At 42.4% G+C, this 118,831-nt stretch overlaps 3 protein-coding genes and 1 long non-coding RNA gene across 10 annotated transcripts; 3 read left to right on the plus strand and 1 right to left on the minus strand.

The window, feature by feature from the left end:
* The first annotated feature begins 397 nt into the window (after nt 1-397).
* Rrn3 (RNA polymerase I transcription factor RRN3) lies at nt 398-37,558 on the plus strand. The gene is made up of 18 exons (XM_048433247.3): nt 398-529; nt 1,740-1,845; nt 3,744-3,800; nt 6,461-6,550; nt 6,650-6,779; nt 7,268-7,327; nt 8,277-8,340; nt 9,428-9,497; nt 10,839-10,937; nt 13,009-13,101; nt 14,642-14,780; nt 15,901-16,031; nt 19,277-19,407; nt 20,622-20,806; nt 30,744-30,852; nt 32,910-33,062; nt 34,296-34,383; nt 36,405-37,558. The coding sequence occupies exons 1-18, from the start codon at nt 447-449 to the stop codon at nt 36,579-36,581; spliced, it is 1,965 nt and encodes a 654-aa protein (XP_048289204.1). The 5' UTR covers nt 398-446; the 3' UTR covers nt 36,582-37,558.
* Nucleotides 37,559-42,087: 4,529 nt separating this feature from the next.
* On the plus strand, nt 42,088-56,353 carry Ntan1 (N-terminal asparagine amidase). Of its 4 annotated transcripts, none has more exons than XM_048433254.3 (10): nt 42,090-42,231; nt 46,841-46,943; nt 47,019-47,084; nt 47,895-48,003; nt 49,666-49,739; nt 52,108-52,161; nt 52,492-52,545; nt 53,208-53,305; nt 55,573-55,686; nt 56,046-56,353. In XM_048433254.3, exons 1-10 carry the CDS (start codon nt 42,151-42,153, stop codon nt 56,223-56,225), a joined length of 933 nt encoding a protein of 310 aa, XP_048289211.1. In that variant the 5' UTR covers nt 42,090-42,150; the 3' UTR covers nt 56,226-56,353. The 4 variants fall into 4 exon arrangements, with proteins under 4 accessions (XP_048289214.1, XP_048289211.1, XP_048289213.1 ...); XM_048433256.3 differs by having other exon boundaries at nt 42,098-42,231; nt 46,841-46,862; XM_048433257.2 differs by lacking the exon at nt 55,573-55,686 and having other exon boundaries at nt 42,088-42,231.
* Nucleotides 56,354-56,847: 494 nt separating this feature from the next.
* Pdxdc1 (pyridoxal dependent decarboxylase domain containing 1) lies at nt 56,848-118,024 on the minus strand. Of its 4 annotated transcripts, none has more exons than XM_048433249.3 (23): nt 117,849-118,024; nt 102,541-102,614; nt 101,976-102,041; nt 99,535-99,615; nt 97,293-97,439; nt 95,843-96,032; nt 92,110-92,178; nt 89,051-89,129; nt 80,462-80,546; nt 79,574-79,622; nt 79,311-79,412; nt 77,250-77,375; nt 73,874-73,924; nt 70,261-70,324; nt 69,225-69,313; nt 67,592-67,697; nt 63,664-63,835; nt 62,785-62,903; nt 62,373-62,494; nt 60,228-60,320; nt 60,051-60,147; nt 58,851-58,955; nt 56,848-58,432 (listed from the first exon to the last, which is right to left on the minus strand). In XM_048433249.3, the coding sequence occupies exons 1-23, from the start codon at nt 117,867-117,869 to the stop codon at nt 58,173-58,175; spliced, it is 2,367 nt and encodes a 788-aa protein (XP_048289206.1). In that variant the 5' UTR covers nt 117,870-118,024; the 3' UTR covers nt 56,848-58,172. The 4 variants fall into 4 exon arrangements, with proteins under 4 accessions (XP_048289206.1, XP_048289207.1, XP_048289209.1 ...); XM_048433250.3 differs by having other exon boundaries at nt 101,976-102,038; nt 117,849-118,003; XM_048433252.3 differs by lacking the exon at nt 99,535-99,615 and having other exon boundaries at nt 101,976-102,038; nt 117,849-118,003.
* On the plus strand, nt 78,558-84,198 carry LOC125399710 (uncharacterized). The gene is made up of 3 exons (XR_007231758.2): nt 78,558-78,626; nt 83,307-83,398; nt 83,788-84,198. It is a non-coding gene; the product is annotated as an uncharacterized LOC125399710 (long non-coding RNA).
* Nucleotides 118,025-118,831: the final 807 nt, after the last annotated feature.

Here is a 118,831-nt window from a genome sequence, read left to right on the forward strand (position 1 = left end):
GTCTGCCAGGAAGGCTAGTCTGGCCGGTCGGTCGGCAGGTCCCAAAGATGCTTCTGTCTCCATCTCTCCAGTGCTGGCATGACTAACATCACGCCGGGCTTTTTACTAACTCGGGTCCTTGCACTTTACCGTCTACTCTTGAACTCCTGATCCTTCTGCTTCCACCTTCAGAGGCCAAGGTTATAGGCGCCCACCAGCATGGCAGGATTCTTCTGGAGCAAGGTTTTGAGGAACACAGCCACTGACCGGCTCGCATTGCTGCCCCAGTCTATTAGGCACACTTCACAAAGGTTAGGGTCCGGCGGGAGCCACGCTAATGCGAGTGTCACGCTCCCCTTACGTGGGCCCCGATTGGCTGGAGGCTGCCTCTCCAAGGCGACTTCCGGGGTGGGCCGGCCGTGACTTCCGTCGGCAGGCGCTGCCTGCGCTTGCGCTGCTTTGGCTCGATGGCGGCCCCGTTGCTTCACACGAGTTTGCCGGGAGATGTGGCGGCTGCAGCCTCTGCCACGCTGGGCGCGTCGCGGACTGGGTAAGATCCGGGAAGACTCCCGCTGCGTGTCCGGGCTCGAGCCGGCCGTGAGCGCTCGGAGCGTCCCGCGGCCAGAGGGGGTGGGGGCGAGGGGTGGGTGCGTCCCGGGCCAGAGAGCGCCGGGGCCCGCAGTCTCTGACCAGGTGTGCAGCAGCCTCGTGTTCCCACCGTGAGGGCGAAGGCGCCGTTAGTCAGCCTTGTCTGTTCCGTCGTCTTCCCCTGGAACTCCTGGGATGCCCTTGTGGGACTTTAGGCCTGTCGTCTGCGTCTTTTTTCTTCTCTCCCTTAGCCTAGATGTGGACCGCATTTCCTGGACATGGGATTTCTGGGTGAATGCTGTCAATGATGACAAATTGAATTCTAAAGTTTGAGGTTTGTTTCCGCAGAAGTGAGCAGCAGACCCAATTGTCCTTATCTAAGCAATCATTTTTCTTGTCCAACATTTTTAGGTTTTGTGTGACTTTCTAAGTGAAGGAAACCTTGTAAAGCACTTAGCATAATGACAATTATTTCTGAAGTGTGGACTTAATGTGCTAAGACACTGGGGACAATAGCTTATCCAGAGACTAACGTTCTCGCGCTCAACAGCTGAACAGGGACAGCAGCAAATGAACAAGATCAGTTATAACTGTGAAGAACTAAATACTACAGCAGTTCTGGTGGAGAAAGCCTCCGATATTTGCGCTTCAACCTTGTATGGATGTTGGAAGAGTGTTTCTAAAGAGTAGCAAGTGAAATGGGAACCAACTTGACAAGTTTGAGGAAGAAAGGACACCGTGCTTCTGACAAATGCATCTACCTCGAGATCAGAATTAGACAAGGGCCTTGTTAAATGGGATCTTACAGGATTAATGAAGGAATTTGGAGTCTTTCATTTTTTTCCCTTTCCTTTCTCTTAAAAAAAAAAGATAAAAAATAAATTTTTAGATAAAAATCTCACTAGGCCTAGGTTGTCCCCGAACTTCTGGATTCTGCCTCAGCCTCCCAAGTGTTGGTAGTATTTTCCCTTTAGAAGTTTGAGTTTGGATTCTTATTCTAAGTCCCATGAGAAGACAGTTGCTGAGTGAAGAATGAAAGGTGGGGATGAGATTGGAAACATGGATATCATTTAAGAAATTTTTAGTCTCATCACACAAAATGACGTTGGTTCAGTCATGTTCGCTGTTATTCTGTGTCATGAATTTAATACCTGGTACTTCTGATTCTTCAGGCTTTCGGATATGCTTGCATTAGAGAGTGATTTCTTCAATTCTCCCCCAAGAAAAAGTGTTCGGTTTGGTGGAACTGTGACAGAAGTCTTACTGAAATACAAAAAGGTATGAGTAAATACTCTGTGGGATTGACTTGTTAGACAGAATACAGTATGTGCTACACTGAAGAGCAGGTTATCAAGGCCTTGGGTTCCTCCTGAGTGCCTCCCACCTTCCAGAAAGAACCACAAACACAGTAAACATAGTAAAATGAATGTGACCGTTTATGTGTGTGTCTTTGTTAAGGTTTCTCAGTGGTGGGGATTAGATCTGGGACCTTGTCCACCCCAGGAAAGCGCTTCCCCCAGTTGAGCTATTTTAATAGCCTAAATATAAATTTTACCCTGGGTTTGGTGAACACTTGGAGGCAGAGGCAGATGGATGTCTGTGAATTTGAGGCCAGCCAGGGCTACACAGCCTCTGTCTAAAACAGTGGTTCTCAACCTTCCTAAGACTGCAATCCCTTAATATAGTTTCTCATGTTGTAGTGACCCCAACCATAAGATTATTTTCTTTGCTACTTGATAACTGTAATTTTGCTACTGTTAAGAATAGTAATGTAAGCCAGGTGGTGGTGTCGCATGCTTTTAATCCCAACACCTAGGACGCAGAGGCAGGTGGATTTCTGTGAGTTTGAGGCCAGCCTGGTCTACAGAGCCAGTTTCAGGAAAGGCTCCAAAGCTACAGAGAAACCCTGTCTCGAAAAATTGAAAAAAAAAGAAAGAAAGATAAAAGAGTAATAATGTAAATATCTATGTTTTCTATTGGTCGTAGGTGACCCCTGTGAAGGGCCATTCGACTCCCTGAAGGGGTTGTGATTCATAGGTTGAGAACTGCTGGTCTGGAAAGAATAGAGGGAGGAAGTATTTTTAGATGCCATATTGAAATAGAATATTTAGTGATATGCATGATACTGTCAAAGTAGTCAAAATGCGTTTGCTGAAGTTCTGTGCTTTACAGTGCTGTATATAGTACAATTTGAAAACTATAACAAGTGCTAAAATTAAAATTTAAAGTAGAGCAATTTTTGTTTGTTTACTTATTTATTTGTTTATTTATTTTAGTTTTTCAAGACAGGGTCTCTCTGTGTAGTTCTGGCTGTCCTGGAACTCATTTTGTAGACCAGGCTGGCCTTAAACTCACAGAGATCTGCCTACCTCTGCCTCCTGAGTCCTGGGATTAAAGGCATGTGCCAGCACCACCTGGCTTATTTGTTTTTAAAATTATTTATTTGTATTTTATGTACATTGATGTTTTGCCTGCATGTATGTCTCTGTGAGGGTGTCGGATCCCCTGGAACAGTAACTGTAGACAGTTATGAGCTGCCATGGAGGTGCTGGGAATTGAACCCAGGTCCTCTGGAAGAGCACCCAGTGCTCTTAACTCTGAACCATCTCTCCAGCCCCTACTTATTTATTTTTGAGATAGATCTCATTAATGGTGCTTGTGAGCCACCACATGGGTGCTGGGAATCAAACTCTGGACCTTTGGAAGAGCAGTCAGTGCTCTTAACCTCTGAGCCACCTCTCCAGCCCTGCTTTTTTACTTTTTATATTGAGATGCGGTTGCTTTGGGCTTGCTGTCTGACTATTTGGGATTGTGAGTATATAAAATAACCAAGACTGCCTTAAATAAGAATTCTTAAAAGTTGTATAGTCCTGACTTTATTATTGTAAGCAATGTATAGAAATTCTACAGGTCCTTTTGTACTTCTATGAGATATCAAGAAATAATAAAAACTCTGACTGGGTGGTGGTAGTGCGTGCCTTAAATCCCAGCACTTGGGAGACAAAGGCAGGCAGATCTCAGTGAGTTCTAGGCCAGTCTGATCTACAGAGTGAGTTCCAGAACAGCCAGGACTGTTACACAGAGAAACCTTGTCTTGAAAAATGAAACAAAAATTCTGTTAATATTTAAAGGAAACCATAGTAATTATACTTTAATTTCTTCTTCTCTTTGTTTAGGGTGAAACAAATGACTTAGAGTTGTTGAAGAACCAGCTCTCAGACCCTGATATAAAGGTAATTTAAAAATTTAAAAACATTCTCTTTTATCTTTTTTGTTTTGTTTTGTTTTGGTCTAGTTTGATTTGGGTTTTCGAGGCAGGGTTCCTCTGTGGTTTTGGTCCCTGTCCTGGAGCTCTCTCTGTAGACCAGGCTGGTCTTGAACTCACAGAGATCTGCCTGTCTCTGCCTCTTGCGTGCTGGGATTAAAGGTTCGTACCACCACTGCCTGGCTATTTATCATTTTTAATTGTGTATTTTGCACATGTGTGCATGCTACAGCAAGTGTGAAGGCCTGGGGACAATTTGTGGGAGTTGGCTCTGTCTTTCTACCATGTGGGTCTCTAGGATTGACCCACATGTTGTAATATTTTTACCAATGATCCTGGCCTGTCATCCAGGACTTGCTTTCTGTGATCCTATCTTACTTAACTCAGTGTTTCTCAGCCAGGAGCAATCTTCCCCTCTAGCAGACATTTGACGATGATTGGGAACACTTTTAGTTGTCAGCAGTAGGAGGAAGGGGATACTCCTGGCATCTAGTGGTTGGATGGTGTTCTTCCCCCCCCCCCCTTTCTCTCTCTCTCTCTCTCTCCCTCTCCTCTCTCTCTCTCTCTCTCTCTCTCTCTCTCTCTCTCTCTCAGACCAGGCTGGGCTCACAGAGATCTCCCTGCCTCCCAGAGTGCTGGGATTAAAGGTGTGTACCACTGCCACCCGGTGCACTTGGTCTTCCAGAGCACTCTGTTTCTGTTCTCAGCATCTACATGGCAGCCAACAACCATCTTTAACTATTTCAGGGAATATACTTTCTGGACTCTGCAGTCTCTCTTGCGTGCACATAATGCATATGCATACATGCTGGCAAAACACTCAATAACCATCATATAAAAAATAATAACCATCATATAAAAAATAATTCTTAAAAAAAGAAAGAATGAGAGGAGAACCATGAAGACTTAGTGAGTTGATATCCGATATTCCTTAGGACAGTCTCCAACCTGAAATAAGGGCTTGTCATTCGGAATGTTCCTATTTACAAGCACCCTCCCATTCCTTCTGCCTTATTTACATTTAAGTCAACATATCACTACTCTTGTGACTTTGATAAAAGTTACCAGTGATCATGTTTTTATCCCTAGTAATTTTGTTATTTTTTTTTTCTTCAGAGACAGGGTCTCTCTCTATAGCCCTGGTAGTTCTGGAACTTTCTATGTAAACCAGTCCTCAAATGAGAGAGCTCCTTCTGCCTCTGCATACTAAATGCTGGGATAAAGATGTATGCCACCATGCCTGACTTCCCCAGTAATTTCTCATAGTCTCATTTTAGTGGCATTTGACAGCCTCAGACCAGTTAGCAGTAGACACTGTTGCCCACCCACTTAAAATCGCCTTCATTTTCTGTGATCTTTCTGTCCTCTCATCACTTATTGTCACATTGTTGGTGTGTTCTTTGTTTTATATATTATCAGATCCTGGTGTAATGTAATGTCAGCTGCTTTGAGTTTTCTCTGGTTCTCTAAGCACATGGTGTTTCCCTCCTTGGGTCCATTTCCCAGACTTCAGAAGATGTTTCTAATTATATACTCAGCATACCTCTGTGCCCTACCTGACCCTTTTTTGCTCCCCAGAGTTCTCTTTTGGCTTGCTCACTATATAAAATATTGGGAGCCATATTGATTTACTTTCAGTTTTCTGCAATGTCCTTTCTCTCTGTAAGAAATATTACCCTTAAAGAGCACCTGAAGTCTTCAAGCTTTCCTGAGCTTTACCTTTTTTCTCTGGTCCAAAGGGCTAATTTATTTGTGTTGCACTCTGCTTTCTGTGTGCAGGTTCTCACTCTAGTTACTTAGTGTTGAAGCTAGAAGTCAGCCTGGACCCAGCCCTTAGCAGATCCTTTTTTATTTTTAACTTTAAAATATGCATTTAACTGGGCATGATGTACTTTAGTACATCTTTAGTTCCAGTACAAGAGGAAAAGGCAGATATAAGCAGATCTTTATGAGTTCGAGGCCAGTCTAAACTACATAGGGAGTTCCTGGACGCCCAGAGCTACATACAGAGACCCAGTCTCTAAACAAGCAAAATAACAAAAAAAAAATGCATATTTGTGTGTGCGTGCTCATGCGTGCATAAGATGTCAGATCCTTTAGAGGTAGAGTTAGGGGCAGTTGAGAGCCAAATATGTGGAAGCTGGGAACCTGGAGGTTAAACCTGGATTCTCTGCAAGAACAATATTAGCTCTTAACTGCTAAACCCTTTGTCCAGCCTTAGCACCAGTCCCTGGACCAGCTTTTTGCCTTCCATATTTACATGGCTTCTGGTGATCAGACTCAAGTTAGTTAGCTTGTGCAGACGTGCTGGGTATTAGGTCTAGGGTCTCCAACATGGTAGGAAAGCACTGTTACTGTCCTACACTTAGTCCTTTGGCTTAATATGTATATAAGCAAGGTTTGGTCTGGAACTTAGTGTGTAGCTCAGGTCTTGAAACTTCAGTTTCTCACATGCTTAGATTATAGGAGTTCACACCATGGTTAGCCCCTCTGGCATACCTTAGTGGAACATGTTTGTTTTCCTGAATTTAAACATGTTATTGATAGGTGATTGGTACGAAGTATATCCATTACTTTTCTGTAATTTTAGACAATTTATGATTTTTGTTTGTTTTGTTTTAACTTAAGGATGACCAGATAATTAACTGGCTGTTGGAATTTCGTTCCTCTGTCATGTACTTGACAAAAGACTTTGAGCAACTTATAAACATCATCTTGGTAAGTTTACGCTAATTCACTGACTAACAGCTTAGTGAGTATTTTGAAAACAGTATATAGCTGTTACACCTTTGCATTGTCTTCCTTTCCCATCTCTAGAGATTGCCTTGGTTGAAGAGAAGTCAGACAGTGGTGGAGGAGTATTTGGCTTTTCTTGGTAATCTTGTATCAGCACAGACCGTCTTCCTTAGACCATGTCTCAGCATGATTGCTTCTTATTTTGTACCTCGTAAGTAGTTGTTACTTGCTTGTAAAAATGAATTTTCTTCTTCCTCTTCGCTTCCTTTCACTTGCTTTCTCCTCCCTTGCCTCCCTAATTCTAAAGAAGTTTGTTTGGCTCACAGTTATGGTCTAAGGTCATGTGCTTTTCTGATGGCTGCTACTTTGCTTGCAGAGCCCTGTGTTGGCACAGGGTATCATAGGCAGAAAGCATATGTATGCCAATGTAACATTTCATTTTTTTTAGTGTGTGTGTTTTTTCTGCATGTGTATGTATGCAATCCTGTGTACAGTGGCCAAAGAGTCTGGAAGAGGGGATCAGATTCCTTTGAACTAGAGTTCAGAGGCATTTGTGAGCCATCATGTGGGTAATGGGAATCAGGTCCCCAGGCAAATCCATCTTTCCAGCACCCCTCTCCCCTTCCCCCTTTCAAAATTTCTGTTCCTTGTTTTTGTTCGTGACAGAATAGTATAACAAATTTTCTTTTTTCTCCAAAGCCCGAGTGATCATTAAGGAGGGTGGCATAGATGTTTCAGATTCTGATGATGAAGATGACAGTAAGTATAAAAAGAAGTGTCAAAGCAGTGTACATCGTCTTATCTTTGAGAATGTGTTCTGAATGATGTCTCAGTACTTATTCTCATGGAGACACCAACAAATGATAACCTTTGATAGATCTTGTTGGTTTTTTGAGACAGGGAGTGTCTTACTGTGTAGCACAGCTGTCTTGGAGCTCACTAGATTGGCCTTGAACTCAGAGAGATCCACCTACCTCAGCGTTTGAGTGCTGAGATTAAAGGTGTTTGTCACTACACCCAGGTTTATAGACTATTTTTGGCACATTCATAGTGTGCAGTCATCCCCCCCCTCCATTAGAGACAGGTTCTTATGTGTCCTTGAACTTACAAAGCTGAAGAAGACCTTAACTTGTGATCCTCTTGCCCCTACTTCTTGGGTTGCAAGAGTGTACTGCTATGTCTGATTTATGTAGATTCTACTTAGTGCTTTGTAAATGCTAGACAAGCACTCTACCAGCTGAGCTAAACACCCGCCCCCCATTGTTTTGTTTTTTTAGGTAGGGTCTCTGGCCTCTGGTTGGCCTTCAACTCATAGCAATCCTGCCTTAGCCGCTGGAGTGTTACATGTGTTCTGTGTGCTTTGCCATTCTCAGCTAATAACTCTAGCTCTTTCTAGAGAATCTATGCAGGTGTGATATAATTAATCCATTTAATACTCATTGTTGATTGAGGAGACAAACCTAGCAATTTTTTTTTTTCTTATTTGTTTGTCTTTTGATACTGGGTTTCTCTGTGTGGTCCTGGCTGTCCTCAGAGATCTGCCTACTTCTGCTGTGATTAAAAGGGTGTGCTACTACCTCCCATCAAACTTTGCAATTCTTATTTCTCTCATAGTTACTGAGTTTTGGTTAGAAAGTGTTTTTAGCTTCAGAAACATGATTTTGAAATTTTTGTTTTGATGTTCATGCTTTCAAGTTTTTTCTTGTAGATCTTCCTGCAAATTTTGACACATGTCATAGAGCCTTGCAAATCATAACAAAATATGTCCCATCGTGAGTATTGTTTTGATGACTTTGTATCATGGTGTTTAGTTTAACAGGTTGAGTCTTAGTTTTGGTGGGTCACTTGCACACAGCTCTGGAAAGAAAAGATGAGTAGATTATGGAGTGTTAATAGCATTAAAATCTGGGTTATATTACTATTTTTCAATTGTATTGATAACACATGTTGAAAATTCTATTTTCTATTCATTATGTTGTTTTAATTTATTTTATTAACTTACTTAAAAATTTAATTTGTGTGTGGGTGTGGGCACAAGTGTTGAGTGTGCCATCATGCTGGTCAGAGGACAGATATCAGTAGTTTCCATTCTGCCACCTTACTTTGTAGAAACTCAGGTGCCAAGCCTTGAAAGCAAATGTCTCTCCCTCTAAGTCATTTCATGCCTGTGTAATTATTTATGTTTAACCTATACATAGTGCTTCTACCTCTCTTTTCTGTAGAAGTTGGAATTTTGCTTTTATCTTCAGCAGATAAGATATCCAGATACTTTCTCTTTGAACCTGTGTGTACACTTTGCCATATGAATAAAATGTGGTTATCAAGAAGTGTGGCAGGCTTGTGGGTTTCTTTGGCAGTATAGACTATTAGTGTTACTGTTTTTATCTAAAAATGGGAAGCTGGGAGTGGAGTATTGTATAATGTGTAACCTCAACAGTTGAGAAGGTAGAGGCAGGAGGATCAGGTATCCAGGGTCATTCTTGGTTGCACACAGTTTTATGCTAGTTGATGCTAGCCTGGGCTACATGAGTCCCTGCCTTAATCAAAAAATATCAAGTTAATGATACTTTACCTCTTTAAATAATATACTTCTATACTGGTACATGTTCTTAAACTGAAATCTGTTAATCTGTTATATAAGAAAAGCCCATTTTTGACTTGCTGTTACTAACAAAGTTAAAAAAAATAGTGTATTTCTATGTAAGTTGTTTTATATTTTTCTCTGAAAGTCCCTGATTTGGGCATTTAATTACTTGTGGTAGGGTTCCTTTTTGCCTCTTATTTTCTTATTCTTAGGATGCAAATGCTAACTTCTTAAAAAGTTCAGTTAATATGGATTGGATTTTTTTTTTAAAACAGGACACCATGGTTTCTAATGCCAATACTGGTAGAAAAATTTCCATTTGTGAGAAAATCAGAGAGAACATTGGTAAGAAATCTTTCATGGAAAGATTATTTTGTGACTTTATTTTAGATGATGTTATTATTTTCTTAAAAACGCCTGTCTAGACAAGTTTTAAACTCAAGATTCCATTTCATGGAGTGTTGCAGCATAGGCCTGTTGTGATCCTAAGAGATCCTGACACTTGGGAGGATAAGCAAGAGGACTTAGGCAACTTTGAGGTGAGCCTGAGCTATGATGTGAGACTCTGGCTCAAAAATCAAAAGAGAGAGAAAACTAAGAACATTTCTCATATTCTTTTGCTGTGGAATAATGCTCTTATACACTAAATATTTTTCACTCATTGGTTTAATAAAAGGCTGATTGACCAGTAGCCAGGCAGGAAGTATAGACAGGGTGGCCAGAACAGGAGAATTCTGGGAAGAGAAAAGACAGATGCAGTCACCAGCCAGACGCAGAGGAAGTAAGATGAGAATGTCTTACTGAGAAAAGGTACCAAGCCACGTGGCCAAACATAGATAAGAATTAGGTTAATGTAAGTTGTAAAAGCTAGTTATTAATAAATCTGAGCTAATAGGCCAGTTTATAATTAATATAAGCCTCTGTGTGTTTCTTTGCATCTGAATGGCTGTGAGACTGGCTGAAACAGAACCTTCAGTCTACATTCGTTTCTCTTTGTTATATTTTCTGAAACAGGGTCCTAATTTATGGCCCAGGCTGACCTCAACTGCTTCCTAAATGCTGGGATTAAAGGTGTGAGCTACTACTCCTAGTGTCTAATTCCTTTCCTAGCTAGTATAACTCGGTACCATTTTTTGTTTTTGTTTTTTGAGACAGGGTTTCTCTGTGTAGCTTTGGAGCCTGTCTTGGCACTTGCTCTGTAGACCAGTCTGGCCTCCAACTCACAGAGAGCCACTAGCCTCTGCCTTTGCAGTGCTGGGATTAAAGGCACGTGCCACCACCGCCTGGCCTCAATACCATTTTATTACTGTGTGTAGGTCATGGTCAGAATCCATTTCAGAAATAATCTTTTGTGTTGAGTGCTTATACAAATAAGAATTACCAGGAAGGCGGCAGATGTAGCTCAGTGGGAATGCATGCTTAGCATGTACAAGGTTCTGGGTTTGACTCCCAGTACCACAAGTGAATTAAAAAAAATAAAGAATATTACCAGAAGGTAATAGTGTATTACTGAGTAGAATCATTTACCTGTGGTAATTAGATTAATTAACATACGTACATTTGAATAGTTCAGTTTCTGAACTGACAGTCCCTTTTCAAGTCATGTAGTTAAAGTAGAAGTCATGTTTTGCTTAGGTCCTGAAACACTGTGCTGAATTGTTCATCTTTTCATTTCTCATGCTTTAGGAATGTTATGTTCATAATTTACTAAGGATAAGTGTGTATTTTCCAACTTTGAGGCGTGAAATTCTGGAGCTTGTCATTGAAAAGTTACTCAAGTTAGATGTAAGTATCAAATCACCTGTATTTTTTTCTATTTTCATTTATAAATTTTATGGCTACATATTTTGTGTATGTGAAACAATAAATAATATGGTAGTTTGAATATAACTGGCCTAGTTGGAGAGTACTCAATAACTCACTGTAGCTGGGAACTAAGGACAGGCTTGTGGAACAGTGCAGTCAGGATAGGGGAGCAGGAGTGGTCAGAAAAGGGAAGAAATGTAATCTCTGGGTATTGGGAGGCTCTGGAAGAAGAAAGAGTTTGGTCAGTACCATCAAGGATGAACAAAACAAACGTCCATAGACTTGGACTGCACAGATAGCTAACTCATCAAGTGAAGTGCCCACGAAAACTTAAGAGTAGGTGTGGGGGCCTGCCTATAGCACAGGTGCTTGGAAAGCCAGCTGGTTCCCTAGTCTAGCCTTATCTGCAACATCTAGGTTCTGAGAGACGCCGCCTTGGTGAATAAGGTTGAAAGCAATTGAGGAAGACTCCTGATAACAACATTGGACTTGCCCACACAAGCATTTCTACAAATCTAAGGTCACATACAAAGCCCTTAGATGTGTAGTGGTTTTGGTGTTTCCTGAGATGGTTTGCCAGTGAATACTGCAGTTCCTAGAGAGTAGAAGGTTAGGAAGAGGTTAGGAAGTATGTATGTGGTGTAGGCATGACTCAGAATTGGGGTTATTTGAATAGGGCTTCAACCTGAGGAGCTACAACTCTTTTGCTTTTGTTTTTTTTTGTTGTTTTGTTTTGTTGTTTTGTTTTGTTTTTTGTTTTGAGACATGGTTTTTCTATATAGTCCTGGTTGTCCTGGAGTTTGATGTGTAGACCAGGCTGCCCTTAAACAGGCTGCCATTAAACACACAAAGATTCCCTAACTTACTCTGTAGACCAGGTGGACTCAAACTCAGAGATCTATCTGTCTGCCTCCTGAGTGCTGGGATTAAAGGTGTGTTTCTGGCAAGATAGAACTCTAGGTGGAGAAAAATATTTTAAATTTTTTATTTTTATTCTACTTAGTTTTTGGTCCACCCCTCACTTGTGTGTGTTTGTGTGTCCTGTGTAGTGGCATGTATGGAGATCAGAGGGCACCTGTGCAAGTTGGTTCTCTCCTTCCACAATGTCTGTATATCTGTTTCTGGGAATGGAGTGGCTTGGTGGCAATTACCTTTACCCACTAAACCATCTTCCTGGCTCTGATTTAGTTTTGAATTTACTTTATTTATATGAATGTTTTGTTTGGTTGCTTGTCTGTGCCCTTCATGTATGTGTGGTACCTGTGGATGTAAGAAAAACATTTTAGATACTCCGGGACTGGAGTAAAGAATGGGTGTGAGTTGCTATGTGGGTGCTGGGAATTGAATCCAGGTCCTCTGAAAGAAAAAATGCTCTTAGTGTTCTTGCACATACCTTTAATCTCAGCACTCAGGAGGCAGACAGATAGATCTCTGAGTTTGAGTCCACCTGGTCTACAGAGTAAGTTACAGGCCAGCCAGGGCTACATAGAGAAACCCTACCCTAAAAAAAAAAAAAAAAACGAAATAAGTAAGCATATGAATGTATGAATGAATGAGTGAATGAAAAAGAGCAAGTGCTCTTAAAGCTGAGCCATCTCTCTAGCCCCTGACTTTTATCTATTGAGACAGGGTCTCACAGTATAGCCCAGGTAGCTATATTCTTCCTGCCTGCTTCTGGCTCTGGACATGTCCCTCTCTTTCTTCCTTGTTCTCTCCTCCCTTTTGCCTAGGTTTCTCCTTCTACTTATTCTCTCTGCCTACCAGCCACACCTATCCCTCTCTTGTCTAGCTATGACTGTTCATCTTTTTATTAGACCAATCAGGTGCCTTAGTTAGGCAGGCAAGGTGAAACAAATGCAACATATCTTTACATAAATAAACAAATGTAACACATCTTTGCCTAGTTCTAGAAATATTTCTCAACAATAGTATTTACATTAGATTAATTTTCAGCTGCAAATAGCTACATTTTTAACTGCTTTCATTTCATTATTTATTTATCCATCCATTTGTTTGTTTGTTTATTTATTTATTTATTTGTGTGATACAGGTGAGTGTATCCCGGCAGGATATTGAAGATGCCGAAGAGGCAGCAGCTCAGTCTTGTGGTGGGACAGATACCACAGAAGGATTGTTTAATATGGTCAGCACCTCTTTGTTTTGATATTGATGGTTAAACTTCTTTATTTTTACTTTGTATTTGATTTTTGTCCTTATGGTTAGCATTTCTATTAACAAAAACATACATTCATCACTTCAGAGTGTCGAAAGACACAGCTAATGGCTTACAGCCTTTAATAGGCTTGAAGCCTTTTTTAAGGCTTCCTATTAAGACAGAACAATGGAGGGATTGGAAAGATAGCTGTGCTGGCAAAGTGCTTTCCTTTTCCTAAATTTGATCCCTAAGACCCAGAGAAAACGTTGGGTGTAGTAATATGTGCTCAAATTCCTAGTACTAGTTAGGCACAGACGGGAGGACCCCTGGCACGTTACTTGGCCTGTCTAGGGTAATTGGTTAGCTCTAGATTAGAGACCCTGTGTTGGAGGTAGACAGCATTCCTGAGGGAGAATAAACCAAGCAACTTGTGGCTTCTACATGCATGTGCACATACTCATGGTAATACATAAATAAATGAAGTAGTTGAACAAACTTGAGAACACCTCCTTAAATAAGTCTGTTGTGGGATTACAGATGTGAGATACCTTGTCCAGTGCTGACGTATTATTTACTGCCTATAAATGCTTTATGTCTAAGATTTTATGTTTGGTTTTAGGGAAATTTGTTTCATTTTCATTCCAAATTTTTTTTCATTGTTTATAAGTTGCAAGCATCTGCAAGAAAACAGCAAGCAGAGTATCCCAGTCTAGTTTGTGTGTTGCCATTTAGCTAGCTTAAAGTAGTCACTGTCTAGTTATAGTTACTGTCTACAACTAAAGTAGTCACTCTGTGATGTGGAGCTCAACTGCCCAGAGTTTGAGCTGAGTTGAAGTGCTCTTAAGGCCAGGCATCAGAGAAGAAGAAAATTGCTGTGAAGCTCGGTGGGAGTCCCTAATTTGGGATGGGGCAGGAAGTGGCACCCATGCGTGCCATGGTGAACATGTGGTCAGGAGACAGCCTTCTGGAGTCTGTTCTCTTCTACCATGTAGATTCTGGAGATCATGCTCCAATTACTAGGACTTCTGGTAAACACCTTTGACTCACTGAGAATCACGCTGGCTCTGTTCCTTTTTTGACGCCTTGACATTGGTTCTGAGGTTGTAACTGGAGAAGCTGTGAGTTCTTGGCAGACAACACAGCTGCTGGTGATGCAGCCTCAGCCATGCAGCTACAGAAGTCACCAAGACTGGGGATGGGAATGTGCTGTTGGCATAGGCATTGGTGTTTCGATCCTCTGAGAGTCAGGTCTGGGGATACAGCTTAGTTCTAACACACATGGCTTAGTATGCATGAGGGTCCAGTTCCAGTCACTCCCTCTCCTATCGGCCCCATTCCCCAAGTCCCCCAAAAATAAAAGGGGGGAAAAGAGTCAGATTGGTGTTTAAAATTCAAAAGGTGACTCTGAATCACATCTCTAAATGAGAGTGTGGGACAGTGTCTGCATTTACTCTTTTCTTTTAGCCAGTTTCCCCAAACACTGAAAACTCCCAGTGACTTTCGTAATGTCAGTTTTCACTTCCTCAAGGATGAAGATGAGGACCCTGAACCTGAAAAGAAAGCTGACCTGGATCGGCCTAGCCAGATGGCTCATCCCATCGCTGAACGCCTGGACATCCTGCTCTCTTTGCTTCTGTCCTACATTGAGGATGTCTGTCGTGTGGATGGTAGTAACTAGAGTAACCTAGATAGTTGGTTGATATCTTGAGGATGAGATAAGAAAGGGTCAGACAGATCAACCTCTGTGGCAGTGTCACACAATTTGAAAATGGAAGGAATGGGGTTATGACTCCAGTATTTAACTTCAGAGATCATGCTGTTTTTACTGTTGTGTAATAAAGGGTAATAGATGGCTTTTGGCTAACTTTAGAAGGGATCACTTGTGTTTGATAGTCTCAAAAAATTTAATAATGGTGTGTTGACCGTCTCAGGATGTCTGCCTGTATTCTGTGGTTGAGAGGCCCTGGCTATATGTATTCGTTATGCCAGTGTTGGGACTTTAACTTCACGAGCCAACTAATCCTCAGGAAACAGCCTGAAGACTTCATGTCCATGCACTTTGCTGGGGTTTAGGAATGAGTTTGTTAATTGGACATAGTGACACATGCTTTTAGTCCCAGCACTAGTGTAGGTAGGTAGAGGCAGTGCATCTCTGAGTTTGAGACCAGCCTGGTCTACAGGGCAAGTCTCGGGATAGCCAGAGATATACAGAAAAGCTCTGTCTCAAAACAAACAAACAGACAAAAGAATGAGCTAGCACAGATTTGGCATAGTGATGCATGTCTTTATTCTCAAAACCTGAGAGGTAGAAGCAGGAAGAACAAGAGCTCAAGATCAGCCTTTGCTAAATAATGAATTGCAGTCCAGATTGGGCTACATGAGATCCTGTCTTGGAAAACAAAAAGGAAAGATCATTTTTGTAGCTTCATAGCAGTGTGTGACATAAGGGGTTACACTGAGTAAAGCAAAGTCAGGAGCCATTGAGATGACTCAGAGTGGAGAGCTGCCTGCTGCTTGCTGTGAAAACCCAACCTAAGTGATCCTTAGGATCCTTGTCCACAAGGTGGTCACATACAGAAATCAAAGCCATCCATTTAAATATTGTAGCTGTAGCTTAATTTCTGGGGTTTTACTTTCGTTTGGGTTTACTTTTCTGTCCTCCCTCCCCCCTGCCTTTGTGCTGTAGCCTTATGAATGTTCAGCCCTGCCCAAATGCTGATTCATAATGGTGTTGTGTTCCTTTAAAAATATGTATTTATGAAATTAAAGTTTGAATTTTCTCTGTAGGTAAGATCGATAACAATAAAACAAAGGATTTATACCGTGATCTGATAGCCATCTTTGACAAACTCCTGTTGCCTACACATGCCTCCTGCCATGTACAATTCTTCATGTTTTTCCTTTGCAGCTTCAAATTGGTAAGTAAAATGGCATTGCCATGCTGATTGAGTGAGTGATTGAGTGATTGGTGATTGATTGATTTAAGGTCGTACCTAACCCTGGCTAGCCTAGAGCTCAGAGTTCTGAGTGCCTTTATCTCCTGAGTACTGGAATTAGAGACATGTGCCACCATGCCCAGCTGGAAAATACTTTTTCTGTTTTGGTTTTTTTTTTTTCAAGACACAGTTTCTCTGTGGATTTGGAACCTATCCTGGAACTTGTTCTCTAGACCAGGCTGGACTTGAACTCACAGAAATCCCCCTGTCTCTGCCTCCTGAGTGCTGGGATTAAAGGTGTGTGCCACCAATTGCCCAGTTGAACTAAAAATTTATTATTTTTAAAATTATGAGTATGTTTTTGTCTATGGATTTGTTTATGTGTAGCTCTGCTTATATATTTTCTTGGTATTACCCATTCTCTGTGGCTGTGTCTACTTCTCCATCTCAGTGCTGGACACCACATCCTTGCCAGCATAGCTGTCAATTGTTCTATTGATCTTTGCCATTCTGACTGTTACAGGATGAAATCTCCAGTAGTTTTGGTATTCATTTCCTTGATAACTAAGGATGTTTATTTCTCACCCATTTGTGTTTCACCTTCTGAGAACTCTGTTAGGTATACATCTCTTTTTTTAATTGTGTTGTCCAGGGTTTTTGTTGTTGTTGTCATCTGTCTTTTTAGTTTCTTATATATTTTAGACATTAACTCTCTATCAGATGTGTAATTGGTAAAGATCTTTTCATATTCTGTAGCCTACTGCTTTTTTCCCAAATGGTAGTGTCATTTGCTGTACAAAAGCTTTTCTGTTTCCTTTTTTTTTTTTTTTAAAAAGATAAGGTTTCTCCGAGAAGTCCTATCTTGGAATTTGCTCTGTAGACAAGGATGGCCTTGAACTCACAAAGATCTGCCTGCCTCTGTCTCCTAAGTGCTGGGATTAAGGTGTGTGCCACCACCACCACTGGGCAACCAGCAGTTTTTGTTATTCAGGATCATTTTTGCTATCCTGTGAGTCTTTATCTGTATCACCAACTTCCAAATAATGACACCTAGACTTATTAATCATGAAATCTTGGCCTTAGCTTAGACTTGTTTTTAAAGTAGCTTTTATAACTTAAATTAACCCATTTCTTCTGTCACATACCACCCATTCTTCTTCCATGTCTCCTGATATCTCTCGTGTGCCTAGATTCCTTCTCCTCTTCTCTCAAGAAATCCCATCTATTTCTCCTGCGTAGCTATTACCCATTCAGCTTTTTATTACACCAATCACAGCAATACACCTTCAGTGTACAAATATTTCATAACATCCCTGCGGGGTGTGTGTGTGTGTGTGTGTGTGTTTTCCATATGAAGCTGAAAATTACTGTTTCAGGTTCTATAAAGAAGTTTGTTGGACTTTTGATGGGAATTTTGTTGAATGTGTAGATTGCTTTTTGAGATACGGCCATTTTCACTATAGTGAAATCTTCTGTTCCTTGAGCATAGGAGATCTTTCAATCTTCTGGTGTTTTCTTCATTGTTTAAAGTTTTTATTATACAAGTCTTTCATTTGCTTTGTTAAATTTAACCCCCAAATTTTTTTTTCTGTAATTAAAGGTGTGGACTACATCACCTGGCCTTTTTTATTCTACTTTCTTGTCTTGAACTGTTTTTATTATTTCTTTCCACTGTTTGTGTTTTTACAGACTTCGTTAAGGGATTTATTCATATTGTCTTTAAGGTCCTTGAATATGTTTGGAACAGCTAGTTATCAAGTTCTTGTCTTGTGTTTCAACTATGTTGCATTTCTCAGAGTCTACCCTAGAAGGGACACTGGGTTCTGGTGGAGGCATATTGTATTGGCTGTTAATATATGTGTTCTTGTACTGGTGTCTAGGCACCTGGGGTTTGGGATGATTGAGGAGATTCTTGGTGTCAATGTCTGGTCTTGTCTTTGTTGAGTGGGTGTTCTATTCCTTAGTTTCTGTTGCCCTCTCTGAATCTTAGGGAAGTGATGGTTGTGGGTTTATAACAAGAAGGGGCCTGCTTGTTGGGGTATCTGTCCTGCCAGTACCCCACAGCCATCAAGCCCCAAAGAAAATCACACAGAGATCTCCGTAAGTTATAAAACTGATTGGCCCATTAGCTCAGGCTTCTTATTAGCTCTTATCACTTATATTAACCCATCATTCTTATCTATGTTAGCCACATGGCTGAGTACCTTTTCCAGCAGGGCAGGTCACATCCTGCTTCTTCAAAGTCTGGGCAGGAGTACGAGGAATGGGCTTCCTCCTTCCCAGCATTCTCCTGTTCTCATCACCCCGCCTCTACTTCCTTCTGGTTGACCCGCCTATACTTCCTGCCTGGCCAATCAGCGTTTATTCAAAATAAACAGATTGATAGAATACAGACAATTCTCCCACACCATGGGTTGCCTTGTCGTAAGTGCTTCTGGAGGTGGGTGGGTGACAGAGAGGAAAGAATAGAGATAGGCTAGGAGAAAAAGCAGAGAGAAGCTTCAGGAAAGAACTAAGGTGATCCTGTTCACCTAGAGATGGGGTCCACAGGGTGTTGGAGGTGTGGGGTGGGGAAGGGGCAGTCCTGGAAGTATACATTAAGCTACAAAGTTGAAGAGAGACAGAGATGATACTCAGAGTTGAAGAGGGAGGAGCTCCTGCAAGCAGGTTGTCACTGGGCTGAGGGTGAGAATGGAGAGATCTTAATGGAGCACAGTATGATTCACCTACCCTGCCAGGTATGGCCTTTGGGGGACTTTGGGATAGAAAGTATTTCTAGGTATGGGGATGGATTAAAAGGGGACTGTGTGCTGAGAAGGTCCATAGGGAGAAGGAAAGTTGCATGCATACCAAAGTTTGGCAGCGTCCCCTAGGAATGAATGGAAGGAGGAGGGGCCCCTTGCAACCTGGCTGCTACAGGATGAGCCTGGAGAGATTGTAGTGGAGTACAAGAAGGAGAAGGAAAATAGCCTACCTGAGTCCCAGCCCAGTGTTCCCTCTGGGCTCCCAGGTAGAGAGTGTTTCTGGGTATTGGTGCCTAACACAAAGGGATTAGAGGCAGGAGGAGAGCTGAGTCTGATGGGTTTTTAACTTTTAAATCAGAACCATGACCCCTCTGTTCCTTGTTTAGCAATATAATTACATTGTTAGGTAATACCTTCAAGGTGCTGAGAACCAGAATATTTTCAGTATTTGAAATGCCAGGCCAACAGCCTCTCTTGTTACAGGGATTTGCAGAAGCATTTTTGGAACATCTCTGGAAAAAGTTGCAGGATCCAAATAACCCCGCCATCACCAGGCAAGCGGCTGCGAATTACATTGGGAGCTTTTTGGCAAGAGCTAAATTTATTCCTCTTATGTAAGTAACTAATTTTTCAAATGTTTTTTTAATGTTTCGCTTTGGGAAGATTATAAAATTATCTCAAAGAAATAGGTCTCTTATTTTTGATCTGTCTTTGAAAGCAAGAGGAAAATCTGTTTGCTATATGCAAGATGTTTTTAATTCTATGAAGCAGTTTGAGAAGGAGAGGTCTCCATTTTGGGTAAGAGAAAGTATATGAGACATCTGTGTATTGAACCTAAAAGCCTGTCTCTGTTATGGATAACATAGTGTTGTGTATTGTTTTTATTCTTTTTGTAGATTTGTTGTTTTTCATTTGGTTTCCAAATCAGTTGTGTTTGTTTGATCTGAAGAAAACACTTTTTAAGGTAATTAGGGGTAGGATGGAGCTCAGTGGTAAAGCCCATCTGGCACATGCAAAGCCAATCCCAGTATTGAGACTTAGAAGTGATATAGGACTCTCTAGGAGACTGGTTCAGGGGCTCCGCAAGATAAGGGCAGAGATGCTGGTAAGCCATTTTCCAGTCAGCTAAGATTCTTGTGGTTCCAGTTTTTGAATCCAGATAGGAAGAAGCCCTGATCCTTAGCCACATTGCTGTCAGGCTGGGAGCTGAGCCAGGAAGCCTCACCTGAGTTGGAGAAACTCAACTTCATCCCTAAAAGTATTTTTGTCTTTTAGTTAGTTGTGTTTTGATTTTTGAGATGTCTTGCTCTGAAATCCAGGCTGGTCCCAGCTCATGACTCTCCTTCAATCTCCTGAGTGTGGGTTTTACAGGCCTGTGCTTTTATGCCTAGTTCCTTGGGACATCCTTAAGGCCTATTGCTCTGCAGAAGTGCTCCTTCACAAAATTGGAAGGCATTTTTTAGTCCCAATACCAGGGAGGCAGAGGCAGATGATTCTGAATTCTAGGACAGCCAGGGAAACACAGAGAACCCTTGTTTAGAAAAAAACACCCCCCCCCCAAAAAAAATAACAAAAAATTGTAAGGCAACTTCTTTCTGTCACCCTACTTCTGCTTTTCTCTGGTCACAGGAAAGATTTTTGGTTTGTTTATTTTTGGTGCTGGGAATGGAACCCAGGAGCTCATACATGTTAAGCATTTGCTTACCACTGAGCTACATCCCAGCCTATGGGTCTTATTTGAGCCTTATATAATGGATAGTGAAAGACAGGTGTGTTTCTATCTTCAGCTTTCTGATGAAGCCAATAACACCACCTTTTCTCTTTCCAGCACCGTGAAATCATGCCTGGATCTTTTGGTTAATTGGCTGCACATGTACCTTAATAACCAGGATTCAGGGACAAAGGCTTTTTGTGATGTTGCACTCCATGGACCATTTTATTCAGCCTGCCAAGCTGTGTTCTACACTTTTGTTTTTAGGTACAAGCAGCTTTTGAGTGGAAACTTGAAGGAAGGTTAGTAATACGTCGGTTAAGACTGGGTTATTTATTGTACGTGGACCTTCAGGGCAGTACTACTTGCCTTCGGTTGATGCTTGTTTTTAAATGTGTGATGGGGGTTAGTGAGGTTTGCTGTCGGGGTGCAGCTGTGGTATCATGGACCTGCAAAGGAGGGCAGTGGTAGACAGAGGTGTGAGACCCTGGGTTCAGTTCAAGAATGAACGAATTTTACTTTTCCCCACTACTGTTTATGTATTGTTTAGCTAGCTACTAGAGAAATTGTCAACGTCCAGTGCGTTGGGGTCCCTGGGTAAGGGTCTCATGCAAATCATGACACAGGGGATGCAGAGTATGAACAACTGTATAACAAGCTGTATTTTGTGTGGCCTTTTATACAGACTAAAAAGCATTACCTCAACTCTGAAACCCCCCTTTACTCACGTACATGATCATGAGAAACTCTTGCCTCACCTTGCAAGAAACAATACCTCAATCAATAACAGTAATAAAAATGAAAAGAAGTACGTAGAAACAAGGCAAAAAGTATACAGAAGCAAAGCACTCCTTTATAACTGGTAGAATGTGAAGAACTTAGCTCAAAGGCCACTTCCCTATCCAGGGTACAGATTTTGAGAACGTTTTGAGAAATGGGCAGAGAGAGTTTGCTTTCATCTATGCTTGGTTTGCCAAGCCACTGTTTCCCAACTTCATCTCATCTGTGCCAGGAAGAGCGTGCATTCTAAGCCAGTCTGTGTCTCCACAAGAAATCACTGCAAAGGAGTCAGAACAAAGGGTATCTGATCTCCTTATTTGAGTTCTTCCTTCTTCACCTCCCTGCCCTTGTGGGACAGTCCTAGTCCAGTAGTTCTCAACCTTCCACCCATTAATACAGTTCCTCATGCTGTGTTGACTCACAAGCATAAAATTGTTTTTGTTTCTACTTCATATCTGTAATGTTGCTATTGTTAGGGACTATAATATATGTTTTCTGATGGTTTTAAGAGAACCCTGTGAAAGGGTCCTTCAACCCCCAATGGGGTCATCACCCATAGTTTGAGAATCAGTGTCCTAGGCTTTATCTCATGCCTGTAGTTTCCTGAAGTTAAGAGACCACATCTGGGCCAGGGTGTGTATGTGCATTTGTGTTCCCGCCCTTGGAGGCCAGGAGAGGAGTTATAGGTAGTTGTGAGCCCAGATGCATAGATGCTGAGAACTGAACCATGGTCCACTACAAGAGCTATATTGCTTGTCTTAGTTGTCATCTTTTTGGTCATCTTGATACAAACTATGGTCATCCTCAATTGAGGAAGGAGCCTCAACTGAGAAGATGCCTCTATCAGACTGCTTATAGGCAAGTCTGTAGGTCATTTTCTTCATCAATAATTAATTAATGTGTGTGTGTGTAGCATCAATAATAAAAACCCAGAGACAGATGTTGGGATTCAACCTGAAGATCAGAAAAGCAGAACAGCCAGCCATGGGCTTTTACCTCAACCTCAGACCAAAATTGGGCAGTTGTGCCTCCATGAATCTTCAGATTGAGACTGAGAATGAGACCTGCCTCCTCCAACTTTATTTTCCTCTTTAGTGCTGGGATTAAAGGCATGCACAACCACCGCCCAGTCTCTGGCTAACTAGTGTGGCTGTTGGGATTAAAGATGTGTGCAACCACTGCCCCTCACCTGTATGGCTGACTAGTGTGGCTGCCTTGCTCTGATCTTTAGGCAAGCTTTATTTATTAATACACAAATAATATACCACTATATTTCTCTTTTTTAGTCTAAAATAAAAGTTTATAATATAAGAAAAACTAGATACAATAAGAACAATAACTATATGCAGTATATACATGCAATAAATATATCAACAATATCTAATGCATTTGACAAATTCAGAGAAAATTCTGCATATCTATCCTGTCCTATTTTGGTGAGTTCAAAGCCTTGTACCTAATTTGCTTTCTGTCAGAACTTGCTTTCTGCATCTGGTAAACAAGAAAACCTAAGATTATCTATCTAGTCTTCAACTCCCTCAGAGACCCAAAACAGGAAATATTAACTGAGTAAGTAAACAAGCAACTCCCAAAAACTGAGAAATGACAGCTGGATGCCCAGACAGTCATCCGAAGTTCCTCTGCAATGTTGGGGCATCCATCTTTGGCCTACAAGCCTACCATATCCTAAAGACTCTATGAAGCAGGATATTCTGAAGGACTGTCCCTTCTTGTCTTGACAGTGTTTGGCAGTCACTCTCTTTTATGTCCTGCTTGGCCAAATAGTACAGCATATTGTCAGCAGTTGAGGCAAGGGCATTTTCTTGCCCAGTGGCTTGCTTTTGACACAAAATACACTTTGTGTGGAGTTTCTTTGATGCCCATTATCTTCCTTCAAAGTAGATTGGTGCTGCCAGAAGCAGATGTGTCTCAATTGCCATTAAAAAAAAGAACCCATGTTATTAAAACATCTTAAATGACACATTCTGTAGATCTCTGAAGTGTTTGAAGATGACTTGTCTATTTATGTCTGTTTGACCTTGAAAATATACCTACTGTGACTACATGTTCGATTATAATAGGTGATTAACTACTAAACTGCATTTCCATATTATACTAAACAGTTGGTAATAATAATTTTCAAGGACTAGAAATTTGCATTACACTGTTAAATGAGTTGTATAGATACAATACCTTGAATGAGAGTAGAAATGTATGTATAGTATGTTCTAGCAAAATTAATTTCAAATTTGTATCAATATATAAAATTTGTATAAAATATATAGAAGTCCAATCAAATTTAAAACATTTAAAACTCATAATTGCTTCTTAAAAGTAGACTCAATAATCTACCTTTTTATGTTATCTATATTCTCCCTTCTTTTCTTTTTCCTTTTCAAAACAAGAACCTTGACTCTAATTTCCTTTGTTTAGCTTTTTTCCTGACTGTAACCAATGACAATTTATAACCAATCCCCCTAAACAATGTTAAATATCCATAACTCAATGAAAGACCAAAAACCACCTACTCCACCTCTTTGGAACGTGGGTATCATGTTCTTAAATTTACTTCCTGCTGTCTTGTGGGGGTTGGGGGCAGCAACAGTATCTTTATAGGATCCTGAAAAGAAAAATCTGGATTGTCAAGTCTGGGAGAGGTAGCTGTATTGTTTGTTGTCTAGTCTATGATAATGGGAAGGTGCAAGACTTGTCTCAGGTTCTGGCTTGAGTAATCTGTTAGTCTGTATCATCTCAGCTAGCCACCTCAAAATTGTTCTAAGCAGTTTGTAGTCAAAAACTGATCTTTAGGTGGTGTTTTCAGCTTAGTGGTATTACCATGATCCTAAAGGAATCATTGTGGGGCCCCATTCTCCTTTTGGAGACTTCAGAGGTCATTGTTATGCATGCTCATGGTTCACTGCAACAGATTGTTAGAAACTCAAACCCAAAGTCATGTACAGGAAGGTAGAGGAAACTTAAAATTAGTTAGTACTCTGTATGACCGCTAGTTAGTAGCATGACAAAGTTATTTATATATATATATAAATATATATATATATATATATATAAATTTTTATAAATCTTATGCCTTAAGAAAAGCTGTTAAAGAGTCAAACCAAAGGATTATGAGACTGGGGCAATATAATAGTCCTTAAATTTGTCTTTTTTTCTGTCCCTTATCAGATTGCTCTTTTGACCTGAGACAGAGATTATGGATTTTACTTTAATAAGCATGCTTGGGTTTAGAGAAGGAGAGACCAACACTCCAACTCCAAAGCCAGCTTTATTAATCTTTAATTGGACTGGAACTACAAAAAGACCATTTGTATTATATGTCTTTATATTATTTGTGAAGATTTATGAAATTTTATCCTGTTGGAAATTCAGTATACTAATAGGCCAATTTATTCCTCTTCTTAGGATACTTGTTCTGGATGATTTGTCCCTTTTCTTCAGATGTCTCATTTGTCCAGTGGTCTTTGGATTCCTTAGCTGGATATCTTTATTCTCATGAAAAGACAGAAACAAAATCCTTCCCCAACCCTAATTTTGGGGAGATTCTCCTTTGGCAAGTTATCTGATCAAATGAAAAGCATTTGTTAATTTCATACATTAGTTTAGGTTAAACGGCCATCGTGCTTAATGAATAATTATCTCTTCTAATGAGAGGTGTCTTCTTTAAATGGAATCTTTATCAATTTTTATGGTATCCATAGCTTTTATTTTCATGTGGAAACAAAAGCAAAATCCCTTCCCCCAAATAACACATGTCCTGGTTTTCATTCTGAGGTCAGTGCGTCTTCAAAGTATATGACTGACTTAATTCTGTAGTTTTTTTCTACTACCCAATGTTTCTCCACAGCTGTTGTTTCTTTCTCATTAGCATGTAGAAAATTCAAAGTTAATAAAGCATTATGCAATGTTTTTCTGCAGGTATTTATCATCCCTTTCTGTTTATTTAACATATCCTTTAGAGTTTGATTTCATCTTTCTATGCCTGTATGACTGTGTGGTTTGCCTGTAATATGTTTTATATTATAACAAATAAAAAACTGTTTCATTTTCTTAGAGACATATTCTGGAACATTGTCTGTCTGTATTTGCAGTATACCCATGATGACCATAACTTCTAACAGATGTGTGATTATGTAATCAACCTCTTTTGAACTCAAAGCAGTTGTCCATTGAAAACCTGAGTAGGTATCAATGGTTTGGTGTACATATTTTAGATTTCCAAATTCTTCAAAATGGAACACATCCATTTTCCAGATTTCATTCCTTTGAGTACCGTTGGGTTACTTGCTGCAGGTACTGTGTTTGGTTGTATAAGAAATAATAGATATATTTCCTTGTAATTTTATTGGCTTGCTGCCATGTGACAGAAAAGTCTTTTTTAAACCTTTACTATTGACATGATATTTTTCATGAAGTTCTGAGGCCTTCAGCACATTTCTAATCAATACTTGATGGGTTTCTGCATTGCCTGTGCTAGAGGAGTGGGCCGACCCGTATCGGATTGAGTGTACATGGGATGATTCCTATTCCTAGTTATGTCTCTTTTTATCATTTTTTATTGATAGTTATTGAGTTCTACATTTTTATCTGCTCCCCCCCCCCCACCTCTCCGCTCTACCCTTCAATCCTCCCCCAAGGTCCCAATTTACTCAGGTGGTTTGGGTATCCAGGTAATTGTAGCCTTATACAAAGAGTTGACAATGTTCTTTCTGTTTCTATCGTGTGGAATGATTTGAGGAGTATTGGTATTAGTTCCTCTTTGAAAGTGTTGTAGAATTCTGAGCTGAAGCCATCTGATCCTGAGCTTTTTTTGGTTGGGAGACTTTTGATGACTGTTTCTATTTCTTCATCAGTTACACGTCTATTTAATTTGCTTATCTGGTCTTGATTTAATTTTGATCAGTGATATTTAACCAGAAAGTTGTCCATTTCCTTTATATTTTCTAATTTTATGGAGTACAGGTTTTCAAAATATGATCTGATGATTCTCTGTATTTCCTCCATGTCTGTTATTAAGTCCCCCTCTTCATTTCTGATTTTGTCAATTTGTACATTTCTCTCTCTGCCTTTTAGTTAGTTTGGATAAAGGTTTGTCTATTTTGTTGATTTTCTCGAAGAACCCACTCTTTGTCTCATTGATTCTTTGTATTGTTTTCTTTGTTTCTATTTTATTGATTTAAGCTCTCAATTTGATTCTTTCCTGCCCTCTAGTTCTCTTAGGTGAGTTTGCTTCTTTTTATTCTATAGTTTTCAAATGTTCTGTTAATTCACTAGTGTGGGATTTTTCCAGCTTCCTTATGTAGGCATTTAGTGCTATGAACTTGCCTCTTAACACTGCTTTCATTGTGTCCCATAAATTTGGGTATGTTGTGTGGTCATTTTCATTGAATTTTAGGAAGTCCTTAATTTCTCCCTTTATTCTTTCCTTGACCCATTTATGATTCAGGTGAACATTGTTTAATTTCCATGTGTTTGTGGGTTTTCTGGAATTGGTATTGCTGCTGACTTCCAGTTTTAGACCATGATGATCTGATAATGTACATTGGGTTATTCCAATATTTTTGTATTTGTTGAGGTTTGTTTTGTTACCAAGTATGTGGTCAGGTTTTGAGAAGGTTCCATGAGGTGCTGAGAAGAAGGTATATTCTTTTCTGTTTGGATGGAATATTCTATAGATGTCTGTCAAGTCCATTTGAGTCATAACATCTGTTAGTCCTCTTATTTCTCTGTTAATTTTTTGTCTGATTGACCTGTCCAGTGGTGAGGAGTGTTGAAGTCTCCCACTACTAGTGTGTGGGGTTTAATATATGATTTAAGCTTTAAAAGTGTTTCTTTGACATATGAGGGTTTCCTTGTATTTGGGGCATAGATGTTCAGTATTGAAATTTCCTCCTGAAATTTTTTTTTTTTAATTATTTTTTAGATCATTTTCTTTTGGTTCATCCATATTTGGTTGGTCTGGTCTTACTTTTGTAGGGTCTTTAGGTTTTACTGGTATTGTGTTCCTCTAATAGGTGTGGCTTGGGCTGTCTGAGATTCTGTTGAGTAATCTTCTTGGTGCCAGTGAATCCCAAGCTCAGATGGTTGTTCTCGTGGTACAGTCAGTGTCAGTTCTAGTTACCCTGTTGGCTATTCCTGTTCCTGGAGATAGCTCAGTGCTCCTGTGCCTGCTCTGCTCCCTTTGAGTTTGCTGTCTCAGGTCTACTTTGACCTAGGCTGTTGACTTTGATCTTTTTCTGTAAATCTTGGTCTGGATCTCCTCCTGCAGAAGTCGGACCTGTTCTGGTGGAGGTTGCTGACTGTGGTTCAGTCATGATCCGCCCATGTCCCAGGACTGGGTTTGCTCCTGGCTTCTGCTCCTGGTGGAGCTTGTTCTCTCTGTTCCTTAGGTAACTGGTTCAGTCCCACTCCGATTCTGATGGAGATCGCAGACTCTCAGTCAGGTTGTTGGCTCAATCCTGGTCTGCCAGTGTCCCAGGACTGGGTTTGCTCCCAGGACTGGATTTGCTCCTGACTTCTGCTCCCAGTGGAGCTTGTTTCCTCCGGCTGTCTCTGTCCTAGGAGTCTCCCCTAATTGTTTCTTGTAACTGAATAAAAAAATAGTATATTCTGTATCATCTAGTATAAATTCAGAGGTTTCAAAATGCAGAACAGCCCAGCATATTGTGAATCAGTAACTATGCTGAGAAGGTCTTTAAAATCCCTTAGTACCATAAGAGTAGCATATAATTCTGACTTCTGGACAGAATCATAAGGGCTTTCTTTCACTTTACTTAATTTTTTTTGATTTGTAACCTACCTTTCTTAATTTATTTGCATTAGTATAGAAAGTACAGGCTCCAGTTATTGGTATGTTCATACAAAGCAAGGAAGGATTTAGCTAGTTTCCTTTATAAGTTGAATTCTCTTATTTTTTGGATAATTGTTGATCTCTCCCAAAGATTACTACAAGCTTTTTGTTAGGGTTCACTTTCTTACCATAATTTTTTAATTTCATACTTATTAAACGGTACTATAATTTCTGCTATTCCTGTTCATTGTCAAAGTCTGAAGTCTCAATTTGCCTTTTAGAGTCAGGTGCAGGACTGCCAGGGCACAGAGAGAAACCCTGTCTCAAAACCGGGTTGGGGGAGGGAGGCGAGCGAGCATTCCTCTGTGGCCTCTGCCTCAGTTATTGCCTGACTGTTACCTAAAAGCGTAAGATGAAATAAACCCTTTCCTTTTCATGTTGCTTTTTGGGTCTGGTCTTTATGAAAGCAATAGAAATTAAATTAAGACAGTGCTTTTAACTTTTAAGGCAACTTTTACCCTCTTGTTGAGATTTTGATATGGGCCACTCACAGACCACTTTCAAATTATGGCAAGCTACCCCATGGCCTCCTTAAGTTTTGCTTTTCAGTTTTGGTGTGCTTGAGTTTAGGTGAAACATGAGTTATGTTAGAGGTGAGCTTGAGGTTTGTAAGGAGTTGTGTCCGCACTATACAAATTTCTATGCTGTTTGTTTGCCCTAAAACAGTCAGAAAAGGGTGTGTTCTCCCACAGCACCAGACAAAAGCCAGAGAAGGCAAAAGGGTGGGGGTTGTAGCTTTTGCTTGGGATCAAGTAGTGGTTCACGCAGTCCTTTGACACTCGTGGTCCTCTTTGCTCAGTTTCCAAGGGGTCACAGGTGTGGGCCATACCTGGCTTTGTTTATGTGATTTTAAATAAAGAAGTGTATATGTGTGTGTGTGTGTGTGTGTGTGTGTGTGTGTATATATATATATATATATATCACATGCAATATATGATACATATTTTTGTTATATGTGTTGTTTATTCATTTTATAAAACGTGTATGGGTGTTTTGCCTGTGTACCATCTGTATGCCTGATGCACCATGTATGTTCAGAAGAGGGCATCAGATCCCTGGAACTGGAGCCATAGACAGTTGTGAGCTACATATGGGTGCTTGGAGTCCAGGTTCTCGGCAAGAGCTATAAATGTTCTGTTTTTGGTTTGTTTTTGTTTTTGTTTTTGTTTTGAGGGGCAGGTGTTGTTTCAAGACAGGATTTCTCTGTAGCTTTGTCCTAGAACTCACTCTGTAGACCAGACTGAACTTGGAACTCACAGAGATCCACCTGTTTCTGCCTCCCAAGTGCTGGGATTAAAGGGGTCCACCACCACTGCCCAGTGCTATAAGTGATCTTAATCACTGGGCTCTCTCTAGCCCATATGTAATTTTCCAAATTAAAGAATATATCAAAAATTCCTAAAAAAGCAAACAGATTGGTTTGTTTGCTACAAAATAATATATCTGTATTTTATAAAAAAGAATTTTTTTAGTTTTTTTTTTTTTTTTTTTTTTGGTGGATCCCAGGTTAGCTTAACCCTTCTATCCCAGCCTGGGCTAGGGTTCCATTGTAGGAGGGAATTCTCTGCAAGCGAGAGGTTTATGTTGCGCTGCATGACGTAAAGGGAGAAGATGCGATAGAAATGTGCACCTGAGAGTGATGCATGGCTGTGCTATTAAGGCATGCAAGTTTGACTGAGCCTGTTGTTGTCTGTTAGGGGTTCAGTTTCTGTGATGTCTCCTTTGTGACCTCAGTCTGCTCTGAGCTGTCATACACTGATTCCAGATTGTCATATGTCTAGTTAGGGTTTCTATTGCTGTGAGACACCATGATGACAGAAAAAAAAATCTTTGTTTTGTTTTGTTTTTGGTATTTCGAGACAGGGTTTCTCTGTAGCTTTGGAGCCTGTCCTGGAACTCGCTCTGTAGCCCAGACTGGTCTTGAACTCACAGAGATCTGCCTTCCGAGTGCTGGGATTAAAGGTGTACGCTACCACCGTCTGGCGATGACAAAAATCTTACAAGGAAAAGATTTAATTGGGGCTGGCTTACAGTTTCAGAGTTTAGTCCAGAATCATTATGGCAGGAAGCATGGTGGTATTCAGGCAGGCAAGGTGCTGGAGAAGGAGCTTTGAGAGTTCTACATCTTAATCGGAAGGCAGCAGGATGCTGTATGCCACTTAGGGCAAAGCTTGAACATAAGAGACCTCAGAACCTACCTCCACAGTGACACTTCATCCGGTAAGGCCATAGCTACTCCAACAACACCTCCTAATAGCACCATTCACTGTGGGCCCAGTATTCAAACAAATGAGTCTGCGGTTGGGTTTGGGGCATTTTCCTGTTCAAATCACCATACATGTAATCTTCACTTGGCAGGAACTCGGGTTTCTTTTTTCAGAAAGCTATACCGAATGACAGTGATTGGCTTGAACTTTATTCCTGTATTTCTGCAAATAACTTCTTAATAATATCTTTATTTTGGGGTGTGCTGGGACATGTGGATCTAAGTACATGATCTACCACAGAGCCCTTAAATTGGTTTTTAAATGTGTAATAATTTGTGCTTTTAAAGATAATCTTAGCCCCCCTCCCTCCATTTTTTTAAATCAAAGGTTTACGGTATCTTCAGAGTCTAAACCTTGAGCGAGTCGTGCTGAGCCAGCTGAACCCTTTGAAGATCTGCCTCCCGTCGGTGGTTAATTTTTTTGCTGCCGTCACAAAGTGAGTCCTTTGTATTTCCTTTACGACCATTTAGAAAGTCAAGGGGTGGAACTGTTGTGCTGTCTGCCACGTGCTGTGGCACTGAGTCAATTCCAGCGCATTTTGAGAGCAGCACGCACGAGGAAACCACCAGCTCTTAGTATCCCAGCACACTGGGAGTCCAGAGCAGCCTGGGCACTCTGAAGTACACCACCAGTGTTCATCCAGGGAGGGGTCAGTAATTAAAGTGTGGCTCTCAAGAAGTACTTGGCAACAGTGAAAAGTTTCTGAATGCACAACAAAAAAATGAATTCAGAATCAAACTAATGGATCTGAGGTGTTCCTGAAAGTGCATGCACATGATCACCCATCTGCACACAGCTCTGCACTGCCCGTGCCCTACCTCACCCAGACACTGCGCAGACATACAGCCGCAGAATGCATGAGTCACAGTATTTTTCCCCTTATAGGAATGTAATGGTTCAGGGTATTGGAAAGCAAAGGCTCGGTTCTTTCCTACTGTCATTCTTCAGCATATAAATATGGAATCCGTGTATCTTTGGTTTGTGTTGTGCTACCATGTTTGATTTTCATTGATGCTGACTTGAATTTCATGTTTTCATCTTTAAGTGAATTTTCTCTTTGAGAACAGCACTGCTGTCAGCGAGCCCAGTTCCTTCCACCCTGAACTGAGGTTAAAAGTATACATACACTGCACCTGGTAGTGTTTTTGTTGTTATTTTTAGAGACAGAGTTCTCTGAGTGGCCTTGTCGGTCTGGGAACTTGTTCTATAGACCAGGCTGTCTGAATGCACCCGCCTCTGCCTCCCAGGTGCTGGGATTAAAGGTGTGCACCACCACACCCGGGTCCACCTGCCTTTTTGTTATTGTGTGTTTTGTTGTTATTTTGAGACAGAGTCTCTCTCCGTAGCCCTGACTGTCCTGGAACTCACCATTTATACCTGGCTGGCCTCAAACTCATGGAGAGCTTCCTGATTCTGCTGGTGCTGCCATGCCTTGCTGTACTTGACCTTTTTTTTTTAATTAATTTTATTTTTAATTAATTAATTTTATTTTTATGTGTATGAATATTTTGCCTACATGTATGTCGGCAGCACCTTTGTGCCTGGTGCCACAGAGTCCAGAAGAGAGTGTTTGATCTTGTAAGACTGGAGTTTCATACAGTTGTAAGTCACCATATAGATGCTGGAAATCAAACCTGCGTCTCATGAAGAAAAGTCAGTGCTAAATTGCCAAGCCGTTACCTAAACTTGTTTTTTAAAATATAGACTCTGGGAATGGCTTTGCTGAGTTATATTCACCAGCCCCAATTTAAAAAATAATCATAAACTTTCTATAATGCCTTCTCTGGGAAGTCACAGTTGGCTGAAAATTGGCTGAAAATGAGCTTGCAGGATGTGATGTGGCTCAGTGGTAGGTATGCTGAATACGTGAGACCCTGGACTGTGCAAAAACATTCTTGTCATCTTAGAACTTGGGAGACTAAGGCCAGAGAGTGTGTGCTCAGTCTGCTACATGGTGAAAACTTGTTAGAGGACATAAAAGGAAGGAATGGGGAAGAAGAGGAACATAGCTGTGTGTGGCTCATGCCTGTGATCCTAATACTTGGGAGGCTGAGGCGGGATGATTGCTAAGGTTACAGGATGAGACCCTGTCTCAGAAAAAAAAAGCTCTAGTCAAAGTCCTCCAATAAAATTCAGAATACCTCCACTGGCATCTGCTCTTGGCCCCCAGTAAACAGTGAGTCATTTTTTTCATGAGTCCCAATTCTTTTTGAAAACAGAAAATAGATATCTTCCTGTTGTGCTGAGCACTTTACCCTTGTAAGCATGCTAGCTTTTCATAGTACTCATTAATCGCAGACTGATTCTGTATTCTGTTTCCTTCCTCAGCAGATGTGCAAAGACCAGGCCAAGAGTGCTCACCCTAAGTGGGCCAGTTCTTATTGCCCTCATTATACCTAGCAGTGTCTGCGTTACAGCTGTGATCTGTACGTCATGACCTGTGGGGTGGTCCCAGTATGGTTATGCTTCATCTGCTTTGTTGTGTGTCCATAGTAAGTACCAGCTTGTGTTCTGCTACACCATCATGGAGAGGAACAATCGCCAGATGCTCCCTGTTATTAGAAGTACAGCTGGTGGAGACTCTGTGCAGACCTGCACCAACCCATTGGATACCTTTTTTCCCTTTGACCCTTGTATGCTTAAGAGGTAGGTCCTCTCAGCTGATGCTGTGGGACATATGTACTTTGCCCAAGGCTGGGGTTGAGAGTTGCTTTGTCCTAGGTGGACTTCCTGACTATTAATTTGGCTAATTGTGAATGCAGGATTGTCAAAGGCTCCAGACTGCTTCACAAACACCAGGGCTATGCTTATATTTTCTTAAGCCCAGGGGGGTACCAACGCCTTTTTTTGTTTTTCTTTAAATTGATCGGTTTAAGTGAATTAGGCTGGGGCTGGGTGAAATAAAGTTCTGAGATAGAGAGGCTGCTGTCAGCTTGGCCATCTAGTTTTCTGTCAATATTCTATTTCCTTTAAAGACCAAATCCCATCTCACTGCCTGTGATTAGTCTAGATGGGTTGGTCTGGAAAATCACTAAGCCATTCTTGGTGTTTGTATATTTTTGCTAACTGCACAGTTTATTTTTTATTTTTTAAAGTTTGTTTGTTGTAGGCAGAAGTTTCTGTCCTGCCCGGTCCCACAATAAACACTCAGAAACTATATTATTTGCAATACTGTTTGGTCAATAGCTTAAGTGTATTTATGGCTAACTCTCATATCTTAAATTGCCCATTTCTATTAATCTGTGTGTTGCCATGTGGGTGTGGCTTACCGGCAAGGTTCCTGTGCCTCTGTTTCCTGTGGGTGGCTACATGGCACATCTTTGACTCCGCCTGCTCTCTCTCTATATCTTCCAGCCTGGCTATGTTCTCTTAAGCCATTGGCCAAAAACAGTTTCTTTATTAATCAATAAAAGCAACATATATACAGAAGGACATCCCACTCCAGTTTGTGTTTGTTTATGAGTGTTTTGCCTGCATTATGTATCATGTGCTTGCCTCATGCTTGCAGAGATTGAACAGGTAGGGCTCCTTGTAAGAATAGTGAGTACTCTTAAGTACATCAACTCAGATGACGGCTGATGTCATCTGAGTTGGTTTTCTAGATTTAATGTTTAGCAGATTTCTGTAGGAGTTCCAGAATATCAGTCTGTTTGTGCATGTGATAAATCGCCAGTCACTGAGTGAGCCAGAAACACTTTCCCTTGGAATCTTAGAGATAGAAGATAAATTAGTCTCCCTAATAGATGAAACCTCAAAACTCACAGTTTCTTGTCAACTGTAGCCTTTACTTCCTGCTTTGGGGATGTAAGTCTGAGAAAAGAGCTAAGGTATTGGGATTTCTGGCTACTCATTTACTTTGAAATATCATCCTGTTGGCAGGTCAAAGAAATTTATTGATCCTCTTTATCAGATTTGGGAAGACGTGAGTGCTGAAGAGCTACAAGAATTTAAGAAACCCACTAAAAAGGTAAATTTGTAATGGGGAACTTGATGAAAGTCTTCTGTAGTTACAGACCACAGTAAACACTGTAAACCATGCGTGATTCCAAGCCCAGGTAATGTTTTTAGTACAGAGAGGATTTGTGAGTTCTACTTCATTTATTTCTTTCATGGGGGTTTCATGAGCTCTGAGCCCTCCCTTCCCTTGATGAAAAAAAAAAATTCTTCTTTTTATGTGTTTGTATATATGTGTGTGAGATCAGGTGTGTGCATGTTTGTGGAAACCAGAAGTCAGCCCTTGGTGTTGGGCTATAAGACAGGGTCCTTCATTGGCTTGAGTTTGCCAAGTAGGCTAGTCTGGTCAGCCCAGGGAAACCGCCTAGCTCTGCCTCCTCAGGGCCAAGGTTCCATGTGTACATTGTACCTTGCTTAGTTGTTTATTGTTCCACTTATTAATTTAATTTTAATTTAATTTTGGTTTTCAGGACAGACTTTCTCTGTGTAGTCCTAGCTGTCTTGGGAACTTGTAGACTAGGTTGTCCTTGAACTCAGGGAGATCCTCCTACCTCTGTCTCTCGAGTGCTGGGATTAAAGGTGTGCGCCACCACGGCCCACTATACCTGTTGCCGGCCCACTATACCTGTTGCCGTAAGCACTGGGGAGGCTCAGGCCAGAGGATGAAGAGTTTTGAGGCCTGTCTGCTACATGGTGAGACTCTGTCTGAGAACAGCTAGCTGTGCCTGTGATCCCAGTACTTGGGAGACTGGTGTTGGAGGATTGCTGAGGCTACAGAATGAGACCCTATCTAAAACACAACAGAATGTGATCCTCACAGAGCTTCACTGCCCCATCTGTCTGCTCATGGTGACTAACCAAGTACAAATGCCACTCGGCTCATTTAAAGTCTGCTCCTGTTTTGGGATCCTCAGGAATACACAGATTCAGTCATTCCTCAAGCTTCCTGATGTGGAGCCAGCATAGTCCTACCTAGCAGGAGCTGAGATTTAAGACAGTGGTTTTCAACCTGTGGGTTGTGACTGGTTCACGACCCCATTGGGGGTGACCTTTCACAGGGGCACCTAGTTCTATTGGAAAACACAGATATTTACATTACGATTCATAGCAGTATCAAAATTAGTTATGAAATAGCAACAAAAATAATTTTATGCTAGGGGGTCACCACAACGTGTTTGAAAGGGTCAAGGCATTAAGAAGGTTGAGAACCACTGTTGTCGAGGAAATGGGTGCTGCTGCTGTCTGTAGCATTCTGACCTCATCAGCATCAGAATGGACTCACTGAGCTGTGGGCTTTCACTGCCTTAGGACATGCCCCTTAGACTAGACTTGGTAGCTGGTTTTGTTTCCCTTCCCCGTGCTGGGATTTCTTTCTACTTTTGGGGATGGAGCCTGCTCCCTGTTAACTGACTGAGTAATTTCTCTGCCTCAGGAAAGGAATTCTTAAGCTTTTCATTAAATTAAAAAAAGGGGGGGGGTCCTGGAGAGATGGGTCATCGCAGCTAAGGCATTTATTTAGGTTCTTCCAGAGGACCTGAGTTCAATTCCACACACTGACCTAGCAGCTCACAGCCATCTGTAACTCTAATTCTAGAGAATCAGACACACTCTTCTGACCTCAGGCAAAATACTCATATACATAAAATAAATTTTAAAAAAAATTAGAGCCAGACATGGTGGTGTACACCTTTATTGCCAGCACCTAGGAGGCAGAGGGAAGAGAATCTCTGTGAGTTTGAGGCCAGCTTATTTTACAAAGGGAGTTCAAGGACAGTCAGGACTAAATAGAGAGACACTGTCTTGAAAGGCTGAAGAACAGTGTTTTCAAAAAAATTGTGTGTGTGTGTGTGTGTGTTCGTCTGTATGTACACCAAGTCATTGAACAACTTGGTTTGGTTCGTTCCTTTCACATGCTGGTCTAAACCCAGGTTACCAGACTTGGTAACAAGCACCTCTTCCTACTGTGCCATCTCAGCAGCCCATGAAGAATTTTCAGACTAACACGCCCTGTCCTCACCACTGTTGTCTACGCAGGAGCTCGCAGAGGACGAGGACGACGACTTTTTGAAAGGCGACCAGGGCGATGCAGTGGTTGGTCTTACCCCAAGCTCCTTTGACTGCCACTTCCGAAGTCCTTCCAGCAGCTTGGGATCTCCACCTGTACTGTACATGCCAGACCAGTCCCCTCTCATCTCCAGGATCTGTGATTGAGCTGTACTGTTCTCCCCAGGGCCCTAGACACCACATTGGGCTAATCTGTGCCTTTTATATCCAACTTCCATGTTGGACTTGGGCCAGTGTCTGAAGGTACCCAGATTGGGTGTGTTTGCAATTCGCTCCCTATGAACAGAAGGAAAGACCAAGTATCATGTGAAATATTTCACAGTGGGCATAACAATCAGTGCCGATGCTTCAAATGTTGGCTTAATGTGGAGTATCTGCCTGCAACCTCCTGATGGAGCTGCTGGACGCTTGCTAGTGTCAGCCATATCCCAGCAGATGACCTTTAAACGGGTTTCTTATTGTCAGAGCCACAGTCACATGACTTCGTGGGTCTTGTTTTGGTGAGAAATCTTCAGGATCAGTCCTGCCTGTAAATACCCCTTAATTAGATACTGCCTACAGTGGTGCAGTGGTTTCCTTTCGACTAGAAGAGTGTTTGTGGTTTGGGTACAGAGGGGAATGCGAGGCGGGGTGAATGCGAGGTGGGGTGAAGTGCTGAGCATTTAGGCTGGTTCCACCAGGGCAACACAAAGCATTGCAGATGGGCAAAGAAGCCGGGAGGAAAGAGGCTTCAGAGAAACAGGAAATGGCACTGGTGCAGGAGAGTGGATCTGACCTGAACACAAGTGTGTCAGCTGTACCTTGAACTGACCAAGCAGCTTGGGGGTCTGAACAACAGTTTAATAACTTGTAGAGCATGGACTCAGCCCGGAAAGCTGCTCTCATCCTAAGCAGCAGGTCTGCTTTGTAGCAGGCGTGTGCGAGGACTTCAGAGGTGTCTGTTGCTGGGATCCTTACATGTAAACTTTGTATTTGTGAAAATGGCCCTTTAAGTATATTTAATTTTTTTTTTTGCCACGTACTTATTTAAAGGCAGCAATATTTTCTTGGTCACACCATTTTTAATGGAATTTCTCTCATGTTGTTGAGGGCTTTAATAAAGGTTCCCCACCATGGTCTCACGATTAGTGTGTTTGACTCTTAGCCTCCTGCTTCATTAAAAGGGGGTGGGATGGGCTAGAACCAAATGGGCAGTGTTTAGTATGTTCCTCTGGTTTGATCAAGCCCATGAAAACACTTTAAAGAAATTCTGTGCATTGTGGTACACCTATAATTTTAGCACTCGGGAGGCTGAAGCAGGAGTATTAAAGTTAAAGCTAGTCATAGATACATTTTAAAACGCCAAACATCTATGGAAGAAAGTGAAATCCTCTTGTAGTGGGGGAGTTTCTTTTTGGTACTGAGGATGGGAACCAGGGTCTTATACTCACACCTATCTGTATCACCCGATTCTGTGCTAACCCCTCTGTACAGTTCGCGCGCCACTGTACCGTATGGGAGCTGGGCAAAGGCCTGTAGATTGAAAGGAACACACAAGAAACCTGGGTCGCTCGAAAGGAGATCAGCCGGAAGGCTGTTTATTCAACTTTGGGGAAAAGCTATTATACCTGGCTGCATGCATAAGGATATCCTCCCGGGCAGGTGGGAAATTACCATACCAAAGATGAAACAATGCCCTTCAGCTAATCACCAGGCTAGGGCAGAGGGAGCATAGGAACAAGCAGGATGCTTTAGCTGGCTGGCCAGAAACTGTCCTCAAGATGCACCCCAAGGAGCAAGGGTAGACCGATCCCTACACCTATCCTGAGGTGAGAAGAGTTGGCAAGCGTTGCATCATGGTTGCAGCTGTGTCCTTGGGATTTTCTGGGAACTGGTGGGCTCTGCATGCTGAGTATACACTCTGCAGCTGCCTTCCTGCATGCTTTTTGCTAGACTCCGAGCCTCTGTGGCTCAAGGGTGCTCTCCTACATATTTCGGTCACCGTAGTTTGGGTCCTCAGCTCAATTATGCCTCCATGTCTGGCTCTCATCTCATACCCAGGCTGTAAGCTGCAGTCAGTGCTTTGGGATTCTTGCACCATTTACTAAGTTTTTACATAATGCTCTTTTAAAACATCTCACTGGGGCTGGAGAGATGGCTCAGCAGTTGAGAGCACTGACTGCTCTCCCAGAGGTCTGAGTTCAATTCCCAGCAACTACATGGTTGCTCACAACTACCTATGATGAGATCTGGTGCCCTCTTCTGGCCTTCAGGCAGGATACTGTATAGATAAGTAAATAAATCTTAAAAAAGAAAAAAAAGATCTCATTGCTAGGGATTGATCCTCAGACTCTGCTACAAAAATACCCTTCCACTGACTCACACTGCTAGCTTCTCCATATGCAGGTTTTAAATTTACGTACATTTGCTGGGCAGTGATGGTACAGGCCTTTAATCCCAGCACTCAGGAGGCAGAGGCAGGCAGATCTCTGTGTGTCAAGCCCAGCCTGGTCTACAAAAGCTAGTTCCCAAAGCAACACAGAGAAACCTTGTCTCAGGGGGAAAAAAATGACATTTATGGAGACCAAAGTTCAGTTTAGCACTTTCTGCCCGTAAGCACTTATCTTCATTATTCAGGAAACCTTCAAATTCCTGCTTTTGGGTTTGTATAACACTATGTGATTCATAACCATAATCAGGCTGGAGGTAGCTGTGTCGACATAGTACTTGCTCCTTTATCAGAAGACAAGTTCTGCTGACAGCACCCACATCAGGTGGCTCACAACTGCCTGTAATGCCAGCTCCAGGGATCTAACAGTCTGCTTTTCTTGTGCCCTTGGACTCACATAAATCATAATTAAAAAAAAACCATTAAGTTACTCACAAAACTAAGTATTTGTGAGGCTAAAACAGGACTATCATGAATTCAGGATTAACCTAGGGGGAGTGGAGAAATGGCTCAGCGGTTAAAGGCACTGGCTGCTTTTCCAAAGGACCCGGGTTCAATTCTAGCACCCACATGGCAACTCACAACTGTCTGTAACTCCAATTCCAGGGGATCTGGCATTCTCACACATACACATGCAGGCAAAACTCCAATGTACATAATAAATCTTAAAAAAAAAGATTAACCTTGGTTATGCAGTGACTTCCAGACCAGCCTGAGTTTAGATCACCTGTGCTGTGATTGATTGTCCTAGGAGCCACACAGTTGCCATTATGGGGAGTTCAGCTGAGCCCAGTGCCAAAGAATCCCAGTTGGGCTTGTTGACAGTTTGCCTTCAGCCCCAGCGTGGAATGGGTGGTAAGATAAAGAGCCCTTTCCCTAGTGTGCAACTCCACAGGGGGGCATCAGAATAGTTAGATCTAAGACTAGAGGAGGCTTTTTATTCCTGCTGGATAAAGACCTTCCAGACACAACTAGTTGGGTGGGGGCACTCACATTTTGTAGGTAATCTTTCACCTAATGCTGTAAGGAATCCCCCAAGTCTCATTCACTCCCCCGAGTGAACTTTATGGAATCATGCTTAGGGTTGTCACTAGGACCTTGGATGTCCTGGTTGATTTTCTATACAGACTTAGAATTGACACAAGTTTGAGTCATCTAGGAAGAGGAACCTCTGTTGAGAAAATCCCTCCCTCCGTCAGATGACCTGTAGGCAAGCCTATAGGGCATTTTCTTGATTAATGATTGATGTAGGAGGGCCCAGGTATCAGGCAGTACCATCCCTAGACAGGAGGTCCTGGGTGCTATGAGGTTCCCACAGTCTCAAGTTTGTACCCTGACTTCATGTTGAACAACTATAAACAAACTCCTCTCCAATTTCAAATTAGCAGACCTCTGAACAATGGATCCCAAAGAAATGAGAATTTCTCCAAGAATTTCATGCTGGCAGAAGGAAAAGACACCAGTCAGAAGGGGAACTTGTTCCAGGAGAGATTTCAGAGTTTTAACATCTTGTCAGACCACAGAATGAGACTTAAGTCCAGCTAATGATGGGTTGACCCAAACCATCATTAAGGTGCAGGAATAAGCACCTTAGACACAGCAAGGAATTGAGTGGGAGGACCAGGGATGAGAAATAGAAAAGAAAGGAAAGAGAAATAATACTAGCTGGAACCCCGGGAGTTCTTCCAGAAGCTGATGCCAAGCAATCTATTAAGAAGTACAACATTATATATACTATTTGCAGGGGGAAAAGGCTAAGATCAGCCGAGAAGTAAATCAGGCAGACAATGTTGACCAAAAGAACACAGTTGCCTTAGGATTGCTAACTACAACCCAGGGAGGAGAGTCGGGTCACCAGAAACTCTAAGGCATTGCTTCAGTGTTAGGCTCTGCTAAGTCTGCCCCTGGACAAGGACATAGAACTAACCTGTCTTTTTTCATCAAGGCCTCTTAGAAAGTCCGTGTCTCAGTACCAAATGTAAGCATTGCAGCTAGGATGGAAAGGGATCCTGGCGGTCTGAAGCCAAGGAACACCACAAAGTCACTGTAAGTGCAACAGCTTACAGTCCTGCTCTGGGGAAAGGTTTGCCCAATGTAATAATGCCTCGGCAAGGGAGAGTTTCTTTCCCCAGTGAAGTGAAGTAATTCATTTCAGCGAAAGAAGGTCCTACCCAAACTTAATTCAAGAGATTTATTGGGAAGGAGGAATCCAGGAGTGACTGCCCGGGTGGGAAAAGGCAGCTCCCATCTGAACAGGCACAGGGCTTATATAGGACTTCTTAGAGATTTTAGGGAAAAAATTGGTCAGATTTCAATCCTTCAAACTTTGGCTAGATCTTTGCTCAAGGGGTTGGTTCGTTTCCTGCTTCTGGATTGGTTGGTTTTCTGCTTAGTTGGTCAGGAGGAGATTTGGCTCTGGATTCAAGGCCAAAGTGTGTTTCTTTGACCTTTTTTTGGTTTTGTTTTGTTTTTTGCCTTTTGGCTCTAATTTCAGGGCCAGCCTTATTTCTTTGACTGGCTCTGATTTCAGGGCGGGCCAAGGTGGTTTATTTATTTATTTATTTATTTTTGTCAGGCTCTATTACCCTACATATGTAATTATATTTAATTCTGGGAATGCAGGCTGAGGGAGACAACATAGCAGGATCAAAACCCTGTCTTAGCCAGAATTTAACTTTACTTGTATTATTTACAGCCCCATCTGAGAATATGTTAGGGCGATAGCCTTGGCTTGGAGTCACACAGGGATTAAATTTAGACCCGTCGTTTAAAGATAAGTGGCGTCGTCTGCAGCCAAGTCAGGATCCTAGCTTTTCTGCCTAGGACGGTGAAGGGCGATAAGGAAACACAGAAGTGGGATTTCTGGTCCAAACGCCAGGGCGGCCCTCTTTCTGCTGCACCTTCTTTTCCGGGGCACCCACCGCGGTGCCTGCTGGGCCGCAATCCACGCGCTCCCGGCGACTTTTGCGCTGTCTGGCAGCTGAAGTAGGTGGATGTTGGTTAATTGAACACACTTTTGAGAATCAACACGGCCCAAGGAGGGAGTCAGGGCTGGGTGACGCAAAGCTCCCGTGTGCTCCGAAAGATGCGGACAGAAAGAGCTCCGACAACGTACCCGCAGATGGACTACATCTCCCGTGATGCCTTGCGGCACATAGGCTTTTCCAACGCCTCTATACCTCGTCCCGGCAGTCTCCGCGGTGTGCGGGGGCGCGGCGCCCGCGATGGGCGTGGCATGACGCGAGGCGGGGTGGGCGGCAGCCGCCGATGGTGGCGGCGGCCTAGGCGATGCCGCTGCTTGTGGACGGGCGTCGAGTGCGGCTGCCGCGGTCTGCCGCGGAACTGGTACGAGCGCACCCGCTGCTGGAGGTGAGCGGGATTGCTTGGGCCTGCCGGCAGGTGGGATCTCCGCAGCCCGGCCCCCGACGTGCTTTCACAAGGGATCGACTGAGAGGGCCCAGAGAGGTTAGGTGACTTGCCCAAGGTCGCACAGTACGCGGCGCGCGGGGCCTCGTCTACCCTCGGCGGGATCCGCAGGTTGAGGCGCTTGAGCGGCTCCTGGCATTATACAGCCCGGCTGCGGACAAGTGCGGGCGGAGTGCCCAGCCCTCTGCGAGCCCATTCCCGTCCCCTGCGGCTTGGGGCGCCTTGTTATTTTTAGCCAGAAGTAAGGGTTTCGCTTGGAAGTTGCTAGATCGGCGAGGACCGCGCCCTGATGGGTGGGTGAGCTTTTGTCTTCTTTCCTTGCGGGAACTTTTGAAAAAGGATTCCTTGAAGGCAGTGGTGACCAAGTATCCCACATGCTAGTTGTCAGCTCATGGGTCTCACATAGTGCGGTCTAGGAGAAGGCCCAGGAGGGGATCTGTTTCCTAATCAAAGAATTCTTTTAAAGACCAAGTAATTGCCTTGAAAGATGTCCACTTTTACTCTGAGAGGTGAAGCCCAGGATTGTGTGGTTAGGGAAGGCATTCTAGAAGTTTCCTCTGATCAGCTATGGGATCTGTGATCCTGTCTGCTTAATTGCTGTTTTCCCCTGGCTTGCTTCCTGAAGGCAGATGGCAGTGTGCTTACAAAATATTTGTTGGGTAAATGAATGGGCAGAATGACCCCTGAGAACTATGGGGCAAGGAGACTGTGACTGTTAGCTTGAATTTCAGGACAGCCATCCTGCAAATCGGGCTAGGCACTGTGCCCTTTTCCTTACTGTGGCACTGCCACTGGGTCGGTGAAGCCAGGAGTAAAACTCATCAAAGAAAAGTTTAATCCACCTCAAGGATTTAGGGGACTCTCTCCCATGTCTGCTTGAAGCATCTAGTTTTAGTGGCCACAACAGCACATGAGAATGCAGAGATGAGGTGACGTGGAAACCTCTGGAGGCAGGATTTTGATCTGTCTAAAGAGACAGCCCAGAAGGGGTGGCAGGGAGGCCCCTGTGAGGAGAAGGCTGGAGTGTGAACTGCATCCCCAGTGGTTCACTTTCTTAGGATAGTGTGTGCTCTGGAGAGGGAAGTAGAAAATTGTGTCCTTAGTCACAGCCATTCTTCTCATGGTTTGGTGACTTCCTTACAAGTGTTTTTTGTTGTTTTGGGGACAGGAGCTCTTTATTTACCTCTGACTGTCCTGGAACTTGATATGTAGACCAGGCTGGCCACAAACTCACTGGTTTGCTTGCTTTTTTTTTTTTTTTCTGTGATACACTGTTAAAAAAGGTTTGAGACAGGGTCTTGTGTAGGCTGGAACTGTGTAGGCCTGTCTCCACTGTCTTCAGCTCTCAGACTTCTTTCTTCTGCCTCCTAAATGCTGGAATTAAAGGTGTGCACAACCACGCCTGATTGTATTTATCTGTGTGCACATAGGTGTGGGTGCCTGTGCGCACTGGACCAGAAGGTGGCATCAGGTGTGTTCCTCTTCGCTCAGTGCAGTTTCTTTGAGGCGGGGTCTCCCTGAATGTGTTGTCATTGATTCTCTCATCTCCACCCATTACAGGCATGTGTGGGATCCTGACTTGTGAGTGCTGGCACCTAAACTTTGGTAGATTTTTCAGCAAACAGTTTTAACTACTGACCATCTCTGTAGCACTCCCCCCTCCCCCCCCTTTTTTTAAAGAGAGAAAGACGGGCAGGCTGGCCTTGAAGTTGATCTGGGTCCAGTGCTGACCTTGAATGCCTGAGACCTGCTTCAGCTCTACTGTGGTAACTCAAGGTGTCATCCAATGTGCCCATCATAACACACTTTTTGATTGACAGCATGCTATATATTGTTATTTTTTTTGTTTTTGTTTTTGTTATTTCTTGGTTTTTGAGATAGGGTTTCACTGTGTGGCCCTGACTGTCCTGGAACTCGTTCTCTATACCAGGCTGGTCTTGAACTCACAGAGCTCCGTCGTGCCTGGTTCCTGTGTGTTTCATGTCAGCATTTTGTGAACACACAGCACCAGCTGTAGAACCCTGATTAGCATCCCACCACACCTTTCTACAGCCTGTGCTTCCTTAGGCAACCAGTCTGAACACTAACTGATGCTGTCATGTCCCCCCTCCCCACTTTCTATTTTGAAAGAAAGCCTCACTATAGCTCATGCTCATCACCAACTCATGATTGTTGCGACCTTCCAGGCTGGCATTACAGGCGTGTGCCACCGTGCCGACTAAAGAATTGTGAGACACATGCCATCAGAGATGCTACCAGGGCAATCCCATACTGCTACTGCTGACCTCCTTCTCCACATTTACTCACCAACACATCTGGGTTCAGTGCTGTCTGGTTTCAGGCCCCCGATGGCCAGCCACAGTGGAACTGGTCCCACACTATTCCCGATAAGATGAGTACCTTTGCTTTTATTTTCTAGATTGAGGGCTGCAAAGATCAGGCACAGTGTGATGGTTTGATGAGAATGGCCCCCACAGGCTCATATGTTTGATGCTTGCCCTCTAGTTAGTAGAACTATTTGGGAAGGATTAGACATGTCCTTATTGGAGGAAGTTTGTTACTGGGGGTGAGCTTTGATGTTTCAAAAGCCTGGGCCAGACCCAGTGTCTCTCTCTCTGCCTGATCAGGATGTAAAGCTCCCATCTGCTGCTCCAGCACCATGCCTGTTGGCGTCCTGATATAAACCACCCATCTAAAACTGTAAGCAAGGCCTCAATTAAAGGCTTTTTTCTCTTTCTTTTTTTAAATAATAGTTGCACTGGCATGGTGTCTTTCCACAGCACCAGAACAGTGACCAAGACTGACTGTCGCAGGTCCCATGCTTAGACAGAAGTCAGGACTGGGGCCCTGCTTTCTTGCCCTCACTTTGGATGTTGTGTAATTCAGTACAGCGGCCTCTTGCAACAAGGGGCACCCCTGTAGGTGCTAGTGCTCAGGAGGCCGAGGCAGGACAGTGTTTCAGGGCAGACAACAGTGAGGAGTCTTGAGTGCAGTGCAGTGCTCCTTAGTGTCTGCTGTTGTCATGCGGGTGAAGCCCAGGGCTTCACACATGCTAGACGTGCCTGCTTCTGGGATACCCCTAGCCCTGGGGTCTTTAGGTGGTTGGAATAATATTTTGTAACAGCAGATTACATGAATTCAGACTTGCATGTCTCCTATCATTTTATTGGAGGAGCCATATCTGTGTGTACCTCTGGCTGTTCTCACTACACAGTGGCAGAGACCTGTGGGCTTGTCATCTAGTCATTCTGAGAGAAAAGTTTGCTGACCTCCAGCAAAGAAAGTAGTGCCATTTGCTAGGCCTTGGGAAAGTTTGTTAAGGAACTGAGTGCACATGAGTTAAATACCAAAAAATATGAGACACTGAGACAACTGGGCCACTGTTACTTTAGGAAGTGTAGAATGGGCAGCTTGGCTCAGTGGATGGCGTGTCTGATGGGGAAGCACAAGGACCTGAACATGGACCCCAGGACCTAAGGTTTAGGGTGCTTATGTAAACCCAGTGCTGAGGGGTGACCAGCCAGTCTAGGTAAAATGGTGAGTTCAGGTTCAGTGAGAAACTCTGTCTCAGAACATTAAGGTGAGCCGTTGAGATGGCTCATATGGTAAAGGTGCTTGCTGCTAAGCCGATGACCCGAGTCCAATCTCTGGAATCTACACAGTGGAGGAGAAAGCTAACTACCAAGGGTTGCGAGCGCCCACTGCATATACACACATATGAAATAAAACGAAATTAAAGACAGGGTTCAGAGTAACAGGAAGGCACATGACAGACCTGTGGCTTCAGATGCCCTCACACGTACGCCTCTCACACTTCATCCTCATGGTACTACACAACATCTGCATCTCTTGTTCTCTCATGCACACAAGTGTGATGAAGTGGGAGGAGAGAGCGGCTGCACTGTCCTGTGGCGTCGTGTCTCTGCTCGGCCGCCTTTGCTTTCGTTTCTTATTTTCTGTCTTTGAGACACTAGCCAGAGCTGGCTTATGCCTCCAGTGTTGGGACTGTAAGCATGAACTCCTGCCTCTGATTTTCTTACACTTTTTAATAACATATTTACACTGGTATTTTGCCTGCAGGTATGCCTGTGTCAGATTCCCTGAACAGGAGTTACGGACAGTTGTGAGCTGCCATGTGGGTGCTGGGAATTGAATCAGGGTTCTCGAAGACCAGTCAATGTTCTTGTCCCCTGAGCCATCTCTCCAGCTCCGACTTTGTTACAGTCTAAAGTGGTAGATGCACACATGAGGTAGTAGGGGACAGTTTAAGGGCAGCCTGAACTACTGTCTCAAAGGTCAAGTCTCAGATTCTTGAAGAACCATGGTAAAGGATTGGGTGTCTCTCCCAGGCACTGGATCTTATGTCATATGCGGCTCCTATTCAGAGGGAATGTTCCTGCTGCCTTTCTCCACCAGTCTTTGGTAGCCAGTGCAGCACAGTTCAGAGATGCCAGCCTGCTTCCCACTTCTGAGTAAACGTTGGCTCTTTCCATCTCTCCTGTCCAAGCCTCACTAATTCACACAATTATTTTATTCTGTTTCAATTAAACAGGAAAGAGCCAGACTTCTCAGAGGTCAGTCTGTTCAACAAGTGGGACCCCAGGGCCTTCTGTATGTTCAGCAAAGAGAGCTTGCAGTGACCTCCCCAAAGGATGGTAGGTTAGGAAGCAGTGTGTTGGGCCTTATTCCAAAGTCTACTGGCTATTTTATGTTATTTCTTTTTGGAACAGGCTCCATCTCCATTCTGGGTTCGGATGATGCCACTACTTGTCACATTGTGATCCTGAGGCATACAGGTATGATGACAGAGATGAAGGAAACCCTTCCTTAAACTATCCCAACCATGTGGGACCACTGATTTTTTTCAGTTTGAGTTTCCTGGTGTAGAATTTGAAGTCATGCAGTTACATGGCTAGGGCAGACAGACTGAGGGGCCAGTGGCGGTAGCACCAGGATTTGTCCCTACTGCTCGTACCGGCTTTTTGGGGACCTATTCTCTTTGGATGGATACCTTGCTCAGCCTAGATATAGTAGGGAAGGTCTTGGACCTTCCCCAAAGCAATGTGCCTTACCCTCTCTGAGGAATGGATGGGGGTAAGTGGAGGGAATGGGAGGAGGGGAGTGGGAACTTGGATTGGTATTGTATAATGAAAAAAGATAGTTTTATAATGAAAAAAGTTTTATAATGAAAACAAGAGATAGTTTTATAATGAAAAAAGATAGTTGGTTTTCTTTTTTCTTTTCTTTTTTTTCTTTTTTTTTGCCCTGAGACAGGGTTTTTCTGTAGCTTTGGAGCCTGTCCTGAAATTAGCTCTTGTAGACCAGGCTGACCTCAGACTCACAGAGATCCACCTGCTTCTGCCTCTCAAGTGCTGGGATTAAAAGTGTGCACCACCACCGCCCAGCTGTTTTCTTTTTTAAAAAAGAAAAAAAAACAAAAAGAATTTGAAGTCATGTCTTTCTTGTCTGCATGTGTCTCCCTGGTGCCCTGGTCAGATGGGTTGGCTGGACCCTTTCTGTTTTCTTATAGGGTGTCTAAAGATGAGGTGGTCTGCATGGCCTGCTTCCCGGAATATAAGGACTGACTCACTTTCCTTGTTCTTCAGGTAATGGGGCGACCTGCCTCACACATTGTGATGGAACCGACACCAAAGCCGAAGTCCCCTTAATAATGAGCTCCATAAAATCCTTTTCTGAGCATGCTCAGTGTGGAAGGTAAGTGCCATAGTGCTGTTCTGTGGACACTGCCCAGGTATCCTGTGCTTGTACACCTTGAGCATGGTGATGTCCACACTAGGCTGGATGGAATAATGGAGGGACAAGCCAGTACTGGACGTTTTGTTGAACAGGGCTCACTGTTATGATCCTCTTGCCTCAGACTCCCTAGTGCTCAGATTAGTGGATGAGACATGTCAGGCTTCTGTGTTGAATTTTAAATGAAGTTTGACTTTGAACTTGTGTAAAGTTGGGATCTTCGAATCTTAGATATTAATTTGTTACGGCCCAGACAGAAGGTGTTTTTGTGAGCAGCCACTTGTTGTACGGTCTGAAGCAGGGAAGTAGTAAATATGTAGGAAAGACTGAAGGAGGAGGCAGGGTTGGCAGTGACCATGCCACACACCTCAGCAGGTCAAGAGTTTGAGCATGGGCGTAGGGTAAGAACCAGCCCAGGCTGGCTGCACCTCAGCATTTCATTGTTACCCCGTCCGTGACACGTGGTCATGTACCAGAGCCACAAAGCTAGTTAACTTCTGGCCTTTGACCCAGGCCTGGCTGTCACTTGCTCTGTTCTTATTACACTGGCTCTGATTTTCTTGGCAGCCTTTGAAGGAACTAGTACAGTCACATACAGGTGCTTAGAATCTCAGGGACACTTACTAGTTAGCTTTATTTGTTCAATAGGTAAGTTTTAAAAAGTGAGGGGTGAGATATGTACACACCTTTAATTCTAGTAGTGGGAGGTAGAGGGAGACGGAGAAGGATCTCTTAGTTTGGTCTACATGGTGAATTCCAGGCCAACCTTTTCTCGAAAATTAAACCAGATTTAAACTTTGTGTGTTGCACGAGTGTACACTAGGAATTGAACCCTGGACCTTGCTTATGCTAAGAGTGTGCATTAGCACTGAGCCCTTGTTGTAAAACGTAACTTTACTGGCTGGGTCTGTGTCACAGGCTGGCTGGCTCCATAGGCTTTGACTCATGTAGCTGTGAAATCGCCTTTTCCTGTTGTTGTAGCCCAGACTACTCACACAGTCCTCAGAACACAGTGTTTAGTTATTCCTGGTCTGTGTCCAGACCACAGTTCGCTCTGTGGAAATCAGGGCAGGCCTCGTCAGATACCACACCCTTCACAGGCTAGTTCAGAGGTGTGAAGTACACCACATACTCCCATGGTTATTCGAGTTGAGGAAGACAAGCAAGGGAAACACGGAGTGAAGCCAAGTTTGAGCTGTCACAGCCCTGCTGTGTGCGTGTGCACTATGGCTGTTGTCGGGAGGGGCTTCAGCATGGGAAACGTCCCAGATGGATCCTGTGTGTACGGTAGAAGATACCATGCTGTGATTCCTAGGTGTGGTGGGATGAGAGCACCCCAAGCTCTCAATTAGTGGGGTTTCTGCCCCTTTCCAGCCTCAAAGCCCAGATCCTTTTAGGTGCAGGTGTTGAGAAGTTCTAGAGTGTTCTGTGTGAGTGGCCAGGTGACACTGCACTGATAACCCTGGGAGGGGTCCTCAGAGCCTTGCTGCTGGCCTTGGAAGCCTCATTTGCACCCCATTGTGCCCACAGGTATTTTATTATATGCTATGGACATTCATGGGAGCCTGAAGCCCGCATACAGTCATGTCACGTCTAACTCTGATCTCTTCCCTCTCCTGGCAGGCTGGAAGTGCACCTTGTGGGAGGCTTCAGTGACGATCGGCAGCTGTCACAGAAACTTACCCATCAGCTTCTTAGTAAGTTTGCCACCCTCTCCTAGTTTTGTCTGGCTTGAAAATTTTAAAAAAGGTGCCAGGTGGTGGTAGGACACACCTTTAATCCCAGCACTTGGGAGGCAGAGGCAAACAGATCTCTGTGAGTTTGAAGCCAGCCTGGTCTACAGAACAAGTTATAGAACAGCCAAAGCTACACAGAGAAACTCTGCCTCAAAATAAATAAATAAATACATAAATACGTGGAACGTAAAAAAGCTCTCTAGCAATCAGATGAAGCAGAGGCAGGAAGAGCATGAGTCTGAGACCAGCCTGGGATACACAGTGAAAATCTGTCTACACTAAAGACACAGCCATGTGGATGGACTGTATAGACCATACAGAGTGTAGCATGGATCTCAGTTCCCAGGTGCTGGTGGGATAGGGACAAGATCTCCGCCCATTTTTTCCTTCTTTTCTTTTTTAGTTTTTGAGACAGGGTTTCTCTGTGTAGCTTTTGAAGCCTGTCCTGGAACTCACTATGTACACAAGGCTGGCCTTGAACTTTCAAAGATCCACCTGCCTCTGCCTCCCAAGTGCAGGGGCTAAAGACATGAGCAACCACTGCTTGTCCAAACTCCCCCCATTTTGACAGGGTGATGCTGTTGAAGCCCAGTCTGGCTGTGGCCTCGTGATCATTATGCCTCAGCCGAGTGAGAGAACTACAAATGTGTCAAAGATGCTCTTTTAAAACAGCAGTTGGTGAATGCTTGGAGTACACACCCTGAGCTGTACAGCTGTACAGAAGTATTCTTTGTAATCTTCAGAAAATGAAAATACCACTGCTAATCTTTTCTACTAAATAAGAAGAGACAGACGTGGTATATATTGTGAAATAGGTATATGCTAATGCTTGATCTGCACTGGAGCAGCCTGTCAGCAAGGAAACTGCATTGTGGCTTAAGCCCTTTAAAGGTCCACATCCTTTGACTCAGTAACTACCTGTCTTAGAATCCATTGTAAGAAAGTCATCTAAGGTTGCAGAAAGGCTGACGATATGGCTCACTGGGTAAAGGCTCTTCCCACCATGCATGATCAGAGTTTGGTGTTTGGGACCCACATGATGGAAGGAGAAATCTAATTCTTGTATGATGTCCTCTGATCTTCCCATGTGATTCATGGCAAGGCATGCATGCGTACACACAAGTATGTAAAAAAACAAAACAAAACAAACCCTTGCACAGAGATTTTGATTTAAAGATCAGTATTCCAGCAGTTCTGACATCAAGGAATAATACCCAGTGTCCTGAGAAGAGTTAGAAAGTTTCTAGAAGTTGTTACCTACTGAACCAGGTCTGGAGGTTCATGCTTACAGCTCAACATTCGGGAGAAGACTGAGGCAAAGGGTTGTTTGCTCTTAATCAGCCTGTTAACTCCATGGGGAAAGCCTATACCTAATAAAAGCAACTGGGGCATGAAATTATATGGTGTGACGAGCATCGTTGTCTGTTATGAGCTTAGCTGTGCACTAATCTACGGTGGGGGGATGGGCATTCAGAATCTACTCTCTTCTGTTCCCTTGTCTAAAAGCATTCACAAAGTTTTTGCTCTGTTGGCTGGAGAGATGGCTCAGTGGGTAAAGGCACTGTCTGTTTTTCCAGAGGACCCAGGTTCAGTTCCCAGCAACCGCTTGGTGGCTCACAACTGTCTGTAATACCAGTTCCAGGGGATCCTGTAACCACCATTCATATGGCACACATACAAGTAGGAAAAACATTTATACACACAAATATTCCTTTTGTTCTAATAGACTCAAGAGGAGTTGGTCTTCTCTTAGGACCCCACCTGATGTGGGTGCTGGGACCTGAACCCAAGTCTTCTGCAAGAGCAGAGTAAATGTTTTAAACCACTGAGTCATCTCTCAGCCACCGTGAGGCTTTTCACATTAGCCTATACTAATCACACATAGCAACGGTTTAATTATGTGTATGTGGGCACTCAGGGCACAGGTGTGCCATATAGTGTGAGTCAGAGTAACTCATAGGAATGGGCTTTCTCTCCTTCTACATGTGGGTCCCAGGGATTGAACTCAGGTTACAAGTGCCTCTACAGATTGAGCATTCTTGCTGATCTAATCTCTATCTTCAGTTCCCCACCTCCACCACCACCTTGTTTTTGAGACAGGATCTCACGTAGCACAGACTAGCCTTGAACTTGAACGTGCCACCATGCCAGTTTGAACCCATAGCCTCGAGTGTGCTAGAGGATGCTAGGCAATTACAGTGTCAGTGGAGCTACAGCCCCACCTAACAGGACATTTCCATGTATGTATGTAATGTATTTTGATCATATTCACATCCGTTACTCATTTTTTGGCACTTTTTTGACATTAATTTTGAAATTCTAATTGTAGGTGAATTTGACAAACAAGATGATGACATTCACTTAGTGACATTATGTGTGACAGGTGAGTTCTGCTGCTTTCACCCATATGGGTATAAGGGTTCCGGAAGGTTTTGTCTGTACCCTTACTACAGCTCCCATCAGGGTAGAACTGTAGAAGACACTCTAAAGAGACTGTCCCCTCTGGATGACTTGTTCCCACCACTCCTATCACTTTTCAACACCCAGTCCCCCCAGCTAATGGCTCTGATGTCTGCTTTCTAGGCTGTCAGAGGTTTCTCTGTGTTCCTGGGAAGGGAGCGTGCTGGTGAGCTGCCCTCGTGTGGCCCACGTGGGGCTCTGCACTGAGGACAAGGACAACTGTTTAGTGTTCTCACTTTCCTTCATTTTTTAGAGTTAAATGACCGGGAAGAAAACGAAAACCACTTTCCCATCATTTATGGCATCGGTAAGTAGTGTTTGTGTTAGAGGGCTACATGGTTTCCACGTGGGTTAAAGGTCTGAGTGCAGTCATTCCATCTGCACCATTGCTGGTGGGATGGGTCCTTGCTCCTATCTGTTCTTACTGTGACAAGTTAGGCAAGGGGCCTGACTTGACCAACCCGTAGCTGTAAGGGTGTTAATGTGTGGAGAAACTGTGCAGAATAGGTTATGACCACCCCACACTCACTCCTGCAGCCTAGTGTCACATGGGGGGGTAGTCAGGCACGCTTTTCTCTAGCAAGAGCTCACGGTGGGGAAAATGGGGTATTTGGATCTTTGTATGGGAATGACGTAAGGTTTTGATTCAGAATGAAGACTGTTGAACCAGTTCTGAAGCTGACAAATTGCAGAGGGATTCTGGTGTGCCCATGGTGTTTAGCTGAGTGGGTGGGGAGGGCACAGGAACTTCTTTATTCTGTCACTTTGCATAAAAACTCTAAAATAAGATGAAAGTCCTCCAGCCTTACACCTGAGTCTCTGGGGCTGGTCTTCCTGTGTTGCTACAGAGGCTGTCAGCACCTCAGTTTTTTTCTTCAGATCCCATTCTTCTCTGTTTCTGGTTCTTATGTACAGTGGTAGAAATGTGAAGTCTGTTGCCAGTTTAGAGTCACTGCCTCTCTCCTGCAGCTGTCAACATTAAAACTGCAGAGATTTACAGAGCTTCCTTTCAAGATCGTGGCCCAGAGGAGCAGCTTCGTGCTGCAAGAGCTTTAGCAGGAGGCCCGGTGAGTGGGAGCCCATCTTTGTGGGATGGGGAAAGAGGGAGCACCAAGAGACTCAAGTTTTTAGAATGTTGGAAAGTTGTGGCTATCTCCTTACCAGGATTCAGTATTCAGTCCACTTCCTCATGGGTTAGAGGAATAAGGATCGAGTTTAGGTTTTAAGTGCCAGATACTAGATCTTTGCCTGAAAGATGGAGGTGGTAGTAAGAGCTTGAATCTACAGACAAAGCAAGACCTCTTCCCATTAACCTTCCCATAGAGAGGACTGCAGGCGGCTAGGGGCGGGGGGATTGACAGAATCAAGTCTCATCCACACTTTGGACCTAGTCATCAGAGAGTAGTCTGGCAAGTCACTCTACAAACTGAGTTCCAGGAGAGCCAGGTCTACATGGAGAAACCTTTTCTCGGACCCCCCTACCCAGCCCCAATGTTTAATTTCCTCAGTGTACTGTATTTTTCCTTATTTTTGATAGTGCCGAGGATGGAATAGAGACGTATGCAGCGGACATGCTGTGCTGCTGAGCACTCCTAGCCTAGGCCCTTTTTATAGCCTCAACATTTCCCAGGGCTGGGATTGCACAAGTATATAATTTTGTCCAGGTCTCTAGTATATTTTTAATTAATTAAATCATTAATTTCTTTCTTGTTTGTTGTTTTTTGAGACAGGGTTTCTCTGTGTTGCTTTGGAGCCTGTTCTGGAACTAGCTCTGTAGACCAGGTTGGCCTCAAACTCAGAGAGATCCGCCTGCCTCTGCCTCCTGAGTGCTGGGATTAAAGGCGCGCACCACCACTGCCCAGATTAAATCATTAAAAGACTTATTCATCCATTTGAGGAACAGGTAGAAGAATGTAAAATTCCCAGTGAGCCTGTTTTAATCCAAACACTCGGAGACAGGAGACAGGTTTATTACTGTAAGGTACTTATATAGCTCTTATGTAGCTTTTTAAAAAGATGCCAAACAGGATCTGGGGAGATGGCTCAGTAGCCAAAGTGCACAGCACCAACATAAGCTGGGTGTGCTTCCAGGCCTAGTGCTGGGGAGACAGAAGACTGATTGTTAGGGTTTGCAGAGTCTGCAGCTTCAGTTCTAGTGGAAGACCTTGTCTTAGTTGGCAGAAGCAACGGAAGACCTCTGGCCTCACATATGTGCCAGCACCCCACACTGCCGCAAGCCCAGAGATTTGCTTGTTTGTGCAATACTAACACTTCAGTAAGATGTGTGGAATTAAGAGATCTGTTTCTGCCAGTCTTTTACCATTTTCTGGAGTCCTAATTTTGTTTGATATGGTCTTGCTATGTATGTAGCCTAGGGTATCTTGGAACTTGTGGCAAGTCTCCTGCATCAACCTCCATCAACTACTATGACCAGCTTGGTGGTTTTTCTTTTCTAAGACAGAGAGTTCCATTGCAGCCCAAGCTGGGCTGGAACTTACTGTAGGATTCCTTTTGGTATTTAGTACCCTCTCAAAGCTGAAAATTACCGCTGGCATAATTTGGAAATTCAAGGAATGAGTCTGTTGGTAAATCAGTTTCTACAGAGCCAGTTGTGGTGGTGCACACGTCTCCGTTACCCCACATTGTGAGGTGCAGTAACAAGATGAGGAGTTCAAGCATTCTTGGCTATGTATTGAGTTCAAGGCCAGCCCGGGCTACATGAGACCCTCTCAAAAACAAAACAGGGTGAGGTTTTAAGGCAGGCAGACCTCTGAGTTTGAGGCCAGCAGGGTCTACCAAACCAGATCCTGTCTCAGAAAACAAATAAAAAAACGAAACCAAAAAACCCCAAACCTTTCTTTTATGCTTTTTGTGAGATAAGGTCACACTATCATCCAGGCTGATCTTCCTGCCTCAGCCTCCTGAGTGCTGAATGTCAGGTGGGAGCTGTCATACCTGGGCACTTGTGAGCTTGTTTATGTTGCATGACTAGCTGCTTGGGGTAGGAGTAAGGAGGTGTGGTATTTGTGTAGTCGTGAGGAGTACAGGCATCTGTCAGACCTGCCTGTCTTTGAGGCACTGCTGATGCTCACTGGACATGTGACCTGGGACCTTTCTCCACCATCCTCTTCCTCTTAGACGGGCAGCATGCTGTCTTGTAGGCTTACTGTCAAAACATGGGACCAAACACAAGGAAGGCATTTGGTGGTGGCAGCTTTGTTATTACGGGAGGTCAACATTTGCAGTTTATCAGCTAAGGGGACAGACTTGGAACTAGACTATAGCAGTGGTAGGGCAGTGTCCTTACAGCCTGTCATGGAAATGGTTCTTTTAGATGATTAGCATTTATGATGCAAAGACAGAACAACTTCGAATAGGCCCGTATTCCTGGACGCCATTTCCACATGTGGATTTCTGGTTGCAGCAAGATGACAAGCAAATACTAGAGGTGAGAACTTACAGGTTGGCTAAATCCTAAATCTCTGGACCCTGGTTTCCTCATCTGTAAGAAAAAAAAAAGTTTTAGACCAGCTAACAGCTGCTTCTCCTTCAGTGGGTGAGATTGGCATTCTTTTGCCATTGACAGACTATGTTTATGTTTATGGCAGTGGGGGATTAGTACCGTCCTGGCAGATGTTTGTACAGGTGATGTAGTAAGCAATAAAACGTGTGTAACTCAACAGAAGCGCTGACACTGAGACCAGCCTGGTGGATGTGTGTTCAGTCCAAAGCTACTCTGACAATTGTCATCCAGCGGGGGAGGCGTGTAGCCTGGCCCCTCTCATGCCCACTGTCTTGTCTTTTCAGAACCTTTCTACTTCTCCTCTGGCCGAGCCCCCCCACTTTGTTGAACATATTAGATCTACCTTGATGTTTTTAAAAAAATTCCCATCTCCAGCAAATATACTGTTTCCTGGAAATAAAGCTCTCCTCTACAAAAAAAATGAAGATGGTTTATGGGAAAAGATCTCCTCTCCAGGGAGCTAACATCCAAGTTACCAAAGAACACAACTTTTTGGCTCAGCAGAGATGATTGGTGGTTTGGAATCTACGCCTGTGCAGTTTTACTTCTTCCTTGCTTACTGTCTTTCAAAATAAAATCTTATTTTGGCAAAGGCATTTGTTTTATATGATTTTTTGCTTCACTACAAAGTGAGGAACAGAGGAGAAACCGTTGGCCTTGCAATTGAGAGACAGGTTGGTCACGAAAAACCCAATCAGTGCGTGGTGGCAGGTGCCTTTAAATCTTGAGTTCAAGGCCATCCTGTTTCACAGAATGAGTTCCAGGACAGCGAAAACTACCAAAGAAACCCAGTCTTGTTAAAAAAAAAAAAAAAAGAAGAAGAAGAAAAGGGAAAAGGAACTTCCTAGCAAAACTGATCAGCTTGCTCTAGGCAAGATGAAAGGCCCAGAAACAAAATGGCTGCTGGGCTCATTTACCTTCTTGAGTGTGATTCTGAGACAAGCTCGTGGGGTGCCACATTCCATCTAAGTCCCACAAAGAGAAACTTTTTACATACGATGCTACTGAGATGCCCAATTAGGGTTATGGAAGTTACTTTTTAGGAACTGTTCTGTTACCTGATGAAAAGTAATGTTTACACTGAGCTCAAGTAGTAATCTCAAGAGCCTTTATTTAAGCCAGCATCAGATAGTGTCTCAAGGTAAAATTCTGTTGCAGCAAAACCAGGTAACAATTTCCAAATGTATAAAAACATTTAAAAATCAATCTGTTAAAGGTGATAATTTACCCCTCCCCCATGTCACCTGCTATACTTCATTGCATCAAATAAACAGGGAAGACTATATTTAATCATTTGCACCCAAAAAAATGGAAAGATTGCATTTTGATAAGTGGTAACTGTCAAAAATCACATCAAATCAGTGTAATTATAGGCTTAATGTGGTATAACTAAGGCTTCCAACACTACAGTCCACCGGCCTACCATCTTAGCATCTTCCATTGTTTGACTTTCAGGGACTAAAAAGGCACAGGGTGGGGCATCTTAGGGTACTTCTGGTGATGCAGTACTTGGGAAATAGAAATGGATGAGAATTAGGTGGCAAGTTCTACCAGGTTTGTTAGCCTGGAAGAGGCAACTTCTCTGGTTCTTTCCGGAGCTGGGCCCAGGGTGAGTAGAAGAGAAGCTGCAGCCAGCCATGAAAAGCAGGTCAAAGGCGTGCTTGCTTCAGCCTCTACCGTGCTACACAGCAGACCAGTAGGCTCTTCGTGGTGGTCTCCAGGGGGCTTTCTGTCCTAAACAGACCCAAGCACAGGGCATGCTGGGTGCCAATTTAAAGGCATCACCAGTGTTTAAAATATACTCAAATATATTAAGTAGTGTAGTGTTGGTCAGGAAGAGATTTTACAGTTAGTTACTAGTAACAGATGAGTCCTTAAATTTGTTTACAAAGAATGTATAAAGGAGAAAAGGTGCAGCAGGGACAGTTCTAGTGCCACAGCGCATGTGTACACCATCCCTCATAGGCTTCAGGTCCTACTGAAACCCATTTCCTGATGCCAACCAGTGAGGCAGACGTCTCCCACAACCTACCTGAACTACAGACCTAGTAAGACTGAAGCATGGGGGAGAACATGGAGAGACACTATGCAGCCTAGAGAGAGAACAGTGTTTCAAGTGGAAGGTGCTTGAAATCCACGTGTTCTCTCTGTACGTGTTTATGGTATATGAAGAAAGGGTATGCCAAGGTTGGGCAGGCCAAAATAGTCAGTTGTTGATTCTACTTACACATAAAATAATTGCCCCCCCCCATAAAGCCTGGTTTTCCAGCATGTTTCTGTGCAAAACTCCCAGTTTAGCACAAACGACAGAAATTTCTATCATATTAGCATGTGGCACAGTTCACATTTTCAATAAAACTTCATCTTCCCTGAAACAGTCAATACAGGCACAAGCCTAGTATTACTGAGGTTTATCTTAAGCGCTCCAGCCCCTCTTCTTGTGGGTTGTCACCTTCCGGATGCTGGGCCTTGTTCTGCAAGGTCTCAGTCTGTCTGGCCATGGGGTCAGGAGCCGTGGGGACCTGCTCAGGGCAGTGGGCCTCTTCTGGGCTGCTGTGCTCTAGCCCACTGCACAGCTGGTCCACCTTTTCAAGGTCTTCGATGTGGCTGACTGAGCTGGTCTCACTCACAGCATCCGAGCCTCTCAGAGCCCTTTTAAAAGGTTTCTGGCCTAGAGAGACAAGATGAACCACGATGAGACTGGTGGAGACATCCACAGACAAAGGTGCTGTGGTCCTGCATGTTCATTGATTTGGCAGGAATGCTGGAATTTTGGTTTGCACCTTAGAGGTGAGGCAGGAACTAAAGAACACAGTGACACCAAAGTGCTCCCCAGGCCAGTGCTTCTGCGGTGCCCCTGACAGGAGTGATGCTTGCCTTTAGAGTGCCATGGAGACATTTCTTTGGAGCTAAATCTCAGGTGCCTGAATTGTTTCAGCGAAGGGAATGGAATTTTGGATTACAGAAAGGAACATAAGGAACAACAAATAAGGAGCCTCAGCAGCATGTATGAGTCTATTATTCACGAAATGAAATAGAACTGGTTTCCTTCTGTTAATGAAGGTGAACTGTGGAGCGGTTTAACCCACCTGGAAGTCTCTGTTTGCTTTGAGTGCCTGAAGGTGTCGGAGGCGGTGTCACGCCTGTACCTTGTACTTTGTGGACGTATGTGTATTCTGTGGATTCCAGAGATCCTGTCAGGAAAAGAAAGGAATGGCAGAAGCTCCAGGCACAGCTATCCTGAGATGTCATTTGCCCTCAATTGGCTTTGTGTCTTAACCAGCTGAACCAGCCACTTGGCTTCCCACTGACTGAACTGGAGCAAACCCACCCTGCGGTTGCTCACGTCTCTCCCCAGGCTCTTCAGCTCCTTCAGTGTGTGCAGTGTGCTGGGACCCTCACTTTAGCAATGAGCAGATGCTCCCATTAAAGGCTGAGGTCTGAGAAATAAAATGTTCCTTGTTTGTGATGTTTTGAAATAAAGTCTCAGAAAACCCTAATCCTCCAGCTTTATCCTCCTAATGCTAGGATTACATCCTTCTGCTACCATAACAGGAAACTCTAGTGATACCTTTGCTATCATGAGAATCTAGAGAAGGAACAAAAGAAGGAACATCAAAATTTTGGGAGTATTTCTGTTTTCTTTTTTAAATTGTTTACATATATTTTAAAGATTTTATTTATTTATTATGTATACAGTGTTCTATCTGCATGTGTGCTTGCAGGTCAGAAAAGGGCACCAGATCTCATTATAGATGGTTGTGAGTCACCACATGGGTGCTGGCAAGTAAACTCAGGACTTCTGGAAGAGCAGTCAGTGTTCCTCTGACCACTGAGTCACCTCTCCAGTCCCCGGGAGTATTTCTTTGATAGGATAGGAAAGGATTCACTGCCACTAGTATCTCCCAACAAGTTGGCAACATTGCCAGTCACTGGTTTAAAATAAGTACTGTGTGCCACAACCTTTAGGGTCCCCTCTCAGAAAGAGCCATGTCCTATAAAAAGTACTCAGGAGGACTGCAGGAAACAATAGTCCTGATGCCAGTGTCCATGGTGCACTGTCCCCAGATGTGGGCCGGTTGGATAGGCATGTCCCTTTTCCAAGGAAGAGCAATGTGCATGCTGTGGAGTGGCTGCTTTCTCACTGTTTCGGCAGGGACAGGGGAAGATGACATGGCATGGCAAAGAATCCAGGGAAATATAAAAGTATGAAGGGCACTGGGAGATAAATGTATCTGGTCAGAACTTGGGAATAACAGATCTAGGCATAGACCAGTTGGAAGTCCTACCTGCTGTTAAGTTAAAACTTCTTCCCTTTTGTGAAGCTTGAACTGGAGAAAACCAATTCAGGACGGACCCTACTACAGGGATCTGCCGCAACACTCCCTGCAAAACATAAGCCTTGTTTAGGATAACCTGCTGCTCTGCCAGGATCCCAGCCTGGAAAACTTCAACCCTAACCTTACCTCTTCCAGAAGTCGTTCCTCATTTGCCTTCTGTAGTTGAACCTGAGCCTCCTGAATTCCCTTCCGAACGACTTCTGTCATGTTCTCTAGAAGCTGCAAAACCAAAGAAGATACTGTTTGTCTAAGCTTCTTGCCCAGGGCCTAGAACTACTTACACAATCAACAGTATTGGTGACATTTTCCCACAAGTATATCAGTAGGTGGAATTCTGTACTAAAGCACTTGAGCGAAGTTAACAAGAGATGCCCAATCATACTACAAAAGCATTTGTTCAACTATGTTCATAGCAGCACTATTTGTAATAGTGCAATATATATAGTGTAATATATATAGTGTAATAGTGTAATAGCCAGAACCTGGAAACAACCTAGGTGTCCCTCAACGGAAGAATGGATAATGAAAGTGTGGAACATATACACATTGGAGTTTTACTCAGCGGTAAAAAACAATGACATCTTGAATTCTGCATGAAAATTGATGGAAATAGAAAACACTTTACTGAGTGAGATAACCCAGACCCAAAAAGATGAATATGGTATGTACTCACTCATAAGTGGATTCTAGCCATAAGCAAAGGTCATTGAGCCTATAATTCGTGATCCTAGAGAAGCTAAATAAGAAGGTGAACCCAAAGAAAAACATATATGTATCCTCCTGGATATAGACAAGATTGCAGGGCAAAAGTTGTGAGCATGGGGGATGGGTATGGGGAGAGAGAAGGGAGAAGGGGAGGATTGGGGAGAGCTTGGGGGAATGGGAGGGTTGAGATGGAGGAAGGGTGAATATGGGAGCTGGGAAAAAGATAATTAAGGGAGCCAATTTAGGGTTGGCAAAAGACTTGGCTCTAGAGGGGTTCCCAGGTGTCCAAGGAGATGTCCCCAGCTAGGTCCTTGGGCAGCAGAGGAGAGGGTGCCTGAACTGGCCTTGTCCCATTGTCACACTGATGAATGTCTTGCATATCACCATAGAACCTTTATCCAGCGATGGATGGAGATAGAGACAGAGACCCACACTGGAGCACTGGACTGAGCTCCCAAGGTCCAGATGAAGAGCAGAAGGGAGAATGTAAGCAAGGAAGTCAGGACCACGAGGGGTGCGTCCACCCACTGAGATGGTGTGACTGATCTAATGGGAGCTCACCAAGGCCAGCTGGACTGGGACTGAACGAGCATGTGATCAAACCAGACTCTTTGAATGTGGCTGACAATGGGGGCTGACTGAGAAGCCAATGATAATGGCACTGGGTTTTGATTCTACTGCATGTACTGGCTTTTTGGGAGCCTAGTCTGTTTGGATGCACACCTTCCTAGACCTAGATGGAGGGGGGAGGGCACCCTGACTTCTCTTAGGACTGGAGAGGGAGGGAGAGTGGGAGGGAAATGGGAGGAGGGGAGGAGGTGGAAATTTTTAATAAATAAATAAATTAAAAAAATTAAACAGAAGATGAAAGCTCATGCAGGCACAAGCAGACAGAAATTCGTTGTCTGGCCTCATTTGCCAAAGAAGAGAAATAACTAGTTACATTCTAAATGTTTTATCAATGAAAAGCAAGCACTGTTTAATGTTGAGAGAAAGTCAAGTAATAGCCAAGCCTGGGAAAAACCCAAAGTCTAACCAACAGTGAACACAGCTCCTTGGCCTTTTTCCAAACCTCTTCATCCCCTCTCCACCCCAAAATGAATTGCAGCACATGCAACTCTGCTCTCACACAAGGGTGGATTGGCGTCTGACCTCTAGCCTTGCAACTTTGTCTCCCATGCTACCAGACCAACAGAGGAAGGTCTGTTTCTGGTGGCATGGTCCTTATCAGGAACACCTATGTTGGTGTCCTCAGGATACAGCTCCTTTTAGTAAGTCTCACCTTAGTGTACTACAAATGTGAGCAAGTCCCCAAAAGCTCAGCTGCCCTAAGCCACAACATTTGCTATACTGCTTGGTTGTACATAGCTCTTCCTTCACTACCTGGTGAGGTCATTGGGTCAGCAACTGTGTCAAGGCCACTTAGCTCTCCTGATGTCTGGTACAAGACCTAGCTCTCAGAAAAGCAACATTCAGGAAAGAATAAAATGAACAGACATTCCCCAGTGTTGTATCACAAACTTTAGAAAAGACATGAAACATGAAACACTCATTCGTCTTACAGACCCTTGAGTTTTCCTCAATTTCCCGGGCTGTAACTGCAATGGTCTCCACTAGTTCAGAAATATCCACATCATCACTTGCCATGCCAATGTAAATGCAGCTCTTCATGCTTTTGTACTCAGGGCCTAGGGGAAGAAACAGGCAAGGCTGGCTCCCAAGTCCTCAGGACATTGGGAGGCCCAGACCAGGTTTGTCCTGACTCTGAGAGGAGAGCAAAGGGGCCTTCTTCCCAGGAAGAGGAAGATGCTGCTGACAAAGGAAAGGCTGGAGAGCGGCAGAGGAAGGGAGACCCTACTAAGAGAGACCCTTCGCCTCTAGTTGATCCTAAACCAGAGCTCCTTCCCTCTATGGCAATGCAAACCCGTTGGACATGATCTTCTTAAAGTTCTCAGCAACTTAGAAAAGTCATTCTTACCCATTTTAAATATGAGGTCAGATTCCAGTTCATTTAACTTTTTCAGAAGTCCAGTGTGTATTTTCTCCCCCTCTGGATCAGATTTCAAACTGCTGTTATCATCACTGACATGCTCATACCTAAAAACATAGTAATGCATTTAAGTCTGAGCATCTCTTCAGATAGGATGTGGGTGCAGTGTAAATACCCAGAGATGAGCACAGATCTAGAGTCTCCTTCCTTCCTTCCTTCCTTCCTTCCTTCCTTCCTTCCTTCCTTCCTTCCTTCCTTCCTTTCTTTTTTTTTTCTTGGTTTCTTGAGACAAGGTTTCTCTGTAGTTTTAGTGCCTGTCCTGGAACTAGCTCTTGTAGACCAGGCTGGCCTCAAACTCCCAGAGATCCGCCTGCCTCTGCCTCCCGAGTGCTGGGATTAAAGGCGTGCGCCACCACTGCCCGGCTCTTGAGTCATCTTTCAATAATGTAAGCCCCAGTTTGTGGTCCAGAAAAATAAAGAGTCTGGGGGTCTTTTATTTAAAAGGAAAAAGAAAAAAATGAGAACTAGGAGATTTCCCAGAAGATTGTGAGGCCAGTACAGCTCTCTTCCTGTGAACCAGGCTTATCCTGCAAAGCTCTGTATATCCCATATAGCAACCATTTGTTCACTATGTGTCTGCCCTGGGCACTTGTGAATTAGTACAGGCAGATGGCACACAGTGACCCCTGACTCATTGAGCCGAATGGTGGGCCAAACTATCTGTCTACATTAGGCCCCAGAACATCTCGGCGAATTCTTAGCAAATACACTCTAATTCCACCTGGATATATACGTAAGCATCAGAACCCACTTGTCTTCGACAAGGTAGTCCTTCACATCACATCATGTAGCAAGCCAAATCATTACCTGACAACCCCGATTCCAGGCCAGTTGGGATCATCAACATACAGGAGGCCTGCTGTCCCCTCTACTTCCTGCCTGAACTCTTCTCGTAGCTGTAGCGTACATGTCAGGACTGGAAGTTTGCTTTGGATGCAGGTGACGAGTTGATCCACATCCTCTCCTTGAGTTCCTAACACTGAAAACACCCATAGAAATGCTTACAGGACTTGGCAGTGGGGTAGGTGGGTACATGAAAGGAAGACTCTTTTACTACTAACAAGGTCAAAGACCAGATCAGTATTAGCAGAATTTTTTTTTTTTTGAGACAGGATTTCTCTGTGTTCCTGATTGTCCTGGAACTCAGTCTGTAGACCAGATTAGGCTGGCCTTGAATTTACAGGGATCTGCCTACCTCTGCTTCCTGAGTGCTGGGATTAAAGACATGCACCACCTTTTTTTTTTTTTTTTGAGACAGGGACTCATCCTATAGTTGAGGCTGGCCTTTAGCTCATGGCAGTCCTCTTGCCTCAACTTCCAAAGTGTTGGAATTATGGGCATGAACTACTATGCCTGACATATTTTTTTTTGTAGGTTTTTTTTTTTAAATATTTTTATTTATTTATTATGTATACAGTGTTCTGTCTGCATGTATGCCTGCAGGCCAGAAGAGGGCACCAGATCTCATTACAGGTGGTTGTGAGCCACCATGTGGTTGCTGGGTATTGAACTCAGGACCTCTGAAAGAGCAGTCAGTGCTCTTAACCTCTGAGCCATCTCTCCAGGCCCCGCCTGACGTATTTTTTTTAAAAGTTGTTCCATGTAACTATAGAAGAATCAGATGACAAAAACTAACACACTTGGAGCTGGGAGAATAGTTGCCATATACAGCGTGAGGTCTTGAGTTCGGACACAAAAGGCTGGTGTCATAGCAGACACCTGTGGCCACAGCACTGGGCAAGTACAGACGAGAGGACCCTAGAGCTCACTAGTCAGTTCAGTGAGCTTCCAAGTTTAAGCAAGAGACTGTCCTAAAAATATAAAGTGGACAGAGATAAAAGGCACCATGCCAACTTCTAGCTTCCACATGCACAAGACACATATACCACACATAGAAACAAATTTCTAAAAATCAGGCTGACAGGGTTCAGTGCTTAAGTAAAGGTGCTTATCACCAAGCCTAGCAACCTAAGCTTCACCCCCAGGACGTACATGAGTAGTAGGAGCGAACCAAGTGTCAGGAGTCCTCTGACTTCCACATGCATGTGCCCTTTCCATACAATAAACATAAATAATGAATAAATAAATAACAATTTAACAGTTGCTGCTCCAGGGGACACAGTGGAACTCTCCATCTAGAAGCCATTTTCTCACAGGCCTGACTCGGGCTACACACACCTGTCATGGGCTAAACAAGAAGGCAGGTTCTTGATTTCTATGAAAATATTAGTGGAAGGGAATGTTTTGGTGGTTTTGTTTCTGAGACATCAGGAAAGAAGGCAGGGAGACAGTACCACATGAGATACACTGAGTCATGTCAATCAGCATTAGAGGCCCCGGGAATTCAGAGGTGAGGGAATCTTGGCAGTTTACCATCTCTCCTCCTCTGGGCTCACAGGTGCTGCCCAGGTGCTCTCTGCCAGCCTTCTGCCCTGTCTTCAGAACTGGGGTTCAGGCCATCAGCAAGCTCCAAAATGGCATTTTATTTACAGAGTAATTTTTCTTATTTTGATGAGCTTGAGAAAATATCTTTGCAAAAATGTTGAATATCTCATGAAAAACTACCAAAAACTTTCTTAAAATTGTTTTAAGTCATTATAAAAAGCATAACCATTTTTTTTTAAAAAAAACTATCTCACCAACCCCAGCTTTTTAAAGTTATCATGCAAGAAAGGTGCAGTGGCTGGGAGGTGGTGAAACACGCCTTTAATCCCAGCACTTGAGATGCAGAGGCAGGTGGATCTCTGAGTTTGAGGCCAGCCTGGTCTATACAACAAGTTCCAGGACAGCCATGGCTATGCAGAGAGGCTCTGTCTGGGAAAACCAAAAATCAAAACCCAAAACGCAAAAGTGTGGTGACTCATGTAGGCTCATGCCTACAGCCTCAGTGCTCAGGAGACTGAGGAAGGAGAATCAAGTGTTTAAGGTCAGTTTGGGTTACACAGTAAGACCCTGTTTCTAAAATAAAATAAGGATTGGTTGGTGCAGGACAATTCTGTATTCTGTCAATTATGTTTTAAATAAACACTGATTGGCCAGTAGCCAGGCAGGAAGTATAGGCGGGACAACCAGACAGGAAGTAGAAGCGGGGCAACGAGAACAGGAAAATTCTGGGAAGAAGAAAGCTCTCTCTCCAGTCCTGTCCAGACACCAAAGAAACAGGATGTGACCTGCCCCGCTGAAAAAGGTATTGAGCCATGTGGCTAACATAGGTAAGAATAATGGGCCAAGTAGTGCTTTAATAAATACAGTTTCTGTGTGATTATTTTGGAGCTAAGCTAGCTGGGTGGCCGGGGTGAAAAGCAGGCCCTCATGTTACAGAATGGTGCCAACGTGTGGACAACTGCATCCACATCAAGCCTGAGACAGCTTGAGAAGTAATTCTAAAACAAAATAACAGCATTGCGCATGGTTTCTTGGTAGCAGCAATTTCTCAGGTCTGCTCTGCTTGCTAGAGGCAAGCAAGCACTCTCATTTGGAAGAGGCTTCCTGACTCAGCTTTAGCTGCAAAACCTTGCAGCTGCTTCTGCAATGTCTAAAACAGTGGTCCTACTCTACTAAGAGTCCCCAGGACAACTGGAGGTTTCCATTCACATCCCTAGTGTATTCATACATACATGTGTGAATACACTAAAAACTTCTGGAGGGCTGACTACATGGAGGATCCTGAGGGATGACATGCCAGGAGAAGGTATGGAAACTGTGCCCCTTCCCTACAATTTGCCTTATACATTTCTTTCTTCTTTTGCCCCCTCCCCCCAAGACAGGGTTTTTCTGTGTAACTGAGACAGCCCTGGCAGCTTGGCCTAGCATTCACTCTGGAGACCAGGCTGGCCTTGAACTCAGAGATCCACCTGCCTCTGCTTCCCAAGTGCTGGGATTAAAGGTGTGAGCCACTGCCTGGCTGCCTTATACATTTCTATCCTTTAATTATATGTATTAGAACACATCATGACCTTAAATATATATTATTAAAAGTGCAATATTTGAACAAAATAAAAGCATGTCCAGGTTGCATTCCAGACAGTAACAAAACTCTGCTGTAAGATTGGTTTGTTTGAGGTGGGAGGGACTCTTTTTTATTGAAAACATCTTATATATTTGATCATGTTTTTCTTCCTCCCAATGCCTCCCAGATTCGTTCACCTCCCTACCTAAACAACTTTATGTTCTCTCTTTCAAAACACAAAAAAATGAGAAATACAACCCCCCCTCTGCCCAAAGCCTAAAATCAAAACAAATAAAAGACCAGTAAGGGATTAAAAAAAAAGCCAAAACAAACCAGAGGGAAACAAAAAGTTCATAAAAATACCACTAAATTCATTTTGTGTTGGCCTGTACTCCCTGGCACTCTCCCTTGCTGGCAGATACCTAACTGCAGATAGCTTCTTTGTTGGGAGACCTGTCCCATGTCTTCTTCCTTCTCAGTGTGGGACCCTGTCTGCCTTAAATCTGTGCAGGTCTTGTGCTGAAAGGTTTTAAAGCTCCACAGGTTACTCAGATGTGGACATGAGAAGTAACCAAAATAGAAAACCTAGAGTCACAGAACTGAATTGCTCCAGATGTCTTTCTCTTACTGAGAAGTTATGCTGAAACCTAAATTTAGCCCAAAAGAAAAGCTCCTTTGAAGGGAGATGCTGCAAACTACAGGATAGTAGGTCATAAGGGGGGCCCAGTCACCTGACTGCTGGCCATTAGCAGTTTAGCCACAGGGGCAGAGTTGTAATTGCCTTACCTGCTGCTGTCATCAAAGGGCTGAATTGCAAACACGTGCCATCTACCTCCAAGTCCAGGACAGTGAGGCCACACATAGGCATCAACTGTCTCAGTTGTTCTCCTAGCTGCAGAGAAAAGACAGAGAACATTCCTGCAACACTATCCACACTCATAACCTTATTCAGACTAAAGTGGTTCCTGGAGCTAGTTTGCCTTATTCTTCAGGGCATCTTCCAATATCAGCAGTTCATTTTATGTTATTCCAAATACAAATTCACTTTAGAAAAATATGCAATATAATTTAAACAAAGATATGACTTAAAAATGACTCACAATATACTATCTTAACACTGACTACTGACATCTGCTATATTTCCCAGGGTCTTTTCTCTGTTTTTGTAACAACAGGGCATTCTACATTTTAGGAATCTACTTTTTTCTCTTTGTGTGTATGCAGGCGCACATTTCTATGCATGCGTGGGTATGTGGAGGCCAGAAATCAATGTGGGGCTCTTCCTCAGTCATTCTCTGTCTTACTTCCTGAGACAGGTCTCTTCTCAATAACACTGTATTTATTTCTTTATACTGTCCTGCCATCACCCCTTGAAGCACCCATCTTTGCCTCTCTAGTGCTGCAGTGCTGCCATGCCTGGCTATTTTGTTTTGCATGGAAGCTGGAGATCTGAACTGGGGCACTGATGCTTGCACTGCAAGCACTTTACCATAGAGCCACTTACCCAGCCCCAGTAACCTGCATTTTTTTTTTTATCTAATTTGTGCTGATCATCTTCCACCTGTTTTAAACATTTGTCTACAGGTTTATAATAGTTTCTTTGAATGGCACTACAAGGATGAATTATATATTTATCAAACCTCAGGAAATGATACTGCTGTGAACATCTGTGGTGGTCTGAAAAGAACCCAGAGGGAGTGACACTATTAGGAAGTGTGGCCTTGTTGGAGTAGTGTGATCTTGTTGGAGAAGAATGCCACTGTGGGGCGGGCTTTGAGATCTCATATATGTTTAAGCCACACCCAGTGAGACAGACCACTTCCTGTTGCCTGCAAGAGGTAGGACGCTCAGCTCCTATTCCAGCACCATGCCTGCCTGCATGCCACCATACTCCCAGCCACCATGTTCCCCACCATGATGAGAATGGATTAAACCTCTAAAACTGTAAGCTGCCACCTCAACTAAATGTTTTTCCTTTATAAGAGTTACTGTGGTCATAATGTCTCTTCACAGCAATAGAAACCCTAGGACAACATCTTTACCCTATTAAGAACACTTGAAGTCTAAAATCTAGAGGTAGTAAACATAAGTGTCCAAAAAGTTGCTAGAACAGAATGCTGGCCCACTATGTCTGGGCATAGAGGACACCTCTACCTTCTGATGCACTTCGTTTTGTTTCTTTGAGACAAGAAACTCACTTTTTTGTTGAGCTCACTAGCTGTCCTGTAACTCACTCTGTAGACCAGGCTGGCCTCAAACTCAGAGATCTACCTGCCTCTGCCTCCAGAATCCTGGGATTAAAGCTGTGCACTGCCACACCCAGCTGTAGGCATACGAGGTACTGAAGTCCAGGCTTTCCATGCTCTTTAGCCGTACACAGCAATCAGGAATGGTCACACAAGGACAGTGAGGGGCTTACCCAGCGGTTCAGTGCGTCACAGGAGTGTCTCTCCCGGCCAACAGCGGCAGGCGCTACGCCGGATACAGGGACAGCTTTAAATGCTGGATCTGAGGCCAAACACAGAAGGGATTCATTCCCAGAAACAAGGCTACAATAAACATTATAACTTAACTCCATTTCATGTAGATGCCAATGTGAATCCTAAGAGAACAGCACCATATATTAATGAAATCAAAATGTCTGAGGTTAATTGCCTATACTTTTCTGATGAGCTAAGTAACTTCTCAAAAGATTTTTAGAATAGAATTCTCCCTTTCCCCACCCAGTTTCCAAGACGTGCTTTCACTGTATAACTGTGAATGTCCTGAAACTTGCTCTGCAGACCAGGCTGGCCTTGAACTCACAGACATCCACCTGCCTCTGCCTCCAAGTGCTGAGTTAAAAGACTTGCACTACCACTGCCCAGCTTAGAATAGGATTCTTAATTTTCATCTTTAAAAAAAAATTGCTTTCAATACCAGCCTGGTGGTGCACATTTATAATCTTAGCCGTTGCTAAAGCTGAGGCCAGAGGGGCAGTAGTGGTGCACAACCTTAATTCCAGCACTCAGAAGGCAGAGAGGCAGGTGGATCTCTGAGTTTGAGGCCAGTCTGGTCTACAGAGCGAGTTCCAGTACAGCCAGGGGGTACACAGAGAAACCTTGTCTCAAAAAAAAAAAAAAAAAAGAAAAAAAAAAAAGAACAAACAAACAACAAGCAAAAAGTGACTCTATCATTAAAGGAATTCTGAAAACAAACCAAAGCAAATTTTGTAAGTTGACAGCTAGTCTGCTAAGCACTGCACTCTAGCTGGCTTGGCACAGGTTATGTGATGGCATTTGGAAGCCCTTGGTTTAGTCATAGGCACTTAACACTAGCATGCTTGTAGAAACTGTTATATTTTTCTAAAATGACCGAAGATTTTAGCAATGAAAACATATGGACTACCTATTTAATTTCACATAATATTAAAATTAAAGCCTGAAGCACAGATTTTTTTAAAAAAAATTGCCTACCTGAGTCTGGTAATTCCTGGAAAAATCTGAACACTACTACTGGAGAACTGAGCTCATCTTCCACCTGAAAAAAGGGAAGTGTGCTGTTATCACATTGAGAATAGTACCAAACACCAACAAGATGAGATGTTATCTTTGGAAAAGCAGGCAGAGACACTGCTGTACACAGACATGTTAAAAAGCTCAAAGGCTGTAACTGGCCTGAACTGAAGTGAAAATGAAGGTTGCTTACTTACTCTCTTGACCCAACAAGCCTTATAAAATCATGCAAACAAGCAACCTTTAAAAAACTGTTGCCTGCATGCATGTGTGTGAACCAAGTGTGCGCCTGGTACCCACAGAGATCAGAAGAGAATACTGAATATCCTAGAACTAGAATTACATACATTTGTGAGCCACTATGTAGGTGCTAAGAATCAAATATGGGTGTTCCTAATTGTAGAGCCATCTCTCTAGCCTAAATAAGGAACCTTTTATACTCAGAGATTTAAAAAGAAAAGGCATCAGCTTTTAGAACAGGACTCAAGTCCTTCTGGCAATGCACATACCTGTAGCCTAAAATATACTGGTGTATTGTCAGACAAGTAACTCAACATATTTCCTAACTGATGACAATGCTCACTGCATTACAACAACACGCTGGCCATCAGGCTTTACTATACAGCACGGTACACACCAAGGAGCAATAGCTGGCAGACTCTATGGTGGTCTTGGGGTAAGTCCTGGGGATGCTTTCTTTCAACATTTAGCAGCTGTAATCTATCATTGTAGCCATTGATCCTGTGCTTTGAATTATGCTATGGCTAATAAACTCACTTCATAGAACCACACCAGGAAGTGCAAACCACAGACAGGCGCTCTCACTATGTGGTGCTAGAAGGCCTGGAATTCAATATGTAGAGCCCTGGCCTTGAATTTAGAGAATGCTCCTGTTTCTGTCTCCCAGTTGATGGTATTAAAAGTTTGCACCACCAGGCCTGGCTCTACTAACATTTTAAGGAGATTCGGATCAGGCAAGATTTATATTTAAACTTGCTAATTATTTATTGAGCTGATTCCTATATTAAAATGCTTTTACATCTGCCATCTCTAACTTTCACATAAATAAAATTACTAATGCCTTTAAGAGAATAAGGACTGTTTAAGTAGAATGGGGTAAATTCCACAAAAAAGAAAGAACTAAAAAAGTGGTGAAATAATCTCCTCACTTTTTTGATGTAAGGCAGAATGGTCCAGTCTACAGCGTCTTTCTATACGATCACTGTTTCCTCACACTTTGCTCTCAGTATCAGTGTGCACAGGAATATCATGCAGGGCCCTACCAACACTTGAGCTGATACTCAAGTTATCTAACCCTAAATTCTGAAACAGTTAGATTAATCCAAATTAAATACAAAGAGTTTAAACCATTTCTGGGCTCAAAACAAAACAAATCCAGAAAGAAGACTAAACAGAAACAGCGGCTGTGGAAGCTGGACATGGTGGTGCAGACAGAAGGCGGAGGACAGATCTCTGAGTTTGAGGACAGCCTGATCTATGGAGCAACTTCCAGGACAGCCAGGGCTACAAAGAGAAACCCTGTCTCAATCTTTAAAAAGACAGCAAAGCAATGGCAGCAATAAATGTAAGCTAAACTGCATGGACAGAAGCATGGGTGGCTGTGAACCTTTGATTTTATGGTTGAAGTCCTACATCTTAATGCCCATGTGGTGGATAGAGAATTTACACAAAGCCTCTGATGAAGCTTTCTGAAGAAATACATATATATTATATATGTATACACACACACACAAGTTCAACAAAGAATAAAAAAATCCCAGGGAATCAAGTGATGGATGTCCTAGTGTGTGTGATCTTAGGGGAAGACTTCTTGAAGAGGACATTTTGAACCAAGGTCTAAAAACTCATAACTCAGTAAAGAGAAGAAATGGGGAGTAGTGAGTGTCTCTAAGCAGAAGAACAAAGGAGACTGCTGTGGGAATTAAACAAAACAATGCGGAAAAAATATTGGGTACCAGGTTTGTTAATAATAAACAGCCTACTGGTAACTGTGGCAGTTGATGACTGTGTTGTCTGTTAATCATATATCCTCCACTAAAGGAAGTGGCCATTGAAGGAAGGGCTGTTGAAAGGTTTGTGGCTGGACACTATGTAGGCTTACAAAGACACTCCAAAAGCACTGATAGTTAAGAGGGGACATAAGGAGATCCCGAGTGGGCTCAGCGAGGGACAGGAAAACCACATGGGCTTAGTACTCCCTCGATTCCTACTAACAAGCTCATTCTAGTCCACTTTGAATCTCATCTGCAGGCAGAGACGTCCAACCAATAAACTTTCATTTGACAACTGAGATGACAGAAACAAGAGGTTAAGAAAATAATGCAGAGTGTGGAGAGGTGGCTCAGTGGTTAAGAGCACTAGCTATTCTCTCAGAGGTCTGGGGTTCAATTCCCAGTATCCACATGGGGACTCACAACTGTCTGTAACTCGTTTCAGGGGATTCAGTGCTTTCTCCTGGTCTTTACGCACATCGTAAACAGACATACTTGCAGACAAAACATCCATACACATAAAATAAAACCAAATATCCACTTACCCTCTCTGAGGAGTGGATGGGGGTGGGGTTGGGGGCTAAGTGGAAAGAATGAGAGGAGGGGAGGAGTGGGAACTTGGATTGGTATGAATAATGAAAAAAGATAATTTGTTTTCTTTTTTAAAAAAATAAAAAACAAAAACACAAAAAGGAAAAAACAAAAAATAAAACAAAATAATCTTATAAAAACAAGAAAATGACTCAGTGTTATTGGGTTACTCAGCGGCATTGCTAAGAGCAGAACTTAAGCTTCCTCACTTGCTCCTCCAATGACCCACTCTCCTCTTCCAAGTTTCCTCTCAATTGAATGCAGCCAGCTAACTGGCTTCAGAATGCTCCCCCCACCCCCGACTCCTACCCTGCAACCTAACCATAATAAAAGTGATTATATTAACCTGGACCCCAAATAAACTCAAGGACCAACTTTGAACTAAACTCTTGTTTTGCAAAAAGTGCCAAAGAAACACTCAGTAGCACATTTAAATAAAAAACTGACCTATTTAGAATTTCCTGAAATTCTAAAATACTATGAAACAAAATGTGAAAAGCTGCCCTCCTGGACTGATACTTTCAGTTGCTAAGTCCTCATCTCCTTGTGAGCTACTACTTGAGGGAGCAAAGATCCTGGAAGACAAGACCTGGGGTATTTGCTTTTTCCTTCTCATCCCAGTTTGAGCAGGTTTCAGAAAGCAGCCCAGAGTATTTTGAGACAGTAATCTTCAAGGATGGGTGATCTTGAGTCCTTGGGAAGGTCAAAGGAGCTTACATAAGATCTTTGTGCAATTCTAGATTTTTAACAGAATTATAGGAATTTAAAATTTAAACATTGTTTGGCACAGATTTCTTAATTTCAGACTAACTGTATAATTAGGTCATAAATACATATGTGATTCCCTCCTAAAGACTGATGTTCATGGCACTGTCACAGCTCAGATGAAATGTTATCACACATGGGGAAAACCATTTTCTTCACTGGAGCTAAAAACTTAATTCAAAAGCAGAGAAAATTATATACTATACCAAGATCTTGATGTGGTCCACTTTCTTTAAACTTTCTTGCAACCGCTGACTCTACAAATAACAACACAAAAGTATAAAACCTTACTGGACTGACATTGTATTAGCAGGTTTCACAAGGATCTTTGCAATACACAAATAAGCACATCAGACAGAGAAAGGCGTCTGCAACTTGGTGATTACTAAGTTTGAGTCCCAATTTTTACAACTCTACATTTGCAGATATTTTTCAGTCTTTCACATGTAGGGCTAGCAAGTGAAGGCACACAGCGTGACAAGTCATGAGGATGGATAAAACTGCCATTTCTATATAGTCACAATCAATTCATCACTGACAGGAGAATCACTATAGTCCCTAACTCATCAAGTAGAGAAACATGAATTCAGCAGATATTTATTGAGTATTGGATGTTGCAAAACCACTAAAGGAACCCCACTTGAAATGTGTTCTATCAGTGAAACCTACAATCCAGTGAAACTGTGGGTATCATATGAAATCATACAAAGTGCTTCATGATGTTTGGCACTGAAGAGTTGCTCAACATCTGCCACACACAAAGAAAGAGGAGATGAGGAGGAGAGGGGACTCACAGAGATGCTTTTCCTTACTGGGAATGCACGACACAGTATGGACTATGAGACATGAGCATGCAGACAGCACACCTGCCAACGCCCCACACTTTCATAGCTGCTCTGGGGTGGTGAGTCAACAGCAGGTTCTCATTCAAACCCTCAAGAACACTGGAGATTAGCTCCAGGCCTGGGTAGTAGTAGACAGGTGCCAGAGCTGCAGTAACTCCAAGGGCTTGGGAGTTAATGTCATCATTATTTTCCTGCACTCCTAAAACCAAGGAGATCTGAACTTTTCCCTTGAGTGCTCAAACCTCCCTCTAATTTGACTAAGTTGCTACGGTAATAAGGGCTTCTATTTCCTAAGAACCAAATCATGATATGAGCTAACAGCAAAATGAAAACACTTAAAAAATGCTTTTTATAAACAAAACGTTAAAATTAATTTGTAATGTAAAAAGGAATTAACCTATAAACTAAAGAACAAAATAATTTTTCTTAAGCATAAAAATGACAGGAGAAAGTGCTAATATCCTGGATTGTGGGGAGAAACAGTGGAGTATTTGTTTGGGGTACTGAGACTGAACCCAGAGCCTTGCACATACCAAGTGTGTGCTCTACCACTGACCTACGACAATAACCCAAGAATATATTTAAAACAAAAGATTTAAACTTTCATGAATAATTTATGTGGTCAGGCACTACTTAATAGTTTAACATACACTAATTTAGTAAGTCCTTATAAATAAATTATCTTATATCACAGGTGAGAAAAAAGTGTCAAAAGATGACAGCATGCTTTTAAACTGACACAGGAATCAATGCTTACACCACAGAAACATGACTGTGTTTCCCCTTTTTAAGATAGCTTCTCATGTAATCCAGGATGTCCTCAGACTCACGATGTAGTGAGGCTGGTCTTGAACTCCTTCCTAATCTTCCTGCCCACATCTCAGGAAAGCTGGGATTACAGTCATGCATGATCATATTCAAACCCAATCTCTTTTTCCTGCTGTCAAAGTTGGCTTAATCTTCCTGCCTCTGCCTGCTTCTTAAGTGTTTGGAAAAAAAGTCTGAGCTACCACACCTATCTTGACTTTTTGGTTTTTTAAAGGGTAAGGTTCTCAAAATATGTGTTTGTCCAAAATTGCTACACTGAAACCCAATATCCTAAACAATGATATTAACAGGTTCAGCGGTTGAAAGTGATAGTGCATGACTCAACCATCATGCACTAAAAAGGATTCACTAAAAAACAATTTGTGAACACGCTTATAAAAAGAGGACATGTAGTGGGGGTGCACACCTTTAATCCCAGCACTGGGGAGGGAAAGGCAGGTGGATCTCTGGGATTTCAAGGCCAGCCTGGTCTACAAAGTGAGTTGCAGGGCAGCCATAGCTGTTACCAGAGAATCCCTGTCTTGAACAAAACAAAACAAAACAAAAAACAAAATGAATGAGCAAACATAAAGGAAGGGCATGCTTTCCCTGTTCCCAGGTGAGAACACACAGATGCTGCCATCTAAAGCCTCACCAGGCACTGATCTGCTGACATATTAACCTCAGATTTGAGCATCTACAAATATAAGTAACATGTATTTTGCTACTCACAAATTATGCAGTCCAAAGTATTTTGTTACAGAAGCCAAACAGATGACATTAACCTATAACAGAATTTATGCTTTTCATAATCAGACTACCTCTAATACAAAGAGATATTTATCCCTAGAACCTTACAAATAGGAAACCCAAGCTACTGTATCAAAAATACCCATATCTGGGAGCTGGAAAGACGACTCTACAGTTAAGAACAGTGACTACTCTCCCAGAGGACCCAGGTTCAAATCCCAGTACCCAAGTGATGGCTCACAACCATAAATTCCAGTTTCAGGGGATCCAATGCCCTTTTCTGGCTTCAGGGCACTAGACATGCACATGGTACACAGACACACATGCAGGTAAAACAATCATACACATAAAATAAAATAAATCTTTAAAAAATATCCATGCCCTCTAACAGAGTTTAGAGTTATTGAAACTGAGAGCTGCTGGGAGACAGAGTCCCCGTTCTTTAAGGTGTGGCTGTGGTATATCTAACACACTCCATCAGTGCTACACACAAGAGTAGAGTGGTGCTACTAATGGGACCTGATAGGTCATAAAAAAACAAAAGCAGACAAAGTAAGGTGGATATGGAATGGAATGGAATTTGCAAGAGTTGGGGGAGAGGAGTGAAAATACAATACATGAAATTCTAAAACCACTAATAAAAATACATATAAAAAAACCCATGCCACTTACACTGGATTTTCTTTTTCCTCTATTCTTTCTTCTTCTTCTTTTTTTTAATCCTTTTATTTTGAGACAATGCTCTCTATGTAGTCTTGGCTATCCTGGAACTTGTTATTTAGGTTCAGACTGGCCTGAAACTCGGGAGATCCCTTTACTTCTGCATCCCCAAATGCTGGGATTAAAGGTGTGGGCCACCATACCAGACCTCTATATTTAATTTTTAATTTTTATATTTCTTCTCCCTGGAAGGCTAGTCAGCCAAGTGCAATATTTATGTACCTTCCCTTTCCCTGGAAGTCATCTTGTGACTTTTCTCATTTCAGAGTGACACCGGTATAGTCATGTGGAAATATTGTTGGGCCAATGCCACCAGTTCCTCCCAGAACTCCTAAGAAACATACATATATGTAAGAGGCACTTGGTGTGCTTGCTGATGAGATAGTACACCAAAGTGACAAGGTCCTGGACAAAGACTTCCCGTCTCTGTACCTCCTCCAGGGCTCACATGTGTACTCACCAGCTGGCAGGCATGCTTTATTCTTTCCACAATGCCGTCAAGTCCCAAGTATTGTAAAGACAACCACAGCGGCAAGGCTCGGAGTTTGTCTGCAGGCTTATTTGATGTAAGACCAGCAACTAGTGTCTAAAAAAGACAAGACAGGCGCACTGACCAGGGCTGCTGGAATGTCAGCACTGACTAGCAACGCTGCACTACACACTTGGAAGGTATCAAATGCTAAGCTGGAGTCTTGGCTTGCATTATCCATTTGGCCTTTCAACAGCCAGTGCCCTATGTGAGCTTAGCTTAGAGACCCAGCTGCGCTCAAGGATTCACAAGTGAAGAGAGGCAGAGCTACTCCAGGTGAGAATCCAGACGGCGTGGCTCTAGAGCCACACTTCTTAGCCATTTCGGAAGAAGTCTCTTGACAGGCTACTATTAGCATCCTTGAAATTGTTGGTCATTGTCAACTAAGCAAGATATCAACTGAATAAGTAGCAATCATTAAACATTTACTTTGTATGCACCTATTAACACATCTACAAAACAAACAGTCTAGGGTTTAAACCAAAATATTATGTTTTAACCTGTAATGGAAAATGTGGGTCAAGGGTCTTAAATGGTGATCCTACTTTTGGGAATCTCATCTCTGGAAATAATTTAATATGTAAAAGGATGTTCATTGATTGTCTTATTAACAAAAACTTGGTAATGTCTTAAAAGCTCACAAATGACCATTACTAAGTAAATTGTGATCAAGCAACAGAAAGAAAATCATAGTCATAAAATACCACACACAAAAAATAATCTTTCATATACATAAGGAAATACAGGACATAACTGAAAATATTTAAAGTATGGCTTCCTGAACTAATGAGTGATCTAATTAGTGAACTAATGTGAGTCTGATCACTGGAACCCATTAAAAGCGGAGGGAGAGACTTTCACAAAGTCATCCTCTGACCTCTATGTGTGTGTTGCAGTATGTGGACTCCCCACCACCACCCCCAAATGATTTAAAAAAAAAAAAAAGCATGGACTCATGTTTTTTTTCTTAACACAGAGCCTATGTATCCCAGATTGGCCTTGAACTGACCCTCTTAGGTCTAGCTCCCAAGTGCTCTACCACACTATTTTATGTGGTGCTGAGGATGGAATCCAGGGCTTCAAGTACGCTAGGCAAACAGTCTACCAACTCTGAGCTCTGGTGTAGGAGTTCCTTCTGTTTGTGTGTTGCTTTCATTGGTTAATGAATAAAGAAACTGCCTTGGCCTAGTTGATAGGGTGGAACTTAGGTAGGCGGAGAAAACAAAACTGAATGCTGGGAGGAAGAAAACAGAGTCACGGAGAAGCCATGGATCCTCTGCCTGAGATGGACGCTGGTTAGAATCTCTGGTAAGCCACTGCCACATGTCAATACACAGATTAACGGAGATGGGTTAAACTAATATGTAAGAGATAGTCAATAAGAAGTTAGAGTTAATGGCCAAGCAGTGTTTTAATTAATACAGCTTCTGTGTGGTTATTTCAGGTGTAAGCTAACTGGGTGGCCGGGACAAGCAAGCAGGCCTCCTCCTTACAATAGAGCTCCAGCAACTTTTTGTTTTTGAGACAGGGTCTCACTATATAGCCTAAGCTATTCTAGAACTTGCTTTGTAGCCCAAGACAGCCTTAAATTTGAGATTTTATTGCCTTTTCTGAGTACTGGGATTACAGGTATGTGCCACTATGACTACTTTAAAAAAATGGTACTGGAGGGGATCAGCAAGGTACAATACACATGCATGAAAATACCATAATGAAACCCATTATTTTGTACATTTGCCAAAAAAAAAATATAAAAAGGTAACAGAAGCCGGGTGGTGTTGGCGCACACCTTTAATCCCAGCACTAGGGAGGCAGAGGCAGGTGGATCTCTATGAGTTCAAGGTCAGCCTGGTCTACAAGAGCTAGTTCCAGGACAGGCTCCAAAGCTACAGAGAAACCCTGTCTGGAAAAGAAAAAACTACATTTCTCTATAATCTATCCCAGAAGGCAATTATGAATAGCATTCATTCGTAGTGACAGACAGTCACTCACCAAGGCAGGATCATCATGTTTGTAGAGTGTCACTGCAGGAACGGCTGGCAAACCTAGCCACGGGCCAGGAGTCAGTGTCATGCTATCACATTTGGTTGCGGCCTACCAAGAAGAGAGGTTTGTTCATTAGGTAACCAGAGGACATGAAAACACTGTCCCTCCTGTAGTTGTGAAAACTATGGAAATCCACCAGAGACTGAACAGACTAAGCTCCTTCTTATCACCACCAATATTCACCAATATTCAATAAACCAACAACATACCAGCACAGATGAGGAGACATAACCTAGAGCCAATGTTGCCAGATTCACGCTGTAAGAAAAAGCACCAGTCTAAGAACAAATTAGTTAATGTTACTTATTTCCTAAGCAGGTACTCTACAAGAGAAGGAACCAACTGTGCTGTCATAAGGCAATATGAGACCATCTCCACCTGTGTCTTTTGTTTCATTTGCATTCATTAAAGCAAAAGATGGGAACTACAAATTCTAACGTTTCAAAATACACTTTTAATAGGAACATGCTTCAGGGGCTATCTCTGCTTATTTAGGACGATGCACACACTATTCTATATCTTCTATGGCCACTCTTCCTCAGTCACTGTTCTCTTTGTAGAGGTGAGGTAAAAGGATCCTTATCTTAGACAGTGTAGTGACATGGAAATCTGGCTGCCCTGCACCTGCTCCTTCTCTCCCTGAAGACACCCTGGGCCCTTCTGTCAAATCACCCTATCACCTTTACCAAACTATGAGCTCAGGTGGAGTCACTTACCTACTTTAGATGTGTTCAAAACACCTCAACTATCAGAGGAACTCATGGAACATGAAGTTGGAAAGGTGGTTAGGATTTCTGCAGTTACTTTTTACCATAATAGGAAATGTCTCTCCATGAGCCAAAATATAGGAAATAAAGTCAAGTGAAGTGGAGAGGAGTGTATGGAATTCTGGCTGACACGATGCTTGGCGCCAGTCCTAATACAGGTCTTTTCAGATGTACAAAGCTCAGATGTACAAAGCAATAAAATCTCCTTTTCATTTAGTCAGTTTTGGTAATTTTGTCATTTGTAATCTAAGCCTTTAATGATAAATATCATTGGTCTGGGTGTCCACTCTCCATGAAGACCAACATGGAATTGACCTTACCAATACTTACCCTTCAACATGAAGCCAGATGTCATACTGCTCACAGAGCTCCTTCAGACGTCCAATCTTGTCTGTGTGTCCAACTCCTGCCGATCCTGTAAAATACACAGGAGCACTAAAAAGCAGACCAGTGCCTTCTGACTCCTCACAGCACTGCACCCCGACCTTGAAATCTTCCTTGTGGAATAACTTCAAATTAACATTTGTGAGTTGGTTGGTGTAGGTTTTGAAAAATGTGCCTCCTTCTTTGTAAGTATTTAATTTTAAACTGAAGTTATGCATGGTCCTTTTCAATCACTAGACTTGCTAAGTCATGGGAAACTGCCAAGTCTGCCATCAAGACTGTGGAACTGCCAATTTATGCCTACATTCTATCAGCATTCTCTTTAGAAACTTCAAAGCTCTGTCCATAAGTGCTACTTTCTTTTTCAGAATACATCTTGTCAGTGTGAATTATTTTACACTTACTATTCTAGGTAGACTACTTTTGTTGACATTTGTTCAAGATATTCTTTCTCACTGATTTACCTCCACATCCTGAGTTATTTTGATTTAGGTGTCTCTTTTATAAAAATGTAACATGAGTCTGGATTTTTATCACACAGGTTAGGTTCTTTGTTATTATAAAAGATATATTTTGTAAACTACTTAAACATAAATCAAAGATTTGGAGCTCATTTCTCAGTAATTTGCTCTATAGACTTTACTGAGCACACTCCTTTTCAGACAGAACTTAAGTAAAACATGCAGTCATGTATTCCTCAAATGTCCTGAATTTTCAGTTAATAAAAGCCCAACTAGTAAGAACTTCTACATCCTCACCATGGTCTTAACAAACCCATCTTTTTAAAAAGAGGTAATGTAGGCTGGCAGTGTAGCTTATTTGGTAGAGTGTTTGCTTAGCATACGGAGAATTGTATAACAGCTCCCTAGCACCATATAAAGTAGGCACAGTGGCACATGCTTGTAATCCTAGCACTAAGACCAAAAGTTAAGGGTCATCCTTGGCTACCAGAGTTAAAGGCCAGCATGAGATACGTGGTTTTTGTATCTGAAAAAGGGGTTGGAAAACTAGGAAGATGGTCAAGTAAAGTGCCTGTCCCACAGCATGAAGACCTGACTTCAATCCCAGAACTCACGTTTTTAAAAGACCACACATGATGGCAGCACATCCCAGTGGGAGGCAGAGATAGGCAGATACTTGGGTCCTGATGGCCAGGCAGCCTAGAATTACCTGAAGCTACAGGCCAGTGAAAGACCCTTTCTAAACAAAGATTGTGCACACCACACACACACTAACACAAACTCCCCCCTTCCAGGGTCTTACTATGCAACCCTGTCCAGAGCTCAGTATCAGGTTGGCCTCAAACTCACACAGTGCTGGGATCAAAGGTGTGTGACACTATTTGACATGTCCCAAACTTAAGAAATAAATACCTTTTATTTATTCTTCAAAATTTGGTTCTGTTTTTTGAGACAGGGTCTCTGTACACCAGGCATTGCTATGTACTTGCTATGTATACCAGGCCTCCAGTACCAGGATTACTGTCATGTATACCACACATTTAGGTTACTAAATTAAACACTTGACTGTAATATTTCTATTCAGATGCAAGTACAGAGCTGTGTTTAGTGACCGGGTCACTCTCAGAGTACTTTCATATTTTTGGTATTGTCTGTTTTGGGGGCATGTATTCAGGGGAGAAATGGGTCACAATGGGAGGTCACCTAGTCACATGTTAATACAATCTTAGTCTATAAAGTGACTGAATATGAGTCAATTTGTGCTTCTTTTTATTTTTTTAAAGATTTACTTATTTATTATGTATACAGTGTTCTGTCTGTCTGTATGCTTGCTGGCCAGAAGAGAGCACCAGATCTCATTACAGATGGCTGTGAGCCACCATGTGGTTGCTGGGAATTGAACTCAGGACCCTGGAAGAGCAGTCAGTGCTCTTAACCTCTGAGTCATCTCTCCAGCCCCTCTGTGCTTCTCTTTAAATATATAGTAAGGTGAGTCAGGCAGGAAGCAACAGTTTTCCAATGGCAATAAGGTGGATATTTAAGTGTTTTTTTTTTGTAGGAGTCTCGATTAAAACATAATTCATCTGAAATAAGCCCATTATCATAAATGCATAGTTCAGCCAGGCAGTGGTGGCATCTTTAATCCCAGCACTCAGGAGGCAGAGGCAGACGGATAACTATGAGTTCAAGGCCAGCGTGGTCTACAGAGCAGAGCAAGTTCTAGGACAGCTAAGGCTGTTACACAGAGAAACCCTCTCAAAAAACAAAAACAAAAACAAAACAAAACAAAACAAAAAAGGAAAGTATAGCTCAGTGAAAACTGATTAATGTGTAACTAAGTCCCAATCAATACTATTTCTCTTACCTTAAAAGTCCCTTCCTCATTGTAGCCACTCTCCTTCTAACTCACGACCCAGGAACCCTGACTTGTTCCTGCCACTCAAGTCTTCTTTCCTAAGGTGTCCAATCAATGCATACTGCATGCAACACTTTGTGCATCAGCATGCCTTTGAAACTCTTCCACACCGCAGTACACATCAACACTTCATACTTACTGATTAGTGTTTTACTATAGGCATAGGCCCTGATTTGCTCATCTACTCACCATGTGAAAAACTTTCAAGTTATCTTGTTAACGAGCAAACACATGCATAGACATTTTTGTGTGTGGAGATCATTTCATTTCTCTTTAATAAACCACAGTAGTGGGATGAGTGAATTACAGGGATTTGCATTTGGCTCTCTGAGAAATAACTCAAGGGATTTACAGAATGGCTGCAATATTTTATATTTCAATGTTGTGTAACAGTCTCTTCTCTTCTATCCTTCAGAGAAGCTCCTTAAGCAAAAAGGTAAACCACTCAAAAGAGCGTCGGGGAAATCCCTGAAACTGACATGATTCACTAGGCCCTTCCCTGCCAGAGTAAGCATTTAAAGTTGAGAATGACCTCTCCTTGGACCTGGAAACCTCTCTAGAGTCAAGTCTCCTGAAAACCCTAAAATGGCTCCTTTGATTAAGATATTTACTTCCCTGCTCCCATATCCACCCTTCCTCCATCACACCCATCCCATTCCAAGCTCTCTCCATTCTCCCCTTCTCCCTTCTCTCTACCCATCTCCCTTTACATCCACCCCCTCACACCCCGTGCACCCAAGTTTTGCCTGGCAATCTTGTCTACTTCCAATATCCAGGAGGATAACTATAGGTCCAAGGAGAGGTCCCCAGATTGTTCCTTGGGCAGCAGAGGAGAGGGTGCCTGAACTGGCCTTGTCCCATAGTCACACTGATGAATATCTTGCATATCACCACAGAACCTTCATCTGGCGATGGATGGAGATAGAGACAGAGACCCACACTGGAGCACTGGACTGAGCTCCCAAGGTCCAAATGAGGAGCAGAAGGAGGGAGAACATGAGCAAGGAAGTCAGGACCACGAGGGGTGCATCCACCCACTGAGACGGTGGGACTCACCAAGGCAAGCTGGACTGGGAATGATGGAGCATGTGATCAAACTGGACACTCTGAATGTGGCTGGCAATGAAGGCTGACTGAGAAGCCAAGGACAATGGCACTGGGTTTTGATTCTACTGCATGGACTGACTTTGTGGGAGCCTCGTTTGTTTGGATGCTCACCTTCCTAGACCTGGATGGAGGGGGGAGGACCTTGGACTTCCCACGGGGCAGGGAACCCTGACTGCTCTTAGGACTTGGGAGGAAGGGGAAGGTGGGGAGGGGGAGGGAAAAGGGAGGCAGGGAGGAGGTGGAAAATTTTAATAAATAAATAAATTAATTAATTAAAAATAAAAGTCCAGTAGAATTCTGTGCTAAAAGAAACATACAAACAAAGTTGAGAGTGTCTCTCAGAAAAGCAGAGCCAAACTGCAAAAGAAGACTCAGGCAAGTAAAACAGCAAAGATGTCTCTACCACAAGCCACCTGGAAGAGGTTTAGCTCAGCTGGGGCTCCTGTAAAGGACAGACCTGTGATGATTCACATTACAGAAACCAAAAAGCAACACATGCTTCTAACATGTAAGTCCCTAACTTATATAGGCTGTACCCTAGCAGCCCATATCATTTTCCCCCACAGACATTGAAGACTATTCTTAAATTTACTGACCTTGTAAAATTTGCTGTTCTTGCAAAATAACAGGCCTTAAGGCTAACTGCTATTTCTGTTTTTGTAATCAAATCAACTTGTTCATTCTACTCAAAAGGAGGACAACAGCAAGACATATATGTTAAAATAAGACCCTGCCTATACATAGGCAGAATACATGTAATCTTGTGAGGGTTGTCTTCATAAACCCTGAGCTGATATGGATAGCTGCTGCGTCGGAAGTGCACTCTTGGTTGAAGCCCTGGTGCTATGATCATCTAGCACCAGTATTTTTTTTTTTTTTCGCTTTGTTTTGCTTGCTTTTGGGTTTTTGAAACAGGGTTTCTCTGTGTAGCCTTGTTATCCTGGGACTCAAACTATAGACAAAGCTAGTCTTCAACTCAGAGATCCACCTGCCTCTGCCTCCCAAGTGCTGGGACTGAGTGCACCACCACCATGCCTCAGCACCTTTAGAAAAGCCTCTTCTTATTAAAATTGATCGATGGTCACTGTGAATCTGAGTGACCCCAGATCCATAACCTGTTGAACTGTTTGCAGGCTGTGCAGTGTGTTCTAAGTTCCTAGCTTTGTGAGCTGTTATCCATGCTGGGATGGGCTTTGGTGATGGAGCCATCTTTGAATCATTTCTGCCCCTGTCACTAACCCTAATCAGTTTGGACTTTGATGATTCCTGTACCTTGATCTGTAGTGGGATCCTTATCTGGGGTGAGTAGACATGTGTGTTTTGTCTCCCCAGGAAAACTTTTGTCACATACCCTACCAGGAATGTATGTAGCTGCTTGATCCTTATCAGCATTAGGCACTTTCTGCCCCAGCAGTGGGTCTGAGCCAGGATCTTAGGCATAGCAGACAAACATTCCATTACATCTCAAGCTCTCACATGGTTTTACTTAATAAAGACTGTCTAGCCCTGAACTCAATATACAATCTTGAACTTCAAACTGTTTGCCTATACCTCCAGAATGCTGAAATTACAGCACATGCCACCCACATTTGGTTCACTTATACCTAAGGATCAAACCCAGGGCTTTGAACACACTAACAAGCACTCTACAACTCACTGAACTACACTCCAGACCTTACTGTGGTTTCTCCATTTAGTCCAGACTGACCCTGACTTTTGATCTTCACGCATTAGCCTCTGAAGTGCTGGGATTACAAACTAAGATCTAAGTGTGTACCAACATATGCAGCTGAACTGTATTATTTTAATGCTAGTGATATCAAACATCTTTTCAAGTATTTATATGCCCTTTGGTAAAGTATCCATCCAAATGCAGTTCATTTTAAAGCTGTCTCTCACCTTATTGCAATGGGGCCCCGACCTTAGCACAACTGACTCCATGATGAATGTGCCATTCAGACAGTAAAACACAGCATGTAGATAGTACCAACTGCCAAAACTAGAACAAAGACCTAACCCATCAAAGTCCATATAGTTCTGGGAAAGTCTCTAAATGTACAAACCTTGCTTTTTTAGCTTCTATAGTTTTGCTTCCGGTTAACTGTTCTTTTAACTAAAATAGGCTAATCCAGAACATGATTTTTATGCTTAAAGGCTCATCCCAATAAAGGTGAGAAAGGTGAGCTATACTAGGATCCTGAACATCCAGTGTAGTTTCTGGTTGGCTAATTAAGACTTTCTATTGGCTTAAACCCATGACCTAGCAGTCTTCTCTGGTGAATACCCTACAATAAGCACTACTGAACTGCAACATAACTTTACATATTTTAGATATAAGTCATTTGCCCAAAAAAAGTGTTTTGAAATACTTCTTCCAGCCTACCACTTGCTTTTCATTTCTTCTTTGTTTGTGTTTTGTTTTTGTTTTTCAAGACAAGGTTTCTCTGTGAAACAGCCTTGGGTGTTCTGCAACTCACTTTGTAAACAGGTTGGCCTGGAACTCAAAGAGATCTGCCCATCTCTGCCTTCTGAGTGTAGTGCTGGGATTAAAGGTGTGAGGTTCCATGCTGCTTTTCATTTCTTTTTTTTTTTTTTTTTTTTTTTGATTTTTCGAGACAGGGTTTCTCTGTAGTTTTTGGTGCCTGTCCTGGAACTAGCTCTTGTAGACCAGGCTGGCCTCGAACTCACAGGGATTCGCCTGCCTCTGCCTCCCGAGTGCTGGGATTAAAGGCGTGCGCCACCACCGCCCGGCTGCTTTTCATTTCTTAATAGGGCCTTTTATTTTTGTTTGTTTGAGACGGAGTCTATTATGTAGCTATAGCTTGCTATGCAAACCAGGCCAGCCTTAAACACCTCTAGTGTTGGAATTAAAGTCATATACCACCATAACAGCGCCAAAGGTCTTCTCAAACAACAAAAGCTTCTTGTTGCTGGGGACTGGTTCTGGGGCCTTGTACTTGCCTAGCACAAGCTGTACTAAATGGTATCCCAAATCAAGTTTTTATTATTATTTTTTGGTTTTGTATGTTTTGAGGTCAGACCTTGCCATGCAGCCTTGGCTGTCCTGGAACTTGATATGCAGAGATTGTGAAAAGGCTTTTTTTTAGGGAGAAATGACTTAGAGACACAGTCTATAGTACATTTGAGCTTTCTTAAACTTCTTTCAGAAATATGCTATACTTTTAAGTGCACAGATATTACACATATTTTTAAAATTTACTCATGAATTTTCTTAAAAATTTTTATTAGCCGGGCTGGAGAGATGGCTCAGAGGTTAAGAGCACTGGTTGTTCTTCCAGAGGACCTGGGTTCAATTCCCAGCACCCACATGACAGCGAACAACTGTCTGTAACTTCAGTTTCTGGGGATCTGATACCTTCACACCAATCCACACAAAATAAAGTTAAATTAAAAAAAATTTATTAGCCTTTGTATAAACATGTGAGATGTGGGGGGGGGCATACACATTCCATGGTACGTATGTGGAAGCCAGAGGATAACTTTGTGGAGTTGGTCCTCTCTTTCTACCTTTCTGTGAGTTTAGGGAATTATCAGGTATACTGGCTTTGTGGGTCAACTTGACACATGTTAGAGTCATCAGAGGAAGGAGCCTCACTTGAGGAAATGCCTTAATGATATCCAGCAGCAGGGTATTTTCTCAATTAGTGATCAATGGACGAGGGCTCAGCCCATGCTGGGGGGGCCATCCTTGCACTGCTAGTCCTGTTGGACTAGAAGTCCAAACATCAGGGAGGAGTTGCTCCAGACACCACTCACACAACCACAATTGATGCAAAACAAGAGGATTTTTATTCTGTCGTGACAGGGCCCTTCAGGTTCGGGATATGAAGGACCTCCGATAGCTGTTACATTCCATCTTTTAAAACAAAAGCCACAGACACAAGGGGGGAACCTGAAGATTGTTTTCCAACTTACTGGATTGGCTTATTTAAAAGGTCACTAGCAGTGATTGGTCTATTCCAGGGCAGGAGAACAGCTGCGTGGTCAGGTGAGATAAGGGGAGCATCTGTGGCCTTCCTGACCTTGTTCTAGTGACTAAATCAATACATCAGGAACTGAGTCAACATCTGTGGGTTGTCTTTGCCTCAATTCCCAGAATGGAGTTATGTTTGAAGATTATTCACAGGGACACAGGAGGATGAGCAGTCCAGCATGTGTGTGTGGGTGACTGTCCAGTTTCCAAATGCTAAGAGGCTTTAGAAAATGTCTTTAGAGCTGAGAGGCCTCAGAAATGCATTTAGAGTCTTTCAGTCCTGGGTTCTATAAGAAGGCGAACTGAATAAACCATAGGATGCCAGCCGGTAAGCAGCTCCCTCCATGGCTTCCGCATAAGATCCTGTATCCAGGTTCCTGCCCTGACTTCCTTCAGCGATGAAGGAAGTAATGCTGAAGTATAAGCCAAATAAATCCTTTCTTCCCCAACTTGACTTTTGGTCACGGTATTCTGTTACAGCAATAGAAGCCCTAACTAAGACATCAGGTATACATCGCCAGGCTGTAAGCATCTGTCCCTGCTAAGCCATATTGCTGCCCCATTTTTATGCTTTTTAATGCTATTATAAAAGACATTTTAAATTCAATTTCTTATTTATTACATTTATTTTGTGTGTATGTGTAGACACACATGTCACAGAGTGTAATGAAGTCAGAGAACAACTTACAGGGCTTTGTTCTTTCACCATGAGGTGAAACTCAGGTTATTTGATTTGGTGGCAAGCATCTTTAACAACTGAGCCATCTTTTTGGCCTTAAATTCAATTTCTAATTGTTTATTGCTAAATAGAAATCTAGAAACCTTATTAGGTTCATGAATCAGTTCCAGGAGTTTTTCTTTAGTTTCCTTAAGAGTGTGTCACTCCTCGATGGGGCCTGGTGTTTTCTTCTTACAAGGCCAACGCAGGATTACTATGAATTCCTGGCCAGCCTAGGCTAAAGAACTGAGACTTCATCTTGATAAAACACTACAAACAAGACCCTGTCTCTTCAGCCAAGCACTCAGTGCCCTTGTACATACTAGGGTATGATACCTACCAGCACTTGCAACAAGCAGCAAGGGCAGTCTTCCTCTTTCTATGTCATCTTTGATCAGTTTCTCAAGAAAGGCAATATCCTAGGACCAACAAACAAACCACAGAAATGTGAGCCAATCAGTATATAAAGTATACACTGAAAAATTACGACTTTGTGTGTGTGTGGGGGGGGGGTGTAGACATGCACATGCATGTATGGATGGATGGATACTAGAGCACATTTGTGTATGGAGGCCAAAGGTCCACCTCAGCACTGTTCCTCAAGAGCAGTTGTTTTGAGACAGGGTCTCTCACTGACCTCTCATAGCAAAGCCCAGGGATTAACCTATGGTGAGATTTTGTTTGTGTTTTAACAAATAAAGCTTGCCTGAAAGTGCAGAACTAAGCCACTAGAGGCCAGGGAGTGGTGGCACACACCTTTAACCCCAGAACTCAGGAGACAGAGGCAAAAGGTTCTCTGTTAGTTCAAGGTCACCCTGAGATATGCAAGATTGAATCTGTCTGAAAGAGAAACAGAGCTCGCACCTTTAATGCCAGCACTAGGGAGGTGGAGACAGGAGCGATATGGCTGGGCAGAGAGAGAGGAATATAAAGTGGGAGGAGACAGAAGCTCAGATGTAGCTTGAGGTTTGGTGGAGACAGATGAGTCTGGAGATGCAGTCTGAGGACAGGACTGCCCTTTTTGTCTGAACTTTCTACTGGCTACCTGTACTGCTTCTCTAATATCTCAGCTTTCACCCCCTAATATCTGACTCTGGGTTTTTATTAAGATCAGTTAGAATTTGTGCTGCATCAACCTGACTCCACCTCTCCAGCAATAGGTTTGATTACAAGCATGAACCTCTATACCTGGCCTGAATTCTGGTTGTTTTGAGACAGTGTCTCACTATATGACTCTAGCTGGCCTGAAACTTGCTTGTAAACCAGGTTTGCTTTGAACTCATAGAGATCCACCTGCTCTGCTGCTCAAGTGCTGGGATTAAGAGTGAGAGGACTAAAGACATGTGCCAACACACTCGGCTAAATACCTTATTTTTAAAACCCACAACTACAATATTAGCGAATTTTTTCAATGTGAGTTCTGGGGATTGAACTCAGGTTTTCATGTCTTCTCCGGAAGCACTTTACCAATTAAGCCATTTGCCCACGCACCCAGCAGGCTCATGCAATCCAGGCTGGCCTTGAAGTTCTCATTCTGTTCCACCTCATCACAGTGTGCAGCATGTTTGGTTTTATGTGATACTATGGCTCACTCCCAGGGCTCTATGCATGTTAGAAAGAGCTCCACCTAAGCTAATGCCCAATGAAAAATTATGAATACTAAAAGCACAGATGATTCAAAATAAATAACTCAAATAAGATTTTATTTTCATGTTAGGATAACCATTTACTCTTGAATTTCAGACTTAAAACATAAAAATACATTCAGTCTTATTAACATATATAAGAAAAATATTTTAAAACCTCTGTATGCTATCAGGACAAAATGCATATTAGAAGCACTCAAAAAACATTATAGTTTTCTTGTGATTTACAGAATTGAGAGTTCTGAACTCTTTTATTTTATTTGAGGCAGGATACAGCCCTGCTGATCTGGAAATTCACTTGCCTCTGGCTCACTAGTGCTGGGATTAAAGGTATGTGCCACCACCCCTCGCTTGAATTCCCCTGTTTAAAAGACTACTCCTAGAATATTAATAAGTGTTCACCTGAATGACATTTACAACCTTTCCAAGAAGAGACCTTAACCTTTCTTTGATATCACTGAGTGATTTATTTTCTCCCATTATTAATATTAAAGATTCCAAAGTATTCCTCCTATAGAAATTTCATAGTATTCAAAATTTTTTGTTGTTGGGCTTTTTTTTTTTGAGACAGGGTTTTTCTATGTAGCTTTGATGCCTGTCCTGGAACTAGCTCTTGTAGACCAGGCTGGCTTTGAACTCACAGAGATCTGCCTGCCTATGCCACCTGAGTGCTGGGATTAAAGGTGTGTGCCACCACTGCCCAGAATATTCAAATTTTTATTAACAATTTTTGCTTTCCATAATTATAGACAACAAAATAAATTTTTCTTATAGACTAATTAGAAAAATTAAAAGAGATTAAAGGGCCGAGCAATGGTGGCATATGCCTTTAATCACAGCATTTGGGAAGCAGAGGCAGGCAGATCACTGTGAGTTCGAGGCCAGCCTGGTCTACAAGAGCTAGTTCCAGTACAGGCTCCAAAACTACAGAGAAACCCTGTCTTGAAAATCCAGAGAGAGAGAGAGAGAGAGAGAGAGAGAGAGAGAGAGAGAGGAAGAAGAAGAGGAGGAAGAGGAAGAAGAAGAGGAGGAAGAGGAGGAGGAGGAGGAGAGAGATAAAAGGTAAAAACTGTACATATGCAAGATCAATACTCCTAGTGTTAAACATTTGCATTTAAAGAAAATACTCTGTCATTCCCACAGAAACAGACAAGAAAACTATTTTGAAAATTGAAACGAAGAATCTCAGAGTTTATCCCTTCTCTTCTGTCTTCAGTATCAAGATGTTTATCTTACATGGGTAAAAAATGATCACAACTCAACCCTAAGATTACATTGAAGGACTTCATTTCAAAATCTGTCTATTCACATTGCAGGAAGATCACAATTCTGAAGTCAGCCTGGGCTTCCCAGGAAGATCTTAACAAATCAAAAAATGAAAGAAGATCTGCCCACTCATCTCAAATCCAGATAGTAGTGATGACTAGCTAGAACTCTGAGCACTTAGGATGAATGATGATGAGAGGCTGGAAAGAGCACATTCTCAGCATACAAGGGGCCCAAATACCAAACAACCTCCCTCCCATCACCCCAAGAGAAGCAGGTGATGAAGTAGTACACGACTCCTTTAGAGCGGCACCGGCCAGCTTTCACTCAAATACAAGTGTACACTGCACCACAATGGGAGAACTGAAACAACTAACAGGTTAGTAATTATCTGGAGGCCAGCAAACAGAACCTCAGATAAAAGAAAGAAATGGTTTCAAAAATCTAATTCTATTATTACCATAGAAACCCCAAACCAAGTACTCACCATCTGATGCTGAGATCCAAACATAGTGTTACAGGGCACACGACACAAGCAGGGCAGGGGTAAGCCAAGCTGCAAGAAGAAACACACTATTTACTTATAATGGTGAGAGACTGAACAACAAAGACAAGCCAAAATTATTCTTTAAAAACAGAATCTCAGTGAGGCATAATAGAGTATGTCTGTTATCTTATTTCTGAGGCTGGAGATCACATGTGTGAAGTCAGCTTGGGCTACACCATTAGACCCTACCTTTAAAATTTAAAAGAAAAGCCTGGGTGGTGGTGGTGCACGCCTTTAATCCCAGCACTTGGGAGGTAGAGGCAGGCGAATCTCTGTGAGTTTGAGGCCATCCTGTGATGTGGGATTCCCCTCTGTATGCTGTGAATATCATCGGTTAATAAAGAAACTGTCTTGGGCCTGCACAGGGAATGGGGGCGGGGAACTAAACTGAATGTTGGGAGAAAGAAGGAGGAGTTAGGAAGAAGCCATGAAGTTGCCACTGGAGACAGACATGCTGAAACTTTGCTGGTAGTCCACGACCTCATATTGATGCACAGATTAATGGAGATGGGTTAAATTAAAATGTAAAAGCTAGCCAATAAGAAGCTAGAGCTAATGGGCCAAGCAGTGATTTAATTAATACAGTTTCTGTGTGGTTATTTTGAGAGTCTGGGCAGCTGGGAAACAAAGTTGGGTATGGTGGCTCACATCTGGGCAATCCTTCTGCCTCTATTTTCTAAGTTCTAGAATTACAGGTGTACACCAACAAGCCCAGTGAGACTGTCTCAAAAAGGGCTAAGGAAGCTGGGGGGTGGTGGCGCACGCCTTTACTCCCAGAACTCGGGAGGCAGAGGCAGGCGAACTCTGAGTTCGAGGCCAGCCTGGTGTACAAAGTGAGTTCCAGGACAATTAGGACTGTTACACAGAGAAACCCTGTCTCAAAGAGGGGAAAAAGGGGGAGGGGGCTAAGGAAGAGGCATAGGTAAGTACAAGAGAAAGAGAGACTGACTTTCATGGACAACAAGTTCAATTTACAGTATCACCAACAGAAAAAATAACATTTTAAGTGAAAATGCCTTCTGTAAACTACAACTTTATCACTACTAATGGTTTCATATATATCCTTTTGAACATTTGGTAACTGTAAATACACAATTTAGGTAAATCTGGTTTTCTAGGTATAAAAACTTGAAGAACCGCGAAAACATGATATACTCCTGTTATAAAAGCAACTAAATTCAACCAGGTGGTGGTGGCACACACTTTTAATCCTGGCACGCAGGAAGCAGAAGCAGGCGGATCTCTGTGAGTTCGAGGCCAGCCTGGTCTACAAGAGCTAGTTCCAGAACAGGCCCCAAAGCTACAGAGAAACCCTGTCTTGAAAAACAAAAACAAAAAAAGCAACTAAACTCAATAGAACCATGTAAATACAGCTACATCCCATTTGATAGAGTATAGGACAATATAAAGTATTGGTTGTCTTTAGGTACTCAAAATCACTGAAATTTATCTATTACACATTATTTCTAAATTCAGTAACTTTTGTGGGGGGAGTTCTCTACATAACAGCTCTGGCTGTTCTGAAACTTGCTCTGTAGATCAGGCTGGCCTTGAACTCACAGAGATCTCCCTGCCTCTGCTTCTGAGTGCTAGAATTAAAGGCATGCACCATCGCTGCCTGGCTAATAACATTTATTTTGAGATATAGCAACACTATACAGTCTAGGCTAGTATAATTTTTCTTCTTTTTATTTTTTGATTGATGGGGGCATATGTTGTCTCCTTTTCCTTGCTGAGGCAGCATCTCTTTTCTGGTTTGTGTCCTGATATTTCCTCCAGGTTAATTAGCCTCTGGACAATTCTCCTGTCTCCAGATCCCATCTCACCATGGGAATTCTGGGATTACACAAGAATGCCAGTTATCAGGCTTTCTTATATGAACTCTAGTGAACAAACCACCCTGCTAGCCCACAGTGCTGTATTGTTTGTATAACAAAAAAAGCATATAAATAACCTTTTTTTCTCAACTTGACAAACAGCAGCTGGAAAAATGCATCTACATGTTTGAAATGTTTAAAAAATGGAGGGGTTTGAGAGATGGCTCAGTGGTTACAAATACTTGCTAAGGATATGAGTTTGGTTCCCAGCACCCACATCAGATAGCTTACGAACACCTGCAACTCAGCTCCAGACCTCCACAGATACCAGTATACATGTGATATGCACTTACAGATAGACATACATACATAAAAAAACATCTTTTTTAAAAAGTTTAAGAGGTTGGGTAGTAGTGGTGCATACCTTCAATCCCGGCACTTGGAAGGCAGAGGTAGGTGGATCTCTGTGTGTTCAAGACCAGTCTGGTCTACAAAGTGAATTCCAGGACAGTTAGGACTGTTACACAGAAAAAGCCTGTCGCAACACCCACCCCCCACATACACACACACACACAAAAAAAGAATAAAAAAAGAAAGAAAACCCAAACAAACAAAAACGGTCTAAAAAAATAAAGCATTGCTGGGCAGTGGTGGTGCACGCCTTTAATCCCAGCACTCAGGAGGCAGAGGCAGGTAGATCTCTGTGAGTCCGAGGTCAGCCTGGTCTACAAGAGCTAGTTCCAAGGCAGGCTCCAAAGCTACAGAGAAACCCTGTCTCGAAAACCAGAAATAAAATAAAGCATTGGGGTTGCAGGTGTAGCTCAGTGTGTACAGACCTTGCTGAGCAAGTGTGAAGCCTTGGGTTTGAGCTCTAGAAGTATAAAGCAAAAACAAGCCATAATGTGGGATTCCCCTTTGTATGCTGTAAATGTGTTTTGTTACTATTAGTTAATAAAGAAGCTGCTTTGGGCCTGTGGCAGCTCAGAATAGAGCAAGACAGGAATTCCAAGCAGAGATAGAGGGAAAAAAGAAGGCGGAGTCAGAGAGACACCATGTAGCTGCTGAGACAGACGCCAGAGCCTTACTAGTAAACCACAAGCCTCCTGGCAACACAGAGAATAATAGAAACGGGTTAATTTAAGATGTAAGAGTTAGTTAATAAGAAGCTAATAGGTCAAGCAATGTTATTATTAATATAGTTTCTGTGTAATTATTTCGGGTCTGGGAAGCCAGGAAACAAACGAGCAACCTCTGCCTACAAAGCCACATGACAACTTGGTTAAAATATCTATCTTTGGGGGATGGAGCTATGGGTCAGGTATGAAGAGCACTTAGTGATCTGTGTTTGGTTCCTGACAGTCATACTGAGATGTTCACAATCACTTGTAATACCAACTCTAGGGCATGTGATGCCCTCTTTTGGTGTCTGTAGGAACCTGCATAAATGTAATGCAGATACAAATGTGTATGCATATACACATACACTCAAATAAAAATAAAATAGTATGCATTTATCTTTGGGACTGGGGAGATGGCTTAGAGGCAAAGCACTTGCTACACAAATGTAAGGACTACAGTTTGAGTCCCCAGAAACTTATGTAAATGCCAGGTGGGAGTAGTCATTCACTTGTAATTCTAGTTCTGGAAAGCAGAGTCAGGGAATCTGCTCTGGATTTGACTAAGAGACCCTGACTCAATGAATGAGAAGAATATTTGAGGCTGACTCCTTGACACCAACCCTGAGCCTCCATGAATACAAATGTACCTACTCCACACAGACATATAAAAATACGCACACATATACACATGAAGAAATGGGGGTGTTAACAACAACCACCACTTGTTTTTTATATTACCTGATTACAGAGGTATTGGCCCAGGCCAGGTCTAGCAGCAGCACTAAGATATATGACAGGCTTTTTGTTATATAACACGTCGAATCCATCCACTACAAAGTCTTCATAGCGAGAATGAATGGCAAGCCTACAGATCTTGGCAAGTCCTTCTCTCTCTTCCTCATGGAAGTAAGTGCATCCATTTTCATACCTATTAAGAGATCTCATATGTTAATGTACTATTTTTTAATTTTCAAAAAGGTTTTGCTTTTATGTATGTTTGTCTGCATGTATGTATGTGCACCACATGTGTGTAGTGTCCAAAGAGGTCAGAAGAGTCATCGGATCCCAAGATGGGTTGCTGGGAATCAAACCTAGGTTTTTCTAGAAGAGCAGCCAGTGCTCTCTTCACTAGTCAGCCACCTCTCCAGCTGCATATTAATATACTCCTATTTCTAGTAGTATAAAATCATGAAAGCAATTCTTTTCTCATAGACACTACTCCTACATGAGGCAGAGGGGACACAGTGAGGAACCCCTTTCCCTTTCATTTTCATTGTCTTGCTACTCACTGTAGTTGCAGGTTATAAGGGAGAGAAGTAAAGACCCAGCATCCATACCTAGCTCCAGAAACAAAATAGCAGAAATTATAGAAAGAAAGACTAAAGTCCCCAGAAATAAGAGCCTGAAGATAATGGCTCTCCCTTGTTCCATGTGAAGGCTAGTGCCAAAGACTGACATGACAGTTAGGAGTTTCAGCATGAAGAAGAAGAAAGAAGAAAGAAAAATGAGGAGGAGGAGGAGAGGAGGAGGAGGAAGAAGAAGAAGAAGAAGAGGAGGAAGAAAGAAGAAGAAGGAGGAGGAGGAGGAGAAAGAGGAGGAGGAAGAGGAAGAAAGAAGAAAGAAGAAGAAAGAAGAAGGAGGAGGAAGAGGAGGCGGCAAAACCTAGTATGGAGAAGTTAAGCAACTGTTCCAAAGAGTCAAATCCATATGAAGCACCATGGAAACACTGCTCACAATGCATGTCTGATTCTGGCTCACCCTTATCAGGAATTAAAACCTTGCAAAGCTGACTGGCATGACTGGCTGACTGACCTGCATGGCAGCTCCTAACTATCTGGAACTCTAGTTTCAGGGGATTTGATGTCCTTTTTTGGCCTCCTTGGACACTGTACACATGTGGTGCATACTCACACATGCAGTCAAAATACACATACATGTTAAAAAAAAAGTAGAGCTAGGTGTTGTGTCACCTGGGAGGAAGAGGCAGGCAGATCTCCGGGAGTTTGAAGCCAGATTGGTCTACACAGCAGGTTTCAGGACAGCCAGGCTACATAGATACCCCGTCACAAACAAACAAGTAAACCCAAAATTAAACAAACAAACACATCTCCCTCATAATGCCTTTACCAGTAAATAAATGAATCCTTAAAAAACAACTGCAACAAAATCTAGCTCATAACACCTTTACCTGAAAATCCGGCGTAGCCATAAGGTAGTGTCTGAAAGTATTCTGGTTGTAAGTTTTCTCAGCTTCTCTTTGTCCAGAGTTGAAATATAAGCACCCAGACTATGACCCAACAAAGCCATGTGACCTTGTTCTCCAATATTCTGGATTCTGTTAATCAAAATCATTGGAGTATTAATAACTGATTATCACCAAAGCATAGAAAAGGAAATAAAATTTAAACAGTATTTCACAGAAATTTGGCAGACTTTCAATTCACTTCATGTCGTATAGAGAAATTCAGAAAACAATGTGTATGAGGTGATGAAAATTTCGAAAGAAAAATACTTTTAAAATTGAGTTCTGAAAGATAAATATCCTCCTCTTTACTGACAATACAAACTGTTCTTAAATTCTGTTAAAATATAGTTAAGTATCAGCCTTAAGAGCTATAGAGGAGGGTGGGGAAGATGGCTCAGAAGTGTAAGAGCAGTAGCTACTCTTACAGAGGACCTAAGTTCTGTTTCCAGCACTCACATGGTGGGTCACAAGCAATGTGTAATTCCTATCCCAAGGGATTCAACATACTCTTCTCGTCTCTAAAGGCATCAGGCACACAAGTGGTGCACAGATATACAGGCAGGCAAAAATCCATACACCAAAAATGATGATGATGAGCTGCAGAGGGAGGGTACCATAGCTCAGTTGTGGGGTGCTAGCCTACATGGACTACATATGTGTACATATGTAGCACACACTCACACAGACACATAAACATAAATAACTTTTTTAAGTCTTAAAAAGTCTGTTTTTTTAACAACTTTTAAAAAAGGTTCTGAGGCTTGAACTTGAGACCTTGCCCATGTGAGGTAAGTGTTCTACCACTGAGCTACAAATAAGTATCAAATAAGTCTTAAAACATACAAAAAGACATAATCTAGTTCGTAAGAAAAATATTATGCTGAAATACCAAACCTTATATTTCTCACTCACTTATCAAAGACCCATAAGTCTGTTAGCACCATTGCAGCAAAGGTGTGGGGAAAGTATTCTCACACACTGCTGGTGAGTCTCTGGACTGGCTTATCTCCTAGGAGCACTGGGCTCTACGAAATTAAAAATGCAATCATGCATTATCTGCATCCCCAAACACGTGGCCAATGCAAGAAATGACATATGCTTAAAGTTATGGCTGCAATGTTTATATCAGTAAAACAGGAACATGAGGCAAATTCCATTTATAAATTTCTATCTATTCAAAGTAAAATAAAATTGCTCTTAGCAAAGTAAAGCCCCTTGTATGATATGCGATGAACCAAGTCCTAAGTGAAAAAACAATCAGGACACTTAGACAGTATTTAAGTGCTGGATGGGGTGTGGTTGTATACACAAACACATAAAATACCTGTGGAAGAAAAATAAACTGGTCATCGTCTATGGCCACAAAAGAGACTATGTAGAAAGGCCTGTGTGTGTGTGTGTGTGTTTCAGTACTGGGATTGAACTTAGGGTACATACATGCTACCACAGAAAACTATTTTTGTATACTCTTTCTTATCTTCTCAGTTATATTCTGCTATGTTTTTGGTCTTGTTATGCAGCCCTACAGTGGCTTCAAACTTGTGACCCCCTTGCTTTTGACTCCAGAATGCTAGGATTACAGATGTATACTACCATGCCTAGTTTATCTTCTGTCTTTTAAACTACTACTGATAGAAAAAAAAATTGAAGAAGGCTAATCAATTTAACTGTAGTAATTCTTAGCAGGTTAAAGAATAAATGAAAAAAGCACATGGAAGTGCCATGTCTTTCTAGTACCTAACATCATAAAAATGTCGGGCTCTACTCTTTTTTTTTGTTGTTTGTTTGTTTGTTTTTGTTTTTTCGAGACAGGGTTTCTCTGTAGCTTTGGAGCCTGTCCTGGAACTCGCTCTGTGGACCAGGCTGGCCTTGAACTCAGAGAGATGAGTGCTGGGATTGAAGGCATGCACCATCACCACCAGGCTCAATGTAACTCGTAGTGAAATTATTACTCAATGAAATTTCCTTCTTGAGCCACTTATGAGAACAGAATCAAGAACAGATTGTTTTTCCCTCAGACAGTGTTTCTCTGTGTAGCCCTGGCTGTCCTGTAATTTGCTCTGTAGCCCAGGCTGGCTTCTAACTCAGAGATCCGCTTGCCACACTTCCCAAGTGCTGGGAAGTGCCACTACCACTTAGCCACGAACAAACTTCCAAAGATAAACTGCCAGCACTGCAGCATTACCGGGCGCTCTGGGGCTCCTCGTCTTCATCTCCATGCATCAGATTCTGAACTAACTGGAGGATGCTCACCATATCTTGTCCACTGCAGAACAAAGAGTTAGGTGGGTGAAAAGAATGCATATGTATGCCCCTCCCTCCATTTCCCAACCATTTCCCTCACTGAAACTAAGTTGAAGATGTTTTTTGTTTTTTCCTTTTTAACATATGGAAGCTAGCCACAAGACAAAGAATGCTAGGAGCAGTTTATACATTTTCAACAACACGTAAATTATATAACTTTACTTATTTTTTTTTTACTTTTTTTTAACTTTACTTATTTTTTGACCAAATTGTAAGTTTTATTTTTGAAAATATTTCCAGTCTTGCTCTAGCTGTATTTCTATAATAGATCATTTCATTCTTGAAAAGCAGAGAATATTTAATAAGTATAAGAGCCAGTCTTTGTAAGCCGGGTGGTGGCGGTGGCGCACACCTTTATTCCCAGCACTTGGGATGCAGAGGCAGGTGGATCTCTGTGAGTTGAAGGACAGCCTCATCTACAAGTGCTAGTTCCAGGACAGGCTCCAAAGCTACAGACAGCTACCCTGTCTGAGGAAAAAAACTGGAAAAAAAAAAGAGCCAGTCTTTGTAAAATGCTAGAAGGCCATAAAACAACCAGAAATTCTCTATTGACAAGACTCTGGAGTCTGGTCCACTTGAATGAACAGCCTTAAACATGCAATCATTTATTTCCAACTCTTATCCAAGTTGGAAAATTTGAGATCTGCTTAGAGTCTAAATAAGGTCTAAATAGAGTCTAATAGACAAGACATGCTCATTATATGAGATGGAAACAGGATAAAAATGTCAATGACTACAACAGTATGAAATCGCAGGCAATTTATGGTGTATAAAATGTAAAAATATAAGAATAGTACTGATAAAAATTTTATCCTTTGGAGGGATATATAGTGAGGAGTGGTAAAGAAGCTCTTTGCCTAGCATGTATGAACTCTAGGTTCAATCCCAAAGACCACAAAAATAGTAGCAAAAAGTAAAAGAAGCGCCATCAAAACAATGCTCTAAACTCATCTCACCCAAGGTGCTAATCTGAAATGCTCTGATCCTTTTAACACTGAAGAGGTGGGGGAAGGGTGGAGAAGCTGAAGCTCACTTGGCTGCTATCTGTGGGACCTTGAGTGGGAGGAGATCCAAAGTGGCTGAGCCCAAGAGTTATAGAATGGAGAAACATAAACAGACAGTGCCCATAAAGCACTTACTAGCTTCAAATACTAGACATTAACATTATTAACTATAGATACTCCTGATCACTGTTACAGTGTTTTTAATGTGCTGCCCGTCTGAGAATTCCAGATGTTCTTAGGAGGTCTAGAGAAATTTTTGTGTAATTAGGAAAATAAACAAGTCCTTGTCCCTTCACACCTGCGACAGGAGATGGGATCTATTTCCTATTCTGAGTGGTAAAAGCTCTACAGGACTTCAAATCATCAGGACTCATGCTACAAGCAGGAACAACTGAAAACATGACACCTGGGAGTGTTAGGCATGATATTTGCTGTATGGTGTGATAACTTCCTCAATGCTTTCTTTTGTAATCTTGTACAATTTATATTCAGGTCAAAGAACAGTTCTAGGGAGTTGTACTGTTGACCTATGTGCAGTTTCCTGGTTATAAAAGAAAAATGGTTTGTCTCAAGGAAGCTGGGCTGGGATTTTAATTGCAGATCATCTGCTAGCATCCTGTGATAATGACAGCCAGGTATTTCTTTTTCACAAGTAGTTCAAACCACAAGGAGTTGATAAATTTGCTTTAATTAAATTTGCTTTAATTTAATTAATCACTCCAGCAATGATTAAAGCTGACATTTTCCTTTCATTTACTATAGTATGTGTTTTACATTTTTGTTTTGTTTTTGAGACAAAGGTATCTTATGTAGCTCTGGCTGTACTGGAACTCCATATGTAGACAAGTTTGGCCTTGAACTCAGAGATCTGCCTGCCTTTGTCTTCTGGGATTAAAGGCATATACCACTGCCTGGCTCATTTACTAGTAACTGTACCAAATTAAAATACCTCCCACAATATAATTCAGTCTACAAGAAAGATTACAGGTTTCAAGAATGAACTAGTTTGCTATGCCAGTTATAGTTATGAATTCATGAATGGTTTTTGACCATGGGATATAGTTCTGAAAGGGAGCCAGGTATGGTGGGATGCCCGTAATCTAGTACTCAGAAGGTTGAGACCAGAAGACTGTCCAATTCTGAGGGAGAATGAAGCTATTATCACCATAGCCAGTTTTCTAATGTCCTACTGAGTAACCACTTAAATTACTTGGTACTCATTCAAAGTAAACTTGTAAGAAAATAACAGTAAAGTAAAATTTTGGTTTAAGAAAAACGTATATCCTAACTAAAGGTATTGATCCTCATTGCCACCTACCTGCCTTGGAGTGGCCCTGGAATGTCCTCTGATACTGGCTTCTTTCCATTTTCCTCTTCTATTCTTCTGGTTTAAAGGAAAGAAAGAGTTGACTGTATGTTTAACCAATCAAGTTTCTAACATATGAGCATGCTCATATGTTACTTTATACATGTTACATGTGACTTTACCTAAAACATTCAGAGACTGATGAAGATTTTTAACACATTCACTTCATCTCCCTAGAACCCAGAGACACTTGAGAGTTTCAGGAAAAGAACGTGAAAACAACCACTTCAACAACAGCTTGGCCAGTTGATCCTCATGTGACATCTATACTGAGAAGTATTTAAATATTAAAATTAACGCACTCCATAAACAAAATTCTAAAGTGGCAGAACTGAAAGGTCCTTCCTAAAATTTCAAAATCCTTTCATTGCAAAGCACCTTCTACCCAGTATCTGTACCTTTAAAGTCAACAGAATCTGACATCCTAGAGATGGAGATGGTTGTTACAGGAAGAAACTAGAACCACCAGATTCAAAACTGGCTGGACACACTCAACCAGTGTGGCCCACATACTCACCTCTGACTGTTCTCCAGCATCCGCATCACCTCTTTCAAGTTTTTTCCCATTTCAGCTAATGTAGGATCTGCTATCTAAGAAATAAACCAAAAAGGCAAAATTTTAACATTCCTTTATTATTACTTTTTATTTATTCTAAAAAAAAAATCTTTTTCTGTAGCTTAGGCTATCCTAGAACTCATGGCAATTCTCTTTCCTCAGTGCTGGAATTACCACATGAGCTACCACATCTAACTTGGTTACATAATTCATTCAGAAAAATCAAAGGCAAGTGCACTTCCCTTGGATTTATTTGTTTGGTTTGTTTTTCGAGATGGGGTTTTTCTGTGTAACAGCCCTAGCTGTCCTGGAACTAGCTCTTGTAGACCAGCCTGGCCTTGAACTCACAAAGATCCGCCTGCCTCCTGCTAACTCCAGTTATCACAACACTCTGGCTTCCTAAACAAGACCTGAAGAAGTACAACAGCGATAGACATGCTAAATCTTATAGGGTCCCACCCACATACAGGCAACTAAGGAGTCCTGAGAGCATAAGAAATAGTTCTCTCCAGGATGTGCCCCTATTTGGTTATCTACTACCAAGTGGTCAACTCTGAAATCACAAACATACAAATTACACTAAACAGACTGAGCAGGTTGTATAGGGGAAATGATGCAAATACATTTCAACTTACAAGTAATAAATAATAACATGGAAAGCAAGAAATCACAGGAAACCAAGAAGAGGGAGATGCTATCTTTCCTTTGACTTCAACAATGATTTTTGTTGTGTTCTAAATAATTACATTACAACCATATTGCAGATAAGGGGCCATAATTTTCAGGGGGAATAGAGAAGGGAAGGGTTAGAGGGAGGAAAAGTAAGGGGAGAAAATGATGAAATTATATTCTAATTTTTAAAAAAGATTAATTAAAAATGACATGATCACAATCTGAAGAATATCAACACCCATTATAAACCAGAATTAGAATTGCCCCCTCTTGTGAGTTCAGCTCTGGTAATCTTATGTAAACCAGGGATAGGAATTTCAAACTTCAGGGCCACAAAACTGGAACTCAAGTTGGGCAGTGGTGGTGTGCGCCTTTGGTCCCAACAGGAGGAGGCAGAGGCAAGTCTGTGAGTTCAAGGACAGCCTGGTCCACAGAGCAAGTTTCAGAACAGCCAAAGCTACACAGAGAAACCTTGTCTCGAAAAGCAAACAAATAATCCCCCCCACAAAAGAACCCCAAACCAAACAAACAAAGCAAAACCCTGGAACTCAAAACCAGTCTCCCTCATTTCCTCCCTTCTCCTCCCCAACCCTCACCCTACCCTGGTTGCTTTAGAAGATAGTTTCTTTCTATACTACTCAGACTGGCATCACAACTTTCAGTCCTACCTTAGTCCCGCAGAGTACCTGGAAACAGGCATGCACCACCATGTTCAACTTCACTTCGTGTATATTACACTATAAGTCTGTGATTTGTTCCAGCAGCCACAGGAAACTAATCTGCCCATAAGCCAGAAAATGATGATTCTTGGTGTGGGAGAATTGTCTGTAATCTGTCAATCATGTTTTAAATAAACGCTGATTGGCCAGGCAGGAGGTGTAGGCGGGAAAACCAGACAGGAAGTGGAAATGATGCAAGGATTGCAGGAGAATTCTGGGGAGGAGAAAGTTGATTCCTCCCTCTCCTGCCCAGACCACCAAAGCAGCAGGATGTAAGCTGCCCCACTGAAAAAGGTACTGAACCACATGGCTAACATAGATCAGAAAAATGGGTTAATCAAGATGAGTTAGCTAATAAGTAGCCTGACCTAAAAGGCCAATCAGCTTTATAACTTGCAGAGATTTCAGTGTGGTTGATTTTCTCTGGGGCCTGCCGGCTGTGGGGTACCAGGCGGGGACAGAAAACACAAACAAGCAGGGCCCTACATGTTACAGATTCTGTCTAGAAAAAGCTAGTCTAAGTGGTGGTCTCTAGAACATGGAAGTGGGAAGATGAGCCTTGGTCAGAGTGGGCATCTCTGTTCCTGTCTATTCCTTTTAGATGGTAGTACCATGTGTGTACATTTAACTCCCTCCAAAGAGAAATGAAACAAAAGTATTTTTAATTCTTAAAAAATTAAATTTATGGGGCTGGAGAGATGGCTCTGCAGTTAAGAGCATTGCCTGCTTTTCCAAAGGTCCTGAGTTCAATTCCCAGCAACCACATGGTGGCTCACAACCATCTATAATGAGGCCTGGCCTTCAGGCATACATGCAAACAGAATATTGTATACATAATAAATAAATATTAAAAAAATAAATTTATTTTAACTATGCCTCATTTACGGCAATTAAAATTTTTAATTAAAATGCAATTACATAACTTTGCCACTTCCTCCAACCTCGATATGCCCCCCCACTTCTCCCTAACACCCTCAAATTCAAGTCCTCTTTCTTAAACTTATTGTTACACAAACATTATATATATATATATACACATATATATATATATTCGAATAAGCATATAAAGTTAACCTGCTGAGTTCAAGATTTATTTATTTAATTTTTCTTTTTTGGTTTTTTAAGACAGGGTTTCCTTTAGCTTTGGAACCTGTCCTGAAACTCACTCTATAGAACAGGCTAGCCTCGAACTCACAGAGATTCACCCGCTTCTGCCTCCCTAATGCTGGGATTAAAGGTGTGCACCACCACTGCCTAGCGCCAAGATTTATTTTATTATTTAGCTATGTGTGAATGTACACATTATGTGTATATGGGTGGCCAGAGTCCAGAATAAGGAATTAAATCTCCCAGAGCTGGAGTTAAAGGTAGTTGTGAGCTACTTGATGGAGGTGCTGGGTATTGGATTTAGGTCCTCTCTACATCTCTCCAGCCCCAAGTTATTGATTCCTATTGAATTAAAATGCACAAGGGTCTGTGAGATGGCTCAGCAGTTAAAGTACTTTCTACAAAGGCAGATGACCTAAGTTTGATCTCTAGCACCCACATGATGAAGGAAAAAACTGACCTAAGTTGTCTTCTGAGCTACATACACAATAATTAACAATAAAAACTCCACACATCTCTCTTTCTTCTTAATCTCCATAGTAGTTTTTAGCGATAAAAGTCTAGCAGTCTCAACTGCTATACAGTATGAGTTGTTCTGTATTTACAGAAACTCCTTTATCAATGTAGTTCTTGAAGGACTTGCATTTCTCTTCATACTGCTTTCTGTACCTACACATCTTCCACAGCAAGTCTGCAATGTCATCTATCACATTTAGTAGTCCTACATTACCTCCTCAAATCTATTACGCTCTATTCAATTTACCAATATCAGAATCATAAAATGTTAAATTTTAGATAAAACCTTAGGAGTCTAGTCCACAGTTCTTGTAAGCCTTACAACAAATGGGAAGCAGGCTAGATAGATGTGCAATCCCAGAACTAGGGAAGCTGTGACAGGACGATCACCTTGAGTTTGAGGATAGCTTGAGCTATAAAGTGAGACACTGTCTTAAACAAACCAGAGATGACTCACGAGATAAGACACTTGCATGGCAAATGTGAAAATGTGCATTCAAATGTCAAGTTTGAATTCCTAGAACCCATATAAAGGCAGACGTAGCTGTGAAGCTATAATACCCATTTCTATAGCAAGCTGGTAGATAGAAAAAGGAGAATACCCAGAAGTTTGCAGGCCAGCTAGCCATAGCCTACCATATCATCTCAAAGTGGAAAGAGAAGACCAACATCCGAGCTGTCCTCTGCCCCATGTGCACAATGAATGTATGAACACGTATCACATTGACACAGACACATAAAATCAACCATCAGTCGAGCAGTGGTGGTGCACGCCTTTAACCCCAGCACTTGGGAGGCAGAGTCAGGCAGATCTCTGTGAGTTCAGGGCCAGCCTAGTCTACAAGCTACTGAGAAACTCTGTCTTGGAAAAAACAAAAACAAAAACAAAAACAAACAACAACAACAAAAAACCAAACCCAATCATCAGTCTCCCAAGAACAACTCTGGTAAGAGCCACATAAAATTGAGGCTTTTAGTGCCTTCTAGTACCTATTAGGTAGATCAGCTTTGGTTTACACAAAGGATGTTAAATCAAGTTTCATTCATAAAATTGTCATTAAAAATAAAAAAATATATTATGAAAATATCTGATTCTAGCTTAACAATTTAGAGGTGAAGAAATTAAGCCTTGGAGATGTGATTTGCTGAAGACATGTGTTAGAGCCCTGGGTTCCTTATTCCCTTTTCTGGCCTCTATTATACAAGAAGGTTCTAAGCTTCTAAGAAGGTTTACAAAGTAATCTTGTTTCCATATCTGATTAATTTTTCTCTCTCTTTTTTCCTTCTTTTTCTTTCTTGAAACAGGAATTCATTATATAGCTGTGGCTGGACTGGAATTTACTATAGAGACCAGGCAGGCTTCAAACTCAAAGATCTATTTCCTTCTACCTCTGAGTGTTGGGATTAAGCCATGCCAGGTTATCTGTTTTTGATGTCTAAATATAATTTAAAAATATTTTCAAACAGATGTTTTAAATAAAATCTAAAACTTAAAATATAACTATGAAATAGGCTAGATTTAAAATGGTTTCAGTGATCTGATTATTAGTAGGAAGTGGAAGCGATAATAGTCAAGGGACTTGATCTTAACTCCGAAGTCTCCCAGTTTTGTTCCTCATCACACTCTCTTGTAGCTCAATGAAAAGATAACCAGTTTACTTGATAATTCACATAATCATGCTCCAAACAGTTGCTTGGTTTAAATGCCTTAGCACCTTTAAATTACAAGGCAAGATTTCTTTAAAAAACAAAAACAAAAAAATGATTTATATTTGTGTGCACACACATCTGTGCATGTGTGGGTGGGTCCCCATAGAGGCCAGGGGAGTGTGGCACACATGTCCCCTGGAGCTAGAGTTATAGGCAGTGTGAGTTCCCGATAGGGTTCTGGAAAACAAACTCTGGTCTTTGAGAGCATTAAGTGTTCTTAACCAATGAATCATCTCATCACCCCACTTTCACACCCCCTCTAAAGACAGTCTCTTTTTTTTGACATTGGGGGTGGTCACTCTATACATCCCAGGCTAGTCTAAAGCCTTCTATGTAAGTCAGGTTGGGCTTCTGAAAGTCTGGACTCACTGACAAAAAGAACAAAAGATAGAATTTATGGGGATAATGGGACAGAACTTTTGAAACAGGGGCCATTCTCACATTCAGCTGCTAGTCTTCCCGATTCCTGACATCCTTCACTGAGAACCATTTCACAGATGCTCTTTCCAGTACAGTTATGAACTCCCTAGCCACATTATGAGCTGCCTAAAAGCAGGGATGCAGATTTCTGCTACTTCCTGTTTCCTTTATTCCGTCAAGGCTTAAGGTCAGATGCTTTTCAGCACTGACATCAACCTCCTTTCTCTCTCTAAAGTGCAGCATAATATTTTTTCCTATAGCATTGGAACCAATCCTTTTAGTTAACACTAAACGAAAAGCCATAATCAGTGAGGTAGCTCAGCAGGTAAAGGTGCTTGTCACCAAGTCTGACAGCCTGAATTCAAGCTCAGGGATCCACATGGTAAAAAAGAATTATCAACGCTAAGTCCTCCTCTAACCTCACATGTGCACCATGGTATGTCTCCCTAGCTTGTCTGTTTTTGTGTAATTTTTTTTTATTTGAGACAGTCCTGTAAAGTCCAGACTGGCCTTGAATTATGTAGCTGATGAGGATCATGAACTTTGGTGTGTATATGCACATTAGTATCTATGTGCAAGAGTGTACAAGAGGCTACAAGTCAATACAAAGTGTCTTCCACTTTTATCTTTTGAGTAAGGATCTTTCAGATGAACCTAGAGCTCATCAATGGGCTAGAATGGCTAGCTGACCAGACTGTCTGGTCAGCAAGCTCTGGAGATCTGCCTGTCTCTGTTCCCACGGTGTTATAATTAGGATAAGTGTGATCACATCTGTTTTTTTGTTTGTTTGTTTGTTTGTCTGTTTTAATGTAGGTGCCAGGGAAACACAAGTCCTTTCATTTACAGGCACTTTACTGACTTAGGCTTCTCCCTGAATTTTAGGCTGTAACCCAGAACTTCTAATCTTCTACCTGCCAAGTACTGGGGTCACAGTCATGTGATACCATTTTTGACTTATATATTTACTGAGTCCCTTAAAACCATGCCCAAAGAAATTCCTATCAAGAGCAGCCACTATTTCCTTATTCATATTTCATAAGTTGTTTCTGACATGTTGTTGGCTGTTTAAAAGCAAAACAAGAACCATACACAAGCCTACATGAATAAAGAACTAAATTCAAACCAAGCATAGTGGCAAATAATCCCTTGGGAGACAGAGGTAGGCGGATCAAGTGTTCAAACCCAACCTAGTTTACATATGGAGTTTCAAATCAGCCTGGTCTATATGAAACCTCCAACTCAAAATATAACAAAAAAAATGCAATTGAGTTGAATGTTGTGGATCATGTCTGTAATTCCAATACTCAAGAGGCTGAGGCAGAATTCAACTGTCATGAATTCAAGACCATGGGATTGATCCCCAGCACTGCAGAAACTGAGTGAAGTAGCACATAGTTATGATCTCAGCACCTGGGAGGTAAAGGCAGTAGGAGAAAAAGTTTAAAGCCACTGTTGGCAACACAATGAGTTTGAGGCCAGCCTGAGATACATCAGATTCTGTCTAAAAAAAACAAAGACAAATAGCCCAGAAACTGCACAAAGATGCTTATTGTAGTACATAGAAGGGGACTGTTCTATGATGCAAGGAGGAAATGGAATTGGACTATTTCGTGATATTAAGGAGAAACAATATTTTCTACAGCCCATTCTTAGGAAAAGGGTTATAATTTAATTTTGCTTTAACACTAAGCATAGGGGCTGCCACAGAATAAGTAGGATGATCCTTAATAATAATGAGTCATTATGCTAATTAACCACCTTATACATACTTCCCACATAACTAAAGTTTACTTTTAATGATCATTTTTTGGGATATCTCTCTCTCCATAGCCTGTCTGTCCTGGAACTTACTATGCAGATCAAAATGACCTCAAACTCAGAGATCCTGCTGCCTCTGCCTCCTGAGTGCTAGGATTAAAGGCGTACACCATGCCCAACTCATGATCATCTTTTTAATTCATATTTTTACTGAGGAACTCTCCATTCAGGGGAATTTCCCATTCTGCAATGTTACAACTAGATGAAAAAAATTTTTTATAGTACTGAAACAAGTCTCTGTAGCTAGGAACAAACAAAATACAGTTAGGGGAATGGATCATCAGGTAAAGACATTTGCCAAGCCTGTGGCAAGTAGCCCAACGGGGGCACTTTAAGAGTATTAATAATTAAACCAGGACAAAAGGTGTAGACTGGGATGGTCCTAGGCAAACCAGGATGTAGTCACTCTACCTGTAGCTAAATGTTTACTTCAGATCTTAAACCTTTTTCCTTCTAGCAAAGGTAGGGAAATTTATGTGGTGGTGGTGGTGGTGGTTTATGAGCTATAAGGGAAATGAAAGAGCACACCGGTAGTGTAGGTGTCACCAGGTTCTCACAAATTCTACAAAAGATTTACTTTACTGTCCTCATCTTTCTTTATTTAAATTCTAGAGAAGGGCCCATGAGATGGTTCAGTAGAGACGGTGTAAGCCCGATGGTCTGAGTTCCATCCCCAGAACCCACGGAAGGGTGGAAGGACAGAATCAACTCCACAAAACTGTCCTGACCTCCATATGCATACTGTGTGTGGCATGAGTGTTCACCTATGCATATTACACAAATAATTTAAAAATAAATAAACCCGAGTAAAATAATTTGTTTAAACACCTGAGATCTACATGCAACATGAATGTGGAAAGAAGGGGCCCAGCGAGTGAGGGGCAGGTAGCACAGGGGAGGACAAGTGGGTAAGGGGAAATGTTAGAACAAAGTATAATGATAAATACATAGATGAAAATGTCACAATGAAACCAAGTACTGTTTATGATTGATTTCAAGTTTTTATTTATATGTATGTGTGTGCCTGTGTGTCTGTATGTGTACCTTGTGAGTGCAGGTGCCCATGGAAGTCAGAAGAAGGTGTTGGAACCTCTTCGAAATGGGAGTTATAGGCAGCTGAGAGCTGACACGTGGGTGCTGGAAATGGAATCCATGTTCTCTGCAAGAACAGCAAGTGCTCTTAATTAATTGTTGAACCATTTTTTCAGCCTCTGTGTATGCTTACTTTTAAAAAGTAAAATAAGAAGCCAGGGACTTAGAAGGCTGATGCAGGAAGATTAGGAGGAGTTCAAGGCCAATCTCTGCTGAGCTTTATGAAACTTTGCCTCAATAATAAACAGGATTATCAAGATGGCTGAATGGTAAAGGTGCCTGCTTCATGCTGGATGGCCCGAGTTTGAGCCTCAGAACCCATACTGTGGAAACTGAGGTCAATTCTCACAAGCCGTTCTCAGACCTGCACAGACATGCCAAGCAATCCCCACTAGAAATTTTAAAAAATGAAAAGACATATCTTTCTCTGCCTGAGTGTGTCTGTGAGGACATGAAAACATACTATAATTATTCTTTCATAAAACATCATAATCTCCAATTTCAAAGGGATATACAGTTATTGACAAGATATAACTATTAGTATTTAACCTTGCAAAGAACGTAAAACAGAAAAACATGCAAAAGAGTGACAAAAATCTGCACAGCTAAAGAGACAACAATATTAAAAACATGACACATCAAACATTGGTCACACACAAACATCTAGTAGAGGGACAAGAAAGGCATCAGTGGTGGTTTGAATGTCATGCCCCCATAGTCTAGGGCATTTGACTATTTGGTGCCCAGTTGAAAGTCCTACTGGGGAGTTCATTAGGTGAACTCTGCTGGAGGAAGTATGTACTGGGGACAAGATCTGAGATTTTAAAGTCTCCTGCCATCCCTATTTGACTCTATTTCCTCTTTGTGGTCCAAGATGTGGACTCACAGCTTCCAGCTCCAGCTGCTGTGACTGCAGTTGCCATTATGGGTCCTAACGTTCTGAACTATAAGTCCAAAGAAAACCTGGTCACAGCAACAGAAAAGTAACTAACAGAGCATCCAAATCATTATGGAGATACACGGAAATTGAGAAATCCAAGTCTAAATTAAAACACACACACACAGACCCTCACCTCCCCCCAAAGAACCAGATTCTAAAATCCATCACTTAGACATTATGTCATGAATACTACCTTCCAAATAGTGTACCATGAAAAAGTGCACCTGCACCTACTCTCTCTCACACACAGTAATAATAATAATAATAAGCTCACACAAAACAATTTTAAAAATACCCCAAATACCCTCTTCTTCAAAACTCCTGACTGGCTATCAATTTCATTTCTTTTTCATTTTTATGCTACTTTTTACTCCTCCTTCTTACACAATGGCTTATTTAAACATGTACACCTAGTAACCTATTCTGGTGTTCATTTTTGTAATACCAGCAAATGGGAGGCTGAAAAAAGTATGTTTGAAGCCCACCTGGACTATACTGCAAGATCTCATCTCAAAAATGAAGCAAAACGATGTAAAGATGTTGTCCTTTCTACCATAACCCCTATAGGGACTACATCTTATTCATCTCTTGTCTCCAGCACTCAGCACTGGATTCTGACCTTAAACTAATAAGAACGTACAGATCTAAACAGATTTCTGCTTTAAGTGAAAACACACAACATTCAACATAGGCTATAATGTAATTCACAATTCTAACTATAACATCAGGACTGGGAGTGGGAGGAGAGCACCAAAAGCTCTGCCACCAACACCTCTGCCATCCAGAATAAATCAGAGCCTACGTAGCCAGGGCAATCCTGAAACCCACTCTGTAGACCAGGCCAGCCTCAAGTTCACAGAGATCCACCTCCCTCTGTCATCTGAGTGCTGGGGTTAAAGGCACGCACCACCATGCCCAGTCAAGACATACATTTTAGGAGCAGAACTCTAAAATAGCAAATCCCATCCCTTTCCTCTGATACCCAGCAATGAGCAATCATTTACTCCCATAACTCCCAGGCACCTATATGCAAAATCCTCACTTTGAATGAGAGTTAAAATTTCAGCCCATCATTGTCTACAAAGAAGTCACTCTACACTATGTGAAAGAGTGGGCTCTGTCACAGCACACACAGAAACCAATCATTTTTAAAATTGCCTCACTGGAATTCTTTTCTCATGCTTTAAAAAAATGTAAGTGGTTAAGAGCACTGACTGCTCTTCCAAAGGACCTGGGTTCAATTCCCAGCAACCACATGGCAGCTCACACCTGTCTGTAAATCCAGTTCCATGGCTCTTGACAGCCTCACACAGACATGCATGCAGGCAAAACTCCAATGAATATACAATTTTTTTTTAATTTTGAAGATTTTTTATTTTATGTGTGGGGCTGCATAAATTTAAGAATACCACACACATATAGGTACCTTTGAAAGCCAGAGGGTGTCAGTCAGATCCCCTGGAACTGAAGTTACAGGCATTGTGAGCCACATTACGTGAGTGCTAAGAGCCAAATCCACATCTTCAAAAAGGCAGTAGTCACTCTTAGACCACTGTGACCACTTCTCTCCAGCCCTTTTCTCATGCAGACATAAAAGTTCTGGTCACCCTTACCAACAGCAATCAGGATGGTCTATTCACACTGCTTTTGTTCATCTTTATACACTTTTAATAGTAAGATATTAACTTTTCTTTTTCCAAAATCAGACTCAAACAATAAATATTTAGTTTAGGATAAGGACAAAAACAGAAAATGAGGGCCAGTGACACAGCTCAGACAGAGTGCTACCTAGTACCCACTAGTCTCCAAGACTACACAAAGCTGGGTGTGATGGCACAACTTTGTAATCCCAGCACTCAGGAAGTGAAGATAGATCATGAGTTCAGGGTAATCCTTGGCTACACAGCAGTATCCTGTCTCAAAGACAAACAAAACACACAAATGACAGTGGTCTTAGGTAAAAAAACAGAGTTGAAGTTGCCTCTTTCAGAGATAAGAAGCTCTAAAAAGTTAACTATACCACCCACTTCTACTGCATTGGTAATTGAAATGGTCTAGCCCTGTGCTGCCATGGTGGCTGTTAAGCACTAAGCAAATGGTTAGCAATGTGGTTAATGCACTAATGAAATTGTTAATTCTGTTTGATTTCAGTATATCTAGATTTAAGTTGGCAAGTGTAACTAGTGGCTTCCTAACTGAACGGTAGCTCTGGGTTGTCAGCTAATGATTCCCAACCAGAAGCAATTCTGCCCACCCCATCTGGAGCCATTTTTAATTGTCACAGCTAGGAGTGTACTGCTAGAATCCAGTGGATGGGGGTCAGGAATTCTGTTAAACGGGATGAATTGTAATGAACCTCCCACACCTAAGAATCAGTTGACACAAATACCAGCAGTTGAGGAGCTTGAGAAACTCTGTCCTGAGTTTGCTCAAGGGTGGAGTTAAAACAAATTGCAGCACACCTTGTCTAAACAGAATATCCGGGAAGAATGACATTTTTCATTCAACATGAAAAGGTTTAAAGCAGCAAGATATTATTGAAAAGTGAATTGCTGAATAACTGTATATGGTCCATCATACTTCCTGTGCTAGTACTGACTTGCATATTAACAAAATATTAAAATTAATCTCCAGGACCTTGTTTCTGTTTTTCAATTTTTTCTTTTATATTTATGTGTATGTGTGTGTATGCATGCCATGTTTGTACAAGTACTTTCTGAAGTCAGAGAAGTGTCAGATCCCCAGAAGCTGTAGTTACAGGTGATCAAGAGCCATCTTGGATTCTCTGAAGAAGTAGTAAATACTCCTAACCACTAAGTTATCTCTCCAGCTCCAGAACCCTGTTTCCTACATGTTGAACATAAGGCGGTAGAAGATACCTACCTACTTAAAATTTTTCTCAGATTTATTTTATGTTATGGGTGTTCTGCCTACATGTTTGTTTGTGCACCACGTACATGCCTGAGACCAGAAGAGAGTGTTGGATCCCAAGGAGGTGGAGGTACAGACAGTTGAGAGTTACCATGTGGGTGCTGGGAATTGAACCTGGGTCCCCTGGAAGAGCAACAGTGCTTTTAAACACTAAACCATCTCTCCAGCCCCCTAACTTCTTTTATTTTGTAGTTTTACGTATAAAGAACTATTCTCAGAGTAACAACACCTCAGTTCTCCCCAGTCCCTCTCTCAACTCTCAGTTTGAATTCCTTGTACCTTCAATTGGCCTATCTGGTGTGGAGTCAACTCATTTCACGTACCACTGTGAAAGAAAACCAGTAGGGTAAGGAAAGGGACTGCCCTGTCAGATTACCCAAGAAGCAGAGTGCAGAGTTACAGTTTGATAAGGGGACTGAATGGAGGGTTCTACTGAGTGATGGTCACATACTGCATCCTACTGAGACTCTTAATCTCCCCAAGGCTGAGACCCTTTAACACAGTTCCTCATGTTGTGCTGATCCCAACCATAAAAATTATTTCATTGCAACTTCATAACTGTGATTTTTGCTACTGTTATAAATTGTAGTGTAAATATCTGATACACAGGATATCTGATAGTCTACTTTGGTGGGGTCGCAACCCACAGGTTGAGACCCACTGCCCTAGAGGACTGGGATATTAAAGCTTCAGAGGATAAATATCAAATAACATTGTGGTTTCTGTGGGCCTATAAATTATAGATGGATCAGGTAAAGCAGGATCATTCAGAAACTACTCAAATAGCTCTCAAATTTATATTAGAAATGTAGAATCTAGCCCAAATTCATCTATTCTTCAAAGAAACAGGAACAAGGAACATAATTCAATGTTTCCTTTCAATCCAAACTACTTTCAGAACAGTTAACTAGTTCTTATTACATCAGAGGCTTTCCTGTCCATTTATCATTAACAGAAATTACTCACTATATCTAAAGTGCTCTACTACTTCATAGAATTTTATGTTAAATATATAAATATGGATTATATTTATATAAATATTTAAATATATATATTGGTTTTTCGAGACAGGGTTTCTCTGTAGCATTGGAGCCTGTCCTGGAGCTAGCTCTTGTAGACCAGGCTGGCTTCGAACTCACAGAGATCCACCTGCCTCTGCCTCCCGAGTGCTGGGATTAAAGGCATGCGCCACCACCGCCCAGCTAAATATATTTTTATAATAAGAAGACTAGCCCCCCTCCCACAAGACAGGGTTTCTCTGTGTAGACCTGGCTGTCTTGGAACTCACTCTGCAGACCAGGCTGTCCTCGAACTCAGAGATCTTCCTGTTTCCAGCTCTTCAGCGCTGCAGTTAAATGTGTGCACCATCACCGCCTTCTGAGCCCTACCTTTTAAACAAAACTTACATTTATAATTTTCACATTAGCCTAAGGCAGGGATTTTCAGTCCATGTCTTCTGAATTCGTCAATGTATATGCAATTTAAGTTCCATCTCTTTAAGCATCTGGAGTTTCAGTGCCTCTTCAGATCTTCTTTGCAGGGTTTAAACGTTTTATCATCACTTAATACTCAGAAATTTACCACCCACAGTAGGATTCCTACCCACTTTTTAGTTTTCAGATATTCTCAGAGGAAAGGTCATCTCAGTTCTTTCAGGTTTCTAATGTAATGATATAAAGCCTTCTTAAGAAATGAGAAACATCGAAAGGACATTTCAGCATCACTTTCTATTCAGCTCCTGGAGTTGCACACGTGATAACAACCATTCTCAGCTTCTGCATAGCTGATACCTCTCTGCTATGTGGAACTGCCCTGTCAACAGTATCCTTGGGTTCTTCCTAATAGGTCCTAGTATACCTTTCCTGTGACACCCTAGTCTAAAGTATCTCCAGAAACTGTCAAATGTTCCCCAGGGAGAAAACCTAACCTAGAGTTGAAAATCATCAATCTTGAATGAAACCCATGGTACCAAAAAGTAGACACTATGCTAATCAGAAGAACCAAGAAAAAAAAGGTATCTTCTTCCATGATAGCTTTCCACCCAATTTATGCTAAATAGCTGAGAAGCAAAATATGCCACTGTGTGCACATGAAGACATCTGTCCCAATTTCTACAATTACTGCCTTCAACTCTCCAGTGACAAGTGAACACAACTACAACAGCTGCTTCTTTGAAAAAGGAATTCCAAGTTAGACATGATGGCACACTCCTGTAATCCCAGTAGTTCGGAAGGCAGAGGCAGGAGAATCACTTTAAGTTTGAGGTCAGCCTAGTCTATAGTGAATTACAGACAAGCCAGGGTTACTTCATAACACTGGGGAGTGGGGGATGGGAGGGGAGAGAAACACAGACAGAGAGAGGGAGGGACAGAGGGTGAGAAGGAGGGTGGTTGTGGTGGTGGTGGTAGTGGTAGTGGTGGTAGAGGAGGAGAAGGAATACGAGGGGAGGGGAGAGGGAGAGGAGGAGAAACTAGGTTTACATCACATCGGATAAGCAGAATTTCAAGAAGGGTCACAGAGAAAGATTGCGGGGACAGAATGCTAGGCACTAAAAGCAGGGTCCATGAAGAAACCCAAGCACCTGTTCTCAATTGACCGACCTACGGTGGGAACAATTAGAATCCATTCAACATGCCAGAGCAGTCAGCCAGGTCCATCAAGTGGCTGTTGCCCCAAGGGGTAAACAGGGTAAGATGCAGGTTCCCGTGGGCTTGAGGCTGACCTGAAGGCCTCTAGTTGTTCTCAGAAAGAGGAACCCAAGACACTGAAAGACCAGCTGGGACCGCCCCTACCCCAAATAAAAATCACCATTTACGGACTACCCACCCCTTTCTGGATTCTAGGGGTTCTAGCCCGGGGTTCCCAGGCTACAGCATCGGAATCACGTGGGGAACTTGTTAAACTCAACAGAGTCCCCGCCCACCACAGCTTCAGATCAGAGGCTGAAAATCAATGATTTTACCGAGGTCCCCAGGTGATTCCTACTCCCGCCAAAGTTCACAATTTGTCTCCTAACTTGGACAGCACTGTGGCTTTGCAGTGGGCTCCGTGACACCTATGGTTTCTTCCTGTGCGCTTCTGGGGCCCACACCGATTGCTCCTGTCATCCCACGGGGCCAGCGCCGTATCAGGCCCAGCCCCAAGCCGAGCTTCCGCGAAGCCAAGGCCGGTTCCGACAGCGCCGGGCCCACCTCCCTCAGCCACTCCGCCTGGGACGTGGCCAGGCCCGGGCTGGATGCCTCCTCCGGAGAGGCTCTTCAGCCCCGACCCCTTTCCCACGGGGAACAGTCGCCCGAGAGGCGGAGACCCGGGGCCACAGCGCCGCCCGATCCCTCCGTACCGACCTTCTCCAGGGACGCGTCCATGGCTGAGGCGTCCGGGGATGTGCCCGCGGTGCCGGGCACTACTTCCGTCTCCCGCGGCCCGCGGCGGTTTCCACGCTGGCAGCGCTGACGTCCCCCGCGCCCGCAGCCGGCGGGGCGGAGAGGAGGAGGAGCTGTCCCGCTGCGCGGCCGGCCGGGACCCTGCGGCTGAAGGCGGGGCGGGGCCCGTCGGACTGGGCGGGGCCTCTCGGGCTTCCGTACTCGGGCGTCACGCAGGCCTGTCCTAACGCTGCCGGGTGGGGGGAACCTAGACTATGGGGCGATCCGAAATCAACTCTTCCAGAAGCCTGTCGCAGCCATCGAGACAGGACTATAATAATCACAATGCATCATCCACCAGGTAAAATAGTAGGAACTTCCAGTGCTTCCAGAGTCAGGCTTCCAAGTTCTCCGCTGTCAACACCCGTCAGGAATGGAATAGGCCATATACCTCGGAAGCCTGAGGCCAGCGCCCACCTCTGCGCTTGCGCAGGATGACGGCTGCCGCGCGCTCCAGCATTTTTGTGAGTTCGGGCGGTGGGCAGTGTTCTTCAGTGACTGCTGTTTGGGACGGATGCTGGTCGGAACTGAACGTATTTCTGTCAGCTCTTCCCTCAGAAGTCCACGTAGAAACGAATTTGAGACCGCTGGTCTAGCGTCCTCCTTCATGTCACAATGATGGCTTGTCGGGGGATGGGTAATAATAATGTTAATATGTTTGTTACCTTTCCATTATATATCACAGCAGCAGCCGTTTGATATAAAGATCATTATTATCTGTTTTAGGGGTGAGTCCCCAGCACCGTGGCAATATGCCACCCTACCTCCCCTTCACTCCCGCTAGGTGGGGATGGTGCTTATTTAGTGAGTAGGAGCTGACGTGGAATCTACCACTGTTGTGGTCAGTGAAAGTTCTGACCTGAAGACTGAGGATACTAAAAACCATAGAGCTGTCCCTATCCTCT

This window comes from Myodes glareolus, chromosome 9 (assembly GCF_982192425.1).
Source record: "Myodes glareolus chromosome 9, mMyoGla1.1, whole genome shotgun sequence".
Lineage (NCBI taxonomy): Eukaryota > Metazoa > Chordata > Mammalia > Rodentia > Cricetidae > Myodes > Myodes glareolus.

Bases quoted from the DNA above. Each gene is read 5' to 3' on its own strand.
- Rrn3 (XM_048433247.3), top strand. From the start codon at position 447: ATGGCGGCCCCGTTGCTTCACACGAGTTTGCCGGGAGATGTGGCGGCT. The intron at 6,551-6,649 runs GTAAGTTTACGC...TCCCATCTCTAG, and splicing joins AACTTATAAACATCATCTTG to AGATTGCCTTGGTTGAAGAG. The intron at 16,032-19,276 runs GTAAGTAAAATG...CTCTTGTTACAG, and splicing joins TCCTTTGCAGCTTCAAATTG to GGATTTGCAGAAGCATTTTT.
- Ntan1 (XM_048433254.3), top strand. From the start codon at position 42,151: ATGCCGCTGCTTGTGGACGGGCGTCGAGTGCGGCTGCCGCGGTCTGCC. The intron at 46,944-47,018 runs GTAGGTTAGGAA...TTTTTGGAACAG, and splicing joins AGTGACCTCCCCAAAGGATG to GCTCCATCTCCATTCTGGGT. The intron at 49,740-52,107 runs GTAAGTTTGCCA...TTCTAATTGTAG, and splicing joins ACTTACCCATCAGCTTCTTA to GTGAATTTGACAAACAAGAT.
- Pdxdc1 (XM_048433249.3), bottom strand. From the start codon at position 117,869: ATGGACGCGTCCCTGGAGAAG. The intron at 97,440-99,534 runs GTAATGCTGCAG...TTTGATTAACAG, and splicing joins GAGGAGCCCCAGAGCGCCCG to AATCCAGAATATTGGAGAAC. The intron at 96,033-97,292 runs GTAAAGGTGTTA...ATCTCTTAATAG, and splicing joins TGGCTACGCCGGATTTTCAG to GTATGAAAATGGATGCACTT.